The sequence below is a fragment of the Quercus lobata genome, chromosome 7, assembly GCF_001633185.2.
Source record: "Quercus lobata isolate SW786 chromosome 7, ValleyOak3.0 Primary Assembly, whole genome shotgun sequence".
NCBI classification, from domain to species: Eukaryota; Viridiplantae; Streptophyta; class Magnoliopsida; order Fagales; family Fagaceae; genus Quercus; species Quercus lobata.
This window is the reverse complement of record NC_044910.1, coordinates 26328920-26473098: the sequence shown is the minus strand read 5'-3', so window position 1 is coordinate 26473098 and position 144179 is coordinate 26328920. Positions and strand designations below refer to the sequence as shown.

The 144179-nt window shown below is 34.1% G+C and overlaps 7 protein-coding genes and 1 non-coding gene across 12 annotated transcripts; 3 read left to right on the top strand and 5 right to left on the bottom strand.

Moving 5' to 3' along the window:
* The first annotated feature begins 24743 nt into the window (after positions 1-24743).
* On the top strand, positions 24744-24815 carry TRNAC-GCA. The gene has a single exon. It is a non-coding gene; the product is annotated as a tRNA-Cys (tRNA).
* Positions 24816-29006: 4191 nt separating this feature from the next.
* On the bottom strand, positions 29007-33788 carry LOC115954239 (probable sucrose-phosphatase 2). 2 transcript variants are annotated; one of them, XM_031072147.1, is made up of 9 exons: positions 33644-33788; positions 32276-32356; positions 31891-32190; positions 31626-31727; positions 31335-31529; positions 30941-31231; positions 30286-30472; positions 29448-29494; positions 29007-29319 (listed from the first exon to the last, which is right to left on the bottom strand). In XM_031072147.1, exons 2-9 carry the CDS (start codon positions 32333-32335, stop codon positions 29212-29214), a joined length of 1290 nt encoding a protein of 429 aa, XP_030928007.1. In that variant the 5' UTR covers positions 32336-32356; positions 33644-33788; the 3' UTR covers positions 29007-29211. The 2 variants fall into 2 exon arrangements, with proteins under 2 accessions (XP_030928007.1, XP_030928008.1); XM_031072148.1 differs by having other exon boundaries at positions 33648-33788.
* Positions 33789-49594: 15806 nt separating this feature from the next.
* On the bottom strand, positions 49595-50320 carry LOC115951804. Its single transcript, XM_031068947.1, has one exon. The coding sequence runs from the start codon at positions 50318-50320 to the stop codon at positions 49595-49597; it is 726 nt and encodes a 241-aa protein (XP_030924807.1).
* Positions 50321-61792: 11472 nt separating this feature from the next.
* LOC115953108 (probable sucrose-phosphatase 2) lies at positions 61793-67738 on the bottom strand. 2 transcript variants are annotated; one of them, XM_031070612.1, is made up of 9 exons: positions 67583-67738; positions 66130-66210; positions 65745-66044; positions 65446-65547; positions 65155-65349; positions 64760-65050; positions 62994-63180; positions 62173-62219; positions 61793-62070 (listed from the first exon to the last, which is right to left on the bottom strand). In XM_031070612.1, the coding sequence occupies exons 2-9, from the start codon at positions 66187-66189 to the stop codon at positions 61963-61965; spliced, it is 1290 nt and encodes a 429-aa protein (XP_030926472.1). In that variant the 5' UTR covers positions 66190-66210; positions 67583-67738; the 3' UTR covers positions 61793-61962. The 2 variants fall into 2 exon arrangements, with proteins under 2 accessions (XP_030926472.1, XP_030926471.1); XM_031070611.1 differs by having other exon boundaries at positions 67567-67737.
* Positions 67739-74182: 6444 nt separating this feature from the next.
* On the top strand, positions 74183-81654 carry LOC115953799 (prolycopene isomerase, chloroplastic). The gene is made up of 13 exons (XM_031071597.1): positions 74183-75086; positions 76748-76954; positions 77079-77178; positions 77905-77987; positions 78123-78179; positions 78253-78405; positions 78512-78590; positions 78712-78860; positions 78979-79113; positions 79273-79386; positions 79773-79883; positions 79976-80084; positions 81235-81654. Exons 1-13 carry the CDS (start codon positions 74358-74360, stop codon positions 81306-81308), a joined length of 2100 nt encoding a protein of 699 aa, XP_030927457.1. The 5' UTR covers positions 74183-74357; the 3' UTR covers positions 81309-81654.
* Positions 81655-81761: 107 nt separating this feature from the next.
* LOC115953798 (ABC transporter G family member 22) lies at positions 81762-91855 on the bottom strand. 2 transcript variants are annotated; one of them, XM_031071595.1, is made up of 11 exons: positions 91734-91855; positions 90494-90880; positions 87315-87385; positions 86469-86704; positions 85699-85854; positions 85351-85534; positions 84900-85208; positions 83982-84269; positions 82836-83120; positions 82645-82752; positions 81762-82331 (listed from the first exon to the last, which is right to left on the bottom strand). In XM_031071595.1, the coding sequence occupies exons 2-11, from the start codon at positions 90867-90869 to the stop codon at positions 82110-82112; spliced, it is 2235 nt and encodes a 744-aa protein (XP_030927455.1). In that variant the 5' UTR covers positions 90870-90880; positions 91734-91855; the 3' UTR covers positions 81762-82109. The 2 variants fall into 2 exon arrangements, with proteins under 2 accessions (XP_030927455.1, XP_030927456.1); XM_031071596.1 differs by lacking the exons at positions 90494-90880; positions 91734-91855 and adding an exon at positions 87123-87184 and having other exon boundaries at positions 81766-82331.
* A 24265-nt stretch (positions 91856-116120) lies between these two features.
* LOC115952952 (calcium-dependent protein kinase 20) lies at positions 116121-124938 on the bottom strand. Of its 2 annotated transcripts, XR_004083601.1 has the most exons (8): positions 123507-124938; positions 121942-122085; positions 121683-121835; positions 118334-118449; positions 117792-117959; positions 116987-117211; positions 116624-116875; positions 116121-116467 (listed from the first exon to the last, which is right to left on the bottom strand). XR_004083601.1 is itself a non-coding variant. In XM_031070325.1 (7 exons), exons 1-7 carry the CDS (start codon positions 124510-124512, stop codon positions 116762-116764), a joined length of 1926 nt encoding a protein of 641 aa, XP_030926185.1. In that variant the 5' UTR covers positions 124513-124938; the 3' UTR covers positions 116507-116761. The 2 variants fall into 2 exon arrangements, 1 of the variants encoding a protein (XP_030926185.1); XM_031070325.1 differs by lacking the exon at positions 116121-116467 and having other exon boundaries at positions 116507-116875.
* Positions 124939-133659: 8721 nt separating this feature from the next.
* On the top strand, positions 133660-134136 carry LOC115951803. Its single transcript, XM_031068946.1, has one exon. The coding sequence runs from the start codon at positions 133660-133662 to the stop codon at positions 134134-134136; it is 477 nt and encodes a 158-aa protein (XP_030924806.1).
* The last annotated feature ends 10043 nt before the right edge of the window (positions 134137-144179 follow it).

Below are 144179 nucleotides of genomic sequence, written 5' to 3'. Positions count from 1 at the left end.
AAACTTGAGATTGCTAGTACAATGGGGTTTGCAGCCAATGTTGGGGATTGAAGCCAAGGCTATGTGGCTAGCAAGGTTTACGGTCAATATGAAGGCTACACAAATCAACAATGAATTAAGGTTAAACAAATCAACGATGAAGCCAAAACTATAACTTCACGCTAAACACTTGAAAATGTTTTTAAGATTGCAATCAAACACTTGGGTTAAAAACGTTTTACCATGGAAAATATTTAAAAACAAAATAAATGAAGCCTAAATTGGCAACACAAACCAAATCAAGCAAATTTGAGTAGGCAACGAGTAATGTTAGGACCAACCATAGAGTGGTAAATACTAAATAGATATTATTTATTCACTTTAAAATTAAAAATTGGTCCTCTTAAAATGAAGTTAGTTCAAATAACACAAAAACTAAAATTGTCACATAACCACTTTTCATTTGATGAACTGGGGCTAGCCCCAAATAAGTAACAAAGACGATGAACTATTTGTGTGTTTGGGAAGAAAGTATAAACTAAATTTTTGTTTATTTTATTTACCATTTATGTGTACTACACTATTTTTTGTTTCAATTTTATATTTCAAATAATCTAACTTTCAAATTAAATAAAAATAAAATGAATAAAAAAAAGCTAGCTTTTAGCTTTCTGTTTTATATTATACAAATAAATTATCGAAAATAAGCAATTTTCAAACAAACAATCCCTAATAAATTGGCCATCAACATGCAATCACTACAAAAAACTGGGGTTATCCCAACGTTTTTAAACCACTGGAATAGCCCAAAAAAACGCTGATATAGGACAATTTTTTTTTCTTTTTCTTTTTTTTTTAGTGAATGCATTTTGAGCTAGATAGGCCCCAACTAGTTAAGATCTATTGCATCGAATAATCATCTGATGATGTGGTCCCTATCGAACATGGAGTGGTAAAAGTTAGAGACTAAGAAAATAACTACATGGAAATTTGCAGAACTAAGGTTACGTGCCCCTAATATTGATGGATCAAAGGTAAAAGATGAAGAATACGAGTTAACGTCGGGGAGCTGATGGAGAGCCTAGTTTAGGTTGGTGATAGGCCAAAAACGAATTGACCCCTTGTGATGAATTAATTGATTAATTAGCCAAGTTTATTAATTAATCAAATTAACATGCAATGTACGTGGTAGCACAAACAAATCACCAATTAAACTAAATATGCAGCGAAAATTAAATTGACACGGTGATTTGTTTAGGAATAGGAAAACCTACACAGCAAAAACCCCACCGAGTGATTTTAAGATCACCACTCCCAAGAATCCACTATTATCAAAACAAGCGATTACAAGTAAAGGAATCTCAGTACCTTTTACCAACCTACAGTTGAACCCTTATCCCAATACCCAATTGGACTTGTTCTGTAATGACAATCTCTCTTTGTAATGCATGGCTCCCAATACGTGACTAACCAATTGCGCGGATCCCAGTACGCGATTTCAATCACCAACTATAGAAAGTTGTTGGCTACAAAGTTCTTCAATTCATTCAAACGATAAAGATCAAAAAGATGATTGGTTACAAAACCCTACGGTGCACAAACACAGCAGCTTCTTCACAAGAGAGATGAACTAGGACAAATTTTGTCTCCGGTCACAATTTACATGAATAAACTTTGCTCAACACTTGTGCAACTTGTGTCACCTTTGACGGCCCTTAAAATAATCATTTTATATGTTTAGGATTGTGAGAAAAGAAAACTCAAACACATAATGGATTGGAAGAAAACAGAACATAAAAATCTGTTTTTCTTAAACCTCGATAGATAGCTGAGCTGCTGTTGAGCCACAACGCTTGAACAGCTATTAAAGCTCAATAGATGCTAGCTGTCAAGCTTTAATGACAAGCACTTTCTCAACTTAAATCTTGGATAGATTTGCATGACTTTAACACTTGATCTTGAAATAAGGTTTCTTGAAGTATTAAACACATTCTAGATCTACCCAAATACAAGTAAAGTGCGTTTTATCAAAGGATTAGACAATTACATAAAATAGTGACATATGTTCCTAATATGTGAAACACATATGTCCTAACAATTGGAATGATGAAGATGACCAACATAAGAGCACTATCCAATCAAGTATGTCTCTATTACACGTAGAGCTCAAAAACTAGATGCAGACCTTCTTAAAGAAAAATATAAACGTATTCGCTTGGACACAAATATATATGCCTGGGATTGATCCAAAACATCTTGGTCAGCAAGTTGAATGCCCATCTTATACAGTTAAACTCGTGTAACAAAAGGGCAATTAGGCCATTTTTGTGGAAGTGTGTATAAAGTTATAAACTCATGCATGCTCACTTTGTTAGGAAATTACAATGCGTACGCCATGACTTGCTAACAAAAAGAAGTGGTTAGGAAAGCGAATGACTTGTCAAGGATTGGATTACTAGTGGATTCAACAGTTAGGCATGAGTTACTGAGCTTCATGAGAGGCTTTTTCGGGCTACAACTAAATCAAAACGCACAAGGCCAACTAAGAAATTGGCATTTAATTATTATTGGCGCAGGATTGTATTTTACAATGTAATACCGTTCAGGCTAAATGCATATTTGGATGACATTCTTCGTACGAGCCTAAAAGCTAAGCAACACTTGGTTAACTTGAAGGAGGAGGTTACAGATGAAGCTTAATTAACCCTACTAAGTATGCTTAAGTCCTCGTGAAAATATTCATGGGGTTTATGGTCTCACAACTCAGAGAAGATCCAAAAAATTCTTGAACAACTAAAGAGGTGTAGTGCCTGATAGGGAGAATAGCGGCTCTAAACTAGGTTCATCTACGGGGCAACCAATAAATGCTTGATATTCTCCAGGCTAGGATGCTCAAGAAAGCTTTTTAAATGTATGCAGAAATGTGAGAAAGCTTTTTTGGGATTGAAAAAATGCTTCAGTAGATCGTCGTTTTCTCAGTCAAATAGAAGTTGGAGAAAAGTTATACTTGTACCTAGTTATCTCACTTACTATTAATTGTTTTTAGTAGGTAACCCATGCTTCCGCACATGAATGATAAATTGAAGAGATGCTATTGATATTAGCTTGGGTTATTAAACATATAGAACATTAGTTCGACCAGGACTTTTGAGGTACTAAAATGGTTTTTTCTTACAATTTTCATGATATTAGTTACGTCAAGTTTTTCATTATATTGCTCTTATGTATATAATTTTGAAAATCACTATTAGATAATACATATATAATATCAATTCACAATTATTGTACGTGAAATTCTATTAAATACAACACAAAATAAAAAGAATAGATTAATCCAATAGTATCTCTTAAATTAAATAAGGATAGGTGCATGGGATCGTTTAGCTCAATTACAATTGTTTAGGTTCAAGATCTTCGCATGCAAAATATTTGAATAGAAATAATATATAAAAAAATATGCTCATTAGTTTAGAGAAAAAATAACAGCAACAATCTAAACAATTTAATTTTTATGGAGAGCCAACAAAAGCAAAATCCAATAATTTTGATTCTAATTGAATTTTCTTTAAACTTTGGTTTAAAATATATATATATATATATATATATATATATACTTACTTAGTAATGGACCGTACATAGTTATAGTATATTACATAAATAACTTATAAATTTGAATTATTTTTAGTTACAAAAAAAAATGACCCATAAATATAAAATCATTCAAACTCTCTTTTCCTCTAATTTTATATATAGAGTTAGATATATGATTAGTTTTTTTTTTTTAATGATTTATTTATATTGGACTCCTCGTTTTATATACTAAATTAACTCACTTGGTACCAAAAAAAAAAAAAAAAAACTTAAATTAGATAGGACACATGACACAAAATTAAACTTTAATTGAAATCCAATTTTTATACTAAATTAACTCACTTGGCTCAAAAATTTAAAAATTTAGATTAAATGAGATACGGAACATAAAATTAGACTCTAATTAAATTTCAATTTAAAATATAATTAAAGTTTCTTTCAATTTTAGCTATTAATATATATAGATTTCAGCCTTGAGTAGAGAAATTAAGACCATTCTATTAATATATATATATATATATATATATATATATACACAAATTAAGACCATTCTATTGTCTATTACACTAGTCAAACTTTGAAAGGAGTAGCACTATCCCACGAATGCTCAGGCCAACTATAAAGAGGACTTGGGCCATATATACATACATACATACATATATATATATATATATATATATTCAAGTCCACACGAACATGACGGCCCAACCAACCAGCCTCTCAGGCCAGGCATCTAAAACTAAATATTTATCCAATGGTTGGTGGAGTTGGGGGAATCTGATATAAATTACCGACCTAACTAGGTCATGACACTGACATATCCCTTGGAAATAACCAGGGCGAACGAGTAATAAGACTAACCTAATTACGTATACCTAACCAAGTCATGAAACTAACCTATCCCCTAAGAAAAAGAGAGGTAGCAGCAAGTCTATTGAAATGAGAGCTAGCAAGTTGCAAGCCATGAAGCATATATGGTTGTTGAATTAAGTTATATAATTCTAGATAAACAAACTTAGCAATGGGCAAATGGCCTTGTTAAGTTAAAGCATGGTAGTTGAATTAATAAATGATCATTAATGTTAAATTAAAGTAGCAGTGTTGCTTAGTTGATGAGTTGACCTACCATAATCTTAATTAATGTAAAGCATACCCAGAAATTTTTGTCACTTAAGTTAAGTTGACCGACCTAACCAGACTCATCACGACTCTAATTTTTATAGATAAACCTAGTCAAGACATAGCAGGGCAAGAGAAATTAGAAAGGCTCGTTAACATAACAAAAGACATACAAAAGGGAGCACATATGCTAAACCCTGAATTGATATACTTGTTAATCGTTATGATCGTGTCACCCTAGGCTAGGTCACGGCCTTGGATAAATGACTTAAGTGCCATGTTGGCACTCTTCCTCAAACATTATTTTTTGGCAGTTGGGGCAACAAGGCTTGCAAAATAAAAGTGAAAAAGGTAACTAAATATAGCTAGAAAGGAACTATGGCAATGGGAGAAAATGAGAGAGCAAAGGTGAGTTTCAAGTAACGTTGGCACAACAAGAAATTCATAAAAAAAAAAAATAATAAATAAATAAATAAATAAAAAAGTATATTAAGAGTTTTATACCTCAACTAGCACCTTTTAGTATTTTTAACATAAATATTTAAGATTTAAATCTTCTCCCCTCTATTCTGACTATCGAATTATATAATAATAATAATAATAATAATTTCTAACCATCTAACAAACAAACAAAAATCTAACTAACTCATTTATAATAAATAGTTAAGAGTTATCTTTAAAAACTCTAGAGAATTACAATCAAACTTATAAATATGCAAATTATGCTAAAAGTCTTGCATTTTACTTCTAATCCTAATCTTCTCTTCTTCTGTGTTCTTAAAATTTTTCTAGTAAAAAACGAAATTCTTTGTTTCCTACATCTAGAATGGAGTCATCTTCTCCAAAAAAAAAAAGAAAAAAAAAAGAATGGACTCATCCAGTCATCCAACCCGAACTTGGTGAGGACAATTTTGGTCATAAAAAAAAGGAAAAAATTTAATAGAATTTTCCAACCACAATTTATAGTTAGTTGTATTATCGTTTCTGCCTCTAAAAGAAAGGAAGTCAAAAAAGGAAATAGCTTGAAACTTTGAATTGTGTCCAGGGGCGGCGCCACCTTAAGCCTGGACACAATTTATAAAATTATATATATATATATATATAATTTAAAAAATTTTATTTGTCTACCCTTCAAAAAAAAATTTAGAAACACCTTTAGTTATTTTTTATGCCAATAAAATTAAATTTTACTCCATAATTTGTTCTACATTTAGTGGATGAATGATTGCTTAGTTGTGTACATTGAAAGAGATGAAATTTGTAGCATTGATAATGAGACTATTATGCACCGATTTTAAAATATAAAAACTCGTAAAAAGTAATTATAAATTTTATATATTTACATTTTTTTATTATTATTGTTATCAATATATAAATTTCTCTTTTTATTAGATAGTAAAATTTATACTTTTTAAAGAACATCATAAAATAAATCCTAGAACCGCCACTAATATGTACATTGTTTTTAAAACACTTGATGGAACACATATACAAATGACTGCCTGTCGATCGTGCATGTGTCCAATATTCTAGTACATTGAACAAAATTCTTACCCAAAAGGTGAACCTTCTAAAAGTTCTAATTAATACCTCTTGCATCATGACGTGAACAAAAAAAAAGCTTATGAAACGTGTCCTCATTTGGCCTAATTAACCTTTGGCATTCTTCAGATTCTAAAAAAAAAAAAAAAAAAAACAAAAACAAAAACCTTTGGCATTCTTCAAAAGTCCAAAGGAGCGAGGGCGTCCTGAAGGACAATATTTCTCAAGATTGTGGTTGGGGAGCGGTGATAATATTTCTCCTTTGTCTTTTTATTAAACTTGATTAAAGCATAAAAATATCACACTTCATTGGAAAGCACATCAATATTAATTTAGCTATTAAAAAAAAAAGAGGTTTATTTTTTTATTTTTTTTTTTAAGAAAGAACATTGTAATTTTATTGATGGTAAGTTGAATTGACTTGAATTACAGAAACAAGGTGTGAAGGAATATCCTTCATCCATACCGAAAACTCGCTAACATGTCTCGCATGTCTAGCAATGTTATGAGCTGACTTGTTGGCCTGTCTTTGCACATACTTGAACTCGACTAATTCCAACTGATTTGCTATCTCCTTAGCTTCATCTAGCAAATGTCTGTACTCGGTCAGTGAAGATTTTTTGCTCTTTAAACCATCCGTACCTCCTCCTACAATGCAGTCAATATGATTTTTTGAGGATGTTTCCACCCACCAATTCATTGATTCCTTCCAAAACAGAACAAGCCCCCCACCTTTGTTGACTTGTGGGACACTAAACATGTGGTCAAATTTCAATCTTTGTTTCACAATTTTTAGCCTAGCATCATCCGTCCATATTTCGGCAATGAACATAACGGAGGGATCTTTTGCCCAGGAATAAACTCCAAGCTCTCTCTCTCACCTAGTTCCCAAGCTCGCAACAATTCCACACCAAAAGACTCATGGCTCTTGGCAGGGCTGCATAGCAGCCTCCACCATTATGCTTATGGTATCGTCAGATTTGAGAGGAACCTGAAGACGTTTGTTCGGGGGATTTGAACCAACAACTAGATTGAAGCTTGACTTTCTCTTCTTCTCAAGTTCGGATTTGTTCTCAAGCACACCTAGGCTGCATTGTCGCAATACACGTTTCCATGTTCTGAGACTATGTTTCTGCCCTAGAATGCCAACAGTAGATTGAGGGGATTGGTTTACACCCTGATCGTCCAAACTGTGAGGCATCACTCCATGAGATGAGGCGGCTACAGTTTTCTCCCTAATTGATGCCAGACGTTGATCAATTGATGAGGGATTTGAATTTGCATTAAAGTGTGATTCTCCATCCTTTATTTCCGTGATAATGGGATTGCCGTTTTCCTTATTTAATAATTCCCTGTTTGAGCTGGATGAATACGAATTCGTATCCAAGACCGAATTTGATGCAAAGGCTGAATTATAATGGGGCATTAAATCAGCCTTAAAACTCGGACAATGATTGTCACCCAACTGAAAGTCTTCGGCAACGTACCCACCCTCCTTATTAACTCTCACATTCAATTCCAACAGACTGGAATTAATATTTTCTCCCATCTCTTCAACTTCTCTCTTCGATACCGCCAGACCTAGTGGTGGTGCAACTGAAGCTGCCCTTGTCGCCATGTGAGCCGCCAACTCCGCTTTTTTCTCCCTAGCCTTGCTGCTTTTTTCCTCATAATATCCCGGAACGTAAATCACGTCCCTACCAGAAGATTTATATGGAGGAGCTCGAAGGAAAGAACCGAATTGTTGCTAATCCGTCTTCAACGATCCATTGCTCTGAATCCATAAATCACAGTCCCTATTGTCGTGATCCAAACACCCACACCAGTAACATATGCTTGGCAAGCATTCATACCTGAACTTTATCCAATGTTTGTTCCCATTTGGCAGAGTGATTACCCAGCCTCTGCACAAAGGACTTGTTACGTCTACCATCACTCGTACCCAAAAAAAATTGCCCCTGTCGTCATCTGTTGCACCATTTGATCTCTGAATTTCTCCCACTGTTTCACAAAGTTTCTCTGCCACCTTTCTTGTTTGGAAGCTAATTGGAATGTCGTGAACCTGCACCCAGAACAGGACTTTATTGAAGGCAAGGTCCTTTGCCGGAGCATCATCCGTATAGTGTTGCATAACAATCAGGTGTTTGTCAAAACTCCACGGTTGACTCTTCAAAATTTTGCCCACTTCCGCCAGACTACTGAATAAAAATAGGACCAAGTTATTGCCCTGATTTCAGATTTTAAACCCCCCATCAGTCCTCCATAATTGCTTGAAAGTTCTTGCAACCACCTCCATCTGAAGGAAACGAGAAGTTAGGAATTTAGCTGCAATAATAAATTCACCTTTTCGATGGTCTTCAAGAAGGATGAAGTCGATTTGTTCTTTCTTCGATAGAGACATATTGTTCCAACTCTTCGTTAGTTGCTCCATCACAATTCAGCCAAAATTGCATACACTGATTTGAAGGAGAGTATAGGAGTTGCTGTTTCCCATGAAAACCCCAAAAAAATATACCACTAGCTTTAAGAGTATACTTGATACTCCTAAAGGACACCACACCACAAAAACTCTCCTTCGAGGAAGGGACTAAACTTCTACAGCCTTAGAGACTAAGAGACTTAATTTTAGTATCCTGGTAAAAGGGATTTAATTTTCCCTTTTTCAATAGCTCAATCTCTTTCTGAAGATTTCATGTCTAAAGAGGTTGAGTTTAAATGCTCTTTTAACAATCAATATTTCTTTTCCATGCCATTGAAGGGAGAAATATAATACAAGGGTGCAGTTACAAAGGTTCAAAACCAACAGGAAAATGATAGCAAGAGTGAAGTGGCAAGTATGTTGCCACTTTAGCTACAATCCAAATATCTTTTACAATTACATGAGGAACCCAAAAAACATCACAATGCAAGCTATTCTGGTTTAGGAAGCAGTAGTCTGCAAGCCTAGTGTTGTCCATCCAATCCGTGGCACATTCCTTCTTGATGGTCTACGTAAGCCCTTTGCTATCACTAATAAACAAAATATTTTGAAAACCTTGCTCCTTGGTTGCCAATCTAGCTTTAATCACAGCCTCCAAAAGTGCTCCAGTGGAAGTTCTAGCAATGGTACTTGCAACTCCAAAAAACACCTTATCTCCCTACAAAGTTAGAGCGTCATATATAATACCATATCTACAATGTCTCCTACTTCTAGCTGCTGCAATTTTGATGATTAAGTGCCAGTCCCCTGTTGCAGGCTGCTGCCTTGTGTTGGAGCATCTGCCTTCTCTTCTTCTCAGTATCTAATTGCTTGAGAAGGAGTCCTTATACCTGCAAGAGAAATTTTGAGCAATTAGGATAACGTCCATTGGGTTAGGGATAATTCCTTGATGCACCACTCTGTTCCGATAGTTCCAAATAGTCCATAGCGTGATAAATACATCCTGCAAATAATACATTGAGTCCAAATCCCTCAAATCATGTCTTGAGATGAGTTGTTTCAGCCAGAGTTGAACAGACAAGTTGTTAAGGTCAGAGGTATGGATGGCAAGAGTAGTTCCATGCCAACAAGCCCTTGTGAATGGACAAAGAAGGAAGAGATGGGTTAGACTTTCCTCCTCATTACACATTGGGCATAGATTTCCAGTGGAGATACCCCTAATATGAAGATTAAGAAAAGTTGGCAGACAGTTGTTCAAGAGTTTCCAAACAAAATTACTAATTTTCAAAGGAACCTTTATTTTCCAAAAGGACCTCCACCAACCCGAGTGAGCTTGAAAAAATCTAGCTTGGCAAGCCTCCTTCCTGCTTAAAATGTCATAGGCTTTGTGCACTCGATACTCCCCATTGTTTGAGAATTTCCAACAGAGTTTATCCTGCATAGAATTCGTCTTGGAAATAGGGATTTGAAGGATTGTTGAAGCCTGGTGAAAGGGGTATAATCTTCTAACCAAATCAGCCTTCCAAGTTCTAGTACCATGATCTATCAAATCTCCCACAGTGCCTGTAGGGAGGTGAGGCTGGTGTACACTCAAATTTGGATAGGGAAACCAATCCTTATGGTTTAATGGGATATTATACCCATTCCCAACCCTCCATTTTCCTTCTTTCATAAAAGGGTGTTCAGCTTTGATGATATTTCTCCAAACCCATAAGTGATGGGGTTTTGCCCTGTACTCCTAAATAGAACAAGTAGGAAAATATCTAGTCTTAACAGTTTTAGCTAGGAGAGAGTTAGGATTTTAACATAACCTCCAATATTGCTTGTTTAGCGTAGCTTGGTTCATGTACTTGAATTTCTTAAGCCCTAAACCACCCATATTCTTAGGCTGACTAATCTTATCCCAATTAATAAGGTGCAATTTCTTTTCTCCATACTCATGACCCCAACAGAATGCACGGGTAATAGAGTCCATTTTACTACAAATAGCATCTGAAACTTTAAAGCAAGCAAAGGACTATAAAGGCAAAGATTGAAGAACAGAAGCAAATAAGGTTGTTCTACTAGCTTGAGATAAAAGTTTCATTTTCCAACCTTGTAATTTTGTTTGCAGTTCATCAATAAGGAATTGAAAGTCAGCAATCCTATTACCTCTTAATTGGAAATGGACACCAAGATATTTGCTAGGGTGTTGAACTAAATTGACCTTGAGAGTGTTAGCAAGTCCTGCCTGCTCCTCTATAGGCATGTTTGGTGAATAGAACACATCAAACTTAGCCAAATTAATAGATTGACCAGAGATGGAACAATACCATTCCAGGATGATTTGGAGATTTTGAACTAAATTTTTATCTTTCCTGAAAAACAGCAAAGAGTCATTAGCAAACAATAAATGAGAGAAAGACAAGCTATTTTTGACTACTTTGATGCCTCTGATTTTCTTAAGGACCTCAGCATGGGTTAAAGAAATGGATAGAATATTTGCACACATGAGGAACAGATATGGAGACAAAGGGTCTCCTTGTCGCAAACCTTGAGATGGTTTAAAAGACCTAGTCATACTTCCATTTATCAACAAGGTATATTCAACTGATGTAACACACTCCATAATCCACTTAATCCACTTGGGATCAAACCTCATAACAATTAGAACAACCTTCAAAAAATTACAGTTAACCCTATCAAAGGCTTTAGACATGTCAATTTTCAAAACCCCATAACTATCCCTCTTCCCCCTCCTTTTCCTAATCACATCAATAATTTCATGGGCCAACAGAATATTATCAGTGATATTCCGACCCTTTATGAAGGCATTTTGATAAGGTGTAATAATACTATCCATAATAGGCTTCAATCTATTGACAAGAACCTTTGAAATAATTTTGTAAAACACATTACACAGACTGATAGGCTTAAAATGGGATACTACTTCAGGATTAGGAGGTTTTTGGAATGAGAGTAATGAAAGTGTGATTAAAAGCCTTAAGTAGGGAACTAGAGTGGAAGAAGGCTTGAACAATATTACACACATCAGTTTTGACAATGTTCCAAAATTTCTGAAAGAAAAAAATAGGGATGCCATCAGGCCCAGGGGCCTTGTGAGGTCCCATCTGAAAGACTGCCTCCTCAATCTCTCTATTGGATATAACCCTGTTGAGTGAATGCACCTGTTGATCAATGAGGGAGGGGACAGGGAGCCCATGTATTTCCAGTATTATACACTCCATAGTTAAATTAGAATTGCAACTGTAACTTCTTTTAAAGGAATCAAGAAAGATCTGTTCAATTTCCTCATGATTGTCAGTAGAGTGCCCATAATCATCCTTAATTTGAAGTATTCTATTCCTGGACCTCCTTTGTCTAACCACAGTTTGGAAGTATCTTGTATTCCTATCCCTATGTAGAAACCAATTTGTTCTAGCTTTTTGTGCCCACATCAACTCCTCCCTATCTAGAAGTTCCTCCAATTCCTCTTTATAGACTCTCTCCCTCCTTACATCTTCACTAGTCATAATGGAGTCCTGTAATTGTTGCAATTGACTTTGTTTCATCTTAATTTCAACTTCCACTTTGCCAAAAACTTTTTTATTCTATTTTAGGGCCTTTTGCTCAACATTAATGAATTTATTCCTTAATTGAGTAGCTCTGGACCCTATGGAATGTAAATCCCAAGCATGATGCACCATTTCTTTGCAATCCTCATGGGTTAACCACATTAATTCAAATCTAAAAGGCCTCTTCCTAAAGGGAGTTTGAACTTCAAGGTCCAGAAGAATTGGACCATGATTAGATTGAAGCATTGGAAGATTCTTAAGAGAATAGAAAGGATATTTATTTACCCACTTCACACTCCCAAAAGCTCTATCCAACCTTTCCATGACAAAATCTTCTTCCTCCCTTTTGTTCATCCATGTAAATCTTTGACCTAAGGCACTCAAATCACATAATTGCAACTCCCTAAGAACCTGCTGAAATTCCTTAACTCCAGGAAAGCTCCCAGTTTTAAAAGAGAGATTTTCTTCTTTGTTAAGAATTTGGTTGAAATCCCCTATACAAAGCCAACTAGGATGTGCCCATTATTGTAACAATTTCAATTGCTGCCACACCATCCCTCTCTTGGAATGATCAGGATGTCCATAAACAAAAGTGATGGAGAGAGGGATGCCTCTATCATCCAACAAATTAATATGTATAAGGTTTTTTGAATCAAACACAACCCGCAAGTCTTGTTTGGGTAACCAAGCTAGAATAAGTCCACCACTCAGACCCACCCTAAGAATCTCCTACCCCTTAGAGAAACCACATTTTTACACAGTTCCTTCCCTTTACCACTAACTAGACGAGTCTCCATAGGGAAAAAAAAAAGTTTTAATTCAAGGGCTTTTTTCTTGCACTGTAGAACTGTAGAGGATTTGCCCAAACCCCTGCAATTCCAGCTCATGATCCTCATTGTTGTTGGGGAAGCTGATTAGGGTTAGCTTCCCAACAACCCTTTGGATTACACAAGAATATCTCAACATTCTTAATTTGACAAGAAATATATGAACAATTCTGATTGAGATGAAAGGAAATGGTACCTTCCTTGGTGAAAGACCCACATAACAGCTTCTGCCTGATATTCCTCCCAATCCTGCCAAGCTTAGTGCCAATTCTCTTCTTGGAAGGACTACACTTGACTCTCAGCTTCGGATCACGCTGGAGACAGCCCAAAAAGCCAGGATCAGTCTTAACTAATTAGAAGAAGAGTAACTGGATGCTGTGTCCGATGCATCTGAGGTCCTAATAGCATCTAGCCCCGTATCAAGGCTGACTTATTGGACCAAGTTAGCTGTAGCTTGAAGGCCATGCATGTTCTGAATTGGGCTTTGATATTGGGCTGAGCCACTAGCAGAATTAATAGAAGGCCCATGTCTCACACTTCCAGCTACAGCCTGTAATCTATCCCTACCTTCCCTATTAACCAAGGAATTAATAAGTCCATCAGTAGACTCTGGGATTTAACCTCACTCCCATGCATTCCCACGTAGCCATTCAGGATGATCATCATTGAGTCTATCTAAGCTAAACATCACAACCGTTTTAGAATCACTCTCAGTTGCTGAGGAAGACCCTGTGGCCTCCCTTAATACCCCATTCGTCATAACCGGGCCTAAACCATTGACCCACATCTCATGCAATGAATTATTGTTTTGAAATTCCTGGGTTGTGTGCATGTTGATGTTTCAATTAGGTATTGGGTTAGGTTCCAAAGGAGGGTCTGCTCGCAAGTTTTGGTTCGGGTTTGGATTGTGTGGGTCTTCAAAAGATGAAATTGGGGAATTTGCAAGAGTTGGTGGGACATTACCTCTATTGATAGACAAAGAGAGAATGGCTGTATGGAGTGATGCATGCACAATGTCTTGATGGAGAGATGAGGATTATGGTGTGGGGATAGTAGAATTACTCTGATTAGGGGCCAAAGGTGGTTCAGGGTCAACAATAGCATGTGAAGGATGATCCTATGAGGGATTATCAACATCCATATTCCCATATCTTGCTCTTGTAGTTCAACACCTTTTCATATTAAAATAAGCTCTTAATTCATTATGAAATTGGGGTTCTAGTGAATCAAAAGCATAAGGAACCTAATATAACCTTTGAATCCTCTACCTCTGATGAATATGCATATGCTTCACTTCATCCATACTCTCACTACACTGACTTCTAGTATGTCCAATGAGTCCGTATAGTACAAATTTTATGCACTCTCTCATATCTAAATTGAACCCAAGTCCGAGTAGCATCATCCAGACGGAGCATAAACCCCGAAACAACAGGCATCCATGGATTCAATCTCACTTTTATCCTTATAAACCTGTGTTGGAAAAATAGCATGGAGTGAATAAGAAATTGATATTTTCTATGTTCACTTGGGGATGTTATTATAAGTGTTGAAAATCCTTGAATCCCACATTGGAAATGATAAAGAATATGAGTTTGGGCTGGATATTGGGTTGGGTTTTAGACATGTGTGGACTAGGCCCACTTATCCAATTAATAATAATATTTTATTATTTTATTTTTGAGTAAATAAATCTGTATACAGCAATAATCTCTGAAACAGTGTTTCAGTTTTAAGTTACATATAGTTTCATTGTCCCTCATTCATGAAAAAGAACTTTTCAAAGAAAACTCTCCCAATGACATTTTTGTTCATTCATTTTGTGTCAAAGAGCGAGAAAGAGGAATTGAGTAGTTCGCAGAGCACGACCTTGTGTGCTTCGTTTTCATGCTAAAGATCATTTTATCTTGGGAGGCAAACGTCCACGAGTCTCAAAGCACCACAGTGAAAGTGTGAGGGGCGAAATCTACTTTAAGGAGATTGTGTCAAACACAAGACTTGATCTCAATTGTTCATCCTTTCATGCATTTGGTCTGTAAGTCTTTAATTGTTTGCAAATTTCTATTTATATATATTCAGTATTTATTAATTGTATTTTCCTTTCACATCTATCTGTGTTATTGCTTATTGTTAGATCTGTGTATTGTTCCTTTTGCTTTATCACAAAAGTAAATTGTTGTATTATATTCAACAATCTTAAAGTAGATTTTAATTTACTCTTGTGATTTACAGTGAAAGGAATTTTATGTTTGTTGAAATACGTTAATCGGCAATTGTTTATATACTAGGCAAAACTTGAAGACTGGGTTTGAATTCTGTGGGTTTTTTGTTTATCTCTAATATCTATCTTTAACTTGTAAATTGAATTTGTGATATTTGGTTCTCTGAAAATATCGGTTTTCGTATATATCTATATACTTGTTTATTTTATAAGTTAAAATTGTGAACTTTAATATTTTGTAATCGTTGAATCCCGTGTTTGACTGCAGTATTTGTTTTATATATATATATATTCTGTTTGTTGTTGATCTTTTTCTTCTTGATTATTATATTAGTTTAGGACTTTTTTGTCTTACTTGCTTGGCTGGGTTTTTGAGATTCCATTGTTTAGTTTATTCGTATTGTACTCCTTTTCTGCAATTCGGTGTAATAGTTGGCTTGACTTTCTTTTTGCACAGTAACGTTTGGCATTTATTCTTAAACTTGGCTGGTTTTGAGGATTCAATTTGTTTGAATTTTGTTGAACATAGATGTGAAACAAAATTGTTGTGAATCCAGTTGTGGCTCAAACCAACATGAATCTTTCTGTTATGATTTCTGAAGTGAACTTGGTAGGAGGAAATACTAAGGAATGGTGGATGGACACTAGGGCTACTCGCCATGTATGTTTAGAAAAGAAAATGTTTTCTACATATAATCCTGTGGGTAATAGAAGAAAAATTTTTCATGGGAAATTCCTCAACCTCTAAGATTGAAGGAATTGGAAAGGTTGTACTCAAAATGACTACGGGCAGGTTTCTTACTTTGAAAGATGTACTGCATGTGCCAGAAATTCAAAAGAACCTTGTATCTAGCTCATTGTTAAGCAAAAATGGTTTTAAGTTGGTTTTTGAGTCTGATAAATTTTCACTCTTTAAGAGTGGAATGTATGTGGGCAAAGGATATTTGAGCAATGGCCTATTTAAGATGAATGTAATGATTGTTATTAATAATAATAAGGGTACATCTTCTGTTTATATGCTTGAGTCATCTAATATATGGCATGGTAGATTGGGTCATATTAATTATCATACTTTACATAGACTAATTAATTTAAATTTATTGCCTAATTTTGAAATTGATTTTGATCATAAATGTGAAACTTATGTGAAAGCTAAGATGGCTAAAGCATCTTTTAAATCAGTTGAAAGAAGCACTAAACCTCTAGATTTAATACATAGTGATGTATGTGACATGAAATCTATACAAACTAGAGGTGGTAAGAAATATTTCATCACTTTCATAAATGATTGCACTAGATACTGTTATGTGTACTTGCTAAGGAGCAAGGATGAGGCAATTGAGGCATTCATGCAATATAAGAATGAGGTTGAGAATCAACTCAACAAAAAGATTAAGGTTCTAAGGAGTGATAGAGATGGGGAATATGAATCACCTTTTGGTGAGTTCTGTTTACAGCATAGTATTGTTCATCAAACCACTGCACCTTATTCACCTCAGCAAAATGGAGTTGTTGAAAGGAAAAATAGAACCTTAAAAGAAATGATGAATGCAATGTTGATAAGTTCTGGATTACCATAGAACTTGTGCGGGGAAGCTATCCTTTCCGCCAATTATATTCTTAATAAATTTCCTAAAGAGAAAAACAATAAGACATCCTATGAATTATGGAAAGGTAGAATAACTTCCTATAAATTCTTAAAGGTGTGGGGGTGTTTGGCAAAAGTGGTGGTTCCTAATCCTAAAAGGACAAAGATAGGACCAAAAACCGTTGATTGTGTTTTCATCGATTATGCTCATAACAGTACTGCATATCGATTTCTAATTTATAAGTCTGACATTCTTGACTTGCATGTCAATACTATTATTGAATCCAGGAATGCGTCATTCTTTGAAGAAATATTTCCTTACAAATCCACACAAGAATCAAGTTCTCTTAAGAGAAACTTTGAGTCTACATCTAGTACCTCTCATAATCAAGAGTTGATGGAAGAGAGGAATGAGGTTGAGCCTAGATGTAGTAAGAGGGCTAAAACGTCAAAATCGTTTGGTCCAGATTTTCTAACTTATGTGTTAGAAAATGAACCTCAAAGCTTCAAGGAAGCTATCTCTACACCTGAGGCGCCTTTCTAGAAAGAAGCTGTCAATAGTGAGATTGAATCCATCTTACAAAATCATACATGGGAACTAGTGGATCTTCCACCAGGTTGTAAACCTTTAGGATATAAATGGATATTCAAGAGGAAATTAAAGGCTGATGAATCTATTGACAAGTATAAGGCAAGACATGTTGTAAAGGGTTACAAACAAAAGGAAGGTGTGGATTATTTTGACACATATTCACCTATTACAAGAATTACGTCCATTCGGATGTCGGTGGCTATTGCAGCGTTGCATAACCTACAGATACATCAAATGGATGTAAAAATAACATTCTTGAATGGTGAATTAAATGAGAGGATTTATATGGAACAACCATAGGGGTTCATTGTTCTTGGTCAAGAAAAGAAAGTATGCAGGCTTGTTAAATCTCTTTATGAATTAAAGCAAGCTCCAAAGCAATGGCATGAGAAATTTGACAATGCAATGATGTCAAATGGGTTTAGAATCAATGAGGGTGACAAATGTGTGTATATTAAAGATACTACAAATGGCTATGTCATTGTGTGTCTCTATATTGATGATATGCTCATTATAGGTAGCAATAATGATATCATTAAAGCTACCAAGAGAATGTTGACTAGTGAGTTCGACATGAAAGATTTATGTGTTGCAGATGTGATACTAAGAATGAAAATTTCTAGAAAATCTGATGGACTTGTCTTATCTCAATCACATTATATTAAGAAAGTTCTTGAGAAATTCAAAGAATATGATGACAATCCAGTGAGAACACCTATAGATGTAAATTATGGGTTGCACTACACTCGGTATCTAGCTGTACTAGAAGGGTATAATGATGCTAATTGGATATCCGACACAAAAGATACCAAATCCACAAGTGGATATGTCTTCACACTTGGTGGTGCAGCGGTATCTTGGAAGTCTTCTAAACAAACATGCATTGCTAGATCCACAATGGAATCAGAATTTATCGCATTGGACAAAGCAGGAAAAGAAACAGAGTGGCTTCGTCATTTCCTAGAAGATATGCCAATGTGGATGAAACATGTGCCCTCTATTTGTATACATTGTGATAGTAAATCAGCTATTGGCAGGGCACAGAGCCATATGTACAACGGTAAGTCTCGACATATACATCGAAGACATAATATCGTGAGGCAATTGCTCTCTAATGGAATTATTTCCATTGACTTTATAAAGTCAAAAGAGAATATAGCAGATCCGTTAACCAAAGGTTTAAGTAGAGAGTAAGTAAACTGCTCATCGAAGGGAATGGGGTTAAAGCCTATAACCTAAAGTTTCCATGACAGTAACCCCACCTAGTTGACTGGAGATCCCAAGATCTAGGTTTTCAAAGGGAAAAAAATTGTGGAGACTATTTTTTTATCACTATGGAGATAACATCTCCCTCCCATTCCTATGATGAAATAGTTGACTGGAGATCCCAAGATCTAGGTTTTCAAAGGGACAACAAAATTGTGGAGACTATTTTTTTATCACTATGGAGATAACATCTCCCTCCCATTCCTATGATGAAATAGTGATGCCTGTAAGTGATGTTCAGGGTAAGCTTTGCTTTTAATGATTCTTATATCTTGAATTCCGAGTAGGGTATAACAGGATACTCTTAATAAGAATCACTTATATGAGTGTGAAGTGGGCCGCTTCCATGAGAGTTTCAAGGCTAAATTCTCTAGAGCACTTCATGAATTTACCAGGATATGTTCAGGGCTGAAATGAACACAACTATAAGAATTGAAAAATGTCCGAAAAGGAGCTGTGTGGATTCTATTGTCTTGGTATACACAAACGGCTGAACAGTTCAAGACATCATGTTCACTAGTTAGCTAGTATATCCGATAGTCTTTCACAAAGGAAAGTTCAAAGCCACAAGCTACTTCTCCCGATACAGTAACTTTTCTTCTACTCTCTTTGTGTCTGCATCATCATTTGCATTGTGTTTATCAATTTCTATTCATGTGGGGGATTGTTGGAAAAATAGCATGAAGTGAATAAGAAATTGATATTTTCTATGTTCACTTGAGGATGTTATTATAAGTGGTGAAAATCTTTGAGTCGCACATTGGAAATGATAAAGAATATGAGTTTGGGCTGGATATTGGGTTGGGCTTTAGACATGTGTAGACTAGGCCCACTTATCCAATTAATAATAATATTTTATTATTTTATTTTTGAGTCAGTAAGTCTGTATACAGCAGTAATCTCTAAAATAGTGTTTCAGCTTTATGTTACGTATAGTTTCATTGTCCCTCATTTATGGAAAAGAACTTTTTAGAGAAAACTCTCCCAGTGAGATTTTTGTTCATTCATTTTGTGTCAAAGAGAGAGAAAGAGGCATTGAGTAGTTCGCAGAGCACGACCTTATGTGCTTCGTTTTCGTGCTAAAGATCATTTTATCCTAGGAGGCAGATGTCCACGAGTCTCAAAGCACCACAGTAAAAGTGTGAGGGGTGAAATCTGCTTTAAGGAGATTGTGTCAAACACAAAACTTGATCTCAATTGTTCATCCTTTCACGCATTTGGTTTGTGAGTCTTTAATTATTTGCAAATTTCTATTTATATATATTCAGTATTTATTAATTGTATTTGTCTTTCACATCTATCTATGTTATTGCTTATTGTTAGATCTGTGTATTGTTGTTCCTTTTGCTTTATCACAAAAGTAAATTGTTGTATTATATCCAACAACTTGATATTCCTAGGTAGACTATCCTCCCAATCAATTTTCTCAAAGGACCCAATCATTTGGCCCATTCTTTCTGCTAACTCTGGATAATGATATTCTAATGATAATCCATGAAGCTGAAACGAGATTGACACAAAATTCAAATGCAATTTACTCATTACCAAATTTGGTCGCCATTTCCTAGGTAGACTATCATTTTTCTTTTTCTTTTTACAGACAGCAGAAAAATCTCAAGCAAATCATGCGCCTCTCATTTAAATGAGAAGAAATGCCACAATTGGATTCGATTAAAAATCGTTAGCTTGAGAGAAGTCTAAATTAGAAATCTCCAAATTGTGGATGGGAAAGCAATGAATCAATAAACGAGAATAGCAAAGAAAACTCAGATGATTAAGTAGTGAAAATAAAGGGATATATGTCATATATTAAAGAAAAAATACTTTATCTGTTTTTATTTTTTCGACTTACCAAGAAGTGCTTTTAACTCTCTTTTTTAAAGGAAAAGAGAAAGTGTGGGAAAGGAGGAATAAATTGAGTCAAGCTCTCTTTTTTTCATATATTTTCATCTTTTTTTTCTTTTTTACCCTATTGATTAACTTGGATTTAGGCTATTCATTGATTTTTTATTTTTTTTAATCCTGCCTGTGGGCTATTAATTAGTTGATTTGAATGTTTATGTTATATGATCAATTAGGGGTAGGCCTCCATGCTTTTGTATACGCTGTTATTTTTTTTTTAAGAAGTCGTTATAGTGTTATAGTTAATTGGTATCAAAGAATCTTGATATGACAAAAGACAATGACGAAAACAATAATTTTATTTGGCGATGTTAATAAAATTAAACCGTGGCTAGAAGATTCACATTTAATGCTAGACAAGATCATGAAAATAGTGGAGAGAGAGAGAGAGAGAGATTGCGCTCGTGATCGACCTATTAACTAAAAAATTCTCAATTTTAATTATTTTATGCTTTGCTGATAGCATAATATATACAGTAATAAAGAAGACTTTATAAATTGGATTTTAAATCTTGAAGATTATTATACTTACTCAAAAGATCCCTGAAAATTTTTAAGTTGCAACAATGCCAAACCATTGTGAGTATTGCTATATATAACCTAAATTTTGTCATATAGTAAAATGATAGTCGCTTACTCTTGTGGATGAAAGCATATTGTTGAATCAAGTAAATTTTCTATGTTGATTTCTCTCCTCTCTTCTATAATATTGCATAAATTGATTTTCACAACAATTTCAAAATGTGAAGGGATAAGCCTAGAAGGAAACTTACTACAATCACCCCATACAATTTCTTCATGGTTGAGAATAAAGAAGATGGTGATAAAATTTTTATTTTCCCGCAATTTTAATGAACTTAAAATTATAAGAAAAATAAATTCATATGTTTTAAATAATTTAAACAATTTAAAAGACAATCAAGTATTCTAAATAACTTTTTATTAGGAATGAAATATCTCAATTTCCAAATGAAAACTCTAAGATCGAATTTTATTCGAGTGGAGTATTATGCAAGACAAAGTATATGGGTGAATTTTTATAGTTTGTTATTTTTTATATTTGTAATTTTCATAATTTTAGGATTTAGAATTTTATTTTGCTTGCTTTCAAGTGCTTTTAAGGCTTTCTTAGTAATGACAATATATTTACATAGAAAATAATTTTTTAGAGCTTTGAAATAGGCTTTTGTTGTAAAACAAAAATAACACTTTGCTTCCAATAAATTGAGATTTTCTTTATTTTAAATAGATTCTAGAATTAATCCTTAGGAATTCAACACACTACGACTTCCATTTTTGCAGTAGTTATATTTGTTTCCTTTGTCTGGGTGAAAAACTATTATTTGTAATTTGTGTTTATCTCGATTTTAAAAATAAAAGTCTGAGATTATCTCCCCAGACTTTCATGTTTTTTTATTAATTTATTCCATCATTTTGTCAAATTTAACTTCACTAATAATTCCTCTAAATTTTTCTCATTAACAAATTTGGTAAACCTTCTGTTACACTCGCATTTGTAATTAAATTTATTATTAAAATTCAAGTATAAATTTCAATGATAAATGTTAACCCTATTCTTGAAATTTGATTATTCATTTTTAATATATTTTCGTAATAACTCAATTTTCATAACGTTTTTTTAAAATGTAAATATAAAATAAATTTATTGCATCAAAATAATAAAAATTAAGTTAAAAAGTAGTAATAAATATCTTTCTTGAATGAATAATTTACCTATTCTAGCAAATTATATAGGTAGAAAAGTATAAAAAGTAAAAACTACACCATAAGTAGTATTCAATTTAGGTAGGAATTGATTCTTAAAAAAAAAAAAAAAAAAAAAATAGGCAGGAATTTTAACCTGTATATGATGGTATTTATTTATGGGTGCTATACAGCACCTGTTAATGTGATAAAATTTAAAATAAATTATTCACTTTTTTTAGGATATGAAAAAAACTGAATATATATTAAATGTGTATCAATTTAGATGAAGAAAATCAAATTATTATACAAAATCACAGCTGAAAAGTAAAAATTTTACCAATTTTCTATGTGGGTGGGATTTGTGATAGATCATAAATGAATCACAACTGTTCATTAACAGATGCTGGCCGGCACCTATTAACAAAGTACTTTATTTATAATGGTATGAAAATGTAATGAACCTTAATATATGTGACTACTTATTAACTTCCAAATATTCATACTCAGATACAATAATTTGAGCCCATTCAGCCATCACCATATCCAATTGCCCCCAAATTTTTCTTTCTATATATGTATATATATAGAAATAAAAGGGCAGTGCCTCCAAGCTTTTTTTAACAACCCTAAAATCCTATACAGCCACCAATTGTCGCTCATGGTTGGTGTTGTAATGCAAATGCCACTATCCCCATAACTTAATATAAAAATGACAAAAAAATATAATAAATTCTAAACAAGAGATTAACAAAAGCACCAGTTAAACAAAAATTCAGCACTCAAATGAATTAACAAAGGTAAATAAATTCTACCATAACAAATCAAACAGACACAACTTCTTGAACCAAAGGTGTTGGCCGGCAACCAAATAAATCAATTTCCATTATATAATCATGTCACACCAAAGCAACAAACATTGATAGAATCATAACAACAAAAACCTGACATACAAATATCACACTCGTACAGACAATGAAACAGATATAACAAAAACCCATTACATGTACATGTTTATAAAAAGAAGTATAATATATATATTTTCTGACTAACCCATTTCAAGTTTTTGCCGGAAAATTCAGGTTCCAAGACATGGGATTTCTTTTTTTCTTGTCTTCAGGAGGTGAGGAAGAATACTGGGTGGAGAATTAGGTAGAGGAACTTGATGCAGGCGAACGAGAAGGACAGGAACACCACACCGTACACGATCCGGATTGCCATTTGAATAGCCTTTGCTTTCTCCTCTGTGTGTGTGAGAGAACTGAGAAAAAGAGAGACAGTTTGGATTTAAAATAGGAACTGGATAAGGCTTTTTTTAACACAGTTTGAGCGGAATGATACACGTGTCAATTAAGGGTGTAGAGTATCGACTCTCCGCGTGGGAAAGATGTATGAGAATGTCACACGTGGGGGGGGGGGGGGGGGGGGGGGGGGAGGAGTTACTTTAGAAATTATAGTTTCTTTTTTTTTGGGATAAAAAATGGTTTGTTACGTTCACAACATTTTTATAATATTTTAAATTTGAATCTAACATTAAAATTATTTTTTTGTCCTAACAATAACAATTAGTAACATTCTATTATTTAAAATTTGTTATAAAAATATTGTGAAAATATTACGTACGTATCATTTCTTTGTTAAATTTAGTTTGTATATTTATGGCCCGTGGATTGATGGTTATAGACTTCAATTTCAATATTTTATGATTTTTTTTTTTTTTCATTATGCATTCGTGTATGATGATTAATTCATTACTTTTCTTGGCATGACCTCAATTTGAATTTCAGATTTTGAAGGTCACATTTTGAAAATTTACGATTTTATTATAAGTTTTCAATTTCGACAATTTTTAAAACTATTATTAAAAAAATTACTAATGTAATGACTCAAACTTTTCATAGAGTTTTTTTTTTATTTTTTTTTTTTATTTTTTGAAAAATAGGAAGCTAGTATTACTTAGATAACATGTTTATTTGGTTAAGAGTGAAAGTGCTTTGTTTGTTAAAGAAAAAGACAAGTCAAAGAGCTTTCAAATAAGAGGTAAATTATATCTTAAAATAGGTTAATTTTATTTTTATTTTCATAATTACAAGTGTAGAAATTTTTTGTTAAGTACAATCTAACCCAAAGAAGAAAACATAAGGGAGAAATAATCTCAAGAAATTGATAGATTTATAAAATCCTAAGCTCAACACATGCAACTTCCATTTTAAAGTCATTCCCAAAAGATTCTCCTCCTAAAAGAAGAGACATTTTCGTTCGATATTAATGGATTTGTATTTGGTTTCGCATGAGAATTTATTGTAACATGCATTTCGGGAAGCTTCAAAAGGTTCGGTGAAGAAAGGTAAAGTCGTATTATTACCAAAAAGTAAAATAGGGTATACTAACAATAACATTTATGTTATATATATTATCTTAGATGACATAATTTCAATGGGGTCCATAGCTCAGTGGTAGAGCATTTGACTGCAGATCAAGAGGTCACCGGTTCGAACCCGGTTGGGCCCTTCTGTTTTTCTCAAATTTTTTTTTCACAAATTTTAGTGTAAACTTAGATTTCCAAAAAAAATAAAAAGTGAACTTAAACATTAAACCATGGAGTATGGATTGGAGACTTGATGACAGGTTTATCTCCTTACCAATTGGGCTAGTGGTCCTGTCCTCTGCCCACAAATGGGCCTATACTACATATCTATATATTGCATAAGAGCATTCACATTAAGTGAACAAAATTTAAAAAAAAATAATAATTTTTAACACTTTAAAAAACTATTTTATTCATTTTAACTCACCACTTAACATTAAATACTTTATTTTTTATTGTTTCATTTAAATATTCTTCCTTAATTATTGCTATATTTTTTCTTTTTCTACTCAAGTTTCCTTTTCTCTAAGTTTCATTTAAATAATATTTTTTTACGTTTACCCTCTAACTACAATAAAAAGTGCCAAAGAGCATGGTTCAATTAACAAATTTATTTTACCCAAAAAAAAAAAAAAATTAACAAAGTGTTAAAAATTTTGACTTTTGGCATCATTGATGTAGTGAGTTTTTTAGGGTTTTGGATTCTAAAATAGCATTTAAGTTATTTTAGTACCTTTAATATGAATGCTCTTTTTTTTTTTTTTTGAGGAAATTAATATGAATGCTCTAATGCCTCTTTAAAAACTTTTGATTTCAGGTAGTATGCAATATGCCCGAATGAGCAAAGTTAAATTAACAACATCTGGGAGTTATGAAAATATTGGTGGTGAGAGATACATTGTATCTTTTCGTTTTTTTTTGTTTTTTTTTTTTTTTTGGATAATCTAGTTAGAAATCCAAATACCTTGTATCTTTTCTTAACACTACTCTTTTAATAAGAGCGAAAAAAAATGCAACACGGAATTGTCAGTTTATATGAATTGTGGTTATGCTTCGCAATTATCAAAGCTGTCAATAAAATATCTAGAGTTTTATGGCTACAAAATTTTACATATTAAACAAAAAGAGATGAAGGGTAGCTATTCTATATTTACATGTTAAGCATAACAGCATTGATAGTTTGGTGTTGAGATGAACCGAACCTATTTGTTTCATACATCTACGTGTTTTATTTATTTATTTTTTTTTTTTAATCATATCTCAATGGACTACCATTCAAAGAAGAGAAGGATTCCTTCCATAAAAATAAATAAATAAATAAAAGAAAAGAGAGAGAGAGAGAGAGAGAGAGAGAGAGAGAGAGAGAAGGATTCCTCTTACCCCTAATTTTTTATTTTTTTATTTTTTTTTAATATCTTCATGTCATCCAAGAATTGTAAGTTTTTTTAGAACTGGAACACTTAAATACACTTCATGGAGGCAGGCATCCTATGAAGTGTCCTATTGAAAAAAGTCACTAATTTTTTTGTGGTATGTAAATTAGTGGTTTTTATATTGACATTAAGCAATACATGGATTTTTAATTAATTAAGGGTAGCCTAAGTGTATTAGTCGATTAAATGAATACTCATAATTGTTTATTGTTGCTTTTGTTGAATTTATAATGGTTGTTAATGTTGATTTAGGTGTGATTTCCAATACTCTAGTGCTGAATGTACATTTGCTATCGCTTATCAGAAGACCAAGATAGATTAAGTAAGCCTAAATAATTGATTTTTCATATGTATAAATGTCACAACCCAAAACCGAGTTTTGGGTAAGCCGAATATTAACATGAAATAATTAATATAAAGGGGTGGGTTATTTCAAGAATATCCTCCCATCATTTTTTTTTTTTACCAATCAACATGTGACATTGCAATTTACCTTCAGATATATGTTGGGCAAATTAGATTTGTAACCATTAAAGAGTTAATTGACAAAGTCGGTACGTTCAAACGGGCGATAGACAAATTTGGAGGATATCTCATCTCATGGATCTGTATAAAATATTTTGGTGGGTTTAAAAATATGGTGTTACAATAGAAAGCTACTATCCATTTTGTGCCATTAAAATTCCATATTACATATCACAGGTCCACAAGGATCTTTGCTTGTGTTGTTTGTTATAATGGAAAGCTACAAACAAAAAACATAATCAATCTTAGGAATGAATTGCCTTGTACAAGCAGAACACTCGAATTGTCTCCGCCAAGGTTCAAATAAGATGTCTCCACCCGAATCTCATCTTAGTTAGACTTTAGTTTGGCTATTTTGTAGGTATGTCATTTGGCAATCGAGGTAGCTTCAACAACTCGCCTTGGCAAGACAAATTATTGTTATTAAATCTCTTGTAGGTTGAAAGACTACTCAAATTATCAAATCTCTAGGTAGGTTGAAGGCTCTCTGTGAATGATTGCATTTTGATGGATTGAAGCTTAGGATTCTAATTCTATGCATAACAGTGCCAGGTCAATACATTTTGTGGCATAAAGCATATACTTAGTTAAATATGGTATGCCGTATGCGTATCATACTACAAGAATACGAATAAGTATAATTTGGATTTTTTTTTTTTCCCAGAAAAATACGTTTCAAAAATTTGGCAAAAAAATACGGGAATGGAGAAAGAACTGTACATGTATAGTATAGTATATTACATTCATATTTTAAATTTTTACAACAAAAGTACGGAAATATTTACCATATATTTTTTTGAGATAAATACAATAATTCAACATATTATAGCCATATAGAAAATGACAAGTAGTAATAAAATGGCTGTCTATTACATGAACGACCGTAAGCACATTCAAGTCAGACATAAATCCTTCATTTAAGCTAGTTATGAGCAATGGTTACAAAGCCATTACAAGCATCTTTTATGAGCCATTTCACGGCTGTTACAAATACTTTTATGAGCTGTTTAATGGCCATGACTAAGTCATTAATCACCCAGCTCAAACACAACACCTAGGGGAGATCAACAGACCTTGTAATAACTCATGGGATGGCTATATAAAGCCATAAAGAGCAAGCAAACAAGTACAAACTAAGCTACAATACACATTAGAGATTTCCTAAGAGAGATTAACTAATTGAAGTATCGGATGGTCCTTAGCTGGCACCAATCCGGTGTCTTTCATTATTACTTTGTTTGTTCTTAACAAGAAGTCCAATTCATCCATCACAACTGGACTTTTATATTTAAATGGACACAATTATTTTCATTATGTAAATTGGAATTTTATATTTAAATGGACACGATTATTTTCATTATGTAAATTGGACTTTTACATTTAAATAGACACGATTATTTTCGTAACTTTGGAAACCAAATGGGAAATGCCCGTTTTTCTCAACCTTACAGACGAACATGTTTTTTGTGTATTTTACGCATAATTATTAATTGAGGCCTAAGACAACAATTTAAAGATAGGAATTTTATGAAAAGTTATTAGTTTCTTCCAATATATTAAAGGTAGTACTCGTTGATCACTTCTTTGCAAAATCATCAATTTGATTTTTTTTTTTTTTTAACAACTTTAGCATCAAATGAATTGATTTTTTTTTACTAATACCACTATGATCATACCAAAATCATAAAATATTAACTGTTATTGGCATGTTAAATACACTTCTTGCAAAATATGGCCACATTTTCTATGACATTTTTTTTTTTAATATGCGTCAAGTATTTTAAATATAAAATAAAATTTTAAAAAAACTTGTAATTTAGCTTAACTTAGCTTCAAACAAATTCTTATCAAACCTCGCTCAAATTCTTGGTTGGCAAAAATAAGGTTAGTATAGGGTCCACTCAACACATTTTGGAGTCAAACACAAATGTAAAATGTATTATTACTTGGTATTTAAAAGCAATACATGAATTATAAAAATAATCAAACCTTTTTACATAATTTAATAAATTAATTGGACTATTTTTTATATATTTATAAAATGTATTAAAAAAAATTTATTCTTAAAATTTTTACACTCTTAAATTATCGCAAATATAGTAAAATGTATTAATAAAATGTTGAAGCGTAAAATGTTGAACAATTCGATAAGAATATAATATTTTAAAAATAATTTTTATTTATTAAATTTTGGTCCTTAATAACATTCTATCAGCTAATAGAAATTTAAAAAAAAAAAAAATTACAGTAATATATTTGTACAATACTATAAAACAAAATAGATATAATATAATATATTTTGGGGGACTTTAGGTCATTGCCTAAATGGCCAAAAGGTAGAGCCACCCAACATCCAATCATCTTTTGTTCCGAGTATTATAATGCAAATAATGAATCATAAACTTTAAATATGCAGCCAACCACGAAGTTTATGTATAATCATCGATTTTAACTTAATCAATCACATCCATGTTATAAAGAAAACATATAAAATATAAACTGTATCATCTAGATACATTTATTTGGTAGGAAAAGTTGTACGGCATTCTGGAACTTGAAGTCAAGCTGAAGCCGCAGCAATCTAGAATACGTTGATTGAACTTGAATGATCTTTAAGATTTGTTACTTCTTCTGACCATGTCTGATGCACATGCATCCAAGTGAATCCATCCGATGGAACCGTGGCATCCTGAAAAGAAATTTGAAAATAAAAAATAAAAAAAATTCAGAAAACGTCCGGCACAAGTTTAACAGGATGTTTATGTAAATCACCTTTAAACTTACTATAACAGTGGTCAGGATGCTTATGTAACTCACCTTTGAACTCACAATAACAGTGGTTTTGCAACAATTGCGTTCCTCACCTACAAGAGTCAGCTAGTCAATTTAGAGAAGCAGAAATCACAAGGTACGAAAACCTAGCGTTTCAGGGTGGCTTTCAAAGATATATTAATATATATATATATATAATTTTTGACTGCATTTATGAGTATCCTCTCATACAAATAATTATAGAAAATATGACCATTCCTTTCACGGTCTCTGCAAAGTTACTACAGGAGAAAAGAGTATAGACTATAAGACATGCAACAGTCAGACACAAATGTGAAGACAAATGATATTGGTGGTTGCACAGTATTAATTTTATACCGTGATATTATCAAGTTAGATTTACTGAGAAAGAAAAAAGGTATAAGAACAAGAAAAATAAAGTAAATAAGCTCAAAATATTATTTCAATCCCAGAACTACATATCATGGTTTAATTTCATGCATAAGCTCTCGATTGTATCCATTTAGACCCTGAAGTTTTGAAAATGGTTCAATGTTACACTAACTCCCACTTGCCATCAAAATTAACTACTGAAATCATACTAACCACACCTCCTTCAAATTCTTTTGGTAGTAAAGATCAAAGCTAAACACAGGCTAAATCACTAAACTTGAAAACCAATTTTATTAAAAACTCTCTATTTCAAAAAGGAATTTGGAATCATGCATAACATTGAACTATTTTCAGAACCTCAATAACTAAATTGACACCATTGATAGTTTAGAGATAAAATTGAACTCTAACATAAAGTTTAGTGATAAAAAATTGCAGTCACAAAATAAATAAAAGAAGAATAAAGTAAAGGGGATAACAAAGTTTGCACCAGATAACTCCCACTTATCTAACTTCACAAGCCATGTGTTTGAACTGATTTGTGTGGGCAACACCCGATCAATCCAAACTCGAAATTGCTTTCCCTGTTTGTCTCCATAGATCGATCTCATTCCATCTATTTTATCCCAAAGAGAATGTTCAAAGCCAGTTGGTTCGACATGAACCCCAGATGGATCCTGACAAAGGAAAAATTAATAATAATAACTACAGACTCGTAACCAACCATAGGAACAGAGTAGCATGACTAGCAAGAGAATGGGGGATGGGTTTGAAAAACAAAAAACTATTATCCAACTCATGGCCTGCTGTGAGAATTGTTACTAACCAGAAGCATCAAAAAGAAACCAGGCAAATGACCATTACAACTATGAAATATAATTTACTATCTGTAGGCAAAAGGAGACATGGGAATACTTATCTTTCATCTACAACCCAGGTTCTATCAGAAACATATAACTCAGAAAACAAATACTAAAAAATAACAAAATTTGGCATGTACAAGGATGGAGATATTAGCCCCCCAGGACTAAATGTCACTAACCTATACCCAACAAGACACTATAATTATTAATATTTTGGATAAACAATAAGTTACTCTAAACTTATAAAATTGAATTGAAAGGTAAAAGGGATATCAGACATACACAAGATGCTTTCAGACTTGCCAGATACGGCTCAAAATTCTCAATTTCTGCACGCCTCCATCTCTCATAGAACAAGAAAAATTTCACTACTTCATGTCCAGGATTTACATTTTCCAGCTTGCATTCCAAAAAGTCCGTGACATCTCTAGGAGATATGTTTGGGCCGAGGCCAAAATGACCAATAGCTTGCATGATCCCAGCTGCACACCTCTCCGTTGCATGAATAATCTTGGGGTTATTCTTAGCATTTTCAGCATGCCACTTCAGCAATTCTTCTTGGGCATTGCTAACCTACATAGTGGGTAAATGTTAGAATATAAACAGTTGGGAGGACAACCTCAACTGCTTGCTGAGATAACAAGATTGCAAAGGATCAAATAGATGAACTACCAACCATGACACCGTACACTTCTGGTATGCTGAATAGCTCAGCATCATTTCCAGAGTCACCACAAACAAGAGTGTTATTAGGCAGTTTTCCCTCAGTCTTAAATTTTTTTAGCAGATATGCAAGAGCTTGCCCTTTTCCAGCACCTTGTGGTAATATATCCAAATCCTTTCCTCCACTATAAATTATTTTAACATCCAGCTGCCCAAAAGCAAATAGAGGTTTTGGAAATTAATAATAAATATAATATATGACAGAAATCAAGTCATAAACTTTTACTTAAAAATTTAATCTTACTCCATGCTTTTCAAAACACTCCATAAGAGCCTTCGACACAGCCTGAGCCTTGTCTTTCTCAACATAAAAGCTAACCTTGTGTGATCGTAGCTCTGTCTCCGCCTGTGTCACCCCATAAAGTTCAACACTTCAGAAATTTTAAGTAATGATTACAATCAAGTCAATTGCCTTGAATGCTTTATAATACAGATCATAATATTTGATATCAACACCATGAACTGGCAAAAGAATTAACCTATCAGATGCCATTATCTATAAACAACACCTGAAGAGTGAGCTCAGGAAATTTTTTTGATTCCTCTATGACTATGCTCCTATCCCATTTCTGATTTAAGATTTCAACCCAACCATCATCTGGCACCATTAAGTTGCCATATGTTATCTCGGTTCCAACAGACATTATTGTTATATCTGGAGTTAACATGGGTTTCTCTTCCCTCAACTTCTTGTAAAGAACAGGTGATCTTCCAGTAGAGAAAACTAGCAGAGAATCATGACGATAATTGGATTCCCACAAGGCACTAAAACTGAGCAGAGAAAGGTTCTCAGAATCATGATGATCAACCTGCAATAAAAACATCGCACAATAAAATCACTGCAGCAAGAGAATGGAGTAACATGAGCATCAAGAAAAGAATTAGAGAACCTACCATCGTATGATCAAGATCCGAGACAATCATGAGACGTGCCGAGGTCTTTAGCCTATCCATGATTCTTCCCCTGACTTGATCCTGTAATTAAATTAATTAGAATTACAATTATTAAGATAATAATATTTTGATGCTTAGGTTGATGTGGAATATGAAATGTTAAAAAATTAACAAGTATAAAATTTGAATAGTTTATTATTAGATGCACACACTAGCACACAGAATACAGATCAACTTCTTTATCATGGGAGAATCTTCATCTTCATCTTTATTAATATTTTACTAAGTAATTATGAGCATCCAACGTTTCTGTTTCATCCTACAATAAATTTAAAGGACCACAGTGCCTGTTATACCTTTCAAAACTATATATGGCACTAACAGATACAAAAGTTTCCAATGCTGAATAACAGTGATAAAGAAATTATTACAACGGAAATTACCTACCACATATTGGCTGCTTCTACTTGTAGAAAATTCTTATGATAATAAAATGGCCAACAATATTACAAATTCTATTGGATATCATTAATATTCCCCAAGAAGATTAAACCCGCCTCCACTCCTTACCCTGAGACCCCCCCCCCCCTTCTCTTAATCTCGTTTCTCAAAAAGAAAAAGATAATCATAATAATAACATAATCATGCAAAAAGCACAAATTAAAGTAAAAGAACTAATGAACTTAAAAGTAATCAACAAGTAAATACAGGGAGTGGGAGTAACAAGGAGTAACGCATTAGCGTTCCTCATTTTTTTCTTATTAAATACAAATGAATAGACATTAGAAGATAAGATGGTGTTTTAACTCATGAGCTTTTAGTACGTAATCAATTTCGGCCATGTTTAGTAAAAGTAAACTATTAAAAAAAAGAAAGCCAAGAAAGCAAGAGCAAACAAACATACTATGTGGTCTTCCAAAAGAGAGTGCAACAATATATTCATACTAGTACAGGGGATAAAAAAAAACCCCAGATATGTAAAGAAAAGAAAAGGCAAGAGAAACGACTAGTTCAAAGTTTAAGCCCAAACCTATAATGGAGATTTTATAAACAATATGATCAACTCGAATCAGCAAAGAACTATAATACCCCATTAAAGTCGAAGTACAGCAAAGAAATAAAAACACATATAAAAGTATGTAAGTGTGATTTGATTAAATAAGAAAAAACACATGATTCTTCAAAATTTTCCATAATAATATTAAAAATTCCTACAATTCAAAGCATCCGGACTCACATTTTCTGAGCAACCAAACAGAACATGCAGCAACATTTAACAAAATGTAGTACAGTAAACAATTACCGAGTATTAAATAAAACGATCTAAAGTTAACAGAAATTTGGAATTCAATCTGGGAAATGAAGTACCTGCCTGAGAATGAGCGAGAGTGTTTGTGGCGTGGCCTATGGCTATGAGTGAATGAATGAGAGTGGGTTTAAGAGTTGATAATGGGTTTAAGAGTTCCTGATTTATATATAGAACTGTATGAAATTGGAAAAGACAAAATTAGGAGTAATTGGTAGGCTAGTCCGTGCCAGTAGCATATTCTTTGGGATATATATGTGATTTTTTCTACACTATTACTATTTAAGAAGCTTCTATTGTTTGTTTAGCAAAAACAAAATTTCTCTTGTTAGAATTCCTTTTTTTTTTTAAGTTCAAAAAAGTCTCTCTTGTCAGAATTCCCTTTTTTTTTTTTAGCTCAAAAAAGTCTTTACACTCCTATATTTAAGTAGAGACAAAATTAAAGAATAATTCAGTAAAAATGCAACTTTAACTCCTACTAAAATATTACCTAAAAAATAAGATCACTTTCCTATTAATTTTTAAATTTTTTTATCTACTTGTAAATTAGATTTTCAAAATAAAAATTATATATATAAATATTGAATAAAAAAACTTGACAAAATAGGATTACTCACCAAAAAAAAAAAGCATCATCGCACGCGTGAAGCGCAAGTGATGAGGCTAGTATTTACTAAATATGTTGCTTTTTCTTTTCTTTTCTTTTCTTTTCTTTAATTGGATCTATCAAAATTCAGCCAGGAAAAAAAAATGGATCTATTATTAAAAGAACAAAATCTTTAATTATGTCCGACTCCTTTTTTTTTGGTATGGTAAGGACTCAGGAGACTTTCAGACTTTCTGAATTAGAATAATACAGCGTACTAATTATTAAAAATAGCAAAGTTTTCAAATTATTTGAAAATCTCTAATTGTGTTTTTAAATTTGGATCTCTTTTTTAATTATTTAGTCAAAATTGTGTTTTAAATTTAGGTTTTTTTTTTTTAGTAAAACCACGATTTTAAGAAAAACTTTTTATTGACGTGACAAAAGGTATAGGCATAGCATACATGCTAGAGTCATATGCTCTGATGACACGTTTTCAAGTCAAAAGTGATTTAAGTTAAAATTATGTTTTGAAAACTTGATTTAAAGGTAAAATTTGATTTAAGTGAAATGATGTTTTAAGACAAGATTTCAAGGGCAAGTTGTTTTAAGTAAAAATCAGGACTTTAGGGCAAAATGTCAATAACACAATTTCAAGGCAAGTAGGACTAAATGTCGTGTTTTGAAAATACAATTTTAATTTAAATCAAAACATTTTATGACAAAACGTGATTCAAGCAAAATTGTGTTTTCAAAACTTTAGTGGAAGCTAGGAACCCTATTCATGTTTTGAAAACACAAATTTAACTTCTTCTTTTTTTCTTTTTCTTTTTTTGAGAAATACACAAATTTAACTTTAATCAAACTAGGTTGTAACTCATACTCATGTAAGAAAACATTAAACAATATTGATGAAGAGTTAGTCTTACTTAGGTGAGTGAGACGGTTATCTTGGCTTTTGCATTAAGTATTATAAATGGGTCACTTAACGTCAAAATTAAGAAAATTAAAATAGACACTTGGTATAAAATTAGATTATAGTTAGAAGCTAATTTGGATTCAATTTGGAACCATGTTCTAAAAAGTGAGTTAAACATGATTTCAATGTAAAAAGTGAAATCTTGAACTTTGTGAAAAATTCATTAAAGTACTCCTATCCCATCCACTCAAATCATTAATTCTATACTTATTTTGTCATTCAAATCAATAACTTCATTCCTTATATTACATAACTCTCTCCACCATTACATTTTACTCTCTTCTGCCTCTTATTAATGCTCTGTTTGTTTTGAAGTAAAATACTTTTCGGAATTTTTCTTTTTCCATTTTGAAGTGTTTGTTTGCATATAAAATATGGTCAAACTAATAAATATTTTTTGTTGATCATAAAATCCTTTTATAAAAAGTTGTAAAACATTTTACTTTAAAATTTTGGTAAAATATTTTACAAAAACAAACAGTGGCTTCAATCACCCAATTTAGTGGTTAGGTCACTAGTTCGATGGGCTAGGTAGTTAATGCTGCCACTCTTGTAATCGATGTTGAAGGTTCGATAACCAAAGCCTTCATTCTAGCCACCGTTGTTAATCATCTAGTCACTGGAGACTCTGCTCCACGATTAGTGTTATAGGTCCAATAACTAAGCTGTTATTCCAGCCAGGCAACCACCGATGTTGGCAATCCAGTGACTGGACACACCATTCCGCCACCAGCGTTGGCGGTCCAATCACCATAGACACCACTCTAGTGCCAGTAGCTAGAGCCCATTGTTTCGACGGTCTGATCACCAGTAACTAGTGCTGGAGGTCTGATAACCATGATTTTAATTAAACTTCTATTGACCAAACAATAGGTATATAGCGCACACATTGATTGCGCTTAAATAACATGTTCTCAAGTTAAAAGTGATTTAAGTTAGATTTATATTTTGAAGCACGATTTAAAAGGTAATTTTGATTTAAGTGAAATGGTGTTTTAAAACAAGATTTTAAGGGAAAGCCATTTTAAGGTTTTTTTAAAAAAAAATTGTGTTTTCAAAACACGATTTCAAGGAAAAATGAATAGCACAATTTCAAGGCAAGAAGGATTAAAAGTTTTGTTTTGAAAATACAATTTTAATTAAATTAAAACATTTCAAGGCAAGATGAAATTTAATGAAATAGTTATTACAAACACAATTTCAAAGGAAAATTTTGATTTAAGTAAAATCATGTTTTCAAAACTTTATTGTTTAAAATGTAAAACTTATAATAAAAACACTCAATCGTTATGTACAACATACAAAATAAGTTTTAGAACAATAAATTGATTAATCAACTAAATTATGAATGTCATATCAAGTGCACCGATCCTTTGGACATAAGTTTAACCTGTTCTTTAAAACCTCTTAATTTTTTGGTAAAAAAACTAGACAACCCATCTTCCACTCCATCACTCTCACTCTCCCTTTGGTGATTTTCTAGATATGGAATGGTATAACCGTGTATTGGATCTTGGTTAGTTTTGAATTTTCATTAAAAATGTCTTAAATTTTCATCTTAACCTTGCTTTTTTCCTCAACTAAACCCTTTTCACTCCCTCCTTCTCTCTTGCTATGTCTCTTCAATGTCCTAAGATTACCCTCAACAAAATTCTAAAAGAAAGCTTGGATAGAGATACAACATCAATCACCATCATTTCACAAACCAAGGCTCATTAAGATCCAAGACATTAATCAAAAAAACACAAACACCTTAAAGGGAGATCCTTGGATTCAATCCTAGAATTAATGGAGTTCCAGGAGAACATAATCCCAATGAACTTGTGTGCCAGAAATTTGACGAAGTTAGCATGGATCTAGTTGGATATGTTGCTGAGAGAGAGAGAGAGAGAGTAGATACGCAGTTTGTGAAGTGTGAGTTTTCAGATTTGATTCTTTTTTCCCCCCCTAAAGAGCTAAAATTTTCTTCTAGTTGAAGGTAGAGAGAAGATGGAAAGTTATAAATTTGGTTTTTTTCCTCAACTTGGGTGTTTTGGCGTGTTTGGTTTAGCCAAAACTCTATCTTCATCACCCAATTCTCAAAATCCGTAGGCCCTACCTTAAGAAAATTTGTTTGGTTTTTTATTTTTTATTTTTCAATTTACATAACTCAAAACTCAAAAGATTGATTTAGAGTTACCAAAATTGAGAACAAGTTTTAGGAGTTTTCAAGTTATGAAAACTGAGATATGGTGGCATTCTTGTAAATCTATGCAATTGTGTAGGACTTGCAGTCATGACTTATCTCCATCAAGACAAACCACAACATACTCTCCCAACAACTCTCACACCCTTTCTTCCTTCTTATTACTCTAAGTCTTTACTCTATAGACCCAAACCACACCCACCAAATTACATTTCATTTCTTTTTCACCTTCCTCCTTTCTTCCTTTGCATCCTTTCAAGCCAATCCTCTGATTCTCTGAATATTTCTTCCTTTGCATCCGAAGAAGACCACTTGCCCATTCAAAGCGCAACATCCAGCTAAAACCCAGCAGCCTCGGTCTAAAGCTCTCAGTGTGTGGGTTCTTTCATCAAGAATGTCTTGAATGAAGACAATATGTGGGCTTCACCACTTTTTTTGGAAATTTGAGTTTTAGAGGTGAGAACTATACTTGAGAACAAGAACCAAATACAAGTTTAATGGAGTTAAGAGAAAAGTAGAGATAGAGAAATGATGGGTTAGATGTTTAAGTGATAAGAAATAAATTATGAAAATTGAGTTTTGAGTTATGAGTTATTTCGAAATCAAACACAACAGTTTTTTAAAATTATTGTAATAGAGTTTTTCATAAAATGGGACATGTCAATCTAGTTTTTTAATAGCTGATGATGACATTGTCACATTGTCAATTTATCAAAAATTTGTAACTCTAACATTGCTAAAAAAAAAAAAAAAATCTATTGTTGTGTCTCACAAATGATGGTGAAAATGGCCAAATACCACCATTTTGCAAAATTTGTAGCAAAAAAGCACTGTTTCGAAACTAATTAGTGATCTACCACTTTTCTAGTGCTCAAGCTCTACAAACTCGAGTTCCAAATGGTACTCGACTACAATAAACTCGAGTTCCTAGAAGTTCTGCCACTATGGCACCATTTGACATGGCATTTGGGCATTAAAAAATGCCACTTGGTACTCAAGTTTCTTGGAATCGAGTATTGTGCTAGTCTAGTACCTGAGTCCATTAAACTCAAGTATGGCCCCTGTTTTTAACACCCACACTTAATTCTCTGAATCTCCTTCTCTCCCACTCAGTCTTACTCTCTCATCACTCTCACTTTCTCAATCTCCCTCTCACTCTCTCAATCTCGTTATCATCTCACTCTCACTCTTCCACACGCTTTCAATCTCCCTCTTAGTCTCGCTCTCACTCTCACTTTCAGTCTCCCTCTCGCTCTCAATCTCCCTCTGAGTCTCGCTCTCGCTCTGTACTCTCGCTCTATACTCTCCCTTTTGCTCACGCTCTATACTCTCACTCTCAGTTTGCATCTTCAAATTTGGAATCACAAGGTATGTCTCCTTATCTCAATATTTGTTTGAGCATTGGGGGAGCTAGGGTTATTTGTGGGTATATGTCGGTATTTGTGGGTATTTGTGGTATAGTTTTTGAATTTTTTTTTTTGTTTTTTTTGTTTTTTTGTTTTTAATGAACATTTTCATGTGTTATTAGAGCAATCAGTCATTGTAGGACACAGTTAGCATTCTCATTAAGGCCATATTTGATTTGTGAGACTGAGTAGGTTGCTTAGAATATATGCAGCAAATCCCTATTAGTGTGTAGAGGATCCATAGCTAAGCCTAAATTTTTTTGGGGCTTGATGTCATTGAATAATGAGTAGGATGCTTGGACTATTAAAGTGAGGGTTGATTTTAATAATGTAGAAAGACTTTCATTTTAGAAATTTCTTCCATGTGGTAACTATGTTGTACTACCTTATTCTTTACTCTGTTATATCATTGGTTTACACCTCCCTCTAAAGAATGTGAAGAGTTGATTCAAGGTCTTTTAAGTATGGTGCCCTAGAGTTTTGTCTGGATAAGTTTATTAATGAAAGTGGAAAGCACATGTATGTGACTCCTTTATTACTTACGTAAAAGAGCGATGCTAAGGATATTACATATAGCTTACAAACTGACGTGTTAACTTTTAATTGTTTAAGCACAACACAAAAAGGATGGTAAAAAATTTGTTTAGTATGTTGTTGATGTAGGCACCAATCTTATTATTGACATGTAAGTTTGTAAGTCTTTTATAGTAAAATTCATAGAAGCTTTAGCATTTTCCATATGTGGGACCATATCATTGACATGTAAGTTTGGAGTCAAATGTGAGACCATATCAATAGAGACAAACTGTTATCACTAGACCAGTAGTAATTACTCTCTTATTTGTTATAGAATCAAAGAACACTCACTTTCATGAAAAGAGAAAAACAATGATGAAGGAGAAATAGTTTGTTGGTTCCAATCTTGTAGATAGGGGAGGGTACTTGGGTTTTCTCTAAATTGTATTTGTTTTATAGTGAAACTCTCTCTCTTTCTCTCTCTCCTATTATTTTCTTTTGAAAATAAATTGCATAGAATACATAGTGATTGATACATCCACTAACATTAAAAATTCTAAACTTTATTGATGCTGAAATGAGTTTAGTTGTTCTTATGGTTGATGGGATCCTTGTTGAACCAAACTAGTAGGGCTGGTTTTAATGGTGGTGGGGGGGTTGTGAAGGAGGTGTTCAATTATGTTTCTTTATTTGTTAAATTGATAGTTGTGCTGTAGACTTGTTGAACTAGATTGCTTTGAATATCTCTTATATATATTGCAAATTAGGATTGATCAGGGGAGGTCAGCTATGCTTACACTGGCTTTGTTGGTTTTGAGGGATTAATTACTTGGGAAAAGAAAATATATTTGTATTCGTTCATTTTAATATCTAATGCAAGTAGTTTAGGCATGCGTAAATATTTTATTTGCTTATGAGGCCATAAAAAGTATCTCCTTTCTTTGTGTGTGTGTGTGTGTGTATATATAATTGCGTATGGGTATTTGATGAATATGCTTTCAAATCTGATTAAGATGACATTAAAAATAAATAAATAAATAAGAAAAGATCTAAAGGGTTAGGCCTTGGGCATGCTCCTTAAAAAGAGAATTAGAATTAGAATGTGTCATGCTCCTTAAAAAAAGAGGATTAGAATGTTTATGCTTTGTATTCGACCTAATGGGCCATTAATCAGCTTTAATTTATGCCAGATATGGACCCACATGGAGCGGGACCCTCTATCCAACCTTTGTTGATGAGGCAACCTGTACATCGTTCAAGTTCGCTTTAGGCTCCTTCGACAGGCGAGGTATGCACTTGTCCAAAATCGTAGTGTAGTAGAAAGATTTTTCTTACTATGCACTTGTCCCTAGCATTGGCATTTAAGTTTGAAGCATATTTATTACATGCTTAGTGAATGCTATTATTAATACAATGCTGCTCCGTTTGCAGGAAGTGTCAGGTGTACTAACCTGTCGTCACCGATTTATAAGTGTGCCAGAAGGTGGGTTAGATCCACAGATTGCCGCTTATATCGCAGATGCGAGGTTAGAGGGGCTACTTTGAGTCCCAAATATAGACCTTGACCATGCATTAATCATGTCGTTGGTGGAGAGATGGTGGCCAAAGACGCACTCATTCCACTTGCCCCACGGTGAGATGACCATCATACTGTGAGAGACCGCGCCCCCAGCCCGTTTTTATAGGATGTTGGGCCAAACCCAAGTGAATGGGTGGAGTCGTGTTATTGCCTCTCAAAATGGAGGTTCGATTGATTATATTTTCCCCTTTAGATTAAGGATTTTACAATGGAGTCACCACTTATTTAATTATTGGAAAAATAAGAAAACCATAATTGAAAAAAATTCCTCATTTTATTAATTTGAATTTGAATTTACATTGATCATAGGAAAATTACATGACTTTGGTTCTAGATACAATCTAAGATAAAGTACATGGCTTTATTTCCTAGTTACAATCTAAAAATCAAAAATTACATGGATAAGCATTTGATCTACTAACCCTTGATCTAAGTTCGGAGGCTATGTTACAAAGTGGGAAGGTGTTAGGCACCCACCTTACCCGGTGAAACCGGTCTTCTAGATTATGGTGGCCAACATTCATATCACATAATCCAATATGTTATCAATTAATTTGCATGTTGAATTTAATGTGTGTACATGTGATAAACCCTAATTCAATTTATTAAATATGACGTTTGGATTAAAAAAATGAACTCTAGTGAATGTGTGTGGATAGTGATAACCTAGATTCAAGGATTTGAAAGAATTACTAAACAAACATGTTTTTCATATTTTTGATATGAATTTAAGATTAAATCTAGTGATATGTATGAACATGTGATGAACAACTAAGAACATGTGAAAAACATATAAGAACAATTAAGAACATTCAAACATATTCAAGAGAATTATCATGCTTTAATCTTAAATTTTCATCATGACAATATAAGCAAACAGTTAGGGAAATGGATTATACCTTCATGCAAGATCCATGTAATGGAAGAGGAGATTCTTGATGGAGGTCCTAAGGATGGAGGAAACGAAGAACTAAGAGAGGGAGAGTGAGTCTCACTCAATACCTTGAGTCTCAGGAAGACCAAGATATGATAAGACTACTCGACTTCACTAGAACTCAAGAGAAGAGAAGAGATGGGGATTTTTTGTGTTTTGAATGAAGGAGATGGGGATTTATATAGTAGTGGTGGAGGAAATATAAATGGAATGCCATTTAATGAGAGTTGACAAGGAATCATGAACCTAGACCTCATTTTAGCCTTTGGGAAAATCTGGTGTGAAAGTTCAAAAACGTGTATAAACACCCTTGAACGTTTAGACCCCCAAATTACAACTTAATCAATTCAAGCAATATGTCAAACAACAAGTGTGCGGAAACTTAACATAAACTATAATATGGAATTTGTTAAAAACTATCTAAGCCAAAACAAAATACAATCCACAGCAGATAATAAAAAGGCAAAGATAGAGAGGAAGGAAGATGTAAACACAAAGACAACACGCGATGTGTTATCGAAGAAGAAACCGAAGCTCTCAGCCTAAAACCTCTCCGCCGCCCTCCAAGCGGTAAACAATCCACTAGAAAATACAGTTGAGATACATGGACAGCAATAGACCCTCTAAGCCTAATCTACCCAGTGCATCTAAGCCCTCCAAGCTTCTTGCTCCAACGAGGTTGCGCCGAACCTTTTTCTTTTCTAGCTTCCCGGATTCCGCTACTAGACCGTAGCATCAACCAATGAAGATTGGTTCCTTCCTAACTGCTTCCCGAAATCCAAACAGCTCTCTCACAGTAATGATAATGGTGAGAATCAGGTTTGGTATAATTCCTCTCAAGGATTTGACAATGGAGAGGAAGAGAGTTGAGGAATTTGAAGAGACTCTAATGTATAGATTGTGGGTGAATCAATCTGGTTTTTCTTTAGGGTTTCTCTCTCAAAATTCTCTCTGGAAACTCTCTCACAATCGTGGGTAAAAGGGGTATTTATACTGAAGTAGGAGAGGAATGTGAAACGTCAGGTTTAACAAAACAGGGATGGCTCGCGGCTTGACTTCGCGGCTTGACTTCGCGGCTTGACTAAGTCGCGAGATCCAGTCGCGAGATAACCGTATGGCCAGTTGTCCTGTTTTGTCCTGTAGTGCTCCAGCTTGCATGACTGTTCACCTTCCAGCATGCTTGGCACGTGTGCTGCGTCTGGCGGCTTGAAGCCGCGAGTCACCTGCGAGGCCCAGCCGCGAGTCTCTGTTTTCTTGCACACTCTTGAGCAATCTTCACTCTATCTCACTCACTACCCTTACATCAAACCCACCTAAATACAGGGTTACTAAATGCTGAATTACAAGCAAATTTGGCACGGAATAAAGCCAATTAGATGGTTGAATAAATTCAACCTTACATGGTGCATTAAATGGAAAGATTTGTGGGAGTGAGGAGCAAGCCAAAATTCGGTTTTCCCGTAGCTGCTGTAACAGCCTATAGAGCCAACTTTGAAAAATCATATTTGCCTCAATTCTGATTGGAATTGTCTCATTCTTGTGCTCAAATTGAAGCCCTAGATGTCTAGTTTCTGGGGGAAATAACCTCATTCACAGATTCAAAATATTCTGAGAGATATCAATGAAATGGTGAGCAGAGGTCATTTGTTAGAAAATAGTTTCAGCACAATTAACACCAATAGGTCCCCAAATTAGCTCCCAATTAACATTAAATGGCTCCAATCACTCCCATTTCAGACTTAATTGGTTCCAAATTTACTCTAATTAAAAGATAATTGAACAAATTACTCATTGAATAATTAATGTTTAACTATCTAGTTAATTAGGTGTGTGCAACCTTACCATAAAATGTAGTTCTAACCAACCAAATTATGACACATCATCGATCTCAAATTGATTATACTTATAACCAATTGAAATCAATTGTTCATAATCACATATAGTCGAACTCAATTTGTGATAGTGCATCTCAACCATTAAAACTTGATTTGATGATAACTTTTAATCTAATGGTCCGATTAGGACTCATGACCAGTCGATTTAATCGTTACAACATCAAGATCATTTTGGTGAAATGAGATTAAGGATCTAATGACCAGAATCAAAATGCATATTTCCAATGTGAAATTACCCTTTTACTCTCCATGTGAGGTTAAATACGGATTGCAAAATAGGGTGTCAACACACACTATAAGACATGGAGGTTATAATGGGGATACCTATAGATGGCTTGCCGGTGGTGGGATTTACCGATATGAAAGATTGGGGCGACCTCTGCACCGAATTGTTAGGGCATAGGCCACCAGACAGACAAGTCGGTGCCGGTAAGAACACTGCAGTGATGGAAGGGCCGAGGGTAAAAGCCAAATGGCTCGAGGAGCAGTTTAGCAACCCTCTCCTGGTTGATGCCACTAAGGTGCTTGTGTAGTAGTATGCTTGGTTTTACATATTGGGGATGTTGGGTGGTATGCTATTTATGGACAAGTCTGGCGAACAACTTTCAATTATGTATCTGCAATTTTTCAATCCAATCAGCAACGGAAAGAATTATAGTTGGGGTAGTGTAGCACTAAGTTGGCTATATAGACACCTTTGTAAGGCTTCAAAGAAGACAGTCAAGCAAATTGGCGGTGCACTGCTATTGGTGCAGTTGTGGGCGTGGGCGAGGTTTCCACACATATGTTCTATGATGAGGCATCCACACCAGGCACTTCCCCCAGGTCCACTTGCTATCAGGTATGTAGGATCTGAGATAGTTATCGTTTTACATTTCTGCATTAACTTTTTCTCATGGGAATTATGTAAGTAACTAATATGAAGGTTATATTTGTGTTGTTTGCTAGATGGAAAGGGGCTAAGTGCACAACTGAACATCCAATGCACGTCCTATGCGCCTATCATGTGTCGCTTGCTTCGCTACGGCCAAATCAAGTATCGTGCCTTACAAGTGTACTTACAATTCACTTTGAAATGAATAAACATTTTTTATTTCAAAGTTAAACATTGTTGCCATGTATTGTTCACATTCATTACACATTTTTTCTAATTATATTGTTAATATGGTTGTTTGCATCTGTTGGATCATTACAAATTGTCTGGAAGCCATACAGAAATTATTTGGGTTCCCTGCCCGTATATTGTACGATAGGCCAACACATATGGAGGTCTATTGTGCCGCTCATACATTTTTGGGTGGTTGAAGGCCATCACCCCAAACGTGTTCTTTAACAGTTTGGGATGAAGTAAGGCATACCGATCGATGTTGATACTTCAATTGAACTTCACAAGATAACACTCCAGGGCAAGCAAGCCAAAACTGGGCTGAAGTACATGCCATGCATATTACTAAATGGAATGCGCACGCCGTAATTGCCAATGCACCACCCTTACATAGGGAGACGAGCTACAATGACGAGTATATGGTGTGGTTTCATCCCCGCACTATTCACCATATTACAAAAAAGATCTCGTACTGGGACACTTTGGTAAGTTCACAAAGACTGTTCTGTTATAAATGTACCTCGCTTCGCATAGTTTAGTTCAACTTACTAACACTACTCTTGTATACTTGTGACAGGTTGAATCACAGTTGAGAATTATGATGAAGTGTGAACCAGGGTCTGAGATATACATTGACTGTATTAATGCCTTGCAATCTGTTGAAGCGATCGGTCGGTTGACCTTGGACAATGCACACACTGTGGGCAACACAAGTGAACTGACTGTAGGACGTGGTCGGCAAGTAGGTGGACGTCAAGGGCATGGAGGCCGTCAATCTAGTCAACGCCATACATCAAGTCGGCGTCCCACATCTAGTCGGTGTCACATACCTGTGCCCACATCTGGTCGACGTCATGCCCACATCTGGTCGACGTCACACACCCATGCCCACATCTGGTCAGCATCACACACCCAAGCATGACCACACCATGGAGAAGGCAAGTTAGACAGCAGATGAGATGTGTTTGGACATTGGTTATGACACGGGCTTCATGATGATGTGGGTCCATCCCATACGTTTACCCATGGGGACACATCTCGGTCCCCATCCACATCCTCGACTACATCTCCGTTGCCCACCACCCATACGTCTCCCCCACCGACTACCCGCACTGCCCCCGCAGATGTATGTGGTAGAGATGAGATAAGGTTCATGCCCACCCCTGGGTGACTCGCCCTTGGTGCTGTCCCTCCTGAGTTTGTGCATACCAAGTTCATCCAAACAGAGATACCCACCCCCCCCCCCCACCAAAGGCTTCACATATTGAGGATTGGTCGTAAAGGCCGCAACAGACATGGACACATCCTCCTAACTGTGGGACTGGATATGGTACTATACTTCGATTCAATACCGATTACATATACATCTCTTTATAGTTAAATGATTTGCATATTAGTATTTACTTGTGTTCTTTTCAGGCAAGGTGAGACCAGTCAAGGAACTAGTGAGTAGAAGAAAATGGGGATGATTTTCAATGGTCAATTGGCGTGGGTGGAACCAAAAATGGTGCCTTCCAAGTGGTGTGTTTCTCTTAAGAATACTATTTTGAATCCAATTGTGGGCATTTCTTAAAGGGGTAGAAAAACCATCTTGAGAACATATTGCTGTCCTTTAATCATATTTGTCAAGTAGGAAATAATTGAACTCAAAGATTCCCAATTGTAAGAGTTTTTGACATCCTCATTCAGAGTTGGTGCATGCTCACTCAAGGTTGTGAATGTTTTAGCTTTTCTAATTCACTTTTACACCCATTTGATCAAGTTATGGGGGTCTTAACAACAAGCAAACCATAGTTAGTAGGCAAGTGAAACTATAGGAATTGATAACAACTTTGCAAGAATAAGGAAGCATAAAATAATGTCTTAGTAAGTGGACTAGAAGCACTCATGACGAGTGTGTTGAAAATAGTAATTTGAGAGACAATATCTCATGTCTAAACAGTCAACTTACATTTGAAGATACATTTTACAGCTGTGTTTAGTACTAGGTATTGTTTTTTACGGTTGCAACAATATCTATCTCTTTTCAATTATGAAATTGGGAAAACAAAACTTTGTTCTAAGACATTACAATGAGAAGCAGTTACCTACCTACCTAAAGAGCTGATAAGTTTGATTATTAACTCAATTAAATTATGCTTTGCCAATTGTTTGCTTTTCTTTTTTTGAAAAGGACTCTGCTAATACCAATTCTTGTGGTTGGTCTTTTGTTGTAGCTCAATAAGTTCAAAAATCAATGCTAATTTGGGCTTGCAATAGTATAGGATCTTTTTGTGATGTATAGGATCTTTTTGTCCTGTGGTGATATATTTTTTGTACCACATATATTTTGGCAATGAACTTGAAGATTTTGGCTTATAAGCTGATATATTTTTTGTTGGTAACTTGCAAAATTCTGGGAATGAACTTCAGAAATTTCCATTTCAGACCTTTAGATACCCTACAATGTCGTTTTTAAAATGCACCCAAAACATGGTCTATAGCCACGTTTTAAAAAAATGCAACTATAGGTCTCAGCCTATATCCGTGTTTTCAAAAATGCGACTATAAACCTGTTGAACCTATAGTCGCTGTGAATAGGCCGTACGTGTAAACACAGCTATAGACCAAATGGGGCTATATGATGGTGAGATGCATTACTGGGCTACAAAAATGATTTTTGTTGGGGGGGGGGATTGGTTTTGTGACATTCCAGTGCATTGTTTACGATTTGTTCAAGGAGTCTTAGAACTGAGCACGGAGGGAAATCCTATGTTGAGCTTCTGCAGGTTAATTTGGTACTTGTAGAGGTGTATTTTGATATGTATTTCTTTTTTTAATCGTTTGATTAGGATTTGATGGAAAAGACTATTGTCCTTGGCTTGGCAACAATGTTTAACCGACTTAGCGCATCTTTGTGTAAGCTTGTTGAAAAATATGCTGAAAATTTAGCAAGTCAAGGTTTTTAACAACAACAGTGGAGTACCTTAAACTTTGGGCTCTAATGAATTGTCATCTGAACTTGTGATCGCAAGAGATCGCATTGCACTCACTACAGAACCTGGTATGTGATGTTGGTAATGTCTTGGATTTAATGTATTCGTCTATTTGCCCCATCTGCAGCTGGATGTCACATCCGCTCAGCTTCTTGTAACAGATAATGATTTTAGGGACAAAGCTTTTAGAATTCAACTTAGTGAAACTGTACAGTCATTATTAGCTCTCAAGTGAGACATTAACCTGCGCGGGCAAGGTCATCAGAATTCTTTTTTTTTTTTTTTTTTGTAAGCGTATTGAGGAATCTTCTTTGGGTTTCTCAGTTAATGCTACATACCATTTTGTTGAAGTGTGTGACTGAGCCTAAAACAAAGAGGAGAAGGGGTTGTAGGGAAGTAGGATTAGCTCAACAGAAAGAAATAATAATAAAAAATATATATATAAAAAAAAAAAGGAGCATTGGATTTCATGCCTCTAGAGCTGTATTCATAAAAGGATATACAGAGAGAGCTTTGAGGTAGATTGGTCAAGCTCTTGAGCTCCCAGCTACTCTTGATGGTGTATTGGGCAGATTTATGGTGTGGGTTTGTTGAACAAAAACAAGGAAACTGAGAGGCTCTTGGTTTTTTTGAGCTCTTGTGCCATGAGAACAATATAGAGCATTTTGGCTAAACTTGAGCAATTAGAGAGAGCTCGGTACCTTAGCTTGCATATTCCCTCTCTCCCTCATTTTATTTGGTTATTTGGTTAGTGAGGGAATATTCCTGACTAGGCATATGCCCTTCAAATAATGCTATTAATGATCTTCAAAAATTTTAATGGTGATCTCAAACAACTCGTGTCTGAAAAAAGAATAAAGAGAAATCATCTATTATTTATGATCTTCATTTGAGGCCAATTTGTGAGTTTACTAATATCATGCTTAATTTTGTGCATTTGCTAGGTTATTTTCTTTGTGTGCATACTTCTTTCCTACTATACCAATTGTTTTATCATTCACTTCTTCCCTGGCTGATTTATTAGCTTTTCTTTTCATTCAATACAATGATACAAAAATTGGTAAGCTGCATACACTATTTGTCAGATAATTTTTCTTTCCTTTGATTTCATTTTTTCCCTGTTATTGATGCCTTTGAGTTTGACTGGATCATCTTTCTTGAATTATTTAGGTAAGGTTTATCATTATCATTTCTACCTTATTTCAATCTGGAGTGCCACTGTCTAGACACTACATGCTTGTTTTTGGCAAAGGGGTGCAATTGTGGAAATTTTAGATTCCATTGTCCGCTTAAAGTTGTATGGAAAAGAAAAAAGAAGAAAAAAAGAAAAGAAAAGATATGCTGCGAGTCATGACTGTAACTATGATAGCTTAGTGTTAGACCTAATGCGTCTTTGTATCCTCAAATCCTATGAAAACTGCTTCGAGAAAACTTAATGGGTTATCAGTTTTGAAATACATACATGGTAAATTTATTGTTGTGAGTACTATTAAACTTCTAATTATCCCCTAATTATATTATTCTGTTAAATTATGATGTAAAGATCATTGAACCATTTTATGATAAGTTTTTATTATTATTTGGTTTTAAGAGTGTTAAAAAATTGTTATCTCCATGGACTGATAGGATCAACTATTTTGTTAATAGGAATGGTTGTTCTAGGATTTAATTGCATGTACTTTTCCCTGACCCAAATTAAATATGGCCATACATTTGCAATTGTTTTGTCATTATTATTTTAAATTAATTTTTGGGCTAATAATTAATACTTATTTTCTAATTGCTATTAATGTTTTGTCATCTAACAGGTTCTTTTTTTTTTTTTTTTTTTGAAACAAAAGCATATCATTCAATTAATTAACAAAGTTAACATCTTGGTACACAACTTCTCTAGCTATTGGAGGAACATCTTCCATCCAATACCTATCCTCAAAAATATTTCTAGCAAATTGAGCTAATACATGAGCAACCCGGTTCCCCCCTCTCCTAATACAATCAATCCTTACCCAATGCAAATTCCGAATCAAATGTTGAATGTCCCCAACCACATTCCCCATCAGTGACTGATCAAGCTGTATCGTCGAAATAGCTGACGTGGCCGAGCCGTTATCTCCTTCAATAACAAATTCTGAGAATCCCGCATCCACCGCAAACTCAATCGCCTTCCTACATGCAAGAAGTTCCGCTTCCTCACTGCACAGCACCGCCGGACCCTTGGCTGCCATGGCTGCCATAACCTCCCCTTTGTCATTGCGAATTACAGCACCAAAACCAGAACTATTGAGGCAGGAAAATACCACTGCATCAAAATTAAGTTTGAAAACGGACTGTGGAGGAGGCTGCCAGGTAACACGAGCTGGCTGCATCGCTGTTTCAGTTCTCATCTGATCTTGGGCAGTCCGAAAGTCCTCTAACAGCTCCCTTGCTCGAGTGATCAACCATCCCGGTTCATGAAATTTCCCTCCATATACAACCCGATTTCTTTGATTCCAAATATGCCAAGCTTGCACCAAAACCTCCTCCAGATCATGCAACTCATCTAACAGGTTCTCGATTTCAGAGACAATCGTGGTTCTCATGGTTTGTCGTTAATTTTTCCTTATTGGCTATTCTTTCACATGCCATATTTCATATCGTTTTCGCTATTGAGGGGGATCAATGGAGTATATAGGATGCTCAGTGGGCCAACATAATTGGTTTTATGAGGTATAGAATGTGTATTTCTTATTTTTTACCTTACTATCTCATAGATATTCGGTCATGAAGATACATGATTACTTTGTCAAGAGTCACTCTATACATAGATGTGGGATGTTTTGCAAAGTCCAGTCTTGGAGGTCTTTGTCTGTGATATATTTTTTGGTCGTACAAGTATTAGCAGCCTCTATTGCTCTAATTGAAATCTACAGGAGTAGATTTGGTCTGGATTCATGGAGAGATTCTTGTTTGGGGCATCTATATTCTTCTGTCGTTCGCATAGGTTTGTTAATTTAGACTATGTTACATAACTTTCTTTTTGGTTATAAATTTACTATTTCTTTTATCTTTTATTTATGGATCTGAAAGGGTGCTATTTTTTCAAGAGTATAATTTTATTAAGTCAGGAGTGCTTATGTGTGGATTTGAATGTTGTGATGTATTATATTTACTAATTTATTTCCTCACAAAAAGGAAGAAAGGTAAATCTTGCAATTTTCTCAGTGTTTTAGATAATTTTAGTAGATCATGAACTGGACGAATGCAATAAGCATAAAAGTTTGCTCTTAACAACCTCTCTCCCTCTCCCAGTCCCCTTTATATGGTCCATTCCATAAAATATGAGTTATAAAATTTTAACATCCTTCAAGTAGACACTCTTTTACTTGACTTCCATTCTCAACAATCAGGGGGATGGCAGCTCGATTGCATCTGAGGTGGTGAAGCATCTATGATTATTATTTGCATCAAACTTATTATTATTTGCATCAAACTTAGGATTACTTGAGTTCAATGAAGTAGAATTTCTCTCAATAGGTCCGGGTGATGGGTCACAGTTGACTAGAATTAAGTATTGATTTCCTTTTTATAATATAAGTTTGACTTGGATGTTGAATTTGTACTATTTTCTTGTTTTGTTGCATTGAAGGTTCTCATCTCAGGGTTTTCTGCTGCTTATTGTTGCCCGCTGTACAACTAGTCACGGGAATCAATCACCCATATTGGGTCTCTTTTCCGTTTTTCATTTGTAGCAGCATTGGACTTGTTGATTGGTCTTTAACAAGCAATTTTCTAGGTCTCTTCTGGTAAGCATTATAGTTTACATCAAATGTCAATCTTTCTACTAGTCATTCTACTTAGCAGAAAATACCAATTTTTTACTGATTTAAATTTTTTCATACTGGAATGAAGGTGGTGGAGACATCTTTTGTTGTATTCAGGCTTGAACATCATTCTTCTTTATGTATATCAACTTCCCATTGAGTTTTTTGAGATCTTTCTTTGGGTTGCTGAATCATTAGGCTCTTCAAAATATCTGCAAAATCAGAGTGGTCGGAAGTTTGTTCTGGTCTTTCCCTCCTACTTTTCTCTGTCATGGTGAGCATAGTTTTACGAGTACATCTATAAACTAGGTTATGTTCTATTTGGGGCCATTGTCTGGTGTGATGGTATAGTCTTGGTTGTCAAGTGGGGATGCATCATACATAAGTTTAGAGTGGCCACTTCTTGCAAAAGTTCTGAAGCTAATAACCTTTCTTAGGTTTTAGCTAGACCGTCACTAGGTAATGGCCTTATCAAATGAAACAATTATGTTCTCATGTTGCAGTTTGTTCCTTGTTTCTTGTGTCAATTAGGGTTTTATGCAAACGTGTCTAATTTGTTTTGAATTTCCTAAATAAAAATGACCACTCTTTCTAGGTTATAACTTATAACTAGCATTTCTTTTTCTTGAGAAAAATAGAATACCATGTTCAATTTTGTGGTCTTATAAGCTTTCTTCAATCTAAATGTAGTGATCATAGTCTTGTGAGTCTGTCAGTTGGTCCTCAAATTTTTTTTTTCTTATTTTTTATCTTTTATGAAGACTTTTGTTTTTCAATAGTAAAAAGTAAGAACTTGGATATTGTTAAATTAAAATTTTCCCAAAAGCTTAAGCTCATGGGAAATGGTAAATTTAATCATTTAATGACAGAATTCTAACACTCCCCCTCACGTGTGGGCTCAAATTACCTTTTAATAGGTGAGGCCCAACATGTGAGATTTTAAAATGAGAGGTAATGTGGAGGAGGCAGGGATCAAACTCAGAACCTACTACTCTAATATCATGTAAATTACAAATTTTATCAAAAGCTTAAGCTTATGTGAAATGGTGAATTTAATCATTTAACCACATAATGCTACCAAATATGCTTGTTGGTGTAAGCTTGAAAACATTGTTGGGCTGGTTTTGAATAAACTTAAGCTTTGGACAGAATGGGTTCCCTAACATGTTATCAGAGGTCTTTGATTCTAGTCTTGCTCCCCAATTTCTCCTTTTATGTTTGCATGTTCTTCATTTAGAGTTTATAGTTAAGGCCTGTACGTGAGGTGGTGTTGGTGTAAGATAGGTATTTCTCAACAACTTGAGCTTTTGGAACAATTGGTTCTTATGTTGTTTCCTTCACAAAATGGATCTTTTCTCTATTTTCTAAAATAAAATTTGAAGAATTATTAGTAATTTCTTCCTTTATCATTTTTTTTTTTTTTGGGGTGTAATGAAATTTACAAGTTTTCCTTCTTGATAGTTGAGAGACATTAGCAAAGGGAAGACTTTAGGGCACTAATGGATAATAAATACATTAAGCAGATACTTCAGTCCAATAGTCCTTAGGCTATATATCCTGCAGTTTTTGATGAAATCCAATTCTACAGAAAAATGCATAGGAAGGAGGAAAGTAAATAATAAATTTTAATCATCAAGATGTCTCATTAAATGCTCAAGATGGTGAAACATCATCGACAACCATTTGGCATAAATGTTCTTGTTCTAAGGAACCATATGATAGGATACCTAGTTCCTTCTAATGTTGATTCTTTACCTTGAGTATCTCCCAACCTAAAGCAAATTAAATTGAAACTCGCAATTCAAATCTACTAGTTACAAGTGGTTCTGGAAAGCAAGGTAAAATTTATGACATACATAGTACGAGTTGAAGTTAAGCTGCCTTCTATTATTGAATTGTAAAATCTGCTTTTATTGAACATATTAAGATTTTTTATCTCCTTTTTAATACATTAATGATTTGTAAAGTGTCCAAAATATAAACATTCTTTGAGTTGGTTCACCTTATTTCTGTGGAATCTAGCTGCTGACTGTAGCCATTTATGTATAGATTGGTTCTATTATAAATTGGTCATAGAAGTACTTCAAAATATTAACATAGGGGCAATATAGAACCAGGTTATTGCATGAGCATCTTTGCAAGGTCAAAATGCTATTTGAATTATCTGCATGTCTCCAAGTTGACATTTTATTTGGTACACTGAAAAAAGGTATGGTGAAAATGATTTCTTAGGTACACTTATCATTGTTCAATTGGTATGGGTAGTTCTATTATCTATTATATTTGAGCTTTGATACTTGCACAAATCTTGTGCATTAAGACACAATTTAGTCACAGTGGTATATGTATGACACTTGGAAGGGAGTGGAGCTCTAGGGCACGTAACTTGACATGTTGACTGTCACATGAATTTGTACCTGGGAATTATGAGACATAGATTTGTGCAAATTGCAGTTCTAACTATCCTTGTTATGTTATGTGCTCATTATTTTTTCAATTGTTACTTTTGTTCATAGCTATCTTGGATTAGATGTGATATTGCATAAATGGATATTATCATGTCCACAGGAGTACGCAGCTTGACTAAGCAGCTTCTGCACAAAAAGCATTCATTTTTCATTTGCAAAACAAGGTAATTGGGAATGGTTATATCATTCTAATCTTCATGATTTCATCTCTTTTTTTTCAAGGAATTTATTCCTAGTTACACAATTGAATTGCTTTAACTAAGTCTATACTTCTGTAAAATTTTGGAGCAAACTATACATTCTTATGGATGATATCTTAGAAGGCAAATAGTTTCTTGTCTCTGGAAACCTCTCTAATTGCATACATGGAACCCTTTCAAGTTAATTAAGGCTCTCACACTTTAGAATTCAACTTAGTGAAATTGTACAGTCATTAAAAATGCAAGCATGATGCAAATATATGATTTCCCTTTCACTTAGGAAAATTACATAGATCGTCCTAGAATTTTAGGGTGATTTTCAAATTAACTCTTGAGTTTCTCAATCCATCAATATCCAACCTTTAGTTTCAAAATTGTTGCAATCTAGATCTTCATTGAGGCCTATTAACTAGAGATATTGGAAATCAAGCAAACTGCCCTTGAGAACTATTTGAAGGCAAAAGGCCTTTCACATGAACAATAAAATGACAGTACAAACTTACAAAATGATGGCATCTTCATTAAATTGTGTTTATTGATTAGGTTTTACATATAAATAAACCGTTTTCTAAATTTTGTTTTGTGCCAAAATACCATCTGCAACTCTTGTGTTGAATTTTTATTGCTTAGATAATTTCTAAGTACAACTTATATGGATTTCCATTATTTTTAGTTAACGAATTCAAAGACTTACTAACAGCACATTGTAACACTTTTAAGATTATAGGGTTGACATTAGTGCAATCAAATCTTTTAGGTTTAGTTTGATGCTAATCCCGAGCTCTGGGGTTTATTTTGTAATTACTTATAAATATATTTTGAAAATTGTTTGATTATCATGTTATTGGGTTGTGAAGTCCTATAATTGGTTATGATGAAGACACAACTCAAGAAGAAGAAAAAAAAAATATCACATCATGATTTGATTTTAGAATCTAACTTGTCATTTTTAGGTTTTCATTAACTATCTGACTAATCAATTTTAAAGGAACTTTTTTTTTTTTTTTGAAAAGTTACATGGGTTGTAGTGCATACAAGCTCAGGATACCTCTTGATTTGCCTCCTACTGATTTGGGATTATTAATCCACTTGTATGACAACGCTGCAGAGATAATGCAGGCAATTCAAAAGTTTTAAAATTGAAATTGCAATTATTTCCTAAGTCGGATTGTTTTGCATGTTGCTCAAATCTTCAATGATGTTAACAGGGCCATGTTTGATCACTTTATAAGACTGAAAGTGACATTTTATTTTCCCATTGGATTTGCTATTGTGAATTACACATTAGAACTTCACAAATTTCTCATTACAACTCTGCTTTTGACAATTTTTTGTTTTCCATTGCAAAGCTAACTTGTTACCATTTTATGTCTTTGTGAACTATAGAAAAAAATTCTAACGCCGTTTTGCCCTTACTTTGGGGTATTTAGCTTTTACTCTTTAGTGGTTAGCAAAGTAAAAAATTTGTTTCAAGTGACTCTTTAGTCATTTTGAATACTGGCCTGAGGCTTGTTCAATTTTTTTGGTGTGATTCTATGTTAATCTTGTTTGCACACATCTAAGTCCATCTTTTTCTTTTCTATAATTATTTTTTTTAATATTTCAGGGTGCTTTCTGTCAAGCTAGGACATTTCACGAAGAACATTAGAAGCTTCCTTAGTGCTTCTTAGTCTCTGAAGTCTTGAGAGAAATCTAGGATGATGTCCAAGGGTGTTTTTTTATATGATCTGTGTTTTAATCCAACAATTGAATTCGGGGAACGTTGTCATTTTATGCATGTGTGTATATACATACATGTGTGTGTGTGTGTGTGTGTGTGTGTATGCGTGTGTCTGATTGAAATTTTGTGAAAAAAATAAAACCATATGTAAACCATTATATTATCTAACTTAATAGTAATTTTTATCATATTTTTGAATGACCAATTCTACTATTGCACTATATTGGTAGGTGATGTAAATATCCCAACTGAATTGGCCGAAAATGGTTGATATCCATGCCGTGGAGGCCAATGAACTAATTATGGATTGCTTCATAAGTGGTTCAGCAAAAAACAGAAATATAAGAGAGCTTGACAGGACGATTGCTTTTCATGGGTACTCCATGCAAATGGTTCACCAACTCAGTCCCAGGGCTCAACATTTTTATGATCATTTTGATTTATCTAATTCTGTTTCCAAGTTATTTGTAAGCATATTGTAATTGACTACTATTTATTGAAGTTGCTTCATTTGCTTACTTTGCTTCTAGACTTGCCGCATAGTGCCGCCATCTGCTAACTTTCATCTGTATGACATTAATAATGAATCATGATTTTCACACCCTTTAAAATGGAGAGGAGAAAAAAAGTGAATATCATAAGATTTTTGTCATTAAAAAGAAAAGGGAAAAAAGAAAAAAAAAATGTTCTAATGGGTTGCATGACTTCAACAACAGTTTTTGCAAAGACAGAATCTGGAAGATTTCACTCATTTTGGTTATCATACCCGAGCCATACTCGAGTTTAGTGGACTCAGGTACTTCTAACACAGTACTCGAATCCTAGAAACTCAAGTATGAATCTAGATGATTTTCACTCATTTCACTTATTATACCCGAGCCATACTCGAGTTTAGTGGACTCGAGAACTTCTAATACATTACTCAAGTCCTAGAAACTCGAGTATCAAGTGGCATACTTATTACACACCTACTTTCTAGCGCCAACCACTACAATGAATGGTACTCGAGTACCTCTAAACAAAATAACCCCTCGCCAGCTTTTAACTATTTTCAATATCTATCTTTCCAAGTCCATGTGACGAGTCAGAACACTTACTAGAAGCAAAAGCTTTACTAGTAGTTGGGTCACCATCTGCAAGTCTTTGACTCTCAGTGTTAGTGTCTCCGTCCAAGACCAACGTGCTGTCCATTTAACCTTTGGGTCAACCCTGTTGTGACCAGTACATAGAGGTAATAGTTAAATGCTTAGTTTTGGATTGTGTTTGCATGTGGTTTGTATGAGATTTTTATGCATGAGATATATTTCATGTAATGAGTTTTGCAATATTAACTACGTACAACTGCTGATATATATATATATAAAACTTTTTTGTCAAAACAAATAGAGCACAAATATAAAAGAATCAAGCTTGACCATATGATAGCAAATAGAGAGCATGCATAGTAAGATTATTTTGTAAGTTACACACATACACATAGTGGTGTAAACACAATAAAATTAAGCAAATCCTTTGAAAATATTTAATCCAACAACACCTTCAGAATAAGCAAGTGCTAGAACTAGTAAAGGTTAGTTGAATTCCTAATTCGTGACAAGTATAGTTCACGTGTGGCTTAATTGTATAAAACTCATGGGTTGATAGATAAAGGTAATATGATATTTTGTTGACTTTTACAGTAATAAGGGTGTTCATAATAATATGAATTCATTACTCAACAAAGAAATTAGCTTAATAAAATAAAATCGAAACGTTTGACCTTTTATTATTTTATATGTGTGTATATATATATTATTTTATATGTCTATGTGTATAAATTATTCGAATGATCAAGATTCAATTATTTATATGTCTATACCCAAAGTTGAGTTTGAATATAAATTGTTTTTATCATACGCCAAATTTATGTAAATGGTTCTAGATTATGACAACTTTTATATTGTTAATAACAAGTCGGTGATAGATTTTCACTTTTTCTATGTGTACTACGATGGAGAGATGTATTATCATGAGTTGCATGGGTTGTCATACCAAGGCTCGAACCAAAAGCAAAAATGTGTTAAGGTGAAGCATGGGATAAGCCTTATGAACTTGCAACGAAGAATATTGAAGGCGATGGGGTTAGACCACTCTAGGCATAATATTTCCATCATGTATCAAGCACCTCAACAGGTTGTAGACAACCAGGTTTTCTACAATTCACTACAGTTATCGAGTGGCGCCGAAGTGAAGATGATGTAGAAAGTTGTTGAACAAATGGTGGTAAAAGGATTCAGTGCTTCGGATCTCTATGTCACTGTTGAGCCCGCCATAGTAAAGGCTAGAGAGGGTTCACAACATACTATTTTGGATGGAATTGTAGATGAGCACATCGACTCAATACCATTACAGTCTTATCAAGGGCGTGCAGAGAACATAGGAGATAGGTATGGCAGTGAACCGTGGCAGACATTTCCCCATGTGAACTCGACTGAGGAGGAGGAAGGGCCCCAGGAAGTGCATGAAGGAGAGCATTTATCTCATGATGAGCTGCATGGGGGCACATCCGAAAATGATGATGATCATGGACTTGATGATGATGCAACCCATATTGATTTCACTAGGGATGATTTCGAGGAGCTCCTAGATACCAAGGGTGAATATGAGGATGTTGATCATATCGAAGATGTGGTTGTAGAAGAGAATATGGCCACATTTCTATGACAAATTTTTTTTTTTAATATGCGTCAAGTATTTTAAATATAAAATAAAATTAAAAAAAAAACTTGTAATTTAGCTTAATTTAACTTATAAATTCTTTTCAAATCTCACTCAAATTCTTGCTCGGCAAAAATAAGGTTAGTATAGAGCCCACTCAACACATTTTGGAGTCAAACGCAAATGTAAAATGTATTATTACTTAGTATTTAAAAGCAATACATGAATTATAAAAAAATAATCGAACCTTTTTATATAATTTAATAAATTAATTGGACTATTTTTTATATATTTATAAAATGTATTAAAAAAATTTTGATTTTAAAAATTTTTACACTCTTAAATTATCACAAATATAGTAAAACGTATTAATAAAATGTTGAAATGTAAATGTTGAACAATTCAATAAGAATATAATATTTTAAAAATAATTTTTATTTATTAAATTTTGGTCCTTAATAAAAAAATTTATAAGCATTCTATCAGCTAATAGAAATTTTTTTGTTTTTTTATTACAGTGGTATATTTGTACAATACTATAAAACAAAATAGATATAATCTATATATATATATATATATATATAACCGAAACTTTTGAAGCTTCCACAATTTTCCATATCATCATTTAATTTTTTTTTTATAAAATTTTTTTTCCCCACCAAATACACATTACAAAACCCAATACCTCTTTAAAACCTAAAACTAAAACTCAGCCGCTATCTCCTTCCCCTAATGTACCCGAAGCCTGATACCCTTAATTTCGTACTGGATCATGTTTCTCTATCCACGTGTACGTACCAAATCTTGCAGTCCATAGCCCCCCAGTTACATTTAATAACCATGTTTCTCTGTCAATCACGCATGGCACGTTTCCATAGGCCTTTCAGAGTGAAAGCCTCCATACCAAAAATTCCTACTAATTCTCGAACAACTCTTTAATAATAACCCACGATAGTCACTCAATCAATCCGTCCACAATTAAGATACCAAGGAAAGTTACTCGATCTATAACTCCTTTCATGCATATATAAAAAAGAAGGCTTCTTTCGCAAGGTCCTCAACTATTTCACAAGCTATTTTCTCCATTCCTAATTTAATTCCTTTCCTATACACAAAACTTTAAACACACAGCTTATATATAAACAACATGGTTTATATGTGTTTTCTTGGTCTGCTGGTAATTGTTTTTTGTTTTAAAAATTTGGACATTATGATTTAGGTTTTGAGTTTTTCTTGAGATTTGTTTTTATTTAGCCGTTCATGGTCTACTGGTAATTGTTTTTTGTTTTAAAATTTTGGACATTATGATTTAGGTTTTGGATTTTTCTTGAGATTTGTATTTGTTTTTATTTAGCCGTTCATGGTCTACTGGTAATTGTTTTTTGTTTTAAAAATTTGGACATTATGATTAAGGTTTTGGGTTTTTCTTGAGATTTGTTTTTATTTAGCCGTTCATAGGCTGCTGGTAATTGTTTTTTGTTTTAAAAATTTGGACATTATGATTAAGGTTTTGGGTTTTTCTTGAGATTTGTTTTTATTTAGCCGTTCATGGTCTGCTGGTAATTGTTTTTTGTTTTAAAAATTTGGACATTATGATTTAGGTTTTGGGTTTTTCTTGAGATTTGTTTTTATTTAGCCGTTCATGGGTTGCTGGTAATTGTTTTTTGTTTTAAAAATTTGGACATTATGAGTTAGGTTTTGGGTTTTTCTTGAGATTTGTTTTTATTTAGCCGTTCATGGTCTGCTGGTAATTGTTTTTTGTTTTAAAAATTTGGACATTATGATTTAGGTTTTGGGTTTTTCTTGAGATTTGTTTTGTTTTTTGTTTTAAAAATTTGGACATTATGATTTAGGTTTTGGGTTTTTCTTGAGATTTGTTTTTATTTAGCCGTTCATGGTCTGCTGGTAATTGGTTTTTGTTTTAAAAATTTGGACATTATGATTTAGGTTTTGGGTTTTTCTTGAGATTTGTTTTTATTTAGCCGTTCATGGTTGGTAGTGTTGGAGAATTGGAATTATTAGGATGAGAGGAAAGGAGGATGGTATAAACCCAAAAATTAAATTTTCTTTTTCTGGGTATTGCTACATATATGACTAAAATATTTGTGTTTTTGTGGGAATTTTTTTTTTTTTTTTTTTTTGGAAGGTTGGGGTTGGTTAATATAGTTGTTTGAGATTCCTAACAGGGGTTTGATAGAATGCCTGGGAGAGCTATACTCTCAGATGTTTGTTCTTTGTTAGTGTTGGCAATCATAGTTTTAAATAAATGCATTTTTTGTTCACGAAATCTTTTAACCTCATAATCAATCTTTTAATGCATGAATTGTACTTCTTTTAACCTCATAACCTCATAAACTGAAGTATAATTCTCTTGATTAAAACTTTCAAAGAATTTATTGCTTATGCAGCATGTTTTGAGAAATTTGCTGATGGAATCTTTTGATTTTCCTGTAGATTGTTATGCAGAATGTTGTGGCCCTTGTGAGAAGCAATCCCTTTTCTTGATTTATAAAACTCTATGTTTTATGTTGAATAAATATATGATGTACTCTTCTATATAATGTAGATTTGTTGTATTATGTTCTTTTTCTACTCTTTTTGAGTCATAGCAAAAAAATTTGACATTGGTAACTATATTCTATTTATTTATTATGAAAATAAGATTGCAATCATTATTGCAATTTGTTTATTTGTTTATTCACAGTATATATGTAACTATGAAAATAACTTCATTGCCAATGGACCTATGGTAGTGGTATTAATATTTTTGGCATGTATGTATTTTTATGGAGATGATATACAAGATTTATTTATCCCTTATTTGTCTTTATAATTTTTTATTGGGCACAAGCATGTACTAGATTTGACAATGTTTAATATTTGAATTAGTGAAGATTTTATGTTATGCTTGGGTCTTCTCCATTTAGTTGTATTATTTGATTAGTGAGTCTTGAGACATTTTGATTTAGTGCAGCAAATGATAATTACAATATTGTTTTTTTCTTTTTAAAGAATCTCGTGCATCGCACGGGTTGGCGACTAGTATAATATATTTTAGAGGACATTAGGTCATTGCCTAAATGGCCTAAAGGTAGAGCCACCCAACATCCAATCATCTTTTGTTCCGAGTATTATAATGCAAATAATGAATCATAAACTTTAAACATGCAGCCAACCACGAAGTTTATGTATAATCATCGATTTTAACTTAATCAATCACATCCATGTTAAAAAGAAAACATATAAAATATAAACTGTATCATCTAGACACATTTATTTGATAGGAAAAGTTGTACGGCATTCTGGAACTTGAAGTTAAGCTGAAGCCGCAGCAATCTAGAATACGATGATTGAACTTGAATGATCTTTAAGATTTGTTTCTTCTTCTGACCATGTCTGATGCACATGCATCCAAGTGAATCCATCCGATGGAACCGCGGCATCCTGAAAAGAAATTTTAAAAAAAAATTAAAAAAATTCAGAAAACGTCCGGCACAAGTTTAACAGGATGTTTATGTAAATCACCAGGATGCTTATGTAACTCACCTTTGAACTTATTATAACAGTGGTTTTGCAACATTTGCGTTCCTCACCTATAAAAGTCAGCTAGTCAATTTAGAGAAGCAGAAATCACAAGGTACGAAAACCTAGCGTTTCAGGGTGGCTTTCAAAGATATGTATCTATAATTTTCTACTGCATTTATGAGTATCCTCTCATACAAATAATTATAGAAAATATGACCATTCCTTTCTCGGTCTCTGCATAGTTACTACAGGAGAAAGAGTATAGACTATGAGACATGCAACAGTCAGACACAAATGTGAAGACAAATGATATTGGTGGTTGCACAGTATTAATTTTATACCGTGATATTATCAAGTTAGATTTACTGAGAAAGAAAAAAGGTATAAGAACAAGAAAAATAAAGTAAATAAGCTCAAAATATTATTTCAATCCCAGAGCTACATATCATGGTTTAATTTCATGCATAATCTCTCAATTGTATCAATTTAGTCCCTGAAGTTTTGAAAATGGTTCAATGTTACACTTACTCCCACTTGCCATCAAATTAACTACTGAAATCATACTAACCACACCTCCTTCAAACTCTTTTCATAGTAAAGATTAAAGCTAAACACAGGCTAAATCACTTAACTTGAAAACCAATTTTATTAAAATCATTCTATATCAAAAAGGAATTTGGAGGCAAGCATAACATTGAACTATTTTCAGAACCTCAATAACTAGATTGACACCATTGATAGTTTAGAGATGAAATTGAACTCTAACATAAAGTGTGATAAAAAATTGCAGTTACAAAATAAATAAAAGAAGAATAAAGTAAAGGGGATAACAAAGTTTGCACCAGATAACTCCCACTTATTTAACTTCACAAGCCATGTGTTTGAACTGATTTGTGTGGGCAACACCCTATCAATCCAAACCCGAAATTGCTTTCCCTGTTTGTCTCCATAGATCGATCTCATTCCATCTATGCCATCACAAAGAGAATGTTCAGAGCCAGTTGGTTCGATATGAACCCCAGATGGATCCTGACAAAGGAAAAATTAATAATAATAATAACTATAGACTCGTAACTAACCATAGGTACAGAGTAGCATGACTAGCAAGAGAATGGGGGATGGGTTTGAAAAACAAAAAACTATTATCCAGCTCATGGCCTGCTGTGAGAATTGTTACTAACCAGAAGCATAAAAAATAAAATAAAATAAAAAACCAGGCAAATGACCATTACAACTATGAAATATAATTTACTATCTGTAGGCAAAAGGAGACATGGGAATACTTATCTTTCATCTACAACCCAGGGTTCTATCAGAAAAATATAACTCAGAAAACAAATACTAAAAAATAACAAAATTTGGCATGTTCAAGGATGGAGATATTAGCCCCCCAAAAGGACTAAATGTCACTAACCTATACCCAACAAGACACTATAATTATTAATATTTTGGATAAACAATAAGTTACTCTAAATATGGGGAGGGTCAAGGGGGTTGGAGTACTAAAATTTGAAGGAGAACTCATGGGTGTGGTTTGTGGCGAAGTATTAATGAAGGGTGGGAAAGCTTCTCTAAGCATTTTTCCTTTGTTGTGGGTGATGGTACCCGGATTTGTTTCTGGCATGATAGATGGGTTGGGGTTGATCCCCTTAAAATCCTTTACCTTGAGTTATATGTGATTTTAGCGAATAAGGAAGATTGTATTTCTGATGTTTTGAGTCATCAAGAGGGGGATGATGTTAGATTTTGGAACCTGAGATTTTATAGGGATTTCGAAGACTAGGAGCTTGCTGCTTCTTTTTCTCTTCTTGATTTTATTCAAGCTCGTCTTCCATGTGGAGTAGGCAGCGATTCTTTGTGTTGGGGTCTTAATGGAAATGGTAAGTTTGATACCCGTTCCTTTTACAATGAGTTAAGGACGACTCCCAACTCTATCCTCCCTTGGAAGGGCATTTGGAAAGCAAAGGTTCCCAAAAGGGTGGCTTTTTTTCTATGGATGGCAGCTCATGATCGCATTCTTACATTGAATAATCCATGCTTAGAGGTCGCCCTTTGGCAAATCTGTGTTGTATGTGCCGGTGCAATGGGGAATCTGTGGATCATCTCCTTATTCACTGTCATGTGGCAAATTCTTTATGGGTTTTTATGCTTCAGGCTTTCGTTATTCGTTGGGTCTTGCCTAGCTCTATGGCGGAATTATTATTTTGTTGGAATTATTGGCTTGGGAAACATGATTCAGATATTTGGAATTTAATTTCAGGATGTTTGATTTGGACTATGGATGGAGTGTAATCATTGGTCCTTTGAAGATTCTGAGAAGTCTTTGGTTAAGTTAATAGGCCTGTGCCAGAGAAGTCTTTTTGATTGGTCTCGGTGTTGGGGTTTTACATAATGTTCTAATATTGTTCAGTTTTTTTCTTCTCTTAGTTTAGTCTCTTGATTGTTTTTCTGTGGTGTTCTATTTTGTGCTTTGCTGTGTTCATTCTCATGAACACATTGTATGTTTCTTTTTCCATTTTCATCAATAATAATTCTTGTATTACCTATCAAAAAAAAGTTACTCTACTTATAAAATTGAATTGAAAGGTAAAAGGGATATCAGACATACACAAGTTGCTTTCAGACTTGCCAGATATGGCTCAAAATTCTCAACTTCTGCACGCCTCCATCTCTCATAGAACAAGTAAAATTTCACTACTTCATGTCCAGGATTTACATTTTCCAGCTTGCAGTCCAAAAAGTCCATGATATCTCTAGGAGATGTGTTTGGGCCGAGGCCAAAATGACCAATAGCTTGCATGATCCCAGCTGCACACCTCTCTGTTGCATGAATAATCTTGGGGTTATTCTTAGCATTTTCAGCGTGCCACTTCAGCAATTCTTCTTGGGCATTGCTAACCTACATAGTGGGTAAATGTTAGAATATAAACAGTTGGGAGGACAACCTCCACTGCTTGCTGAGATAACAAGATTGGCAAAGGATCAAATAGATGAACTACCAACCATGACACCGTACACTTCTGGTATGCTGAATAGCTCAGCATCATTTCCAGAGTCACCACAAACAAGAGTGTTATTAGGCAGTTTTCCCTCAGTCTTAAACTTTTTTAGCAGATATGCAAGAGCTTGCCCTTTTCCAGCACCTTGTGGTAATATATCCAAATCCATTCCTCCACTATAAATTATTTTAACATCCAGCTGCCCAAAAGCAAAGAGAGGTTTCGGAAATTAATAATAAATATAATATATGACAGAAATCAAGTCATAAACTTTTACTTAAAAATTAAATCTTACTCCATGCTTTTCAAAACGCTCCATAAGAGCCTTCGACACAGCCTGAGCCTTGTCTTTCTCAACATAAAAGCTAACCTTGTGTGGTCGTAGCTCTGTCTCCGCCTGTGTCACCCCATAAAGTTCAACACTTCAGAAATTTTAAGTAATGATTACAATCGTTTCTCAAAAAAGAAAAAGTAATGATTACAATCAAGTCAATTGCCTTGAATGCTTTATAATACAGATCATCATATTTGATATCAACACCATGAACTGGCGAAAATATTAACCCATCAGATGCCATTATCTATAAACAATACCTGAAGAGTGAGCTCAGGAAATTTTTTTGATTCCTCTATGACTATGCTCCTATCCCATTTCTGATTTAAGATTTCAACCCAACCATCATCTGGCACCATTAAGTTGCCATATGTTATCTCGGTTCCAACAGACATTATTGTTATATCTGGAGTTAACAAGGGTTTCTCTTCCCTCAACTTCTTGTAAAGAACAGGTGATCTTCCAGTAGAGAAAACTAGCAGAGAATCATGACGATAATTGGATTCCCACAAGGCATTAAATCTGAGCAGAGAAAGGTTCTCAGAATCATGATGATCAACCTGTAATGAAAACATCACACAATAAAATCACTGCAGCAAGAGAATGGAGTAACATGAGCACCAAGAAAAGAATTAGGGAACCTACCATCGTATGATCAAGATCCGAAACAATCATGAGACGTGCCGAGGTCTTTAGCCTATCCATGATTCTTCCCCTGACTTGATCCTGTAATTACAATTAAGATAATAATATTTTGATGCTTAGGTTGATGTGGAATATGAAATGTTAAAAAAATGAACAAGTATAAAATTTGAATAGTTTATTATTAAATGCAAACACTTGGAGCACACAGAATACAGATCAACTTCTTTATCATGGGAGAATCTTCATCTTTATTAATATTTTACTAAGTAATTATGAGCATCCAACGTTTCTGTTTCATCCTACAATAAATTTAAAGGACCACAGTGCCTGTTATACCTTTCAAAACTATATATGGCACTAACAGATACAAAAGTTTCCAATTCTGAATAACACTGATAAAGAAATAATTACAATGGAAATTACCTACCACATATTGGCTGCTTCTGCTTGTAGAAAATTCTTATGATAATAAAATGGCCAACAATATTACAAATTCTATTGGATATCATTAATTTTCCCAAGAAAATTAAACCCGCCTCCACTCCTTACCCTGAGAACCCCCCCCCCCAACCCTTTAATCCCGTTTCTCAAAAAGAAAAAGATAATCATAACAATAAAATAATCATGCAAAAAGCACAAATTAAAGTAAAAGAACTAATGAACTTAAAAGTAATCAACAAGTAAATACAGGGAGGGGGAGTAACAAGGAGTACACGCATTAGCGTTCCTCATTTTTTTCTTATTAAATACAAATGAATAGACATTAGAGGGCAAGATGGTGTTTTAACTCATGAGCTTTTAGTGTGCAATCAATTTCAGTCATGTTTAGTAAAAGTAAACTATTAAAAAAAGAAAGTCAAGAAAGCAAGAGCAAACAAACATGCTATGTGGTTTACCAAAAGAGAGTTCAACAATATATTCATACTAGTACAGGGGAGAAAAAAGAAACCCAGATATGTAAATAAAAGAAAAGGCAAGAGAAACAACTAGTTCAAAGTTTAAGCCCAAACCTATAATATAGATTATATAAACAATATGATCAACTCGAATCAGCAAAGAACTATAATACCCCCATTAAAGTCGAAGTACAGCAAAGAAATAAAAACCCATATAAAAGTATATAAGTATGATTTCACATGATTCATCAAAAATTTCCATTTGATCACTGAGAAACCTAAAAGGATATAAAATATTGCTTTCAATTCCAGTACATATAACACTAGTCTAAACTATAAATCAATAACTCCTGCCATAATTAATAATAATAATAATAATTCCTACAATTCAAAACATCTGAACTCACATTTTCTGAGTAACCAAACAGAACATGCAGCAACATTTAACAAAAAGTAGTACAGTAAACAATTACCGAGTATTAAATAAAAGGATCTAAAGTTAACAGAAATTTGGAATTCTTCAATCTGGGAAATGAATTACCGGAAAAATGAAATACCGGGAAATGAAGTAGCTGCCTGAGTGTCTGTGGCCTATGAGTGAATGAATGAATGAGAATGAGAGTGGGTTTGGGAGTTGATAATGGAAAAATAAAAGGGGAATTGGATCCAAAATTCGTTGGCGCTTCTTTTGTGAAGAGAAAGGCAGTGTGGGACCCAAACAAAATAAAACAGTTTCATTAAAAATTGGTTTAGGACACTTGTTCGCTAGTAAAGGTGTTTGGCCTTAGGAATGTGGGACCCACTTTTGTGATTAGACGGTGGTGATGTTTGTTCAAGTTTATGATGCAAAAAAAGTGGGTGATCTGGCGCCCTGATTTAAATATAGAACCGTATAAAATTGGGAAAGACAAAATTTGGAGTAATTAGTAGGCTAGTCAGTGCCAGCAGCATATTCTTTGGGATATATATATATATATATATATATATATATGTGTGATTTTTTATTTATGGGTATACTATGTATATGGTTCCTAACTTTTATGTTATTTATCAATTTAGTCCCTGACCTTTCAAACATGTCAATTTGGTCCTTATCCTTTTAGTATTGAGAAAAAGAGTCCTACCATTAAGTGATAGACAAAAAATGATGACGTGGCTAATTGTCAAAATAAAATAATATTTTTATGCCATATGTATTACAATGTCAACATACTTTTTTTTTAAAATAAAAAAAGGGTTAAGCTTAATTTTTCTGGATTGAAATTATCTTTTTTATCTATTTCATTTTTCTTTGTTTTCTCGAGAACCAAATAGGGATTAAAAACCCAGAATTGAAAGCTCAACTTCATTTTCTTCCCTTATTTTCCTTGCAACCAAACAAGAAAAAACCAACTTTGAAGCTTAGGAAACCTCTCTTTACATCCCCACTCCAGTGATAACTAAACCCTTTAAAAAATATTACTATTAAAACTAATTAAGGCAACCTTTTGGAAGAAGTGAAACCCAGATGATCTAACAAAGCAGGTCCAGATCTTCGCAAAGAAGCAAATCTAGTTTCATTAAAACTATGACTAATAGTATCACAAAGAATCAATCCAAACTAAAGCATATTTACAAATTACTCCAAATCATTCTCTCTCTATATTTTTTTTACCATTGCCAAATTGCGTTCTTGATGAAATAACCAATGCTATCATCCCAATTCAAATCCTTTATCTTCTTTGTCGGTGATGGCAAGGCACATGTCATGGTAGACCCACAATCCGAACCTGAAACCTCCTGTTGGACCTTCCTACTCTCCTCCTCCACCACACCCTCCAATGCATTCAGCGATTCATCATTCTAATCTTTCATCTTTTTGCCCGCGAAACTCATTCCTCTTCCCTTCCTCCTTCATATTCAAATATAAACAAGGGGGGTTGTGCTATACGCATCTTGAACTTCAAAGTTGTTTTTCATTTTTGGTTGTTAGGAAAATAATGGCAAAAGAAGAAGGAAGTTGAGCTTTCAATTTTGGGTTTTTAACCCCTATTTGGTTCCCAAGAAAGAAAAGCAAAATGAAATGAATGAAAAAGATAATTTCAATCCTGAAAATTAACCTAACTTTTTTTTTGTGTAAGTTTATGCTGACATGGCAATATATGTAGCATAAAAATATTATTTTATTTTAACCATTAGGCAAACTATTATTTTTCATCTATCACTTAACGGTAAGGACCTTTTTTACACAATACCAAAAGGTTAGAGACCAAATTAACACATTTGAAAGGTTAGGGATTAAATTGACAAATGACACAAAGGTTAGGGACCAAATATGTAGTTTACCATTTATTTATTAAATATACAAGTTTTTTTTTTCTTTTCTTTAATTGGATTTGTCAGAATTCAGCCAGGAAAAAAAATAATAATAATTGGATCTATTATCAAAAGAACAAAATCTTTAATTATGTCCAACTCCTTTATTTTGTATGGTCAAGACACAGGAGACTTTTAGACTTTCTGAATCAGAATAATACTGTGTAATAATTATTAAAAATAGCAAAATTTTCAAATTATTTGGAAATCTCTTTTTTAATTATTTAGTCAAAATTGTGTTTTAAATTCAGGTTTTGTTTTTTTAAGTAAAACCAAGATTTTAAGAAAAACTTTTTATTGACGTGACAAAAGTTATATGCACAACATACACGCTAGAGTCATATGCTCTGATGACACGTTTTCAAGTCAAAAGTGATTTAAGTTAAAATTATGTTTTGAAAACATGATTTAAAGGTAAAATTTGATTTAAGTGAAATGATGTTTTAAGACAAGATTTCAAGGGAAAGTTGTTTTAAGTAAAAATCAGGATTTCAAGGCAAGTAGGACTAAATGTCGTGTTTTGAAAATACAGTTTTAATTTAAATCAAAACGTTTTAAGACAAAACGCATTTCAAGCAAAATTGTGCTTTCAAAACTTTAGCAGAAGCCATGAACCCTATTCATGTTTTGAAAACACAAATTTAACTTCTTCTTTTGTTTTTTGAGAAATACACAAATTCAACTTTAATCAAACTAGGTTGTAACTCATGTTCATGTAAGGAAACATTAAACAATATTGATAAAGAGTTAGTCTTTCTTAGGTGAGTGAGGCGGTTACCTTGGCTTTCGCGTTAAGTATTATAAATGGATCACTTAGCATCAAAATTAAGAAAATTAAAATAGACACTTGGTATAAAATTAGATTAGAGTTAGAAGCTAATTTGGATTCAATTTGGAACCATGTTCTAAAAAGTGAGTTAAACATGATTTCAATGTAAAAATTGAAATCTTGGACTTTGTGAAAAATTCATTAAAGTGCTCCTATCCCATCCACTCAAATCATTAATTCTATACTTATTTTGTCATTCAAATCAATAACTTCATTCCTTTCGTTACATAACTCTCTCCACCATTACATTTTATTCTCTTCTGCCTCTTATCAATGCTTTATTTGTTTTGAAGTAAAATACTTTTCGGAATTTTTCTTTTTCTATTTTAAATTGTTTGTTTGCATGTAAAATATGGTCAAACTAATAAATATTTTTTGTTGATCACAAAATCATTTTATAAAAATTTGAAAAACATTTTACTTTTAAAAATTTGGTAAAATATTTTACAAAAACAAACTGTGGCTTCAATCACCCAATTTAGTGGTTAGGTCACTTGGTCGGTGGGCTACGTAGTTAATGTTGTCATTCTTGTAATCGATGCTAAAGGTTCGATAACCAAAGCCTTCATTCCAGCCACCGTTGCTAATCATCTAGTCACTAGAGACTCCGCTCCACGATCAGTGTTATAGGTCCAATAACTAAGCCGTTATTCCAGCCAGGCAACCACCGGTGTTGGCAATCCAGTGACTGGACACACCATTCCGCCACCAGCGTTGGCGGTCCAATTACTAGAGACACCACTCTGGTGCCGGTAGCTAGAGCCTATTGTTTCGATGGTCTAGTCACCAACAACTAGTGCTAGAGGTCTGATAACCACGATTTTAATTAAACTTCTATTGACCAAACAATAGGTGTAAGGACCAGATTTGGATCCCTAGCCCAAAAGGTGGATGGACCTAGGCCTAAAAAGCCCAAAACAATAAATTTATAGAGAGTGAGTTGGAAAACTGGGTTAAAATGAAGTAGACAACAAATAAAGTAAATTCAAATGATAAGAACAAGTAGTTAGATTGATTTAAACTAGAGAATATCGTCCTCGGCACAATCCGAAGAGATCAGTTCTTATATATTTTTCACAAGTTTGGTTACAAATTTGATTCCTGATTGCTATAATGTTTCACTCTTGATTTCTCAATCCCTGTTCCCATTGCTCCCTTCTCCTTTTATACTCTCTTCTTCTTTCATCCTTACCCTTCACGTGCAGGCCAGATGGTTGGTGCTTGATCCTTATCCCATCAGTACATTCTTGAAGTCTTTAGGTAGTAGTTGTAATGCTGAAAACTACTGTTCAAGTATTACCTCCACATTAATGTGGCCAGAGAGTTAGCTGCAGAGCATTTAATGCGGTGATATCAGTTTTCTCCTTAAATATTTTAGGACTCCCCCCTCTATCCCATGTTTTTACAATGTTTACCCATACTAATGGAACTTCCTAAAACGTCCCCCTGGATGGCAGACCACCTCTACAGACCTCGGATTGGGTTAGCCGAGGAGGCATTCATCCTCGGCACAACCTCCTGGGTCATTATGACCAAAACTAACTTCTTCATTTTCTAACAATGACTCCCTTCACAATGTTTATTCCTCCTCGGGTAACCTTTCGTCCTCAGCTTAGGCCTCAGGCCCAATATATACATAGATAATAAGCTCTAGGGCCCAATATCCCTACAATAGGTATATAGCGCACACATTGATTGCGCTTTAATAACATGTTCTCAAGTTAAAAGTTATTTAAGTTAGATTTATATTTTGAAGCACAATTTAAAAGGTAATTTTGATTTAAGTGAAATGGTGTTTTAAAACCAGATTTTAAGGGAAAGCCATTTTAAAGTTTAAAAAAAAAATTGTGTTTTCAAAACACGATTTCAAGGCAAAATGAATAGCACAATTTCAAGGCAAGAAGGATTAAAAGTTGTGTTTTGAAAATACAATTTTAATTAAATCAAAACATTTCAAGGCAAGATGAAATTTAATGAAATAGTTATTACAAACACAATTTCAAAGGAAAATTTTGATTTAAGCAAAATAATGTTTTCAAAACTTTATTGTTTAAAATGTAAAACTTATGATAAAAACACTCAATCATTATGTACAACATACAAAATAAGTTTTAAAACAATAAATTGATTAATCAACTAAATTATGAATATCGTATCAAGTGCACTGATCCATTGGACATAAGCTTAACCTATTCTTTTAAACCTCTTAATTTTTTGGTAAAAAAAACTAGAGTAATGCTAGAGCAATGTCCACATCAGCTATTAAAATACTAAAATACATGTCAAAAAAACTAAAATGAAATTTTTTCATCACAAAGAGTCAAGGACTTAGAAATTTTTTTTTTTTTTAAATCATATCAAAAAATGACCATACAAACAACCCATCTTCCACTCCATCACTCTCTTTGGTGATTTTCTAGATATGGAATGGTATGATGGTGTATTGGATATTGGTTACTTTTGAATTTTCATTAAAAATGTCTTAAATTTTCATCTTAGCCTTGCTTTTTTCCTCAACTAATCCCTTTTCAGTCCCTCTTTCTCTCTTGCTATGTCTCTTCAATGTCCTAAGATTACCCTCAACAAAATTTTAAAAGAAGAGCTCATTAAGATCCAAGACATTAATCAGAAAAACACAAACACCTAAAAGGAGATCAATGGATTCAATCCTAGAATTAATGGAGTTCTAGAAGAACATAATCCCAATGAACCTATGTGTCGGAAATGAGATGAAGTTAGCATGGATCTAGTTGGATATGTTGCAGAGAGAGAGAGAGAGAGAGAGATACCCAGTTTGTGAAGTGTGACTTTTCAAATTTGATTCCTTTTTTTTTTTTCCCTAAAGAGCTAAAATTTTCTTCTAATTGAAGAAATTCAAACTTGCTCCAACAGTGATGAAGGTAAAGAGAATATGGAAAGTTATAAAGTTGGTTTTTTTTTCCTGAACTTGGGTGTTTTAGGATGTTTGATTTAGCCAAAACTCTATCTTCATCACCCAGTTCTAAGAATCTGTAGGCCCTACCTCAAGAAAATTTGTTTGGTTTAGGTTTTTTTTTTTTTTTTTTTTTTCAATTTACATAACTCAAAACTCAAAAGATTGATTTAGAGTATCAAAATTGAGAACAAGTTTCAAGAGTTTTCAAGTTATGAAAACTGAGATATTATGACGTTCTTGTAAATCTATGCAATTGTGTAGGACTTGCAATCATGACTTATCTCCATCAAGACAAACCACAACACACTCTCCCAACAGCTCTCACACCCTTTCTTCCTTCTTATTACTCTACTAAGTCTTTACTCTACAGACCCAAACCACACCCACCAAATTACATTTCATTTCTTTTTCACCTTCCTCCTTTCTTCCTTTGCATCCTTTCAAGCCAAACATCTGATTCTCTAAATATTTCTTCCTTTGCATTCAAAGAAGACCACTTGCCCATTCAAAGCTCTCTAGCCAAAACCCAGCAGCATCCAGCTAAAACCCAACAACCTCAATCTAAAGCTCTCGATGTGTGGGTTCTTTCATCAAGAATGTTTTGAATGAGGACAATATGTGGGCTCCACCACTTTTTTTCGAAAATTTGAGTTTTAGAGGTGAGAACTACACTTGAGAACAATAACCAAATACAAAGTTTGATGGAGTTAAGAGAAAAGTAGAGATCGAGAAATGATGGGTTAGATGTTTAAGTGGTAAGAAATAAATTATGAAAATTGAGTTTTGAGTTATGAGTTATTTTGAAATCAAACACAATAGTTTTTTAAAATTATAGTAATAGAGTTTTTCATAAGATTGGACATGTCAATCTAGTTTTTTAATAGCTGATGCGGACATTGTCACATTGTCAATTTATCAAAAATTTGTAACTCTAACATAACTAAAATTTCCAAAAAAAAATCTATTGTTGTGTCTCACAAACCCACCAAAAACCAACGGCCACCTAAAATAAACCCAAAAAGAAACGTATCCACAATATTTGAATAACAATTTGTTTGCATTTTGACCAATGAAAGCCGCTTGTCTCATCTCATTGAGGTATCATGGAGTGGAATCACCACCCACCCAGTCACTGCTCAATTCCTTATACTAACCCAACTATAACCCCAAGGCCAAACCTCCACTTCTCTCATCCAAACTCACACTCACCAAAATGTTCGTCTCCCACACACTTTCCATGCCTTTATTTGGGCACAATTCCCAGTTTTTCATTCACCAAAATACCACACGATTGGGTACTATAACACCCACTAATCAAAATCACAAATTTCAGTTTTTCTTTACTCAAAACTGCGTAGGTTTAAGCGGTCACAAGCTCTGTGACTTGAATTCTCAGTTTTTTGATGAGTGTTATGCTAAAAAGTCAAATAGAATCCGACCCAGAAGTCAAAAACACAAGCTTTTATCTCTTAGACATGCTAAAACCTTAGTTGTCAATGATTACCAGCCAAATAGCATGGAATTGTGTTTTCACAGTATCACACAGTTGGGCACTTCCAGACCCAGAAATTTAGAGAGCAAGTTTCTATCTGGTGGTCCTCTGAGAACTTCAAACTCCAAAAGTTACAAGCTTGGTAGTAGAGAAATTGGGTTTTCAGAGGGGAATATGAGAAATGGGAAATTCATAGTGAGGCCAAAGTCAGTATTGAGTGTAGAAAAAGCGGTAGAGAGAGAAGGAATAGGTAGAGAGGCTTCTTATGATGCGATTGTTATTGGTTCTGGGATTGGAGGGTTGGTTGCGGCAACACAGTTGGCAGTGAAGGGAGCTAAGGTTTTGGTTTTGGAGAAGTATGTGATCCCTGGTGGGAGCTCTGGCTATTACGAGAGAGATGGCTATACTTTTGATGTTGGGTCTTCTGTAATGTTTGGTTTCAGTGACAAGGTCAGTGTTTTTTTTAGCTGGGATTCCTTGTTTTAGTATTTCCTACATTGCGCTTTACTTGTTGGTTAATGGTAATCGGAGCTATATGAGTTTAGGATGGTTGAATTGAGTTTGGTTCATATCATAACTTGTGATTTGAAGAATTATATAATGTTTTAGACTACGAAGCAAGGAAACTTCATTTGAGATTCCGTACCGGTGTCGTATCCGGGTCCTACCGGTGTCATAACCTCCTTGTCATGTTAAATTTTTTTAGAAATTGCTCATATGGCTGTGTCGTACCTGTGCCCGTGTCCGTGATTCCTAGGTTGTAAAATTTAGAGTGATTTTTGGAAAAGTGGGAAAAACTAGTTTTATATTGGACAATGCCATTGTATCTTGATGGGAAAATAATCCATATGGGAAGATATGTATTATTTTTCTATTGAGGAAATTAGAAAGCATTACATAGAACAATCAAGAAGAACTCAGGCCGGAATACTTAACATTCAATAAGTCATACATGGTACCATTGAACTCAGTGTTTGGTCTTTGAGATGGCTTTTTCCTCAACTTTATGAAGAGTTGCTGTGGTTTTCTTGTTCAATAGTTCGAACTTCATGGAAGTTTAAAACTTTTCAAATCCATAAACAAGGTCTTGGGACTTCTTAGGACTAAGGCTTGGCTGTTGTTGTTGTTGTTATATGAACAAATTTTCTGAAAGTGCCTAAACTGGAGTCAATTAATGGAGATTTAGTCAAATTTTTACAACCACGGAGTACAGATTATTGCTGCAGAAAGTTTTGTTCATGAGATTGTCACAGCTTGCAACTGTCAAGAGTTGTTCTATATTGCTCCATGCCCTATAGTTGGGCAAAATATAGCAAAAACTTATAAATGAATTAGAAATGGCATTAGCAGTTTAGTTTTTAATGACTTGTTAGTAATGGACCTCGTTTTCTCACGTGCTTCAGTATATGACTTTTTGCACCTAAACTGTTCCTATGTCTCTTATTCTTTTCTTTCCTTTTTTGGGGGGGGGGGGGGGGTGAAGGCTCTAAAATTTTAGGAGTTCGAAACCCCACAGAATCCACAAGTAACAATAAACCTAAGCAAAGATTAAGACTTTATAAATTTGAGTACACCTGATGGCCAATATTAATAAAAGCACTATTTTCGAGAGATCTTTTCTGTTACCGTCAACAAATCATGAATATTAAATGCTTTTATGAATAATATAACTTATGTATGATTTTTTCTCAAATGTGATTTAATAATAAAATTTCTTTTGGTTGGGATATTTTTATCGGCAAATTGGTTAATTGCATATTGTCAATATAATGAACAAAATTAAAAAATAAAATAAAATATCCAAGTCTTAGGTATATTGCATAAACTGGTTTATTTTATGAATCCAATTTCCAAATGAATTTGAGCATCAAATTCTAATCCTCTTTATTGTGTACATGTGTTGCATGGTCGTGTTGTTTATCAATTAATTTACATATTAAAATATACTTGATCTTCTTAACTACAGAAATCATTGTTTGTCTTATACTTAAAGATGATGTTTTGCCTTTTTATTGTAATTTATTTATATTTTTACTAATTATGATCTAAAATTTTTGAGTTGGTGGTTGTATAGCACCCTGAATCTTGATGTTTACCTCAAATCTGGGCAGGGGAATCTAAATTTGATAACCCAAGCATTGGCAGCAGTTGGATGTGAGATGGAGGTGATACCTGATCCAACTACTGTCCATTTCCATTTACCCAATAGCTTGTCTGTCCAGGTGCACAGAGAATATGGTGAATTTGTTGCAGAACTCACCAATAAGTTTCCCCATGAGAAGGAAGGGATCCTCAAGTTCTATGGTGAATGCTGGAAGGTCTGGTTTATTTATTTATTTGTTTATTTATTTTTGGATGTGTGACTACAACTTCCTCCAGCTGTTTTTGCCTCTACTTGCAATTTATTACTTACATTAAGGCACTTGTGCACATATTGGGTAGATTTTCAATGCCTTGAACTCATTGGAATTGAAGTCACTTGAGGAGCCAATCTACCTTTTTGGACAATTTTTTCAGAAGCCTCTCGAATGCTTGACACTTGGTAATAATGGTTTTGTGGATTTTATTATATAGCTTAGCTGTGAATTGTAAATTAGTGTCATAATTGTAGAAATAATTCTGGCTCTTGATCATTTTACTAGCTCCAGTTGGGATATCTTTAGGGCAGTAGTTTTGATCAATTGCTAATTCATGTACTTTTGTATTAAGACTCCTGTGTGACTGTAGTGGGGAAGTAGTTGAAACAAGGAACAGATGCATCTCTAGACTACTTCATCCTTACACTTATCTGCTGGAATTTATTAATATGTGAAAGACTTTCTTAGTTCAATCTAAAAATAGTTTATCCCCACTACTTGGAGATGGGATGAGATCCAGAAATAAAGGTGATTGCTTTACTATCATCATGCAATTGATCTACTGTTAACTCCTTTGAAATGTCAAGATGCCAAATGCCAAATAGAGGACCTGTTAGCAAATGATCTTGTTGATTTTCTTGGTTGGTTCTGAACTTGAGAAATCTTGATGGTTTCATTGCTCTTTGGTCTCTACCATTTATGTATGATCCTTGCTTGTAACATCCTGTGGGCAGACCATCTTTGTGGTTGCCATATGCCCAATATTGGTTCAATTTTGAGTAGTGACTGGTTTCCAAATAAAATACACTATTGACTAGGAATGCTTTCTAAGTTTCTATATGCTGTTTAAGTGGACATTTAAAATTTTCCAATCTCTTGGTTATGGACTTAAATATTGTTGTCCTCTGCAGCCTATTATTTGCCTCAAAATGCCGGAGATATAGCTCGAAAATTCATTAAGGATCCCCAGTTATTGTCTTTCATAGATGCAGAGGTGAGTTGAAATTACTTGCATGATCCAATTAGAAGTTTCTTAAAAGGATTAATCAATTTATTAATGCAATAGACGCATCGCTCATCGCATTGGCCTTGTTAAACAAATTTTTTTTTACCTATTTTGTTTCTGCAGTGTTTCATAGTGAGCACAGTCAATGCTTTGCAGACACCAATGATCAATGCAAGCATGGTAAGCTGTCACTTAGCTTTCTGGCTCTTTTGTGTTCACTTTAACTTGTTTCCTCATATATTGTTTGTCCCAGGTTCTATGTGACAGACATTTTGGAGGGATTAACTACCCTGTTGGTGGTGTCGGTGGAATTTCAAAGTCCTTAGCAAAAGGCCTGGTTGATCAAGGCAGTGAAATACTTTACAAGGCAAATGTGACTAACATTATAATTGATCAGGACAAAGCTGTGAGTTTGACATTAGTCTCAAATGACGATGCCATAATATCCATATTTCATTCAATGTCACAGAAATGTTTTAGCTGCTTATGTTATTTTATTCTCCATTTTGTAGGTAGGAGTTAGGTTGTCAGATGGAAGGGAGTATTTTGCCAAAACCATAATATCAAATGCTACTAGATGGGATACTTTCGGTTAGTTGTGGCAAGGAATTTGAAAATTTTATTTGGATGATGGTCCTTTCTTGCTATCTTATGCACTAGTTTGTTTAGTTCTATTACTGATAATTTAATTACATTAAATGTTGATTTTTAGGAAATCTCTTAAAAGGAGAACACCTTCCAAAAGAAGAAGAAAATTTTCAGAAAGTTTATGTTAAGGCACCATCTTTTCTTTCCATTCACATGGGGGTTAAAGCTGAAGTGCTGCCACCAGATACTGATTGCCACCATTTTGTTCTTGAGGTATTTGGGTTATTTCAGTTGCTTCATATTCTTGTCAATCTTGAGGGCCTATAAATGGGTATTATTAAATTAATATGCTTGCCTTATTGTCTTCCCCTTTAAAAAAAAAAATAAAAAGAATGATTGGACAAGGTTAGAAGAGCCATATGGAAGTATATTTTTGAGCATTCCAACTGTCCTCGATTCATCATTGGCTCCAGAAGGACGTCATATTCTTCACATCTTTACCACTTCTTCCATAGAGGACTGGGAGGTAAGAATAGTACTGTCAAAATTACATTGAAAGGTTACATGTTAGGTGGATCTTTGATTCCCATCCCCATGCTCTTTCCTCAGCCCCTCCCACAATTTAGTTGGGGTAGAAAAATATGTATGATGTTTCAAATAACAAAAGAACTGGTCTACTTTTTAGGGTCTTCCTCCAAAAGACTATGAGGCAAAGAAGGTGCTTTTTGCAGATGAAATCATTAGAAGATTGGAGAAAAAACTATTTCCGGGGCTGAGATCATCAATTGTTTTTATGGAGGTATAGGCCTTACTTTTGTACTGCTGAAAAATATTGAAAAAATATTTTTGACAACGTGCAATATTATTCTTTGCACAATGCTATACGTACATAAACGTAAACATCAAACTTTAGTTGCAAGCACATCTATTACATCACAAATGTTGTCTACATCACAGAGAGAGAGAGAGAGAGTGAGAGAAGCCTATATAAGGTTATTTATTTCCTTTCACCCTTCCTCCTCACATCAGCTTTTGGTCAGGCTACATACTCTTTGCTGTAATGGGAACAAATTGAAACTGATCCCTTCCTATCTCCCACCCACTAATTTAATGCATTTTTGGTTGCCTAGGATTTCTGCAACTCAACTCTTCATAAAAAGATGTAAATTTCTCTGATGATGGCAGGTGGGAACACCAAAGACACACAGACGATTCCTGGCTCGTGATAAGGGTACCTACGGACCAATGCCACGCGGAACTCCTAAGGGATTACTAGGAATGCCATTCAATACAACTGTAAGTTTAACTATAAGCTATGGTGGGTCAATCAGTAGCTAGTTTTATAAGCATACTGAATTCACTTGGTCATGCAATAATGGAAACTACAGGCTATAGATGGTCTTTACTGTGTTGGCGATAGCTGCTTTCCGGGACAAGGTGTTATAGCTGTGGCCTTTTCAGGAGTAATGTGTGCCCACCGAGTAGCTGCTGATATTGGTAATCTTTAGACCTCATTCAATGCATATCGGTTGTTGTTGGCTGAAAATTATTTGGTTGATCCTCTTTCACAGCTTAGCTACTTATACTTAAGCTTATAATTTTGACCTAATAAAAGCTCACCATAACAACAACAAAACATTATTCCCAAAACTATCGGGTTGGCTATGGGTCATCAGCAGACTAATTGGGGTCGTTCACATGTATTATTTTCCGCCACTCTATCCTATCCAAAATCATACTCTTTTTCAATTCCTTATCATGTTCTTTTTTAGTATTTCTACTTGTGTTATTTTAGATCTTCCTCTACCTTTTCTTCATTCCCTCAATTTAAATTGAATTGCTTTTCCGCATTGGGGCATTAATCTTTCTCCTTGCACATGATCAAACCATCTCATGTGCCTCTCTGTCGTCTTTTCACTAATGGGCACCCCTATCTTTAATTGAATTTTTTCATTTCGTATCCAATTTTTTGTTGTTTTTTCACTTATCTATCTTATCATTCTTTTTTTAACTATGCTCATTTTATGAACACATTTCTTAATAGCCCACCATTCAGTACCATATAGCATGGATGGTCTTATTGCAGTTTTTTAGAAATTTCTCTTTAACTTAATAGGTATTCTAAAATCACACAATAGTTTTGATGTGCTTCTCCACTTTAGCTATCATACTCTTATCTTATGATTCACATCCTCTTCGATCTCACCATCCTTGTGAATTATTGATCCAAGATATTAAAAGCGCTCACCCTTTGGTATCTTGACCATCAAGTTTTACAGCTCCTTCATTTTTATTTCTTCTATTACGAAACTTACACTAAATGTTATCATGTACTCTATTTGAGACTCTAAACCCATTGCCTTTAGATTCTAAAGAATCCCTCCAGATTTTCAACTTAACCAAATATGAGCTCCCATTATTATATTATAAAAAATAATAAAAATAAATAAAAATAAAAGCTTCAATAAAGATTGGTAATGTGTTGAAAATTTGTCCAATTTATTTATTTAAAAAGTAAATTAATAAAATAAAATCTTATTTAAAAAGTATATCTTCTCATTTGCGTAGATTTTTTTTTTTTTTTTTTATAAATATTTTTTACTATTTATTATTATTATTATTATTATCTAATTCTGTTATTTGACAGGGCTTGAGAAGAAGTCCCCAGTATTAGATGCTGCCCTCCTTCGACTTCTTGGATGGTTAAGGACATTGGCATGATATACATCTGAAAAAATATAAGATTCAGCACGATCATTTTGGCTAAAATGGCATAGCCAGCTTGCTTAGTGTCGAAGATCTACAGTAGGTTGACTCAAACATAATTGCTATCCCTTTTTCTTTTCTTTTCTTTTTTTTCTTTTTTTTTTTCTTCCTTTGGAGGTGTCACTAATCACCAAAGCCAATTGAGGTATTTTGTGCAATGGGTATTTAATCAATGGGATTTCCCCAGTAATTCTCATTTGCTAAGCTGAAAATATGCAAACAAAAATTGTAGAGTTGTATGTGGTTCTTGATGTATTGTCTTCCGCTGATTAATTTGCAGTTGATTGCTGGTTCTTCTTCATCTTTTTTTTTTTTGGGTTATAGGTGTAAATAATTACTCTAGTAATCTACTGATGCATTTTGTCCCTTGTGATATCTAGTGGGTTGTAAAATCATTCCTAAATCCAGTAGATAAATATTAGTTGTGTTCAATTGCAATTGACAAAAATCTACTGTTACATAATAGTTGTAATCAATTATGATAACAGAATTCCACTGCTTTTTTAGTACTAGAACCACCTGTTACTTGAGTTTGATATTTTCTGGAAACATCTCCGAGGATTCTCCATACAGTAAAATTAACTTATATGCCTATGAAAACATGTAGCACTCTCTTTGATGCTATCACCAGGTAATGAGATGACTGCGCATCCAAAAACCATGCAAGCATTTCTTTTAACCTCAACACTCAGGTCTTTACAAGATTGCTCTTGGAGCAGCTGGCCAGATCTAACCTCCTTTGTAAATTGCAACTTATTAAGCTCCAGATTGGGGCTTCATCCTCCGCAAAGAGAGATATGCCAAAAGACGGTAACCAAAAACCATAGCTACCAAGGCACTGACTTCTGTAAAGCCATTGTCTATTCTCATCCCATTTATGGTGGGTGTGATGTCTTCATACTGCACCTTGAGAAGAAGCTTGTATGTGTGGTAGTTGAAAGACATATAGCGAATCCAAGAGATGAATATTGGAACTCGCTGCGAAATTTTGGGCAATGTATTATTATATCAGCTTAGATTTATATAGTAGCTCTTGAAAGTAAATATTTGTTAAGTATCTTGAACTATAATTTTTATGGTGAGAGTTCTTCCTTTTGTTCAGATACAACACTATACTTAAATTATTGTCTTCATAAACTTCAATTGTAGGATAATATAGTTGTTCTAGCTTATGACCCTATGAAGCAGTTTCTTTATTTGACCATTGGAATTGAATGCATATTTGGCTTCCATGTTTGCATGTTTACCTTCATACCACTTGAAAAAAGGGGGAAAAAGTTTGCATGCTTACCTGCACAAAGAACCCACCAGCCAGCATGAAGGTCATCACAGTTACTGAAGCCAGAGTGGTTGCCCTCTTTAAGTCCATTAATGTAGCCCCAATAGCTAGTCCAAGTCCCTGTTTTCGAGCAAGTTATATTTGGCTATATGTGGTATTTTTTATTATGGTGTTATCTTAATCAGTAGCTGTAGGAGACATACCTGAGCCGCCACAATGCAGAGGAAGACAGTAAGCATGGTTAGGAAGAAGGGACCAGCACTTAGTCTCAATCCCGCCATGAAATAGACAACAAGAAGGAACAGTACTGGTAGTATAAGGTCAAGTGGAAGGTCACTTGTAGTCCTAGCCACAAAATATGCACTTAGTCTGTACATGTCGGCTGCTCGTTCTTTACTTAGCATGGCTCTTTCTTGAGGGAATGTGAAGATTGATGTGAAGACAGGAAAGAATCCCCAGAAGACTGCAATGAAGAAAAGCAGTCCTGCCTGCAATGAAAGGTAGGTTAAGTTCTATGTTTGATTCTATATTCAATTCTATATTTCCATATAAGCACAAGAATAGACTATGAAGTTAATGCTTGTGTGACGATAGGCATACTGCAAAACTATGAAAGTTAATCTGATTACTTTAGAACCTCATTGTTCCCATGAAATGACATTTATGAATTGTGCTGGACTTCAGCTTGCACAATAGTTTCTTTAGAAAAATTTAGAAATAGAAAGCAATGTTATTTTACATTCCTTCCTTCGCCCTTGCTATTATCCTCTGATATGTTTAACTGCCATCTTTTTCAACCATTCTTCATGGGACAATATATGGTTACATAATTAGATAAAGACATTCAGAAATGAAGAAATCTTTAAAAACAAAGGAAAACAGCTTAGTTAACCAATGGTCTATGATGGAGTGCCAGAACAATGCCTGATGTGATAGTGCAAGGCAAAATGGTTGTTCATTGACTTGATGAGAACAAGTGTTGAACATTGACTGATATCTTAACAGAATCTATGAAGTAATTCTTTTTATTAGTAAGTTATATACGCATCCTATGGTTTTGATATGATTATCTCACCCTCACCCACACTATTTGAGAGGAGGAAGTGCCATTTGAGTCATAGGTCTTGGCAAAGCTATGGATAATAACATGAAATGTAGGGTGGGATTAGAGTAATAAAATCGAATTGCCAATTTTTTGTGATGATGTATATGTCTGGACAATGTAATTATTGTATTCTATCTGTTTGTTGTAGTGACTCTCTAGTAGGTGGTCTTTTTTATAGCAAGTAATGATTTTTGAGTACTATACAGGTCACTCAACAAATATGCTTTGACAAGATAAGGCTTACCTGATCTTGCAGGCCTTTGTGGCTCTTACTATCAGACTGCCACCATAGTAATCCCAAGATAAATGCCGTTGAGAGAACTTGGGTAATTCTTAACCAGCTAAAATAATCATGCCGCCGTTCTTTGATTCCTCTGCAGAACAGTATGGAATACTGTTCCCACCAGCTTGCACCCCATTGTCTCTTCGGAGAAGACACCTTCGATTTCACTTCTTCGTCGAGGGGTATAGGATCCATAAGTTTCTTCTTTTCCTTGTCGGCAACTTTTGTCTCATAGGCTTCCACAAGATACTGTTTTTACACACAAGATTCGTTAGGTAGAGAAATAGCTTGTGATGTGCCACATAAAATTATAGGTGGCGCTTGCTTTTAGGACATAACACTCCAGTTATGTGGAATTTGATCATTAGATGAGGGACACAACAGATTTTTGCCGCTTAAATTTTATATGAGCAAATATATGGTCTGAAGACTTAGGCATGCTGAGGGTAGATCTTATAAATGAAAGACAGTGTGCCAGTTGAAGGCAGCATTCTCAAAGCTGCTGCCTTAAGGGTTTACTAGGATTTTTCCCCCTTTCGTTTCAGGTGATTTGGGTCACTTGGTCTATGAACCACTCGTGTTTTGTGGATGTCAAGGAGTGACAATGAAGGGGTTTGGGCAATATGATCAAGACATACAACACAATGTCACCTAAGCGTAGGGAGGATGGACAGTTCACAGTTGGTTAGATCTAGAATGAAACATGGGACTCTTTTTGGCTAACAGAAGTAATTTGCTACTTGGTATAACATGCCTGTCCTCTAAATGTGATGTCTGCTGATGATTTAAAAAAAGCATTTCAAAAGGAAGAGAATTTTCTTCCTTTGAGTGTCTCTTCTTGTTGGTACTTTTTTTCAAACCAATAAACACTTATTTTACCTCATGCACTATGGCAGGAGACGGTTTCCCGTTCCTTGTTTCAGTATCTGAATTTCCCATTTGCACTTTGTCATCCAACTCTGATGGTACTGAGACATCATTTAGGTTTCCATTTGCGAGGTCTAGCAAGAACTCTGCTGGATTCATGGCAATTAGAGGGGAACATCCAATAGATGAGAAATACACCGTTGCTTCTGATGCTTTTCCAAAGTAGAGCAAGCTTCCTTTCCCTAGAAGGATCAACTTGTCAAATTTGTGGAAGAGTCTACTTGATGGCTGATGAATTGTTGTTACCACTGTTTTTCCAGCCTGCCAAAAATTTGAAACAGGTTGTTAATTACAACACACCTTTATGTTTTTTGGGGATCATATGGCTCAATAAATTTTTAGTTAAATATTGAAATTATGTTCATGTTGATCAAGTTGTTTTAAGGGTGTCAGTATAAGCTACCTCTGCAATGTCTTGTAACAACTGGACAGTTCTCATAGCAGTAGTAGAATCTAAGCCAGAGGTTGGTTCATCAAGAAACAAAAGGGACGGGTTGATTATAATCTCATTGCCAATAGAAACTCTTTTCCTCTCTCCGCCTGACACTCCACGAACAAAGGAGCCACCAATCATAGTGTCTTGGCACCTGTTAACATATTATTTCTCTTTACTACATTAGCTTTCTAGAACAAGATCAACTTATTTAGTTTAAAGTCTTTATTTTTTTACCGAGAGAGTGAATGCGTCAATGCATAATTCTTTTGAGAAAAGTTCCAGGATTCCATTATAGTGGGTATAAAGTAAGCCTACCTCTCCAAGCCTAGCTCATGAATGACATCTATTGCTCGTTTTTCCTTTTGCTCTTTTGTCAGTGTCTTTGGGAGTCGTAGCAGGGCTGCATAAGTCAATGTTTCCTTCACTGTAAGGTGAGGAAATAGGACATCGTCTTGAGTCACAAATCCTATCCTGCAATATGTTTCACGTTATTATTCTGTTCTGCACTTTTCTTGCATCTATTCTAGTGCTCCTTTAGATAACACCTACGAATCTTTAGGAACACAATAAGTCTGCTTAAGATTTATTATCCAGAAAGGACACAGTTTTTGCTCTTTCATTTCCTATGATTGTTCTGACCCCAAGGGCACCACCATTAGTTGGAAATTATGCCTCATGAAACGGAGGTCATTAATAGAATCTTTCTTTTTCTCTACCCCTAGAGGCCAAAACTCTTCCATGAGTCATCTTACAGTAGTAATGAAAGAAATTCTAGCAACTGCACTTAAGCTGATCATGGATAAGTTTTGGCTCATGGTGCTCTCCAAAATATATTCTAAGTATGTGTGTGCATGCACATTGCACACATAATTTTTTTTAAATCAATAATAACTTGTCAACTTAATAAATTGTGAAACATGTTATGAAAATGGCTGTGTACGTGGTATTACTCTATTGTGAAAAATGTAGTTCAGGAATTCTTCTACCAAGTTCTTTTGACAAAATCTACATAAACTCACGGAAAGAAGCTGCACATACAGCAAGTAGAAAGTCAACTGGACCGTGAATTAAGTTAAGAAACTGACCTGCTTTTTAGGAACTTGGAATAAGGATGATCATTGTAAGTAATTGAACCACGAACAGTGGGCTGAATCAATCTGCCACCAAGTAGATTTAGAAGTGTTGTCTTTCCACTTCCTGAAGGTCCCATCAATGCCAAAACCTCCCCAGGATTCACTGAACCAGTGATCCCATTTAAAATATCTTTCTCCTCACTTGTCCTCATTCCTTTGAGAATTACCTTGTATGACACATCTGTGAACTGCGATTTACAAAAAGAAGAATTCACTTTCACTACACAAATTGGTTACAAATCTTCTGTAATACTTAAAATATGATTGTAATCTAGCAAGACACTTGTGTTCACCAAAACTTATCCAATTGTCCATACCCTTCTTTCCTTAGCAAAGCTGTGCTTTGATTTGATGTTTCTCTTATTTGAAGTTTGAGGATGACTCAAGTTAGGCCTAGATTCACACTTTTAGCCTCAATGCATGAGTTTGAACTAGTTGTATATTAGGATTAACGTGTGCAACAGTTCGGCTGGAACTAAAAGACCCATTAACAGGTCTATGTAATTAAAGGCGTACACTCAGTTCTTTTTTTATTGTTGGAAAGAAGGGAAAGTCTTGTACATAAATATCATATAGGATGAAACTCTGTACAAGACTGAACCTGACCATGCTATTGCTAGCCATGTTTCTATGGGTGGCGTTGTTGCTAAATCAATCTCCATCCTTGCCTGTCCAAATACATAGTATAACATCAATCCATGCATATCAACAAACCCAGGGTTCAACGCCGGTACGTGCAGTAGCAGAGAAAAGATGGATAGAGGAGAAGCTGCGTGCACGGCTAGCACTGTTACGGACCTTGAGATAAAGTGGCAATGTTGGTTCTGTTTGAAACTTCGGCCTACGTGTGCCAGCTTCAAGATCCTCAGCTGCAACCACATATAGCTAGTTAGTTGTAAATATATGAACAGAATCAAAAGGTTACTGTCCAAAAACTGTCGTGCTTAATTACAGTTCATGCTAAGCAATCATCACGAATAGTCACGCGATAATAAGTTACTGAAAAGAGTGTAAATTGTAAGTTTTTGTAGTCATCAATTTAAATGCGAACTTAAACTTAGAGAGTGTAAATAGTATTTTAGCTGCTTCTTTTCCCCTAAGTGAAGACCTAGAGGTATACCCACCGCAAGGGTGGAAATATGAATAAACCGAAGAGCCATTGGCACCTAAGGGCTACCTTTTCGAAGATGGAAGTGCCTCCATTTCGAAAATGGTAAATTTCTAAAGATTTTTAAATTTTTTTTTTTTTTTTACAATTCTTCATTTTCATTTATTTTTAATAGAAAATTAAGTATATCTCCTCTTTGTTGAGGCCAACTTTGTTTGTAATTCTTCAAATCATTTAGCATATATACTCAAAATGGAAATTCTAACTATATATATAACTATTATATTTGAAAATAAGATGGGATAAGGTTATTTAAAATATATTAGATGAAAACAATATAAGAGACCTAATAAGTCTTTGTACATGAAAAATTTCTCAAAATTTTGTAACAGTTGAAATAATAAGTTGTGATTAGTGTATGATAAAAGTGATATAAAAAATAATTACATATAAAAGTAACATTGTATTAATCATAATTCATCTTAGCATGTTGTGATTGGTGTATGATAAAAGTGATATAAAAAATAATTACATATAAAAGTAACATTATGTTAATCATATTTTATCTTAGCAAATTATGAAATTTATCGAATTTCTAACCGTGTTGTATTAGATGAAGGTGACCTTTTAGAAAGATAAATAAGGAATCTATTAGTTTGAAAAAAGTGATAAGCATGTCATATCAAAACGTGGTGTGCAAACCATGATACTATCAAAGGCACTATAGATAGTGAGTCACATATGGAAGTGACATGCCAAAATAAATAAATAAATAACTTAAAACAAAATAAATGATTTTTTAAAATTATGAGGAGTTTGAAATAAATAGAAATGAATCCACATGATAATGTTATATATAAAAAAATATCAACAAGAAAGGAGGTGAGGACAAAAGTTAGTAGTTATTTATTAAAAGTTAATTAGAAGAAATGACAAGAAAGAAAATTTAAAGAAATTCACATAAATCATCAGAGTATCTAATAACCTTGATCATTTTATAATTCTTCGTGAATAAATTTTTATGAGGAAAAAAAGTGGAAAGTTCTTTTTATTTTGGTAAACTCTAATACAAAAAATTTAAGAATTTTTCTAATTTAAAATTATTTTTATAACATATTGTAATTTTTTATTTTCCTAAAAACTCAGTCTTTCATCATGTATTCATGTATCATCCACATACTCTCATATTTCCGTGATTTTAGCTATGATCTAATATCCTGTTCAAAGTCACAGTTTGGTAGCTAAACTAAACTCATCCAAATTCAAATGCCTTGGTGAACCAAGATCCTGACTTGTCCAATTCTATTTCTAAGTCCTGGGCCCAATAATGTTTTTCAATTTGTAGAAAGATTAAAGCCAATAATAGTTCACTTATATTTGGACCCACTTAAGACTTTTTATTTTTTTTGAGAAGGACACTTAAGACTTTAAAACACATATGATGTTTCTCACAGCCCAAAGGGTAAGATGATGAACACATATAGTTAAATTAAAAAAAATTAGTACGCAACTAATTTCACATTTATTTTCATAACTATTTAATTTGATTAACAGTAAATGATATACTAATAAATAAATAAAAGCAAATTTACGTAAAAATAACAAATATTTTTTTTTTATATATACAAGATAGAAATTCTATTCTAACATAATTTAAGTGTATATGTGTGTGAGGTTTCTTCTTAGAAACTTGAATTTTTGCCCTTATTCCTCTCACTTTACAAAAATTTGATATTTATAAAGTGATCATCACGCTAAAAATATACAATAGTAAAATAACAATCAATTAATCACATTCTATTACGTAAAATAACTAATAAAAAAAAAGTGTGAAATTAACGGCAGTCCTACAATAACTATGGTTAAAATTGGGGACTTATGTGTCATCCAAAGCTCCAAACTATTGCCTTTTTAAGAGAGGTAGGGCTAGTTCTCACGGGAATCACATTTTCCCAAGTAGTTACAAAAAGGCACTCTTCACTTTCTAAAAAGTAATAAACTAGCAGTTTCGAGTGGAGTGAAATAAAAGTTGGGGCAAAGCCAAACTACCTTTGCCCCACTTTTTCTCATCCAACATCAATCATTTGCTCAACACTGGTGATTTTCAACCTTTACCTCTCTATCCCTTTCCCAAATTTGGTTTTCAAAGACCGACTAAGTTGCCGCAGTCTCTCTCATGCATTAACCAGTTTGTCTCCCACCAAGGTACCTCATCATACACTAGATATATAGCATTAGAATTTAGATATATATGCACTATTACTTTCATAATATATGGGATTTTGAAGGAGGGTGGATATATACAATATATAAATTAATTATTATTTCAATAATTTATATATATATATATATTTTTTTTTTAAGTCACTAAAAGAATTAGGGTATAAAATTTATTATTGTTATTCTAACTTTTAAATAGTATATTATTTATCTAACTAAAGAATAATGAGCATCAAAACCACATTTAGCAAAGGCATGATCGACCCCATTAAAATCTTTACCAACCATGTTGATCACATAAATAAGCAAGTGGAAAATTTTCTTTTGAAGTTAAGTACTTTAGATTTTTTATTTTTTATTAGTGAGCAAGAAATACTTTAGATTATATATGTACTATGCAAGAATAAATACAGGCATTCAAGCACAAAGGTAATGGTATTAATAGTATGCCCCAATAGATGATTTGTGGAATCCAAGTGTCCTTGCAAGCACCAAAGGCCGCTCTACCCAGCTAGTGGAAAAAAAAAAATTACCCTTATCTTAAGAATCTTATCATAAGACAAATGTTGAGTGGCCTCCACAAAAACCACGATATATATTTGGACTGTTAACTATATAGTGTAGTAATTAATTAAGAAATAAAACTTACGTATATCATCGTCGCTAAACGGCTTTGAGTCATCTATGTCCTCAGGAGGCATGGTGAAGCCGGTGAAGGAGAATGACAAGCCTAAGCTGGCACTAGAGGCTCGGCTTAGGGCGGCGCCGCTGCTGACATCATCCAAATCCAGCTTAATTTGGGCACTCCTTGACTTCCTAATGTGTGTGTTTTTGCTGCTACTACTAGTACGCCCTGGTGATGCCGCCATCATCCGCCTACTAGACTTTCTCGACAGTGTCCCGCCGCTCTCCACGGCTGCCCCGGCCCCATCGCTCGATGATGACTTAAATGCTGCCGCCACCGTCTCCAGAAATTGATCCGATTTTGTCCTAACCAAACTTGATGATGAATGGCTCTTCTCCATGTTTCACCACACTATCATAACAAAACGTACACCACATGCACCCATAATGAAAATGTTCAGTGAAATATAAAATACAGTATGTATATATATAGTAACCAATTCTCCAAAAAAAAATGAAAAAAAAAAAAAAAAAAACTATATACAGTAACCAAAAGAATTTAAGTGCTCCCCATTATTTAGCAAAAAATAGAAAGAAAAAAGAAAAAGGAAGTGCTTCTCATAATTGTACAAGAGACACAATGCGTCCATACCTATTGGCAAAACCAATATCTATTTTTAGAAACATTTTCTTGGGAAATTGAAAAAAAAGTAAAATCCATATATATATATATAAATAAAGTGGTCCAAAGTTTTTCAGTGTGGTCTCCCCTTTTGATTATGCGGGGGAGAAAAAAAAAAGTATTTATCATATCAGAAATGTCATGGAATTGGCTTGGCACTTAGTTGTACTTTTAACTTTTTTAATAAGTTGATAAATAATTGGCTTAAATAGCATGAAGGTGAAAAGCAACAATACCAAAAATGGAGTCATATACATTAATAAAATCACATTTGATGAGGTTAGGAAAAAATGAAGATAGTTAAAGAGAGAGTGGAAGGGTTCTTGACTTCTTGGTTGGTACAGATCGAAACATAAAATCTCTTCTACAACTATGTCCCTGCTAGATTATATATAAGTCATAATAACTATGGGAAAAGAGGAAGAGAAACCAGAATGATCTTTCGAAAACTTACTCATATATATAGTACTAGAAGATAGTTGGCTATTGATCTTAAAATACTAAAGTTCAATCAAAGAGAGCAACATTGAAATCTATCAAGATATAAACTAAACAGTAGAGAAGAAAGTTGCATTATCCATACCTTGTATGACTAAAAGGGAAGGGGCCAGAGACTCAAGAGAGTAGAAGAAGAAAAGAGAGCCCTATTCGGAAGTATGACTAATTATAACTCTCATGGTGCGGTGCATCCACTTCTCTTATAAAGAGCAATAAATGAAGAGGTTCGCAAAGTTACAGGAACACCCTCATACCTCTCAAAAGTTTTCAAAAAGTTTGCATGTAATATGGTAATAATATCCCATGATTGAGACGACAACAACAATATATAACAACAAAAAAAGAGATGTGAGATATGATGAATCTTGCATCAATCACATTCAATGAGTCCAGGCATCCTTGCCGTACACGTGTTTGGCTGTTTCGTATGGTCCTATATATATTTTTGGCTTGGAATTTCATAGTTTTGGATTCAAGTACAAATGGCATCAACTAGCTAGGGTAGGTCTTTGGAGTCAATTAGAATACTTTTAATATTAATGGTGTTTAGCCTTATTTGAGTGGCTGATGTGATTCCTTATGCGAAACAAGCCAAGGAATTTATTTTCTGGATTGGAAAGCCGTGGATGTCTGTAACATGAGGTTGGTTTCATCTTAGATTACCTAGTCTACAGGGAACCAAGAAATTTTGGAGTCTTGTTCAAATCATGTGTAAGCGTGTTTTTCCTTTTCCTTTTGGAAAATTTGTACGTTGCAAATACTAGATAGGATCAATTAGCCATTTTTGCCATTTTGTTTTTTGAGAATGACAAATGAATTCAATGATGCATGTAATTTCATTTTTATCGTCACCCTCCTGATCCGTATGTTGTCGTCATTAATTATTAATTTATTACCATTTTCCTTCGTTAATATATGGTTCGTGAAGAAATCTATATATTGCAAGGATACTTAAGCTCAATATATATGATGGTATTTCCTTTCTATTATAGGGAAGGTTTAGGAATTATAATGTCTCTAAGAATGTTGCTACTAAAAGAAACTGATAGATTGGATTTGTTAGTTTAATTTTAACGATCTTTGCCTTCTTTCCTTCTTCCACTGAAACCCATATCGGCTACCAAACAGGACCGGCTCAACAAATTTAGAGGCCTTAAGCTAAAAGTTTAGGTGAGGCTTTTTTAAGTTATTTAAATATTAATTAAATAATATTTATTTAACTTTTGATTTTTTTTATTTAGAATCTATTTATCATTCTCTTTAAGATGCAAAATTATTAATTAAATTTTTACATTCAAGTTTCATTAACATTTTCTTTTACTATCACTTAATCTTTTAGTAAACATTTATAATTAAAATAAAACATGATCTATGATAGAAAAATTATAAATTATCTGGAATAAAAAAAAATTAAATTATAGAACAATAGAACCTGGTTTATCATAACACAATTGCAACCTTAGAAAATAATATGATCACTTTACACTCTAAACCTGTATAAATAAATAAAAAATATATCATATAACTTAACAAACTATTTTTAATATAAAGTATATTATCCTAAATTTATAATTTTATTAAATTAAGATAACACTTGTACAAATAACAAATTAATGACTTTCCAAATGGATGGAAAAAAAAAATAATAATAATTGTGGGGCCCGGCCCAGAAATGATGGGCTATTCCAAATTCAGGCCCGTCCGAGGAGCGTCCTGTCCGAAGAGAAACCACGTATGAAGTATTACTCAATCCCAATAAACGCCAAGGAAACCTGTCCGAGGAGTAACACCTCCTCGGACCTCACAAAGCCCAGACGAGGAGCTCTCCCCAGCCACTTCAGTTCATCCTCCCAACATATAAAATGAATAAAATCCAAAATATCCCATGGAGAGCTACCACCACATTAATTGCGCCCCAACCACCCTCTTGGCCGCATTAATGAGGAAATGACCCCTGAACAGTACCGCCTTGGCCTCTGCAACTCACATAGGGAGAGATGAAGGCGTCTGATGGGACAGCCACTCAAGTAGGTGCTTAGATGGTCAACAAGTGTAGGGTTGAGATGAGAGAAGGGAGCTATATAATGTAGTGGAGTCCCTTAGAGAAGGGGACGAAAAATTCTGTATGAGGAACTAGAGAAATAAACTTACACGTGAGAGATCCATTTTCGTGTCTTTATTTTCTGCAATCATATTACCCGTGCATCAGACTGAATAGACTCGCTGAGGCCAAGTTCTTTGACCCATCCTCTACAAATATTTATTGTGGGTTGCGCTTTGGGCCAGGGCCTGATCAACCAAATTTGGGCCAGGAAAATCGTGCAACTACAATAATCATTACCAGATAGTCCTAGACTAGATGTAGGTTGAATAAATAAAAGCACTACAATAAAAACAGGTGACTCAGTATTTAAAGTTCGAATTAAAACAAAAATTATTAATTTTCAAAAATTGCTTAATTATAAAAGTGGGTTTGGTTAATGTGTTCCCTTAGGACATAATTAACCATCTATTTTGAAAAAGTTTTTATAGAAAATTGAAAAACTGTACTTTTATATTTTTTCATAAATTTTTTTTTAAAATAATTTAATAATATATGCTCTAAAGGCACACTATATAAAATTCCAATGTAAATGTAAAAAACGTGTAACTAAAGTCTGTAATTCACATGAGTTCTGATAACCCTGCAGAGTGACAAGATAACTCATAGCATTGTTTCTCAAATAGCATAGAAAAAAGTGGAATGCGTCCTAGCCATAAACGTGTACGCTTTGGACTTTGGAGAAAAATATTAAAATATTTAAAGTCTAATAAAAGGACCTGTGGTGGTGACTATGACTAAAGAGTGTTTAGTTCCAATTCCTTAACCCAAAAAAAAAAAAAAAAAAAAAAAAAAACCCAAATCAGTGAAACTCAGCAACAAGTAAAAAAAAAAAAAAAAAACTCAATCGCAAATACAAGCAAACCTGAATGAAGATCAAAGAAGAGTAGTTAGCAAATGGAAAATTATTAAGTATTTTTAGAATATCATAAATGTGTAGTCTCTCCTCTCACATAAATGATAATTATTGAAAAACTATACTTTTACGTTTTTCCATAAAAAATTTTTTAAAATAATTTAATAATGTATACTCTAAGGACACACATTATAAAATTTCAATGTAAATGTAAAAAACGTGTAACTAAAACCTGTAATTCACATGAGTTCTGATAACCCTGCAGAGTGACATGATAACTCATAGCGTTGTTTCTCAAATAGCATAGAAAAAAGTGGACTGCGTCCTAGCCATAAACGTGTACACTTTGGACTTTGGAGAAAATATTAAAATATTTAAAGTCTAATAAAAGGACCTGTGGTGGTGACTATGACTAAAGAGTGTTTAGTTCCAATTCCTTAACCCAAAAAAAAAAAAAAAAAACCAAATCAGTGAAACTCAGCAACCAGTAAAAAAAAAAAAAAAAAAAAACTCAATCGCAAATACAAGCAAACCTGAATGAAGATCAAAGAAGAGTAGTTAGCAAACGGAAAATTATTAAGTATTTTTGGAATACCATAAATGTGTAGTCTCTCCTCTCACATAAATGATAGGTCACATCATGAATTTAATTAGTGAGACTCATCATTTATGTGAGAGGAGGAAGTACGTATTTAAAGTACTCCGAGAGTACACAATAATTTTCCTTAGCAAACAACAAAAAATGCTATAAAAATAGAATTAGGATGGAGACTAGAGAAAAACAAGGTGAGCTGGAAAAAAAATACTAATCAATACTGTATTTGATTTCTTGAAATTTAAGATGAAGAGGCTACCGCACACCCTTGATACAGTGGTCACTCCACAAGTATATATGCTTGTGGGGTGTGGGGGGCAAAGACTGACTTTCAAGTCTCTAGGAGGGAGCTTCACACACATATACACTTAGATTAGACTAGAGTATAAATTCTATCTTGTATCAAAAAAAAAAAAAAAGATGAAGAGAATATGTTTTTTCTATCTATTTTTTCCTTAGATTCAAGTAATAAATGTTAGTTTTTATCAATGAAGTTATTTATAAAGCCATTAATTCAGATTTTAAATAGGAACATTATCTCTTCAATTTCTATGTTTTGGGAAAGGGGGCTTAAATTTTATTTATTTTGATAAACCATCAGGTACTAAGGGGCCTAATTTTCTCTCTTCAAGGGCCCTTAATTTTCGCTCTTCATATCAATTTATTTCTATTAGTGGCGCCTTAAATTTTTTTCCTAGGTGAAGGAGCTGTAACTAATTTGCATTGAGGGGCCTTTTTTTATTTGGAGGCTTAGGCCATTACATCAATTGCTTCTATAGTTGAGCTGGCTTTGCTACCAAATGAAGCACTTCTCATGTGATATTTTCCTTAATTGTCATTCCTTCATTTGTCTTTGAAATATATATACCTTTCTTGATCAGTAATATTCACATTAGAATTAGATTTCGTACAGCCCTTAAGCTACAATGTGTACAGCCCTTAAGCTACAATGTGAAATAAGAAATTCATAATATTTATTTTACTCCAATATTGTCATATTTCTTGCTTAAAACTTGCAGTTTAATTTCCGAGACAAATCAAATGCATGTATGTTTGCCATAAGAGATGTCTTTGTAACTGGCCAGGGAATGGGGAGAAGAAATAACAAAAAGGCACTTTCCATATTTGATGCTAATTTTGCCTCTTTATAATGTCATTTTATTTTCTACTTTAGAAATCCACCTTTGCAATATAATCTACACCCCCTTCTTCATTTTCCTATACATTCTATTAATATATATATATTTATATATATATATATTTTTTTTTTCTCACGCACCCCCTTTTTTTTTTTCCACTTCCCTTTCAATCAGTGTACAACGCCATTAATTCAAACAACTCATAAAGTTAATTTGCAACGCTAAGCAGTCTCCCCACGGCAAGATCAGCGGCCTAACGAGTAACGACCAAGCCGGCCACCCAATACCAACGATCCCAAAAGGCCCATGACACCAATATATGGATTCTGAAACACGGCAATGCCTAACAATGCCAATAGCTATTGGCATTGTTAGGCATTGAGAGAGAGGAATGAACAAAAAAAAAAAAAAAAAGTTATACAAAAGCTATAATGGTCGTTTAAAAACGAAGGATACTGTAGCATTTTGTAAAAAAATTGAATAATAATAATAATAATAATAATATCAATTGCTTGCTTTTCTTAGTTCAGAGGTAATATATGGTATTTTGAAATTAATAGAGAATAAAATGTTAAGTTTATAAGTTATAACCAATTTTACCACCAAAAAAAAATAACCAATTGATATAAAATGTTAAGTTTATAAGTTATAACCAATTTTCGAGAAAGAATAATTATACCGTACTTAGTTTGCCATATAACGAAAGCATACTATACTATATATATAACATTTACGTTAATTCTTAACTTTTCTCAAAAAAAAAAAAAAGACATTTACGTTAAGACACTTAATGCAACTATATTACGTAATTTTTATTCTAATAACTTCAAAACCTAATTGAGGCTATAGCATATTGGTCAAAATCTTTTCGATCAACACCATTTGTTTACTATTCCAAAGATATTGAATTTTCTTTATTGAATTAGGGTAGGAAACAAAAGCTCTCTCTCTCTCTCTCTCTCTGTGGAGGACGAGGACAATTTCCATTATTATGCCCATTTGGGGTTAAGGCATGGTGTGTTATCCTCTTGCCAACTCCAATAATGGAGTGAGAACCGACTGGGTTTTAGACTGTCCATCTTTTTTTTATTGGCCGAAAGCTGGATGTTGGACTTGCATGGTGCTTTAAGATTTAAAAAAAAAAAAAAAAAATACAAGTATACCAATAGGAATGTATAGCAATTTGTACATGCGGCTTAATACATTTGAGAGCCTAAAGCGAAAATTGATTATCTTGTTTTAGATGCCAAATTACTACTAATTAACATGAACTACGTAAAAAAATTTTCTTTTTTTTAGAAATTTTTTGGACAGAAAAAATTTGACAAAATTTTTCATACTTGTTGATGTGGCAAAATGATAATGGTAAGTAAAAAAATGGTGTTAGTGGTAGACTTAGATGAGAACTAGTAAAAATTTGCTAACTCAACTCTTATTATTATTCTTATTTTTTTTAGAAGTGCAATATTCACAATATTTTTTATAACAAATCCTAGGTTTTAAGTTATCTTCTGTTTTCTATTTGAAAATATCACTATAATTATTATTTTTTGCCATCAATAACAGGTAGTAACAATCTACTACTTAGCATTAGTTGTAAAAGTGTTGTGAAAAATATTGTGGACATTGCATTTTTCTCTCTTTTTTATTTTTTTTCATCTGGTAAAAAAATATTAGTTTATTTATTGATTATAAATAACCCTATTGGTTAAAATTTGGAGACTTTTTTTATTTGGGGCCTTAGGCGTCTGCATCTCTTGCTCACCCATTCAGCCAGCCGTGACGTAGAGTAGAGGGTAGAAATGCAATTTAGGGCTTGGGGGGTCGTTGTTGATGGATGAGTGGTTCATAGTTGATAGGTGTGAAGAGATGAAAGAATTGGACAAAGTGGCCCCAAAAGGACACCTTTGGTGGTTCTCGACGATAAGGAGCTATCTGTCTCTCTGCTGTTTTCTGCTGTATGCATGGTTGGTCACCCTAGGGCCGCACAACACAACTAGTGGCCACGTGGCATCTCACATTACCCTATTCCAATTTCAATTTCCATACCCTGCTCGTTTAATCTTAATCACCCCCATCCTTTTTAATGGTGATGTATCTAACGCCTAGTATTTGTTCAAATACCAGATCGAATATATCCTATATATATTATCCCTCCATATATCCTTTTAATGGTGATATATCAAGCAGTCATGATTTCCTTCTATACAAGCATGGTCCTTTTCCTAGGCTGTCATCTGGTAATCGTTCATGGTACAGTTTTGTTCTCTACAATCTGCATCACCTTTAGAAAATGGGAAATAACTATTCCACACGCCAACACACACAATACATACAAGTTTGTTGGTGTTTAAAATATTTTAAACTAAAATTGTGGCTTGATGTTTAAAACAATTTAGATTGAAATTATCACTTGAAGTCACAATTTCAGTTAAAAACATACTTGTGTATACAATATATGTAATAACCATTACTCTTAGAGAATATTATCATGTTCGCAGTTATATTAATATCACTCAACAAACACACATACAAACGAAAGAGTAATTAGAGCCCACTAAATACAGATAAATAAATAAATGGAATGATAGTGGTTTTGTTTATTTTGCATTAGAAATAATAGGGTATAATTGTACATTCAAAAGGCATTAGTTGTTTTTTTTCCTTTCTTTTTTGCAAGTTCAAAAAGATTGTACTTTGGATTTAAAATTTTAAAATCAATGAATTAAAAAAATTAGGGCAAATTAGAAAAACTAAATTCGAGTTTTGGACTAATGTCCAGTATTATCAAAACTTTTCAAAAATATCCAATTTGCTCCATAAGAACAAATGTCACTTAATATTGTTTGAAAATTCTCTTACTCATTTTTTTTCCCCTCTATCTCTGATTGTTATCTATCTACCATTGGCTATCAAGTCACTCCCTTGCACATATAATTTCTAAATACAATCACTGTAAGACTTGTGCAGTCAACACAAGTTATTAGAAGTAGGGTTATTCATCAACTGCAAGTGACCAACGGATCTAACCACCGTAGGAAGTTGCTACAGGTGTCCGGTACGATTTTCGACAGCAATTTTGGGGGACCAAAGGCGGCCTATTCGAATAGCGGTCTTAGTTTTTCAATTCCGACAAAGAACCACACCAATCAATCTCTTTTAATACATATATATATATATATATATGATCTTTTATGGGACAAAATTGCCTTATGCCCTTTTTACCCAAATTATAAAGTCTTATACCCTCCTTCCCAAACTAATTAAGGAAATGCTCCTCTTTTGAAACTCGACTTTCTTAAAATCGAGTTAAGCCTTATAGTGATGTTTTTAAGGACCTATAGTGGCGTTTTGTAACTCGAGCTCCATGAAATCGAGTTATAGACAATAAAATTGCCTATAACTCGATTTCATGGAGATCGAGTTACAAAACGTCACTATAAGTCCTTAAAAACGTCACTATAGGGCTCCAGGATTTTTTTTTTTAAACTCGATTTTGAGAAAATCGAGTTACAAAAGAGGGACATTTCCCTAATTAGTTTGGGAATGGGGGCATAAGGTTATATAATTTGGGTGAAAAGGACATAAGGCCATTTTGTCCATCTTTTATATATGTATATCAGGTTTTGTGTGTAGTAGAATGGAAGACTTACTCATTTTACTAAAGGAATGTTTGGTAGACTGTAATAGATACCATAATGTAATAGTTATTCATATGATTTAGCTATTCAGTAATTTGATTATTTTTTTATTACATAGAATAGTCATTTCTTATGAATAGATATTCTTTAAAATGAGAAATAATAATTCATCTCTAAAAAGGTTGTAACTTGTAATAAATATTCTTTAGTAGATGTAATAACTTTTAAAATTAATATATCTCCAATTAAACAAACTTTCCATATGCACATAACAATTATGGAAATAAAGAATCAACAAAAAATAAATCATCTCTCTCAAATTTAAAATATTATTATTTTCTTGGAAATATAATTGTTTGAGTAAGATATTATCTAAATTATATCTTAAGTTTTATTCTAATGTTACAATTCATAACCAAACTTATTAACAGGTTTAATTATTTTATTACAACATATTTTATTTCTAGTAATAAAGATTATCATTCTAGTCGTAATCCTTGTTCAATATATCAAACGTGTCCTAATATTAATCAGATCTCTTACAATCAGATTTGTTTGATATCTCTAATTTTCAAACAAAGTAAGCAGATGTGTTCCATCTCGCTTTAGATGTCATGGTCCACCACGTGCAACGGTCATGTTGATTGAAGCACAGATTCTTCTCAACCCATATTGGAAGTAGACTACCAAACCATATAAAAACATCGTTGATGAAGTCAAGATTGATGGTGAGTGGTACGGCGGTAGTTCAACTTTTATGTTCCGTTTGGATTGAGGGGGAGGGAGGGGTAGTAGAGTAGAGTAGAGTAAATTTAGTGCAAAATTAACTTATTTTTAGCCAACTCTACTCTACTCCCCTCCACTCCCCTCTTTCTTCCCTCCATCCAAATAGGCCATTATAGAAATCACCCTAGAAGTGCTGCCCTAAAACTCCTCCCAAAACCTATCACACCAACCGATGTGCACTTCTAATTGGAATAAAGCATAGGAGCGAAAGAAGTAAAAAACTTTCAAATTAAACCGTGTTAGATATTATTTTTGCTTAACAAACAAATAAAATATTTTTAAAAGTTTTGATAGTACCTGGTATTAATTAATTCAAACCTTACTGCGGCTTTCATATTTTAATTATTTAATGGATTTTTACTTCAAATTAAATTATAATTGTGGACAAACACAATAGGATAGCCCACTACATTTAGAAAATCAGAATGAAAAAGTTAGTTGTACCCTAATAATTAAATGCAAATAATGCTTAGATAAACATAACAAAAAAGAGAAATCCTTCTCTCTCTCACACTCACTAAAAATTCAGAAAGAGGGCGGTGCCGCCCTAGTGAGGGAAAGCCATGTGACAAGGACGTGCCAGTGCTTAGGTCCGTCCAGTGACTGAGTCAGTGTCACAATCCCAACCGATTAGATTTAGATTTTCACATTTAGCCATCAAGAGTGACACACTGTGAAGCTTAGCCGTCATTCCTTTGCCACGTATACACTCCACCCAAACTTAGCTATTACTCTGGACAACTCAGCACAGAGTTGGTGGCTGTGAGTCAGAGTCACCACCATAGCACATGTACTCTAACACGTGCATGGCCTTTCTTCTTCTTCTTCTTCAATACGATTTTTTGCTCTGATCACGTATCTGATAGGACACTAACCATATCTTTTTCTCTCCTCTGAGCCTTTTAGCCTGTCATGCGTGCAAGCAAAGTTTATACAAAAGTCAAAAAAAAATTAAACATTGGATAAGCAGATCATAAATTCTTAGTGTTAAGACACATGCAAATTTTAGCTTTAGAATATTATTTCTTGCAAGCTAATTGGGTCTCATACTCTCAAGTCTAATGTCCTCCTAACGTTAACAATTGCATTTTAGAGTTTGTAGTTGAAGCTGCTTCCTGTCGTCCAGATCTTTTCGTGAACCTAACACTTTTCACGTTTTGGTATATTCGGCAATTTGTGTTCTTTAGTACCTAACTCTTACCGATAAATTATCTGTTGACAGTTTTTTCTTTTTTACTCTAGCTTTTTGATAAAAGTCGGAAGTTGTCGACAGATATTGTTGTGCTTAATTAGACAAAAAAATAAGATGGATGAAATAAAATAGGTAAATCCCTCGTCCATATCTTTTCGTAGGAAAGAACTTGAGTTCAAATTTGCTATCCCCAGTTATTGTAAGCAAAAAATTAAATTTAAATAAATTATAAAGAATAATGCTAGATATATAAATTATTTTACAAAATTTTTTACAAATTGCTGATGTGGTAAGTTATTATTGGTAAATAAAAAAAAAAAACGATATTAATGATGGATTTAGATGAAAACCAATAAGAGCTTGGTCACATCAATATTTTGTAAAAATGTTATAAAATAGTTTGTGTTTATAGCATTACTCAATTATAAACTACTAAAAATTTTGTGTTTTTCAGGTTTCTATGGCCAGTAAGGACGCATTAGTTCTCTCTCTCTTTTAGGCTCTGTTGGAGAGTTCATAATTGAATGAAATAGAATGGAATGATTATAGATAAGTAGAAATGAAAAGAATGTATTTAAGTAAAGAAAATTAATGGAAAAGAAATTAATGTAATGAAATTAAATTTGTTTTAAAATTTTAAATTAAAGGAATAGAATATAACCATATTTGGGAGTAACATAAAGGAAATGGCAAATTATGAAGTTGGTCCCTATCCTTTACACCATATCTCAATTTGGTCTCTAACCTTTCAATTGTATCAATTTAATCCCTAACATTTTCAGTGAGTGTCAATTTAGCCCTTATCGTTATTCCTTGGATGGAAAAAGCTAACATGTCAAACGAAATTAAAAAAAAAAAATTCCATGCCATATCAATTACTAGCTGTACTGTCACATCAAATTTTTTTTTTTAGAAAAACCCACTTCAAATGTTCACACGTGAAATTTGTAATCTTTATTCTTGACTGTGAGAGTGGGGGTCAGGGAGGTGAATCTGATGAGAGATTGGAAGGATTTAAAATTTTCCCTAGACTGATATGTACATGTGAACATTTGAAATGGTTTTATTTATTTATTTTTTAAATAATTTGAGTGAATTTTTTAAGCCAGCAATATCAACTTCAACTTAAAAAATCCAAAGCCCAACGCATAACACCCAAAAGCTAAAAATGATCAAAAGATTCAAAGCCACAATCTTTCTCAACTTTTTGAAATGGATAGGATTAAGGTTGGAAATAAATGGGTTTGTTTGAAAGAAAGAAAAAAAAGAGAGAAAAAGATAGGAGAAAGAGATAATAATGTGAGCCAGATTGTGGAAGATGAAAGAGTTAAGTCAGTGCTTTTGGTTGGAAAGCGTTTTGGGAAAGTGAGAGTGAGGGTAAAGGTAATGGAGGAAAGGAAGATGAACCAGATGAGAGAAAGGAATTTAGGGATTTAGAATTTTCCTCAATCTAATCTCACGTGTAAACATTTGCTGGAGATTTTTTCTTTTTTAATTTGACATGGCAGTTTAGCCCATGTTTGGATGCTTTTTTTGGTCACTCAATTTCCGTCACTCATCACTCATCACTCGTCACTCCTCACTCATCACTCATCACTCTAAAATACCATGTTTGTTTGGCACCATCACTCACTTCGCATTACTCAATATTTTTTACACTATTTGTGGGCTCCATACCTGTCACCCGGTGTAGCTTTTTTTTTCTCTTCAGTACCCAAACTCACCGAACCAGTGAAAGAAAAAGAAAAAAAGAAACGCAGAACAGACCGAACCAGTGAAAAAAAAAAGAAAAAAAAAGAAACCCAGAACAGACCGAACTAGTGAAAGAAGAAGAAGAAAAAAAAAAAAGAACCGAACAGCCAACTCAGGAGAAGAAAGGAAAAAAAAGAGTCAAAAGGTGGTCAAAAGGTGCGGCTGAGTACTGTTTGTGGGTCCCCTATGTGTGTTTAATTACAATATTGTCATTGAGTTATAAGTTATGGAAACTGAAAACAGCCAAAATATGTTTTCAGTTTCCATAACTCATAACTCAAAAATCAGAGAATTGAGTGATGGAAACAAAGTTATGGACTTCTCAAACAAACTTTTTGCTATGAGTCTCACCATTTTTGAGTTATGAGTTATGGAAATTGAGAATTGAGTTACGAAAACAGGTCATCCAAACATCCCCTTAGTTGGTCGTTGATGTGATATAAAAAATATTTTTTCGTTATTCTATTTGACACATCAGTTTTTTCCATCTAAAAGATAACAAAAATAACTAAATTAACACGATACTAAAAAAGTTAGAGACCAAATTGACATAATTGAAAAGTTAAGGACCAAATTGAGATATGGTGTAAAGGATAGGGACTAAATTTGTAATTTACCATAAAGGAAAATAAGTGGAATCATTTATACTAATATTACTATTAGACCTTTATTTTAAAATAAATGGCTAAATATATGGGTAATTTGGGAGTTTTAGTTAAAAAAATTCATTAAATCCAATTATATATACTCCAACTCCTCCTAATTTTTTGGGGCAATGAAATTTTGAGGTTTTAAGGGAATAGTAAAGAATGAGTGTTCCCTTATACTCATTCAATCCTCTTTCAATTAAACTTCCAAATAAGGGAATGAAGTCAATTCCCTCCATAAAAACTCACAAACAAAATACTAAAAAAATATTCTAAAATTATTTTTTCATTATTTCATTCATTCCCCTCTTCCCAAACAAGCTACTAGTAAAGAGTCATATTAGGCTTTAAGCAACACTAAAAGCGCCATGGACTTGATCTAAGCCCATTAAAAGAAAGAATAAAAGCAAAGTTAGCTTTCTTTTCGTATACAATGAGAAGCCAAAGTCAAGTATAGAGCAGAAGCCGAAGATAACATCGTAAGAGCATTAGCATTCGGAATTGCAAAAAATGTTTTATTTTACCATCTAAAAACCTTCTTTATCTATTATACCATCACATTTTATAATATATCCAACAACCCAATTTTTTTTTTCCCTATACAACACATTATAATAATATATTTACACAATAAAATAATATAACCCAAAACCATCTCTCTCTCTCTCTCTCTCAACCACTCATCACCACTGACAACCCAATCTCACCACCCACTGCCACAGCCGCCAATTCAAACCTAAACAAAACTCAATACCCAAATTCAAACTCAAACCCAATACCCAAATAAAACCCAAACCACCTGCCACCATCATCACCACTGTGAACAAACCCAAAACCCCCCAATAACAGAAACTCAAAAAAATCGTCAGAAACAAGCCATCACCGCAAACCTATTGCGAAACCCACCCCACCACCATCATGAACCTGACCCACAACAAAAATCCATAATCACCACCAAAGCAACCACCACAATTAGCCAAACCACCAGCATACCATGCCACATCAACAACCACCACCAAAACCACAAACCCACTAGAATATGCCAAAACCCAAAACAATAAACCCATTCACCACCCACCATAAACCCATCTAAAAAAATCACAACCATCGTGCCAAAACCCAAAACAACAACCCATCCACCACTCACTGAGTCAACCGATTCTCACATCCAACCCGCACCCACAACACGGGTTAGAGAGAGGGAGGAGAGAAAGCAAGAGTCGAAGACAGAGAAAGTAGAAAAGAAGAGAGAGGACAGAGAGAGAGGAGATGAGAGACTGGAGAGAGAGAAAGAATGAGATATTTTAGGAAGAGAAGGAATAAAAAAAACATTTTATTTTCGCAACATTGTTATAGTAGGTTCTAAATTTAGGACACTACTGTAACTCAGTTGTAAATTCTTTTACAATTAGTCTCCCAGGTAATGCTTCTCTTTTGTGGTTTGATGCTAAAATATAGCATAATAGGAGTTTTACAACTCTGGATACTGATGCTCTAATAAGCCTGTAAAGTAAACAAAGTTACAAGTTCCTATTGCTTCACTTCACGCCAATGAACTGGAGCCTAATTAGCATTCTACTCTGATGCTGGCAAGATACCACAACTTTGATCCGCTAATCTATACGAGTTAATTTATCATTAAAAAAACACCCTTTCATTAACAAATCGTATAATGACAAAGAAAATAGAGGAAAATGACATGAGAAAAATATATTAACCATTCTAATTTTTTCATCCATTGTTAGGAGAAACCATACTGTGCTCAAATAAAAACATGAGAGGATGAAGTTTGTTTGTAGTTCAAAGGCTTGCTTAGTTTCCAAGTTTTTCTAAACATGATAATTACTATGATTGTTCATGTGCACTTTCAATCACATTATATATTCAATAATCATTTTTGAAAAAAAAAAAAATCATGTAACTTATTTATATATACTATAAAACCAAAACCTTTAACTTTTTGTTAACCTCACAAAAGCTTGCCACCTAAGTTTTGAAGGCCTCACAATTTTCCACATCATTAGTCATTTAAAATTCTTTTCACCAATATATATATATATATATATATATATTTTTTTTTTAAGTCAAGCATTCTAGGTTTTCTCAAACGCCAGGGATGGACCCAGGTGGAGGCCCAAGGGAGCTCGGGCCCCCTCGGGTCCAAATGTTTTTTTTTTTTTTTTTTAATATAGTTATTATCTATTTTATTTTGTAGTTGGGTCCCCCTTACAAAACCTTAGACCCCCCTTCTCCTCAATAAGCCTAGATTGCCTCACCCAAATAGCAACTATCCAATCCAAAAACTTTACAAAAACAATAAAAACATTCACAATGATGATTGTCTTTTAGCAAAAAAAAACTATCTTACCACCAAAGAACCAAAAAATCATGTGTTATTGGAGAAGCTAAAACTAAATTTTTGCAACTACAGTAAAAGGTATAAATACCAGCTGACTGTAGCAAGTTGTTAAAAATAAAATACAATATTTTATCAAAATTATATCTCTTCCTTCAATTAAAAAACTCAAATTCTCTCTCTTCCTTTATTATTTTAATGAGTTGTTTATATTACATTAAATGAAATGATAAATATATATATATATATATATATAAATATATATATATTTGATATTGCTTGTATTGTAAAGTAAGATGGTGAAATAGATAAAGTAGTTTTTTGAGATGTTAAAAGATAAAATTTTTAGTACTACCACTACAAATGCTTTAACTTCAAAAAAAAAAAAAAAAATCCTAGCCAGTCTAGTGTCAACGCCTCGCAGCTACTTGACTACACATCGTGGCGACGCTCACACGCTATATGTAGAGGAGGTGTGTTATACCTTGGGTGTGTGATTGGAATGTGAGTCAATTTTAAGGAAATTACTAAGGGTAAGTGAAGTCACCACCAATCATTGGGTTTTTTCTAAGGTATGATTGATTACCTGACTCTATTTGATTTTATTCCGATCTTAGGTTAAGAAAAATGTCGTTTTTCCTAATCTAATATGGATGGGTAAAAAATCTTGATTCTTGAGTTCGGAAGTCTGGTTACGTGTGGGGAAGATGTTAGGCACCCCACAATGCCTGTCCATAGACAGTCCTTTGTTTTAGTAAAATCATAATTTTCAAACATTGGCAATTGAAAACAAGCTATTGGCATTAACTTTTCGGGGCTTTAAATGTGTTAGGCTTTGAGGTTTGGTTTCGTAATGGGTGTGGTCCCGATCGATGCTTTCCAAGTGTGTTTGAAATCGCTACCAAATTTCCACAACAAAAATCCGGCAGGATTTTGCCTTATTTTCGTGACGGAAATCCAGCAACGCTTCGCCTCAGATGCGTCATAGCACGCCAAACACTATTCTCACCAAGTTTTCGTCATGAGAATACAACAATGGGATGCCCCATTTTCAAGGCGAAAATCCCGCAGAGTTTCATGTTTGGTGTGCTATGGTGCATCAGCAGGGTTTCGTGTCTATGTATACAGCACATATCGACATGCCTGCATCATGACAAGTTGAAACCTTTCAAAGCATCAAGCATGTTGATGCGCGTCGCATACATAGGAAAACCAATTTCACTTGGTGACATAGATCGAGACAATCACACTGCGATGATCATGCACACAATATAGTATGAATATTCACCTACAGCAATTACCTTAAGCACATACCCATACTACAAGGTCAAGAGCTCTCATGACTAGCGAGGGCACTCACGTAGCCACACGAGTCCATCATACAAAGTGCACAATCACCCATATACAAGCAAGTAGATATATATACACACACACACATACATCATGCACAATGCAACCATACAGAGCAGGAAAGTAAATAAGACGTTGCCAACGTTCTAAGGGTATGACCCAATAAGGTACAAGAAATGTAAAACAGACATTGTCATATCCAGGGAACATGGCCCAAGCAAGGAGCAGTAAAATAAAAAGGGGGTACATGAAAGGGGACCCTAATACATGCTCTAGAGAAGAGGCTTAGAGAGAGAGAAAGAGAAGACCACTCTAGAAGGGCTAGGCCTCCTAATCTATTGAACATCGTCTTTTATGGGCTTGCATCCCCTTGCTTGTATCCTTGCCCTTTTTTGCTTGCACTTAGGATGTCGCACCCTTGTTTCAAGCGTCCTCGCTTCGTACGTGTACATACAACAAACAAGGAAACAAACTAGCAGACAAGCAAAGAAACAAATAGAAGGAAAGCATGCTAAAAGACAAGCTAGCAAAAGATGCCAAACAGGGGCAAACAGACATGTGAAGCATACAAAGGAGGCAAACAAGCATGTTATCAAACAAAAGGGGATGTCCTAGGAGGACAAATGTAGGTTTGGATCGAGTGACCCTAGTTCCATTGGATTGGATTACAGACGACACATAGACTCATGCATGAACATGTAGGCAAGCGTGCAAAGATGTAAAGAAGCAAAGAAAGCCAAACGGGTGGCACAAAGCAAGCAAGGCAAGCATATCAACATCGCACGGAGCGGAGAAAGACATGAATCAAGTACACCAACACCACAGGGGTTTATCTCACATGTGGTTACATCCAAACAAACCCTAGGAGGGGTGGATGTAACCACGCAAGCACAAGCCCACGAAGGGCACAAAGCATGGCAAAGTTTAGATCTAGAGAGGCTAATATAGAGATAAAGCATAAAAGCAAACAAATAAACATAGACATGCAAAGGAAATGATCCAAACCATTTAATATAGGCCTAGGTGTGTGGATGTAGGCCTAGACCACGGGATCTAGATCTACACCTCATCGAAAGGGCCATAAAGCAAGAAAGAGAGTTATTAAGGGGCAAAGGGCTAAAGTAGCACATGGCATATCAACCAACATAGATCCGAGCACACAAGCATGGCATGGAGCACAAAAACACATAGATCTAAGCATAGGAACATAGATCTAAACACTAACATGTAGATCTAAGTACAAACATGACAAAGAACACATAGACATGTAGATCTAAGCATAAACATAGCAAGGAACACGTAGGCATGCGGATCTAAACACAAACATGGCAAATAACATATAGGCAAGAACATGCTAGGAAAAGTAATAAAAGCATTTTATTAGGAAAATAAAGCTAGGAAAAGCAGTAAAGAGAAAAAGGTGTGGATTGTAGCTAAAATGCTATATCCACACCCCTAAACCTCAAATCCAAGGTATGAAACCAAGGAGAAGAAGATTGAGTGCAAGAACACTACCCTGAAGATTATAGAGAAAAGAAGAGAATCTAAGGTATTTAGAGGTATTTTGATGTGTTTGGGAAAGAAATTAGAAAGAGAATTTGCCCAAATATATATATATATATATATATATATTTTTTTTTGTGTGTGTGTGCAAAATAAGGGGTCTAGAGGCCCTTACAGCGAAAAAGTGACCCTTCCGTTGTCGACGCCCCTTCTAGGGCTGCCGACCACCAGCCACCTTGCTGACATCAGCAATTCTGGTCTTTTTTTGGTTCGAATTTTGACGCATATTTGAAGGCCTTTTCAAACTTGGATTGAACTGATCTTGGTGTCTCTGGAAAGATATGGATATCTAGTTTCCATAACATTAAAGAAATTGAAAATCCAATGGTTGGATCAAAAGTTATGGCCTCAAGAAGCGTGCTGATGCGCTTTTACAGTTTTTTAAATATCTCAACCGTTTTAACTCCAATTTCAATACATGAATAGTCGTTGGAAAGAGAATTTGATAATATTCACAATGGAGATGGTCCCAACCTATTCTAACAGTTAGATCTAAATTAGAGTTTTTGATGTCCTTGGGAGTCAACCTCGAGTCAAACTTGGTCAAAGTTGACAAAATTCACCGAGGAGCTCAGGTTTGATGTAGAAACCTAGAAAATGTTGTTTTGGGATGATTTTGACCAACTTTGACTTTCGGTCAACCTAGGGTTGATTAGGGGCATTTTGGTCAATTTGACCTGAAATAGCACTTCGAGTACTTTGATGCCCAAATGCGTTGCGCCACATCAATCTAGATGTTTCCGCAGCCCTATGGAGAAAAGAGAATATTTTTGGAATTTTCGGGATTTGGCACACAAATCGAGGGCAGACAAAATACGATGTCTACACCTAGTATCAAAAAAAAAAATATCGTTTTTGTTTTTGTCTTTGTTGGTAAATGATTGCATCTTAATGTATTTAGAAACAATGATTTTGTGTATTTATCATTTTTTTTAATACCATATGAACGCATATTTGGAGGGTTTTTTTTTTTTTTTTCCTTTCTTTCTTTCTTTATACTCTGGCCCCCGTTAACTTAAAATCCTGAGTTCGTCCCTGTCAACGCAAACCCACTAATACCATCCCTCTCTTCCTTTTCTTTGCTCATCTAAGCCAAACCCTATGATTCAACTCATACAAATTTGATTCTCACTGCCTGGATAAGTAGCTTTTACTTTTGTGCTTGACAAGAAAGAGCCAAATTTTAACCTTTGGAGATATAAAAATATTGAAGAGGTAAGTGCAAGAAAACTTATTTTTTATATTTTTATGAGCAATATCGGGTTGACAAGAAAGAGCCAAATTTTAACCTTTGGAGACAAAGAAAAATATTGAAGAGGTAAGTATAAGGAAACTTATTTTTATATTTTTATGAGCAATATTGGGTTTCACATAATTTTTTGGTTTGATGGTGAAAATGGTGTATCTAATGGTTTCATACATGTAGTTTCGATGATCCTCATGAAAATAAAATGGTTTGCACATCCAAATCCACGATTAATGTCTGCACATAAAAAATTTTTAAAAAAAAATCTTATATTTATTTCTTGTGTAGTCACATATTATTTGTTTTGTTTCAATAAATTCTAGGCTCATAATCTTCTAATTGTTTAATTTACATATGAATTTGCAATACTTGAACAATCTGACAAATCTCAACAGCGCACAGATTTCAACTTTGAATCTTTCCAATCTTTAAATTTTTTTGGCCTTTTGAAAGTTTTAATATTTAAATTTTTAGGTTACTTTTTTGCATTATCTGAAACTATCTAAAAGATTTCAACAACAATATATAGCCATGGATTTTTTTTTTTAAGGTAACCCATCTTTCTCTTATATTTCTCTTACTATTTCTTAGCTTATATTATAGATTAATTGTAATATAATAAATATATATTTATCAAACTGTTTAGTTGATTTTGTTCTCGAAATTGGTTTCCAGCGTTGGACATTGCACAGTGACTTTTTGGCTTCAAAGTATTGTTTTTGGGTTTTATATCATATTTAAATACTGTTAAGTTTATTCTTATACAGTTCATAAATACTTAAATAACTTATTTAATTTGGGGTTTTTTTTTCTTAATCCAATGTCTCATTCTATTCTTCGTTGCAATTTTTGTGAAATCATACAATGCAAACTCCTTCACAATCAGTGCGCAATATCTAAAACTTGAAACTGTCCGACAGATTTTAACACCTATAGCAATGGATTTTTTTTTTCTTATATTTATTTATTTACTGTGTAGTCACATATTAATTTTTTTTGTTTCAATAAATTTGAGGCTCATAATATTTTAATTTTTTAATTTAAATATGAATTTGCAATACTTGAACAACCTGTCAAATCTCAACCACGCACAGATTTTAACTTGAATCTTTCCAATCTTTTTTTTTTTTTTTTTTTTTTTGGCCTTTTGAAAGTTTTAACATTTAAATTTTTAGGTTAATTTTTTTACATTATCTTAAACTGTGTAGAAGATTTCAACAACAATATATAGTCATGGATTATTATTTTTATAGCAATTTCAATTTTTGTTGTTCTAGATTTTCAGATATAGTAGGTCTGGATTAGAATTCATTACAATTTGTTTTAGAATTGTCTTTTTACGTTGGACGCTTATATATATATATATATATATATATAGACACACATATATATGATAATTTGATAGAAATATTGTTTTACCATTGTATGTTTTGATTCTAAACATACATGTTTGGAAATGATGTTTATGCATATATTAGAGTTTTTATGGATTTTATCTTTGCTATTATTTGATTTGAATGGAAAAAATGAATCTTAGGAATCAATAGAGACATTTAGACATTATGTAGTACTTGCTAATGGAAAATGGGAATCAATGAGTTATGAAATATGGATTTTAACAAAATTTCTCAGATCAAATGATATTTTGGGATTAACAGGTTTGTGGTTTTATCCCTTTAAACAATAAGTTTAGGAATATAAATTTTTTTTAAAGTATTAAATTCATATTTTGCAAATTTTATTTTGAAGTTAGATCAAGAACTGCAATCAGTATATTGGGAAACAAATTCAATTTATGTTCCATAAGTTTTTTATGCATTGTAAATAATAATAAACGTCATTATTAATGAAAATTTCATGAACTATTATTTATATTAATAAATGGTTGAAACATATAGATATTAATATATGCTTTTGCTATATGTTGTTATTTACGAATTTGATTTATGCTTTGTAGTAAAATAAACTAAGATTAATTCATATATCATACTCGATGCATTTTCTATGCATTACACGGGTTAGTGATTAGTTTATATTAATTAATAAATCATATAAATAAAAAGTAAATAAATGTCTATAATGGATTGAAGGAAATTCTTTGAAAGTAGTTTACCGAATAAAAATAAAAATCTTGCCCCTTTAGACTTAAGAGTTTAGTTCTTTTTTTTAATTATTATTATATAAAAAATTCTTTTAATTTCGTCGGCTAGTGACGCAAACATACGTAACAAATAGATATATAAAATTATCTTAATCCGTTGAATGACTTACTTGACTTGTAATATAAAAACAAAATTCATTTATTGCCATTATCTCTATCTGCATGGCGTCCACAGCCACTAGATCTGTGAGGGAGCAATCAAGGAAAAGGTGTAACAACGCGCTCACCCATTCTTTGTTTGCATTTCAATCTCCGAAAGTGAACAAATAAAATCATCATATAATTCAGAGATGATATTGACGAGTGGGAGATGTTGCTATAATGGTGGGGATAACGAACAGCCTTTTTCTTCTCTGATCATATTTCCCTCGAAAAAATAGGCTTGAAAATGAGGCATGAATGTAAAAGTTAGTTTGATGGGGTTCTCCAAAAGCTGAAAAAAAGAGAGTCTGAGAGAGTTTAAATGTAGTGAAAAAGATTGTGAAAAATGATGGGTTCAGTGCCATGTGCTCGGGTACTACGATGGGGAAAAGGTGTCTTAGTAAGTTTAAGCAACTTTTTACACTTTGACCAATATTATTGAAAAGTTCAAAATTTTGCTGAGAAAAGTACCGACTCACTTTTGTTGAATGTATTGTGGTGGAATAATTAAAGTGAAGTGAATGATAAAGGGGCTGAATTTTCCAATGCTTTATTCAGTGCTTTCTAGCAAGGCTCGAGCAATATTAGAGAGGAATTTTTTTTCTACGATTTTTTTTCCACAATTTTTTGTGTTGTCATTCCATAATATTACTTAGAAGAGATGGGATTTATGGCCAAAAGATATAGGAACGAAAGACAAAATAGTTGTAATAACTAATAAAAGAAAATGCCTGTTGGTGGATTTTTCTTTTTTCCCCCCGTCTTTTGTTAAATTAATTGAAGGTCCATTGGATCTGTAAAATACCCCACACATTTTCTATAAAAATAAAAATAAAAATAAAATTGTAATACATGTGCATGTCACTCTTCTCACGTTCAAGAATGACTCACACACATAATAATTTATAAGGCTTTTAACTTTTAAAAAGATGTTAAGCCCTATGCCCCAACTCCTAACCCTAGTCCTCAAACATGATTTGACCTCAAATTAAGGAGCATCAACCATACAAAGTATATATCTTCAATTTCATTAGTTATTTAGGTTATAAGTGCTAGGGATATTATATCTTTTACTATAAGGCATTTACAAACTAAAATGACACTTTGTAATAACTATATCAATAATTAAATAAACAATTTGCTATGTGATCTTATTTGTTTTTTTTTTTATCCCCACTCTAAAATTGCCAACTACTTTCCAAAAAAAAATATAAATTACTCAACCTCTTGGAACCCCACCCCTAATCCTTAATAAAGAAAGAGGTTAAATTGCATATTTAATCATCAATATTTACCTTTTGTTTCAAATCAATCATATAGAATCATATAATCTATAATGTTTCAAATGGGTCCTTATTATTGGCCGATTGATGAAAAATACTTTTAGTAAATAAAACTCATAAACCAAAGTCACTTTAAGATGTGGAGTCTATCCATTTGCTACATCACCATTTTATATCCTTCCAATGACAATAAGGTCCCTTTAGAAAGAATTTTGAAAGCATAAAGACTAAAGTAAACTTTTTAAATTATAGAGACTATTTTAAAACAAAGGTTAAATTTAGGACCAACTATGCTATTTAAAAAATATTTTTAAGGACAACTCATCTTTCTCCACCCTTGACTTTCACATCTTCTTCACCCACAAACACCATCACACTTCCTCCATTACACTACCTTCCTTCACCATGCTAGTCCCATGAGAGATTGTGGTGTTGATCAACTTGTATCGCGAGTAGTACTCACTCCGACATGACATATGGGGCCCACCACATGTTAGAAGAGCACTTAATATGACTATCTCATTCTAATCTAAGTCTTAAAAGCGAAAATTTATATAGGACTTTTTGTAGTTAAACATCAATTAAATAAATTTATTTGATACAAATCAAACTAATGTTAATTTGATAAATTTATACTAACCAAACAAAGGAAATTTCATACAAAAAATCAAATGTTATGATTCAAGCATAAAATTAACAAAATCAGTGAAAATATAGTTTTTTTTTTTAAAGGAGGTTTAATTTATCTTTAGATATTGTGATACATCATTAAGTAAAGTTATAATCTAATTTTCAATTTTGATTTTGGTGTTAAGAAAGTGATAAGAATCGTTTGATACGTGGCCATTGTCAGGCCATACAGGCCATATGGAAGATAAGGTTGGCTGATAGTAACAATCTATTATATAGGATATTGGTTTATAAAATTATAGCCTCAACCCTTAAAAAAAATTAATCATTATTGATGATTCAACATATTTACAAGTTACAACTTTTTTTTTCTATGATGGTTTAGGATTTTCAATTAGAATGAGTTTCTATTGTTTTAATATTTAAGAGATGAGAAAAATAATACTCACCCTTTTTTAATTTTTTTTTAACTTGTAATTATCATATATGACAATTGTGGACATTTTTATAATCTGAGTGTGACCTTTTATTAAAGATACCTTTTTTTAATGGGGACCTTAGGCTTGGGCTTGAGCCACCACTGGTCTCATAAGATAATTATTTCACTAACAAGAGGTGGCAGACACCATGGTTAGACGCAAGTCTTTCTATGCATGAGGCAAAAACCTTGGTCCCTATATTTTGGCTATATTTTCAGTTTGGACCCTAAGTTAGCTTTCATTTTGGTTCTTACATTTTTAAACTTGCTATCATTTTGATCATTGTTGTCATCTCAATAATGGAAAACACATACATGGCTAATGATAGTTAAGTTTTAATATTAGACATTCTCCATAAGTTAGATGACACTAGGGACCAAAATTATAGCAAATTTAAAAATATAAGAAACAAAATGAAAGTTGTCAAAAACTAGATGACCAAATTAAGAATAAGACCAAAATATAGGAACCAAAATGATGTCTTTGCCAAACACAATTTTGAAAGAAACCTTCACTGAAAACACATTATTGTGAAGACAATGTACATTTCCAAAAAACAGGATAGGCCACATAAATCATGTGGTTGCTACCGTCAACACTAAATCACAGAGCAGGTCTAACAACCTTAACTTTCATCACAATCAAATCATCCCTCACAGTTGTAATCAATCTGTAAGGCATGGTCAAAGCAAGTAATGCTTATCAAAAAGAAAAGGTCAAAGTAGCCAATGTAATGCTTATGCCATTCTATGTGCACCATCAAGTATCAGGAATGGACGTGTAGAGAGTCCAGAAACACTTGATAACCCAATTCCATCTACGGAGCATGAGATTTTAAGTCTATAGTAGGAGCTTTCTTTGTGGAATAAAACAATAAAGAACATATTTACATGTTGGATACCTTGTAACATAAAAGAAAAGTTAAAACAAAAAATAGATATCGATAAACAAGGTTTTGCTATTTAAAAAAAAATCGACTATTCCAATATAATATATCAACAGAAAAGTAAAGAGGAAAATACAAGAAGAAAATACTAAAATTGAACAGAAAACTCACTTTCTCCAACTTTGAGGCTTGGCTACTCTTTACAACAGTATGCATTTCAAATTCTGTAAAGCTATAAAAGAGCAAATATTAGCTAACAAGTATATATTAACTACCGATTGTGTTGATTTGTCATTCCAGGATCTGGTATTAATGTTTAAAGGCTTCCCTGAATCCAATACTCGTACTATTCTGTAATCCCTTCTTGCCAAAACCAGTGTCTTGCATCATAGCGACGAACTCACTATAATCAATACGCCCATCCTGTAAAGAATGCATGTCACTCAGAAATATGATTTGTACCCACAAGAATTTAGAGAAAGGATGGGAGGGGTAATGAAAATAGAACAGGAAATTGTTAGGGAAGTCATTTACATTATCCTGGTCAACTTCACGCATTATATCTTCTAGTTGAACATCTTCCAAGCCAAACTGCTCACAGGCCTGTTGGAGTTCATCTGCAGTGATGTATCCACTCCCATCTTTGTCAAAGTATGAGAAGGCTGCAAACAAATGATCCTCCCTCTGGACCTTGTTTAGATGGAGCATAGCTGCTACAAACTCTCCATAGTCTATGGTACCACTGTTGTCAAAATCTGCCTGAAATGTTTTATAAGAAGGGGGAAGTTTGGTCAAAACAAAATAGAATAGATGAAACTAAACTACTAAGAACTTCAATGATCCAAGGTGAAAACAAGAGCACTCTATATTTATATAGTTGCATGGACACATGTAGTTATTTATAATTAGACTTGTTCTTCTTAGTCCATATACTCATTCAAAGCCACCTTGGACAAGTTAAGCTAATTTTGTTATTGTCAGCAAGAAGAACTTAACTTGAACAGAGTAGGGAAATGCAATGCTTTCCAACCAGGTAACTGGTTTGACTACTGAAACACTCAGTTTTTAGGGGGGAAGGGGAACCCTTCTTTCTGGACCATATGATACATGCCTACATTAACTCTCTATGTCAGATCCAGTACACAAAACCCCACTTTTTCAGGGTCTTGGAGAAGTGATTAGCAGGAAATCTTACCCCCGGCTTTTCTTTTTTTCCAAAGAGGCTGATTCCTGGACTCAAACCTGCGACCTCTCACTTTTTGTGGAAGGCACTTGCCATCACACCAAGGCCCAACCTCTACATAAATGCTCTATGCACTTATAAAAAATTAGCACTTACCGATTGCATCAATCCATAAATATCAACATCCTTGACATTAGCCCCCACTCTTTCCAAACCGTTTTGCAGTTCCTCGAGGGTGATCTGTCCACTGCTATCTGTGTCTATCGTCTTGAACATTTCTTTCAGGCCTGCGATTTCCTCTTCAGACAGGCTTTCAGCAATGACCTACCAAAAAAAAACAGAACTCATAAGTCATACCTCAAAAATATAGATGATATTGTTGAAAGACCAGAACAAATATTCAGAAGCAAGCATATTTGAACAGCCAGAACCAATAACAAACTTGTCTTTTTTATTTATCAAGGATCAATAAAACCCAGAATTTTTTTATTATAATAAGAAATAGAGTAGATATAAAGATATACATTTGCACTATTGCCTAATGAATAATTTCATGACAACCAATTGATGACTAAATAATAAAGTATTATATGCTTATATTTTGTGATGAAACATATTCAGAATGAAAAAGCACTTTGACAGACATTTTAATTGAAATAACATTCTAAACTTGATGTGTCAAGGATTAAGCTACTCACTCTGATGGCTATTTTCTTGAGCTTGTTCATTGCAGAGAATTGCTTCAAGCGAGTTAGAACAGCAGAATCAAGAGGCTTATCAGGAGCAGCACCATCAACCTTAACCCAGGGGTGGCCTGCAGAGGAAAAGAGCACAGTTTAATGCATTGCTATGCCTTAAAACAGAAGAAATGCAGAATGGGTGGCGGTAATTTAAATGACTAAGTGATGTTGAGATCAGCAGCTTTATAACAGATTTTTTGTAATATTATTTATTGCTTGTTAAGTAATTTTAGTTTAAAACTTCTGATATATCTTTAGAATATGTTGCAACAGCCTTTTTCCTATTTTGTTTTCCTAATTCCAGAAATAGAAAACAGTTATGAGCAATCCAAGTCACAAACAAATGTGATTTAAGAGAACAAATATGTCCATTACAGTATATGGGATGACTAATTATTCATTTAAGTTCTTGCATACACTTGATCAGAGAGGATGAGAACAATTTTTTAACACCCAGCACAGTTCATTGCTTCAACCTTATTATAGAATGTATTGGAGAGTTAAGTAAAGGGAAAATAAAGGTTTTGCCCAACGTTTAGTTTCTTTCATCATGTCCCACTACCTCTTAATCACATGTTGGAATATTCACGATTGAGTGATGCAGGACAAACCAGAAGTTTGCAACGATAAAATTTACACAACAACAAGCCTTAATCATAAATTTTTGGGATCGGCTATGGATCCTCAACAAATTGATTACGGTCGACCATATTCCTCCATTCTATTCTAATTCTAATTGACACAGGAAACCCTAACTGTCTAATTAGAAAAATCACATTTACTTCTATAAATTAAAATACTAATAATCTATTAAACCACAAGGACCTAAAAAAAAAAAAAAAAAAAAAAAAAAAAAAAAAAAAAAAAAAAAAAACAATTAGCCAATAAAAATACAATTGACTTGCAAAATTAAAAAATACTAGATTAAAATAAATATCTCTTTGTATCTTCCGCATCAATGAGTGGTGTGGTTAGTTAAGTGGCAAATACCACATTAGATAATAATGACAAGAGCAAGGGGTTAATATTACATTGTTGGGTCCAAACTTATTAGATTAAGTGGTTACCTAACATATTATATGAAGCTCTTACAAAGAGACTCCTCTAGGTGTTAATGTTTAACTCACAAACCCAAAATCCCAACAACGTGAATATAAGCGCCATAGGAGTTCTAGTAGATCAATATAAGCATATAATGAAAACACTACAAAGACTTCTAGTTTGTGAAATATATAGTAGATGGAACTGGGCAGAGAAGGGTCTTTAAACAAAATGGCTAATGTGCATGCTGGTTTTCTGTTATGTCTGTCTTGCAATGTAGAACTAAAAGAGAAAACTAAAATCAATCATCCATCTTGAGAAACAGAATATACCAACAATTAAAAACAGGGCTCAATAAGCACAAGTTTACAAGCAAAATCAAATCTAGTTTTAAACTTTCAAAATGCATTAATTTATTTAAAAGATTTGACAATATTCTTTGTTCCTCACCTAAACAAGGGGTGGAGGATAAAGTGACAGGTTTAAACTCATATTGGCGCATGGATTAGTATTTAACTATCAAACAGTTACAGACAGAAAAAAAAAAAAAAAAAAAAAAAAAAAGAAAGAGGTGGGGGGCAATTCTGGTATTTCTACCTAACAATTTGGCTCAAAATAAAAAATAATGACGAGTTGTTCATGTGCCCCGAAGGCCAAATATCATTAGCCACTTCTAAAATGTGCAATCCTCCATGGTATTGACCAATTGATGTATCAAAGACAATCACATGGAGTGTGATCCCTCATTAAAGTTGCTTTGGAGGATGATCCCTCATTGTCTTATGTAGGTCATATAGAGGGAGAGGAATACACATACTTTTGAAGGGGATGAAAGGTCGATTCATGAGTTGAAGATTTTCTTCCTTCAGACTTTGTTAGAATGAACAAATACTTCAGGTTCCGTTACCTTCATATCTCTACCTGACATGCTTGATTGTTGTACTTTCATTACTGTTTAGTTTTTTTCTTTGTTGCCTCTTAGCACACTGCCTGTGTGCCCTGTTTCTTTTTTTCTTTTCTTTTTTTCATTTCGACCTTTTTCAATTTCAATGAAGTCTATTGCTTATCCAAAAAAAAAAAAAAAAAAGACAATCACACTCTACCAGTTATCAAAATGATGCATGATTTCTGAACTCCAAACAGAAAATATGTGCTCTTCTTATTTTCACTTTGTTAAGCAACTAATTGTACAGGTATCAGTTGAAACTTTAGATTAACTTCACTCCATGCCTTTTCATTCCACCCCAATACTCATGCTGTCATGCCATGCATCACACACCACCACCTTAACCCCATGCCTTATTACTCTTATTAATTTAATATCTTGTACTAAAATACCCGTCATTTTCTCCCCACTCAGATCAAGTTCTCAACAACCAAGCCCTTAGGCAAGTTGAGAAAATTGTTTTTGAAGCACTTAAATTTTATCAATTTTTGCATCTCCGATCTCATAACCCCTTATTGCTGCCATGGAACAGAGGCAATAGAAATAAGTACCAGCACTGGTGCTCAACTATCGAAGAACATGGGTAAAAAGGGACAAAATTAAATGACACACTCATGAGCACAGATAAAGAAATGTGCAAAGCAACTTATCAGTAAATCTCATTCCCACAGATCATATTTAAGAGTAAATCCAAAGCTTCCAATACTAATAATAATCCTCTTCATATTCTTCTCCAATGTTAGTATCTCACTAAATCCCCTAGTACAACTCCCAATACAGGTACCAATTAAAAGTAAGTTCAATTAAGCTTCCAAATGGAAAAGGCACAACCTATTATATATACTAACTACTAAGTATAACTAATACTTCAAATACCAAAACAAATAGGTTCTTTCCTTACGAGTAATAATATGGTCCAAACAATATAAATAAACATTCCCTAAATAAGCATCACTTAAGTTAAAGACTTGCTCCATTCCCATGCTGCCAGCAATCCAGAACTTTACATGGCGATGACATGATGATTATATGACCCATGCGCTACTAGTTCACAGTTTTCCATTTTCAGCGGAAGATAAATTTCATAAATCAGTTAGGAGACGTGTGAGTTTGATTCTACTTTGCAACGAAAAAAAGAAACAATATAATATATCCAAAGTACTTTCAAATAGCATAACCAAATGGATACCATACAGCATAGCTGCAGTTAAATATAAAGAACTACTAACAAGGCATCTCTAACAATATAAAAACAATTTGATAATTATGTCTGATTATAACATAACAAAAAGATCAAGTCACCGAAACATGCATACTCACATAGAGCTTCATGGGCTGTCATCCGCTTCTTAGGATCTCTCACAAGCATTCTTCGAACTAGATCCTTCGCACTTTCAGATATACTAGGCCATGGTTCTGATATAAAGTCAAGTTCTCCTTTTAGGACTTGCTCAAATATTCCTTGCTCCGTTTCTGATTCATAACATGACATGGCATACCAATAAATTTGATGTAATTTGATATATGCCTATAAAATGCATATAAAAGACAATGAAACTATGAACCATGAGATCCTCACCATCCCAGAATGGAGGGACACCACTTAGCAAGATGTAAATGATCACGCCAGCACTCCAAACATCACATTCTGGACCATAATGCTTCCGCAACACTTCTGGAGCCACATAATAAGGGCTTCCAACCACATCAGTGAAAGTTTCACCTGAGACAATGAATTATTTTATCTAGATCAGACACAGAAAGGACTCAATCTAAAGAATGTGGTGAAAATCAATGAATGTCAACTTGGTTCAAAGTAAGTAGAGCCAAGAGTGAGACTATATATATGCTAGCTACAGGAAAATATATCTCCTTCAAAAGGGAATATCAGCGATATAAGACATATTAACAGCCAATAGTCAGACAAAATAAATGCTAGCTATAGGCATGGTATTGAACTACTAACATAGGAAATGAAAAATTCATTTGGCATAGTCAACTAATAAAAAATAGAATAAATTTTTGATATATAGATTAATATCCACACATCCTACTAACTGAGATAAGACGAAAATGTAAGCAAAAACAGTATATAGAAACTACACTTTATATGCACACAGTGCAATTCAACAAAAAGATAACTCTGCATGTTATATATGTTTGATCACTACTCAAAATATTGTCTACTAAAAAAAATCTTTCCTGCTCCCCTTTTTCTCCTACCCCTTTCCAAGAGGATTAATTAAGCTTGTTAAGTTCTTCACAGTCTGGCCATCAACAAAATAACTTTCACTTTAAGAGGAAAATCATGTGTGCAAGAATTTTCATTAACTAGATTTTGATAGTTTGCAGCATGTACTTGCTTTTGTTGTTAACTATTTGCATGTCTAAATGAGGATTTAGGTTGCTTACTGCATTCCCCAACATATTTATCTTACAAGTTATTTCAAAGTCAGTTAAGAACAGAAAAACTTTTTTTTTTTTTTTAATTATTTGAATGGCCATGGCAATTGGCATACAATCATCAAAGTCAATTACCATGATAGACACAAAATTAAAAGAGAAAATTTTACCAAAGCCAATTACTCGGTGCAAACACAAGATATAGACCTCCAATTACTCAGACCTAAGCACATAGATGCAAAGAGAAGGCAACCCAACTTGTGGCCTTCTAGATGTAGCCTGCTATTAGTTGGGCCTAAAGCCTAATCAGTTAATGTTTAGGATTTACTTCTATTTCTGTTATTTGTTATTTTCTTTTCCTTTGGTTTAGGAATTAAATTCCTTTTTCTTACAAGGTTAGTAGAGTTATTTTCTATTCCTACTAAGATTATAAATTCAGAACTCTGTTTAAAAACCCAAATTTTACCACGTGCTTGATTAATAAATTTTCTCTTGGAATCTTCCTAATGGTCTGATGCTGACTCCAACCAACCTTACGTATTGATTCCAAGTTTACCTTTTCTTATTTTTCTATTCACATTGGTTGTTGCATTCGTTTTGATTTTGTCCATCATTACCCAACTCCTACATTCATAAACCAGGAATGTTTCCTATATTTTATAACAGTAGGGCCAAGCAACAACCAATAAACAACACAAGAAAGATTCAAAAAACACAATTATATACTATAAAAACACACACCTGGTCGAAAGAAAACCGACAGGCCAAAGTCAATGGTCTTAAGTGGCGAATCCTCATCCTGATTGACAAACAGGAAATTCTCAGGCTTCAAGTCTCTATGCATAACACCCAAAGAATGACAAGCTTCAACAACCCCAACAATTATCCTAGCAAGCTCAGCTGCCTTTCTCTCAGTATAATGCCCCTTCTGTATAATCCTATCGAAAAGCTCCCCGCCAGCGCAGAGCTCCATAACAACATGAACAGCAACAGCATCTTCATAAGCACCCAGAATCTGTATCACGTTGGGGTGACCAGCTAAGTGATGCATTATCTGAATCTCTCTCCTAACATCCTCAACATCTTCCTCTGAAGTCAATTTTCGCTTCGCAATGGATTTGCAAGCGAACTCGTCATTGGTGCCTTTCTCTAAACACAAAAAAGTAATCCCAAACTGCCCCTGTCCTAACTTCCTCCCCAATGTGTATTTCTCCTTCAAATTCTCCGTTTTCCTACCCAACACGGAATCTATCTGCAGTCCTGCACTCGACACCCGCTTTATGTGCGTCGGCTTCTTCGGCTTCGCCGGCACCTCCTCCTCCCTCACGTCAGCCGCAGGGGCCACCACCGGAGCCAACGCCGGGGCAGTCACCAACGGAACCATCTCCGGAGCCGCCGGCGCCGCCGCAGGCTTATCAACCGGTTTTTCTTTTTCTTTTTCTTTTTCCTTCTCCTTCTCGGGTTCGGGTTCGGGTTCGGGTTCGGGTTCGTTGTTGATTTTTACCGGCTCGGGCGGCGTGCTCTGAACCCGCATTGGAGGCTCGGCAGCTTTCGGAGTATCGGCAACGGCGGCGGCGGTTTTGGGTTCGGGTTCGGGTACGGATACGGGTTCGGAGGAATTGGTGGGAGGAGGAGGAGGAGGAGGAGGAAGGCGGTCTTCCGGTGGCCGGGTTTTCCAAACCGCCGCAGTAACAGTTTGTAAGAATCCATTAGCACCGATACTTGGACCTACACATGTGTTCCCCATCAATCTCTCTTTCTATCTATCTCTTAATCTAACATTCTCTCTCTAATTTCCACTAATTTCAATTTATCAAACTCAGAAACCCTAATTTTGCTACCATCAAAAATGCCGTAGATCTCAAATTTCTAAAAGTAATTAGAGATTCTACGAATGACCAAAAAAAAAAAAAAAAAAGAGAAAAAAAAGCAGATAAGTTTTAGGATAAATGAACGGAAATAAATAATGCTGATTGTGTGGCAACGATAGAGGAGGGAGCAAAGTGGGTGTGAAGAAGAAGAAGAAGAAGGTGGTGGTGATGATGATGATGATGAAAAAATGGAGGGGACGACATGTCCAGGTTGTTTAGGTGTGAGAGTGGGAGAGATTTGCGCTTTAAAGGAATATTCATTGATTTTAAGTTTAAAGTTTAAACTAATGATTCTAAGCTATGCTTGGTTTGTGGTAATGGATTCATACAGAGTATATTAATAATTAATTGGACTACCCATTTCATTTATGATTTAACCCATTTTTTCTTTTCTTTTTTATATCCCCTAATTTTTCAAAAAACAATCGAATTGTCATAAAATAGTAAAATAGCTTAAAATTTTTATTTTAAGAATTGAAATGGCCTAATTTCGTCTAAATTTGTGAAATGTTTTTACATTTGTATTTGCGTGTGCACAAATTTTTGTGTTTATTTTAAGAACTTATATTTTCTATTTTATATAATCACTTTTTAAAAATACTCGTTTCAAAATATCTATTTTAAATTCTATTTTATTAAAATATTATTTTTTATATTTTTAATTGTTTCGCTTCATTTATAAACAACAAGTTAATAATCACCGTCCGCTATATTTCTCCTCAGAATATGTAAAAAAAATAAAAAATTAAATATAAAATGAAGAATGTCAGAATAAATTTACATAGTTAAACTATAGCAATCTTGCAAATGTCCTTATAAAACCGATGAAACTATAAAAACAATTAATGCAATTGTCTAAGGCCCCCAATTAAAAGAAGGTCCCACTTGTATATAAAATATGTATATTTAATATTTATCTATATATATTAATTAAAAAAATTAAGTTATCCAACGTCTCTTATGCTCTTTCATAAATTCTTAACTCTTCGACAACTTCAGAAGCCATAAATACTTCCTTAGAATTATCCCAAATCTGCCAATCTGATGCTTCTCTTTTTGTGTCATAGTCTCTTCTCTTCTTCTACTTTGTTTCTTGTGAGCTTTGCAATACAATTTTTTCATTGTGGTCTCTACGTGTTTCTCTGCTCTTAGTCTTCTTCGTTTTTTCTATCAGATCTTTCTCTGTTGGTTACCGCTTCTCTCTATTGGTTTTTGAGTTTTGCTTTGGGTTATCAAGTTATGAATGAAATAGGGAAGTTAATCAAAGAGCGGACAATGGAGCTGAAAGTGAAAGAGAATGAATTTGAGTCTATTGATGGTTGCATTAAAGAGAGTTCAGAAAAAATTAAGTCAAAAAAGAAGATATTAGATTTGATAGAGAAGAAATTGATAGACCAGTCTAAAGAAGTTCAGTCTAAGGAGAAGCAACTTGATTCAGTCGAAGAATTGTATACAAAATTTTGTGAAGATTTTGAGCTAAAACAGAGGGAGTATAATGCAATCCGAAGATCTATTGAAGAACTCAATGAGGAACTTGAAATTAAAGGAAATCAACTGGATTCTAGACAGAATTTGATTAAAGAGTGTGACAAGGAGTTCAAATCAAAACATGAAGAGCTTAGATCAATTCAGAAAGCAATTGTGGAATGCTTTAAGGAACAAAAATCAAAGGAGAAGGAACTTTATTTGGTAGAAAAGTCCATCAAAGAGTGCACTGATTCTCTTGAATCAAAGGAGAAGCAACTGAAATTTGTCCAAGAAACAGTGAATGGTGGGTTTGTAAATTTTGAAATTTAAGTACATATTGGAAGAGAACATGTGGAGGAGATAATATGAAGATTAAGAAAATAAATAAAACCTAAAAGCAACAAAGAATGAGTGGAGGTGAAAAAACGTTAGTTTAAAAAAAAAAAAAAAAAAGCTGTCAAATGTTAGGTGCAGCGGTACCTTTTTTTATTACTTCATAATATTACATGTTTCATCTTATATTAGAGCCAATTTAGCTTTCAATAATTGAAATTTGAGAATTGATTAAACTTGAACATGTTAACGTTTGATTTAATTTAAAATAATCTCATACATCGCACGGATTAGCGACTAGTTAATACATAAAATGCATTAAAAAGATCTCGTTGAATCCTAAAATACAGCTCATTGTTGACTGCACTACACACTACCCATAGCATATTATCACTGTAGCACATCACAGCTATATGGCCCACACACTATCGCCAAAGACACTAACCTAAGGTACCCACCCACAGCTCAATTGAGTTTTAAGTTTTATTAACAAAACATTCTTTAAACCCACCCACTGTACACACAGCACACGAATATCAACCCAAAGAATCTCGAAGAATAATTAAAACTGGTTTGTGTTTTTTTGTCTGACTCTCCAATTCACACTACCTGCCATTTTAGCATTTTGCACTTGTTTTTTTTTTTTTTTTTTTCATAGTCTTTGCTATGTTATTGGTCCAATGCAGGCTGTTCTTTGCTAATAATCAAGACACGATGAAAAGAAAAGTCAATTCCTTGCCTCCATGAAGTGTGAACATGCTTGAGTGCTATTTCTTAGGGTAGGTTTAGGATTATTTACATCTGTAACACTCGTTTTCTCCTAGGTGTTTCCACATTATCCAAGTGGGAACAAGCTTGACTAAAACGTGACATGCTGCTTTAGGAAACTTTTCAAGTGGGTTTAAGGTCTTACCTTACCCTAGAGAGAGAAATTAGTAATTACTCTAGCAAACAGTTTAATTGTTTATAGACAAAATTTAATTACAAAATTAGTTGTAACTTAAAATTACAATCTTACTTAATATATTTTTATTAAAAATAAATTTTGACAAATCTATTATTTGATTATATCTTCTTCTTATATTCTTAATACTTGTAAAATTTTTAGAAAATAGAGATTAATAGCTATGTCATTAATAAATTGTTTAAATAACAAGTTTTTTTTATTTTAAAATTATAAATAAAATATAAGTTTATAGATCATATAATAAATATTATTCGATTAATACAAAATGGTTTTATAGGCCGATCTATTATTCTATTCTTCAAATTTTATTTTTACTAAAATTATAAATTTTGTTTTATTTATTTATAAATATTTACTCATTATAAATGTCTACTAGAAATTATTTATCTGGATATGAAAAACTTCAAAAAAAGAAATGTTAGAGATGTTAGAGAAACTTAAATACAAAAACTTAATTATTAATTTTGCATCTCAAAGAGCAAAAAAAAAAAAATTTTAATAAATATTATTTAATTAATATTTAAATATAAAAAATGACTCACTTAAAATTTTCTTCTAAGGCTAAGGCGCTCAAAATTGTTGAGTCAACCTTGTGCTCTTCTAGTGGGTTTATAAAAATATCACAATCATATTTGAAACCTCATTAACGGGGGGAATTTTTTTTTTTTTTTTTGAGATAAAGATGGATGGGGATTTTGATTTAACAGAACAACTTAAACCAAACGGAAGTATTTCATGTGAATTTTGCTTCAGGGATGGATTTGCAAAGTTTTTGTGGTGGATTTACTAATGTTGCAACAATAGCTTGATGTGCAATGGGCCTAGCCAACTGTGTTGTGTAATGGATCTCGAGCCTAGACCATGGTAGGGTCGTGAGTCTCGTGACTTCAACGTGATGAATGGCATTTTTTTGGAGCCTTTGAAAGTTTGAATGACTAATGTGAAGTGATTTTGATTGTTTTGGTTTTAAATTTTTAATGGTGGATTTGGGTTTTAGCGAAGAGAAAGTCAATGGGGGAGATGGTGGTTGTCATTTTAGAAAGTGAGGGCATTCACACCAACTAGCGTAATTTGGTTTTTTTTTTTTTTTTTTTTTGTCTATTTTAGTATAAAATTTTTTTTGTTGTAGTATAAAAATTTACTTTTTATTTTATTTTATACAACTACTTTTCAAATCACCCTAAATTATCTATTTTATACCATGTTTTATTAAAATACTGCATTTTTTTAATTTAATTTTTACTATTCTCTCAAATCATCTCTCTCTCATATTTTTTATTATTTCTTTATCAGTTTACACAGTATCAGTAATGGTGTAAATACAACACAGTTATTGTAGCTCTGATGTTAAGTTTGGCAAAACTAATGTGGGTGATTTTTGGAATTAAATGTGCAAAAATGGCATCTTATATTATTTTGCATTCATTGTTGTGCGTGCTATGAGGGTGTGATAAGTGTAGGGTGGTAAATCAAAGCATAATTATATTATTGAACACCATTTTTGGTTCCATTGTCGATTTTCACAAATCTCATTTCCAAAATTGAACTTTTCACTTTGTAAAACTACCATGTCCAAAATTCAAAATCACGTCCAAAATTCAAAAGGATTTTTTTGTTCAAGTTTTTGGTACTTACAAGATCTCTTCACCACTGTTAAAGCTTCAGCTACCTCAGCGAGATGCTCGGACGCTAAACTCACAATTACCGTTTCTTCTTCTTCTTATTCCTCTTTTGCATTTCTCGCTTTGTGTTTTTGGAGAAACCAATCTTTTATAGCCTTTGCTTTACTGTCAAACACTACTTTGTCGTTTGCTCTTAAATGACTTTTACTTTTCTTCTTTATTACATATTTCATTTCATTTCATTGTCATTTCTTAAAAATTTAAAAAAAAAAAAAAAAAAAATCCTGTCTCTCATTCTATCTTAATACTCTTATGGTCACACTTTTCCTTTATATTTTATCTTGATCTTATCAATCTCATTAACATTAGTAAAACATTTTTAACCCTACTTGAAGAAGAGATGAGGCATCCATGATCCAATTTGTCTCACCCCATTGTCATCTCTACTTTTTAACAACACTACTCAACAAATTAATTCCAGATAAAATTCTACTATATCTTTTTCTATATAATATAAATACTATGTCTCTAATTTCAAAAGTTCACAACTTTACATTTGATTAATTGAAACTGTATGGAAAAAAAAAAAAAAAAAAAAAAAAAAAACTTGTGATTTTTTCATAACTAAAAGAGAATAAGATCTCTCTCTCTCTCTCTCTCTCAAGAGTACAATAAATGTATAATAAATGTAAAATGTAACTTCTATTAATATTATGCCGCTTAATATTTAAGTTAATAAATTTCACATCTATAAAATGAACAAGTTTCATTTTTTTATAAATAAAAAAACACATCTTTTATTAAAGCTTAAGTTATATCTATTATAACTTTTTATCAAAAGTTATGCCGCTTAATACATAAGTTAATAAATATCTCATCTATAAATTTTTTTAGCTTCATTTTTTTTGTAATTTATACATAAAAAACTATAAGTTTATAAATTAGATAATAAATTATATTTAATCAACATGAATTTTGGCTTACCTTTAGGCTTTGTTTGGTTGGGAGATGAAAATGTTGAAAGGATAGATTAGTAGGGGGGTAGAGAATATATTGTTTTCCACAATGTGTGTTTGGTACATAGGATGAAATATATGTGAAATGATAGAAAATAAATACAATTTCCCTTTCTTTGGTTGAGAGGAAAATTAGGAGGGTGAAAAATGGATTGTAGGGTTGAAATATGTATTTATTTTGAAATATGTATGGATTTATCATTTTGCCCTAGTAACATAAGTAGGGTTGTCCACCACCTGCCCGTACTCAACAAATTTACTAGATGAATGCCATCCAACGGGAAAACAGTTTGATCCAAGCCATGGTTAGGTTGATGGCGGGTCACTAGTGCCAAGAACTCAAGTGATCAATTCTAGTTGTAGTTTGGCCATCTGAGAAACCAATGAACCCAACCCATTCGATGATTGGTTCTCTCCATCGCAAAGATTTAAATCTCGATCTTTGCCGATATAAGGAGATCTCAATTAGATCCAGCGAAATCTCCCCTACCATAAACCTGACTCCTAGTGATACCCAATTGACACCTAATGAGGCTCAATTTGTCCGATCCAATGTTCCTTCACAGTTGGCAACGAGTTTTTATCTCTCCAACTAGAAGTGGTCAAGTCGAGTCTAGGTTGGGCACAAACCCAACCCAAACTGACCCGTGGACACCCCTAAACATAAGTTTCCTTTATACTTTATCTATATATAATCATATAAAGAGGGGGAAAATTATTGATGAAATTTATTATTATGAATAAATCCTATGGGGTCATATAAACACATACTTTGGTAGAATGAATCACCTACTTGCCAGATCTTGCACTTTGCTTGCTTTACAAACTTCTCCTCATGATCTCTATACTTCTTGAGCACCTTCTTGTCATAGGAAGAGGCCACTAGAGTCTCTTCCACTATTTCATGTTCCAAATTCCAAGGCATTGTGTCCCTAGAGAGAGATGACATGTTTGAGAGAGCCTTTAGAAAACTATATGTATGTTTCTCACAATATTAACAATGTCTTTTTATCTGACTACTATATAAGTAATTAAATACTAGTAGAGTTTTACCCACTATCAAATAAGTGGTCTCTAAAAATACTCAACTAATAAGCTTAAATTACTCCACTACAAAGTCATTTATTAGATAACTCATATATACGATCCATGAGCCATGAGTTATGAATTGGGTCAAACCCAGCCCGATCTCTAACAATGATTAATTAGTTACAAAACAAAATTTAGTTACAAATTCGTTACAGCCTAAAATTACAACCTTACTCAATATTTTTTTATTGGAGGTGAATTTTAACAAATCCACCATTGAATTACATCTTCTTCTTATATCCCTTACGCTTGCAAAATTTCTAAAAAATTAAAGATTAATATTTATGCCATCAATAAATTTTTTAAATTGCAAGTTTTTGTAGTTTAAAATTATGTATAAAATATAAACTTATAAACCACATAGTAAATAATATATGATTGACACAAAGTTTGACATGTATATTAAGAGCGTAAAAAACATGCATTAATTCAATAGTTAGATTTTCAATATATGTAATAATGTTTATTTTATTAAAAAAAATTATAATTTTAGACTATAATTAATTTTATAGCTAAACTTTGTCCTTGCTTACATAAGGTTTATATTAAAACATACTTTTGTTTGACATGATTTCCTGACCACATGGAGATATTACATCATGTGAACTAAGGCCTACGCATGACAGGATACATAATACATTGCAATTGCTCCCAAAATCAGTGGTGGCCATGTCAATGCAGCTATGTTTGGACTTGGGAGTTCACGGAAAGGAACGGAAGACAATGATACTTTTGTAAACATTGTGGTAAGATTCTTCAACTTCTTACACACATACAAAAGATGTCAAGCAATTAAGAAGCAGACCTACTTTCAGACAAATCTTTAAATGCACCTGAAGAAGAAAGACCCACTGTGCTAGCAGCCTAGCTACCAAACATATTTAAGTTGGGCCACCATTTGACTTGGAATTAGCATGGGCATAGAACAAAGGATTAAAAGGCAAGTTCTTAGAGTGCCGTTTGACTTGGATTTAAAAGACCTGAAAATGAAAGAGAATAAAAGACAAACTTTAATTTGTAGAAATCCTCAACCTCGTGTATTTTGGTTCCACTAAAGGATCGATATACACCAGTCCTTGTGAATTACTCCCAAGTCAAGAAATAGGTACATGTCAATTTTTCATTAAAAAAAAAAAAAAACGTTTAGAAATAGGTCTATTCCAATTTCAAGTATTGCCAATTTGTCATTAAAAAAAAAAACCTTTTTTTCATAATTAATTTTATCAATAGTAACATATGAAAACTATGCTATTGTTTACCCTTTTTACCATGGTATTTGTGTTGATAAACAGGTTATGAAGAAGAATAGTTTAGACGTGTAGAAACATTCTAGCTAATCTGAGCTACTCGTCAGAACCTTTTGTGTGAGCATTATATTACGAAAGTTCCAAGTTGATAGGGTTTGATTTGGTACAATGGTTCAATTATTACATATTCGTACTTAATTGTTGAATTCTTCCACGTCAGGAATATCACCTAGAATACAAAATTTAGCCTTTTCAGTAGTTTTTTTTTATGGATCGAAGATATTGTTCACAAAACAACTCTTGTTCTTCGATTAGATAGCTATGTACTTCCATGAGTTCCATCCACTTCGAAGGCAAATTTAGAGTTAAAATTTTACTTCGTATATGACACGAATGTATCAAAATCAAATGGAAGAATTTGTCAACTGGGACAAAAATATTACCTTTTTTTTTTTTTTTTTGCTCCAAAATATAAGGAGATTTAATGACAGTTTCCAAATAGCTTAACTAAAATGCTATTTTATAATTTACCAATATTTTTCCTCAATGCGACAATACTTGAGAGAATTATTAAAAAAACACACATGTCCGTTTGGAACAACTTACTTAGTTAAAATTGAAAACTTTTTGTTAAAAATATTATAGATAAAGTTAAAAAATAGCTGCTGAAATAATATAATAAGATCCATAAAAAGTACCAAAAAATACAATAGAACTTATTAATAGTAACAAAAATAAACTGGATAGTAAAAAAAATTAACTTTTTAAACCATGCCAAACGGGCACAGTATAATATACATAGTTAAAGTTCACTTTTTCCTTTTTAGGTCACAATATGAACATGAAGTTAGAGAACCTGTAGAATAATTCTTCGGAGTTCTGAAGCAGAAAGAAATAACCTAACACACAAGAAAATTTCGACCCATGAAGACTTTGACCGACTTTTTCTCACTAGCTACTTTTGATTACTCTTTCAACTGCACCATTAAAAATAGTAAAAATAAAAATAAAATCATTCTAGAGAAACAGCCGGCAAACTCTACGAGATCAACAATCATTTTTTAAAAATAAATGCAACAAAGACTAATTCAAACAAAGCATAATCGAATAGATAGATATTGCAAATTTTCAAAGACGTCACTCAAAAAAGTCACTCCCTCCTCCAATATTATAAATACAGGTGGTTTTTGAGCTAAACTGCAGAACTAGCAAGGAAAAAGAGCTGTGATATACAATTGGGTGTCCGCAAATTCATTCATTCATTCATTCATTCACAATTAAGATGAACTTCCAAACAAAAAAACATTCATTGGAGTTGCAGGGTCCAAGGCCTGCACCTCTTAAAGTGAGCGAAAACTCCTCAAAGATCAAGAAGTCGAATCGAAGACGGTCTCCGGTTATAATATATCTCCAATCTCCTAAGGTTATTCACGTAAGACCTGAGGAGTTTATGGGAATAGTTCAACAACTTACTGGGAATAACAATCAAGCTGCACCAAGTAGAGTTGCTGCTACTGCTGCTGCTTCGGCTTCAACTTCTCAATATAATTCTTACACTTCTACCTCTAGTGTAATGGTGGATGCTCATGATCAAAACATGGGCATGGGCATGGGAATCTCAAGCGCAGCCCAACAGACATTTGAATATAGTACTGGGGTACTAAACTATGGTGCTGCTGATCCAGGTTTTGGAATACCTACTACTTCCTCCAACTTTGCTGAATATCCTAGCTTCTATATGAACCTAGATCATTGTTAAATGCAAAGGGATTTGACCTAGATTAGATGCTGCTTTTGGGTTTTTTCCTTTTTTTTTTGCGCCCATTTTTTTTTTTTTTGTATTTTTTTATAGGATATACCTTGTATTTTTTTTAGATAGGATTCTCATATGATCCAAATCTAATTAGGAAATTTCATTATCAATTCATTACAGCAAATTCAAATCTTCTGTTTTATTTTTTGTATTCCTTTAAACGATAGACTGCAATCTTGTAAGCACATGGCCTTCAAAAATAATAAAAAAGTCCAAGCTCATGAAGTAGGTAAAAAAGTTTCAATATTGGCCACTGACAGTTACATCATTTGTGATTTCATTAAGCATAAAAAACTTCAAGCAAATTGAACTTCTGTACTCCTAACCACTTCAAAAATTTGGTCTCTGCTTTGGCCGGCCAAAAAACAACACAAAAAGTAGAAGAAACCACATACATACATGCAAATATGCTATGCATCTTGCATCTTGAGGTCTCCATAGTCCTTCCATGAACCAATTGGTACGAATTTCCATGAAATTTTTAGTTTATTTAATGACTCATTAATATTTTTTTGTTAACAAACGAATGTAACATAGTTTTTATACGTACAAATTAATGTTAGATTGAACGACCATTATAATCTCACAATTACATTTAGAGAAGATTTTCTTTGTCATATCATCTCTAAAAACTATATATTTATATATATATATATATATATTTATATATATGATCAAAGCCATATTATAACTTTCAAGTAGAGTTTGTGGTATACTTCAGTGGCGGTTCTAGGAATTTTTTTTATGATGGTCACTAAAAAATTTAAATTATACAAAATTTAATAAAAAGATAACTTTAATATATCAATGTCACAAGAAAAAAAAAACACTCAGATACATGAAATATTACAATTTATTGTACTAGCAAAGAGAGAGAAAAGAAGAAGACTAATAAGTGATAAAGTGGAAATTAAAAATGTTGATATGAAAATAATAAAGTGAACATAACAATTTCATAACAAATCTTATGCAACAAGCTGTTATTGGTAGGTAAAACATGTCAATATTGAGCCTAAATTAGAATTAATAACAACTTACCACATAAAATTTATTATGAAAATATTGTGAATAGTGAATATAACATTACTATTATTTTTATTGATTTCAAATTTTTGTGATTCTCAGGTCATGTTGTTTAACATTTTTATGAGGGTGGTTAAAATAAATATATAATATTTTTTTTGTAAGTATATATATATACATTTTTTTTCAAGTTAGGGTAGTCATTGAACAGATTAATTTAAACTAATTATATATATATATATATATATATTTACTAAGTAAAATAAAATAAAATAAAATAAATTGGCAAGTGAGGGTGGTCCTGTGACCACCCTCACATTCAAATGGAGCCGCCACCGGTATACCTTTATGTTAAAGTATCCTTATTATATATGCACTACTATAAATACATTAAAATTATTAACACAGTTTGTTATCACCAAAACTTTTTATTTGAGTTTCAAAAAGTTTTTATAAAAAAAAATATCCTATTAGATCGAATATGATAAAAACACATTAATTGTATAACATGCGTTACCAACTGCATTTGAGACAAATACCTAGCTTGGGGTTGAGGGGGAGAGGGTTCAAACTGTGGGACAATATATCTACTATTTCTTAGTCTGTTAAAAAAAAGTGTTCAGCTACATGATGTAAGTACATCATATAAAATCAAACTTTCAATATATAATATAAGATAGTTGATTTTTTTAAAACTAAACATGTGGTATATTATTTGTGTTTAGACTTTAGACTTTTTGTTACATTTCTTCACGATATATAATCGTTAGAAGATACAATTTTTAAGTTTATTTCCCTTGAACTATTTTAAAGAATATCAAACACGTTACATATATAATTGTAATTAAACACGGAAATGAGCATTTGATGTCTTGCCTTACATAAATCAAAGCTGACTAAAACCCAAATTCTTCAGTCGACCAGACTCCCAGACCATATGTTGTTATTATAATATTTTCTGTTTTCCTAATCCTTGGCTCGCACGATGGAAATGGTTGACAAGTTTTTGGAAAAGTACCTTGACATGCTAATCTTGTTTATTCAATTTCTATGGAGCAATTTGACTTTCGATTATAAGTCCATGTCAGATAGCCCCACCTGGTAAACCCCAATTGATCATAGGGTCAATTTGACAAACGTGTTCCCTTGAGCTTGGACAATGCTCATTTATGATTTAAGTCCAGTCTTCTAGGGTGTCTATTGTTTGAAGTATATAGGGTTAGGGGAAAAAAAGTAAAAGGTTGAAAATTACCTTACAAGGTGTTTCATATAATTGTTCTTGTGAGTTACATCTCCTTCGGTTGCCAAAGGTTTTTGGACAATTTGGACTGTGCCCACGCTATGCATGGGCTAGAAAGTACACCAACGACCGAGTAGGCTGGACGGAGAATTGGGAGTCACCACTTAATGTTGGTCAATGAACCGATTTAACCCTTATGCAGCAGTCTAATGAACTAAACATGGAGTCAAATGTATGGACTTGGAAATGTATGAACAGTAAATATTGTGGCCTTCTTTTCTCTGCTCGGGTTCCATCAGAGAGAAAAAACTAAGATTTGTTTAGCTCTGGTATATCCTCCTTCCCTTAAACAAAAAGTTGTGCATAAGGTGTTTTATATAGTTGCACAGAGTAGAATTAAAACTAAGCCCAAACCCTTTTTCTAATAAAAAAAAGATATCTTCTCGCTATAATTTCGCTTGAGTGAAGTTGATTATCGCTCGAGCAAGATTTTCAAAACAATATAACTATGTCATCTTCAAATGGTCGTATCTCATTCATTTCAAATTCAAATTAAGTTATATTTATGTTCTTATTGAAGTCTCAAATATCTAATTTCCAATAAAACAAGTTCCACTTAAATATTCAAAACTTTGTTGTTTTTCAACAGCTTTTGACCCAGCTCAGCCCATTTTACAATGAATAAATTATACCAATAAACTTAAAATTTATTACAAACAAATGTCCTGAAATGGACCCATGCTAAAAATACAACACTTCATGCATGTGACTATACGAGTAAGGGATGGAAATAGGGTAAGGTGGGACCAAAGGACCCCGCATGGTTTTGTCTTTGTCCAGTCCCCGTCTTGCCCCGCATGACGAGAAAAACTTCCTTACCCCATCCCTGCCTTGCTCCACACTTATTACTATTTTTTTTTTTTTTATAAAACTCATTTCATTAATATAAATATACTTAAAATTACAAATTAATTTATCACATAAAATAAAACCAATTTTTAGCAAGGACAAAATAATATTATCCATATCTCCCAAAAAAAAATCCAAACTGTTTAATATGACAATATCACAACAAAACAAAAAGCATTAATATCAATGCATTTAAATATTTAGTAGTAATACAAACCAACTATTTAATACTAATAGTCTAATACATAATGTTGAGGTACATTTTTTTCAATCATGCCACATGCTCCAATCCTATTTAATAATATTTATTTATTCACCATAAAAATACCAAAATATCACCCATAAATCATTTTGGGCCTCCATGAATATTTCTCATCCTATTGGCTCACAAATATTTTCTATCTTATTATCTAAATTGGGTTATAATATAAACCATCACAGAAGCCCAAAAACGCATATCTTATCCAATTTCATTATCATTATTTAGCTAAGCCCAAAAATGGGCCTACGAGCCCAATGCACACATACCATTCTTTTTGAAGCTCAAGACTACTTATGTTTGGCAATATTTCAAAAGCCCAATTATCATTGGTAATATCAAAAGCTCAATTTACGTTGGCACTAATAAAAGCCCAAGCTAACTACTTTGCACTATTTAGTAAAAAGCCCAAGGAGCTACTTGGCACTATTTAGTAAAAAGTCCAAGGTTATCAATACTTGGCAAAATACTATATCATAAGTATTTCACTTAAAGCCTGTTGAGGTCTAAAAATGGTCATAATAAAATAAGCCCAAAACAGAAGAACAAGTCAAGCCCAAAAGGAAAAATCTCAGGCTAAGCCTAAAGTAATAGGCACGGATGACCCATGGGGGATAAAAGGAAGGCCCAGAGGATCCTGAAGCCCAGAAAAGGAAGAAGCATCCCAAAAAGAGACCACGGCAAAATATAAAGAAGCAAGGATCCTCAAATCCCTTCAAGCACAAATAAAAAGGAAGACTGGGACAGATCGGTAGAAAGAAGACAGGAAAAGAAAAAAACAAGAAACGTGAGCGACCTCTCATGGCACAGACAACAAAAGGGCCTCGGGGAACCAGGACAGGGAAGAAGAATGGCAACGAATGACTTTCAAAAATGGCAGAACAGGATTCCGCCCAAATAGGAAAGAAAGGGAAAAGAAGAATATGCCAGAAATGGGGATGCCGAGAAGGGCATACCTCAGCACGTCCCAAAGAGGATGGCCAACCAGAAGCTTTCGAAGGAATCAGAACCAAGAGAAGGAAAGAATGAAAGAAAACGGCAAAGGGACTTACCGAGGCGACAGGGACAGAACATGCTCTGTTTACAAAAGAACAAAACAGGGGAACCCGGGACACCCAAAAAAACTCCAGCATAAAAGGAGGGGACGGGTTGTGAAGAAGGCAGCGAGAAAAAAAGAAAGAAACACAAGAAAGAAGAAATTCTCTAGGAAGAACCACCAAAAAAATCTATGCAGAAAGAAAATACTAAGGGAAGAACAAATACTGCTTCCCGATATCCTGTAAAGGCCACTATTGCACATACTCGGATTCAACGAGAATCAAACTTTGCAAGTTTTGAAGGCTGAAATAGCCATTCAAGACTGCAATTTTTGAGCTTGATTGGACCTTGTATCACGTCCTAGTGAGCTTTCTGTAATCAAAACAGATAACTTATTAATGAAACACTGCTTAATAATTCCCAGGATCCCCACAGCACTTTCTTTTTTTATCGTTTTGCTAATCCTGCTTTGTTTCCTTCTGAACTTACGTTGTTAATTTTGGTACTCTTCAATATCCTTGTTTATTGTCTTTCTGTATATTGTCAGGAGTATTCTCTGCATTCACTTGATTCTTAAACAGCTCGTTAGCTGCGGTGAATCAAGGCCCGGTCCACCAAATCCTTCCTTTTCATTCAGGCCCGGGATCCTTGGGCCTGAGTATCCCGAAAAAGGCACTCTCACATTTTGGCGACTCCGCTGGGGACTGGGCAAAGAAGAAGGAAGAAGCAACCCTTCACAGAGAATGCCTCCAAGACAAAGAAACAGCAAGGGAACTAATGTGCCACCTACGGCCTCTGAGCCTGTAGGAGAAAACGAGGAAGTCTCCAGGCAAGGAGGTGGGATACCTTTGGTAGAACAGGAGGTGGTGTCAGAACAAAGACACGCAAGGCAGGAACCAGACCTAATGGCCAGAATGACAGCAATGTTAAAGGATCTGGAGCAAGAAGTTCGTCTTCTCAAAGAAGGCAGGACACAGGAAGTCAGAGACAATATTCCCCCTACTGGCCACCAAGATGGGACGCAGCCAGAAGGAGGGTCAGCAGTGGGAGGAAGGGCCAACCCTCAGTACTTGACACTGGCAGACGTCAATGCCCTCCTGGAGCAAGAAAGGGAAAAACTCTCAGGGATCCCCAAGCAATTCTCTCGGGATCCCCCGTTCCCTCCAGAACTTCTTGGCAAACCATACCCTAAGGGGTACGAACCCCCAAAGTTCCATCCTTTCGATGGAAGGAATGGAAGTGCCGTGGAACATGTGAGTAGGTTTGTCCACACTATGGGCCCCTATGCAGGAGACAAAGAATTATGTCTAAGGGAATTCACCAAATCCTTAGTGGATAGGGCATACACTTGGTACACCACACTGAGACCCGGGTCCATCAAAACCTGGGATGAGATGATGGAAAAATTCTGCGCCAAATATTACCCTGGTGAAGACAAAATCACTTTCTAGAACCTGCAAATGGTGAGGCAGAGACCTGGAGAAGATCCTGTTCAATTCATTAAAAGATTCGAAGATGTGTCCCTAGACTGCTATGGAGACCATGAAGAAAAGGAGCTCGTAGAAACCTGTATAGCCAACATGCTTTTTGATTACAGGCTCAACCTTGAAAATTTATGTATCACACAATTTGCTGACCTGCTACAGAGAACTAGAAGGACGGCGCAAACCATGAGAACAAAAAGGCTGCCCGCATCCCAAGCTATGACAGCATCAGCAGGAGAGAAAAGGAAGAGACCAGATGGGAAGGTGTTTGAGGAACCACCAGTGATCCCATGTACAGCTGAGGAGTTAAGCCATGTCCTAGACAAGTGGATTGGAGATGGGGTTGTCAGGCCATTCACTGTGTCCAGGCCACCAACAGAAGAAGAAAGGAAGAACCCTTTATTTTGCAGAATCCATAATTATGTCAAGCACTCCACCAAGGATTGCTGGACCCTTCGCAGACTCTTCCACAAAAAGTTGAGAGAAGGAACCCTGGAGCTCACTCAGAAGGAGCCGGAAGTGCAGAGGAACCCCTTGCCTAACCACAAAGGAAAAGGGGTGGTAGCAGTGGTAATACACGGGAACCCGGCAGAAGCAGGAGAATCTGAAGGATCCTTCCACCCGAGCACAGTCAGGACCCTCCAGAAGAATCCCAAGTTCAGGTCACTATTCAATCAATTAGGATTCGGACCAGAAGCAAGGAGGGTGGCCACAGAGTCTCTCATGAGCATAGCAGCAGATTCAGGGATGGAATGCTTTACAGCTGAGTCACATGCTAGTCGAGCTTTCCTGGAAACAACCAATGCAATAACCTTCACTGATGAAGACATGGAGATTGAGCACCCAGACCACCGTAGACCCCTTTATCTAATGGCCACCATAAACGGCGTTCAAGTCAGAAGAGCACTGGTGGATACGGGGGTGTCACTCAACCTCATAGCCTTAAGTACCCTGGAAGCTATTGGCTTAGTTGACGAAGGATCCTGGGGGCTCCCATGGAGATAACAGAATTTGGAGGATCAGTAGAGTCAACAGAAGGATACGTGCAGCTAGCCTTAAGGGTGGGGCCGATAGTAGCTCTGACAAGATTTCATGTGATTAATGCTGAAGTTTCTTATCACGTGTTGCTGGGACGCCCGTGGCTTCATAAACATCGCCTTATTCCATCCACGTTCCATCAATGCATTAAAGGGAGACTGAATGGGAGGCCCATAAGGATCCCTGCCAATCATAATCCTTTCAGCCAGGGAGAAGTGAGCTTTGCAGAAACGATGTTTTATGATGAGTTGGAGCCAGATGATGAGAACCCCGCCCCAGGGACCCCGGGGGCACCTGTCTTAGAAGAAGAAGAAGGAGAAAGGGGCACCCGTGACCTGAGAAACCTTCTAGAAAGAAAAAGGCAAAAGAGGGAGCCCAGCTCTTCAGGATCCCGAGAATGTGTGGTGGTGCGGGAACCTGGGGGAAGGCTAATTTATCGTTTGTGAAGGTGCGCGGGACCCGAATGCATTGTGCAGGAAGGTCCCGGACCACCAAGCTGCATGATGGCCCAAGAAGAAATCCCTGAAGAACCAGTTAAGGAGGCCCAGATTCAGCCTGAGGAAGAATTAAAGGAAGTAGATCTGGGAACAGAACCAGGATCCCGAAAACCTATCTTCATTAGCAGTCAATTGGTGGCTCAAGAAAGAGAACAATTGATAACCTTGCTTCAAAAATACAGAGATGTGTTTGCATGGACCTATGATGAGATGTTAGGTCTAGACCCAGAGTTGGTAGTCCATTCTCTTAATGTGGACCCAAGGATGAGGCCAGTAGTCCAACTAGCTAGGGTCTTCCACACTGAGGTAGAAGCTCAAATAGTCCAAGAGGTTAAGAAATTACTAACAGCTGGTTTTATCAAACCCATCCAACACCCAAAATGGCTTTCCAACATTGTACTTGTGAAGAAGAAAAATGGTCAAATCCGTTGCTGTGTAGACTTTCGCAACTTGAACAAGGCATGTCCTAAAGATGAGTTCCCCTTGCCCAATATCGACCTCCTTGTAGATTCAGCTGTAGGAAATTCAATGTTCTCGTTTATGGATGGGTACAGTGGATATAACCAAATCCGCATGGCAGCCAAAGATGCAGAGAAGACGGCATTCAGAACTCCGATTGGGAATTTTTACTACACTGTAATGCCCTTTGGCCTCAAAAATGCGGGGGCTACGTATCAACGAACCATGACAGCCATTTTCCATGACATGATGCATGAGGAGATGGAAGATTATGTAGACGATATTGTGGTCAAGTCAAAAACCAGAACAGGACATTTCCAAGTACTTGAGCAAGTCTTTGAAAGATGCAGGAAATACAAGTTACGTATGAACCCCATGAAGTGCGCCTTTGGAGTGTCTGCTGGAAAGTTCCTTGGGTTCCTGGTACATCACAAAGGCATAAGCGTGGACCCAGCCAAGGCCACAGCTATTGCCACGATGAGAAGACCAACTACTGTTAGGGAACTCAAAAGCTTCCTGGGAAGGGTCTCCTATATCAGGAGGTTTGTGCCTGGTTTAGCCTCAGCTACAGCAGGCCTATCCAAACTATTGAAAAAAGGAAATGAATTTACCTGGGGAACAGAGCAGCAGGAAGCTTTTCAAAGAATTCAGGGCATTATGAATCATCTGCCCACCCTCCAGGCACCAGTACGTGGGCAACCTCTGTTGCTATACTTAGCATCAAACTCTCAGGCAATAGGAGCTTTGCTGGCACAAGAAGATGACCAAGGAAATGAGCAGCGCATATATTATGTAAGCAAAACACTCAAGGATACCGAGACCAGGTACCCTAGAATAGAGAAAGCCTGCCTAGTGATCATTTATGCATCCCAAAGGTTGAAGAGGTACTTCTCAGCTCACCAAATCCTCTTGGTAACCAAGTTCCACCCCATAAAGGCACTCCTGCACCAGCCCCTTCTCACGGGAAGGATAGCACAATGGCTAGTGTTGCTCTCACAATATGATATAGGTATAAGAACTCCCAAGGCTGTTAAGAGCCAGGCCATAGCAGATTTGCTAGCTCAATTCCCAGGAAAGGAAGAAGGCCCGCTGAGTGAAGAAATCCCTGGTGAGGTAGCAGTGATGGAGATCCCAGGGAAGAAATGGACCATGAGGTTTGACGGGTCAGCCACAGCAACTTCAAATGGGGTAGGAATTGTACTAAGCTGCGAAAATGGGGATATCATGCCCCTGTCCTTCAAGCTTGGTTTCTCATGCTCTAATAATGCAGCTGAATATGAGGCATACTTAACTGGGTTGACTATAGCACTCAGCATAGGAGTGAAACATATGAGAGTGCTGGGAGATTCTAATCTTGTAGTCTCCCAAGTGAAAGGTGACTTTGCATTACGAGAACAAAACTTAGCAGCCTACAGGACTTGGGCACAAAGGCTGGAGATGGAATTTCAAACCTTCAGCATAGAATACACTCAAAGAAGTGAAAACAAGTTTGCAGATGCTCTCGCCGCCCTGGGATCCCAAATACCATTTAATGGGAGGGATACGCTGATAAAAATAGGAAGGCAGGAACATTCTATTGTAAGGATCCTCCAAGGGATGTACCCCGGGGAATCCAAACAGTGGGACTGGAGGGACGAAATCAAAGAAAGGATGAAAGAGGCGAGCCCTAGAGGGAACATCAAAGAACTAATGGATTACACTCAGATAGAAGGAGAGTTATATAAGAGACTGCCAGGAGGAATACTGTCCAGATGTATCACCGAGAAGGAAGGAAAGGTGAAACTAGAAGAATTACACGCCCAAGCATGTGGAGTTGCAGAAAAAGTCAGCCTATACAGAAGGATGCAACGCATGGGGTATTACTGGCCGGATATGGATAAGGAAGCAGCAATCATACAGGGGAAATACCAGGAATGTCGTTTGGCAATTGATAAAGAAGAAAGCTACGCGGTGTTTATTGCAGAAGATTGGCGGGTTCCTTTCATAGGATACCTGGCTCGGGGGATCCTGCCAACCGACAGGGAACTGGCCCACAAGCTCAA

Excerpts from the sequence above, each read along its gene's own strand:
- LOC115952952 (XM_031070325.1), bottom strand. The coding sequence starts at position 124,512 with ATGGGGAACACATGTGTAGGTCCAAGTATCGGTGCTAATGGATTCTTA. Across the intron at positions 122,086-123,506 it reads GTCGGTTTTCTTTCGACCAG|GTGAAACTTTCACTGATGTG; the intron begins GTGTGTGTTTTT and ends TCATTGTCTCAG. Across the intron at positions 121,836-121,941 it reads TGTCCCTCCATTCTGGGATG|AAACGGAGCAAGGAATATTT; the intron begins GTGAGGATCTCA and ends GTTATGAATCAG.
- LOC115951804 (XM_031068947.1), bottom strand. The coding sequence starts at position 50,320 with ATGAGAACCACGATTGTCTCTGAAATCGAGAACCTGTTAGATGAGTTG.
- LOC115953798 (XM_031071595.1), bottom strand. The coding sequence starts at position 90,869 with ATGGAGAAGAGCCATTCATCATCAAGTTTGGTTAGGACAAAATCGGAT. Across the intron at positions 83,121-83,981 it reads ACAAAGGCCTGCAAGATCAG|GCAGGACTGCTTTTCTTCAT; the intron begins GTAAGCCTTATC and ends CTTTCATTGCAG. Across the intron at positions 82,332-82,644 it reads CTGGTGGGTTCTTTGTGCAG|CGAGTTCCAATATTCATCTC; the intron begins GTAAGCATGCAA and ends AAAATTTCGCAG.
- LOC115953799 (XM_031071597.1), top strand. The coding sequence starts at position 74,358 with ATGTTCGTCTCCCACACACTTTCCATGCCTTTATTTGGGCACAATTCC. Across the intron at positions 79,114-79,272 it reads CTTCCATAGAGGACTGGGAG|GGTCTTCCTCCAAAAGACTA; the intron begins GTAAGAATAGTA and ends TCTACTTTTTAG. Across the intron at positions 79,884-79,975 it reads GAATGCCATTCAATACAACT|GCTATAGATGGTCTTTACTG; the intron begins GTAAGTTTAACT and ends TGGAAACTACAG.
- LOC115954239 (XM_031072147.1), bottom strand. The coding sequence starts at position 32,335 with ATGGATAGGCTAAAGACCTCGGCACGTCTCATGATTGTCTCGGATCTT. Across the intron at positions 31,232-31,334 it reads CAGAAGTGTACGGTGTCATG|GTTAGCAATGCCCAAGAAGA; the intron begins GTTGGTAGTTCA and ends CCCACTATGTAG. Across the intron at positions 30,473-30,940 it reads CAAGTCTGAAAGCATCTTGT|GATCCATCTGGGGTTCATGT; the intron begins GTATGTCTGATA and ends TTCCTTTGTCAG.
- LOC115951803 (XM_031068946.1), top strand. The coding sequence starts at position 133,660 with ATGAACTTCCAAACAAAAAAACATTCATTGGAGTTGCAGGGTCCAAGG.
- LOC115953108 (XM_031070612.1), bottom strand. The coding sequence starts at position 66,189 with ATGGATAGGCTAAAGACCTCGGCACGTCTCATGATTGTTTCGGATCTT. Across the intron at positions 65,548-65,744 it reads TTCCTGAGCTCACTCTTCAG|GCGGAGACAGAGCTACGACC; the intron begins GTATTGTTTATA and ends GGGGTGACACAG. Across the intron at positions 62,220-62,993 it reads AAATAAGTGGGAGTTATCTG|GTGAGGAACGCAAATGTTGC; the intron begins GTGCAAACTTTG and ends TGACTTTTATAG.